Raw genomic sequence first — 118,342 nt, 5'->3', positions numbered from 1 at the left:
ACACCTTTTCTGATATAGATATTTATATTGATGTTCTGGGAAAAGGGTGGTAGTGCAACCGAACATGGGTGTAGGCATAGGAAGATGGTTAACCTTTGACAGTCTCGCAATAATCTATTCTTCCTCCTCAGAGTCAGTGTCCGTGGCTGAGTGCGTAATATTGGCGCATACTCCTCTACATTCGCCACATGCCATAGAACAGTCCAGTCCATTTTTGCGGCATGTACATCACAATGTTCTGCAGCCTGACTTGCAGTTGCACCTCATTATTTCGAGGAGATCTTGGGGAGCAGGCATCATGTCGGTGAGGATAGGCATCATTTGCCCATTGTTGACTTCCCAGCCCCACTGTTCAGCAGGTAAATGACTTGTATCATCGGTCCATTCTTGTACTTGGTGATAAACCCGCAGACTGTGATATTTGATGGACCCTGATGTATGTGGCAAGGATTGAGGCTGTACCATCTCTTTTCGAGAAATGGTTTTGTCATAGAATTTGTGGAGTCTCAGATCATTCAGGTCAGGTCAGGTATGGGAGCATGTGCCAGAACAGCGCGTCGCTGCGTCCACTTTCCGCCGGTACTCCAGGGGCCTCCGTCTGGCCATCCCCCAGGCAGATGCCAGGCCCATCCCCATCTCCTTGAGATGATGGTCAACCTGCTGCAACCATGAGGCACGTGGTCGGCCCACTGGCCTCCTCCACTCATGAGACTCCCTCGCTGAGAGAATCTGGTGAGCAGGATCAGCGTCAGGAAAACGAGCCACATGTCCATACAGCCGCAGCTGACGCTCACGGACTATGCAGGTAACAAATCTCATCCGAGTCTCTCTCAGCAACCGCTCGTTGGACACAAAATCCGACCAGCGATAGCCAAGGATTCTCCGAAGAGACCTGGTACCAAAGGAATTAAGTCTCCGTCTCAGATCCTTGGTCAAAGTCCAAGTCTCGCACCCATAGAGCAAGACTGGAAGTACCAAGGACCTGAAGACTCGGACTTTCGTCCTCCCGCACAGGTACCGGCAGCGCCACACCCCATGATCCAGGGAATCCATGACTCCCCAGGCCCGACCCAGACGTCTATTGACCTCCGGCTCACAACCTGCGGAGACATGAATATCACTGCCAAGGTAAGTGAATCTATCCACGACCTCAACATCCTCACCACAAACAGACACAGACAGGACAGCAGCATCCAAGATGTCACCGAAAGCCTGGATCTTTGTTTTGACCCAAGAAATCCGTAATCCCAACGGCTCCGACTCCTCATTCAGCACCTCGAGGGCCCCCAAGAGGATGTCTAAAGTCTCCGCAAAGATGACTGCATCATCTGCAAAATCAAGGTCCGAGATCTTGACATTGCCAAACGATGCACCGCAACTTGATCTCTCCGACATCCTCCCAAAAATCCAGTCCATACAAGTGCTGAAAAGTGTGGGGCAAGTACACATCCCTGACGAACTCCAGTAACAACTGGAAATAAGTCAGAGGCGGTACCACCACACTTCACAGCACTCTCAGTACCAGAGTAGAGTTCAGACATCAGATCGATCAGTTTCGGTGGCACCCCGCGAAGACCAAGAATCCTCCAGAGGACATCCCGATTCACTGAATCGAACGCTTTACAGAGATCAACATAGGCTGCAAGCAGCCCCTGCCGAAACTCTCGTCTGCGTTCAGTGAGGACACGAAGAGCAAGGATACGGTCAATCGTTGACCTCTTTGGTGTAAAGCCTGACTGCTCTGGACGCTGGTGCTCAAGCAGATGGTGGCGAACCCTATCAAGAATTATCCGAGCAAAGACCTTGCCCGGCACTGAGAGCAGCGTCACCCCTCGGTAGTTGTTGCAGTCTTGGCGATCACCCTTCCCTTTCCAGAGAGGGACAACAAGGCCCCTCTTCCAGTCAGTTGGGATGATGCCTGTGTTCCAGGCAGAGCACAAAACTGCATGCAACGACGCGAGTGCAGCATTTCCACCAGCCTTGAGAAGTTCAGCATGGATGCCACAGATCCCTGGAGCTTTGCCCCGTTTCAACTGGTTCACCGCAGCCCGTGCTTCCACAAGCGATGGTGGACCACAGCTGATTCGAGGGTCAGCAACAGGGATTGTAACACCCTTGACGTCCAACTCGACAGCTGGGGGATCAGCCTGGTACAACCGCTCAAAGTAACCGGCCCAGCGGGCCTTCACTTCAGACTCCTCTGTCAAGAGCCTACCACTCTCTGCTCGAACTGCAGTGCTCCGAGGGATGGGCTTGGATGAACGTAATGCGCGAATTCCCCTGTAAGCGGGACGAGAATCACCTGTCCACAGGTGATGCTCTACCCCCTCACAGATTCCTCGCACATAGGCCTCCTTGTCCACCCTCAGTGCACGTACAGTTTTACGCCTCAGCTCCCTGAACAGCTCAGCTCTGCCATTCAGCCTGGCCCTGCGACTCTGGTCAATGGTATCCAGTGTCCCTTGAGAGACAAAATTCTTCTTTGCCCTGCGGTGAACTCCAAGGCATCCACCGGCAACATCAAGGACGGTGGTCTTGAAGGTGCTCCACAACTCTTCAGGACCCCCCAAAGCACCCAGACCCCCCAAGTGTCCACTCAGCCTGTTCGCAAACTCCTCAGCTACTCTCTCATCCCTGAGCTTGGCAACATCCAGCCTAGGCTGGGATGGTACCATTCTCCAGGATTTAAGGTGCAGCTTTAGAGTTGCTACAACAAGCCTGTGGTCAGTATTGAGGAACTGAGCACTCCGGTAGACCCTGCAGTTCTGGATCATCCTCCAACGACCGTCAATGAGGACATGGTCAATCTCCTTTGCCACACCGCCAGCGTTGGAATACCAAGTCCAGCGATGAGCTTATGGGGCGCTGAAACCATGAACCAGCCACCCTAAGTCCATGGCTTCTTGCAAAGTCAAGGAACTTAGTGCTATTCTGGTTCATAGTTCCTGACCCATGGGGACCAACACACACCTCATAACCATCCCTATCAGTTCCAGTCGATGCATTGAAATCCCCCAAGACTAGAATTGTATCTCGTCTGGGGCACTGATCAACCACAGACTCGAGTGTGGCGTAGAATGCATCTTTCACGGTAAGATCACTCGCCTCAGTCGGAGCATAAATAGAGACCAGGGAAATGACACCTAAGGAGTGACGAATCCTTAATCTCATAATACGCTCGTTGACCGGTGTTACCTCAATTATCATTGGGGTCAGCTTATTGGACACAGCTACAGCAACTCCTTGGGTATGGTAACCATCAGAGCGACCAGACCAATAGTAGGTGTAACCACCCACCATTATCTCGCCGCAATCCGGTCTCCGAACCTCAGAGAGAGCTGCAATCCCGATGTCCAAACGCTTGAGCTCAGATGATAACAGAGACAGGTGATCATCCTCTCTTAGGGATAGGACATTCCAGGCACCCACCCGAAGGGACCGCCTCAGGTTAACCCAAGGAGACCGCCGTCTGGTGGACGACACCTCAGCACCACTCCGACACACTCTCCCGCAATCTGACCCAGGGATGTTACCCCGTGGTTTCCCTCCTATCAAAGATTGGGGGTCCCGAAGGCTTTGCCCCAATCCCATCATCCGGTGAGCTGCCCTGCGAAGGGAAGCTGCACAGGAGGTACTCCCACAGAGTGGGTTTTCAGATTTTTTTGCGTTTTTTGCGTTTTGCGGAATGAAGCGTTTTACGGTGGCTGGAGTGCAAATCCTGCCACCAACCTCCTAATAAGAAGTAACCCAACTGCAGGAGGACGTCCGCAGACACAGTTGGGCACTAGATATGGATGGCCGTTGGCTCACAAGGAGCTCCTCCGCCCTTTGACAGGTTTTGTTTTTAATCCTGCTGGGTGTCCATATCCAAACACCCTCCTCACCAGAAAACCTGGTGGGGGAGACGGTTTAGTCGCCGACAACCCGACCATGGAACAGGTTAGTACAGGTTTACATGGTACCTGTAGCAGGTCACAGATCGAACCTGACCTCTCAGATCATTGAGAGGTTCTAATTGACGTCCTTTGTACACTGAGACCATTGCGTGTTCTTCTGCTACTACAATTTCTTCTTTTTTGGCATCTTTTTCATGAGGACAGATGCTTGTTTTGCAAACTATGAGCCTTTCTTGATTTCTAGTAATGGCACCTTTTTTCCAACGCTGAACACTTGAGACGTTGTGTCGCAACCAGCGATGGCATGTACAAAAGGTAGATAGTCACATACAACATCACCTAGCAACGATCTTGTTTCTCTGATATTCCAGCATTGTTGAACTTTTTGTGAGTGTGTCTTCTGTTCTGGCCTAAAGAAGATATTGTGTGACATGTTGATTGCATGATGACACAAAAGTACCAACAGATCTGTGTCATCACCAATTTGTATCGTGTCCATTCTTGCAGATGATGCGATAGCTGTTTTGACAATGAGGAGGTCGGCGTCCCCTCTTGCATGGAATACATCACACCCTTCTTCTTGGAGCCTCTGAGACAGCATGTTAATAAATCGCTGCTTGTTCTTCTTGTTACAGAGGAACTCTTATTTTGTAGTCTGGAGTGCCATTGTGTTTGAGAAGTGTACTTCTGCTCCGACAAATCCACCATTCCTCTTTAAATGTGTGCAATCTTTGGGGCTTGGTCCATCCAAATATCCATCAAATATTATTATGGCCTTGCCATATTTGTGTTTGACGTAACTTGTGTACTGCTTGCAGATACTGTCCCACGTAGCTGCTTTTGACCATGGTTTCCGGTGAAGCAAAGCACCTCCATATAGAACATATTGCACATCAGTTGTCAGACCAGATGCAGCTGCAATCTCTGATGTCCACAATGCATCTGCAAGGTTAGCTTTGTTGGCTCGCCTCATGAAACCATTTGATTCAAATAGAGCAGGTGGATACGTGCATAGTTCGAAACTGAAGATCTTTGACAAGTCGTCACACCTGGAACCAGCAGTGACAAACGCTGGAACAGAAGTTGGCCGTCGACGAGAAATTCATCGTCTCGTTTCTTGGCAGTTGGTTTGACATCCATTGTGATGGCCTGGTCCTTTTTGTTGAGGGAATGACTTGCCACTGCATATCCTTCCATAGATTTTATGATTGCCTGACATACCATCTTGGCATCACATGCATCTACAGCTGATCCAGCGAGAACACCAGTTGCAATGTTACGCAGTGGGGATTCCGAGCTAAATGGGTTTCTTTGAGACAGATACTGCAAAATAGCTTGACAGTCATGCCTATCTGTTTTCATCCTTGCTGATGTAGCATCCTTATGCTGTTCACTTGTTGTATACTGAATGTTGGTGAACTCTTGCATAGCAATGTTCACCGCTGCACATATGGGAGTCGAAAGTACCCATATAACGCGCTGGGCCTCAGTCAAACCTCTTCCTCTTGTCAGTCCTCCAGTTGTCTTTATGCTGCACATCAGACATTGCTCGATGATAAAATCAGTTGAAAAACCAGCCCAAGACCTCTCTGAACGCCGGATAACATGTAGTCCTTCTAAGAAATGTCTGTAGACTTCGAGATGTTGTTCAGACAATCTACTCATCTTTTATAGATGCAGGTGTATTGATTTCAGGTACAGGTTGTGTCCTGATGCTGCAAAATATGGCAGCATGTCATATAGGCTTTGCAGGTGTAGGGCCCAATTCCCTGTTCTCTCCCCTGTGGGGAAGCCTCGTAGCAGCTTAATCATATCAAGATACTGGAGCCAAAGCTTTGATGTCCTCAGAGATTGAAGGTTTTCCTTTTTGCTAGCTATGGTATCCTCAAACCTGACCAGTACTTCATCTGTTTCAACTTCAGAAGCTGGTATGGATCCCGTGAGCAAATGTTTCATCAGCTCGGTTAACATGGACATCTCGTCTTGCTCTGACTGCTCCTCCCTGCTGATTCCCGCTGAATTGCTGTCACAGGGTTGGTCAACAACTGACATGGTGTCTCTGGATGTAGATGGCTCCTGTGTTGATTCGTCTTTGGGGATTTCAAGGCTGAGTGCTTGAGCTATCAGAAGTGCATTGAGACCAACGTCTACCAGGAGATGCTTCCTCACATCTCGAGATACTGCTTTGCCAGAGAGTATATGTCCCACTGCGTTGTCAGCATAGATTACCTGAAGAACTTCACGCAGCCCGGACCCTCCCATCAAATGACCAATACAACCCAAGAAGCTCATTTCAATGTGGAAACCTCCAAGACGAACTACCACCGAGTTTAGTGGACTTGTTTCGGGCTCGCTTTCCACAATCATGTTCGCTTTCCACCACAGAGGCTGGTCAAATGTTATTATTGGGGTGGAGTTATACCGAGCTGCATGCAAACAGACAAACTTGAAGGTTGAATATATGCAAGACAAATCATTTGGATCCATGTCTATCATGGGCAGGAACATGAGGGATGGTTCTCCAGGCTGTTCACCTTTGTACACCATCTGCATCAATCCGGACCACAAAGGTGTTGCAGTCTTCAGCATCAGTGATGCTTCCCACAGTAGATCAAGCTTTGCATAGGGTTTCTCCAAGTCTGGATTTGTAAGGTTGAGTAGTGCATTGATTCCATATTTCTGTTGTCGGTAAAGTGCTCTATGTTGATACCACCAACAGCTTTGATGTCTTCATTGGTTACATTGATCCTTCTGAATGGTTTGGTGGTGGTCGTTTTTGGTGTAATTCCTACAATAATGCCCATGCCATGGAATGTGTTTTTACCGTCAATGGTTCTGATGTTGTGATCAACATTATCCACTGCATACTGAAGGAAATGCTCCAGAGTGCAGTTTTGTATATCTGTTCCCTGCATCATTGCTGCGCTCCTTTCAAACTTCTTTACTTCGGAATAGGAAAGGCAAAATCCATGTCGATGGAGTGTATCAATCAAAAATTTGGACTGGAAATGATGATCCAACTGGACGCCTAGACCAACCTGGAGGGGTACTAAAAGCACATGTGGACGCGTGGCTTGCATTATAGCCTGTCTGATTGATGTCAGCTTGGGTTCATTGTGCTGTCCAACGAACAATGTGCTGAGAAAAGTTTGTAAAGACTTAGGAAGGTAATCCATCCCCTTCTCGGCAGATGATATTTCGCTATAAGTAGGATAGGTATCATTGGACTGCTTCACATCCTTGATATCCTGTTTAATTAGCTTTGCTGTGGTCTCAATGGTGTGGATTGTTTCATCCAACATATGGTGTTTCTGTTGGTAATGGAAGTCCTGTAGGATCCGTGCAGCAGTGCTTACAAATGTGACTACATTGGGTTTCCATTTATCTCTATGAAGACAATCTTATCACCTAAGTGTTGCTTTATCTTACTTTTCATGTATTTGGAGCTGTACGGGTCGCATTCGCATTCTTCTGGTTCTGTGTATTCTTTCATTTTCTCAGCCAGGTCGTTGACAGTTATCTGTTCATCATGGTTTTCCTCCAAATAGTCAGCTACTTTCAGAAAAGCTTCATTTCTGATCACATCCTTGGGTCGACCGCCCATTCGAGTGTATTTCGATGCTCGTGGACCATCTTTTGGCACAAAGATTTGAGGAACGTGTTTTCCCATTCTAAAGTTGACACTGCACAGTTGGTGATAGACTGCATCTGCTGCTGGTAAGTCTATTGCATACAGCACACAGGCACGAACCATATCCACCCAGTCATTAGTGAAGCTGTCACATGCTGTAAGAACTTTGGCCGAAAAATCCATCGACCTGACTGGAATGAGCTTAGATTCTTGTTTGTGACCATCATATGGATCCGAACAACCGCAAAATAAACAGTCAGTCTTGTAGTCGAAGAATGTCTCAGTTGATCTAAGGGCAGATTTTGGACCATCTTTACGAGGTAGACTGCCAGCTTGTTTTCTTTTGTATGCACTGATCACATGGGGGTTTATATATTCTCTTCTGCATTTAATGTGGACAATGTCTCCAGGGTTTACTGTAATGTCACTTTGACGACTTTCACTTGCTCTGAGAATATTTTTTTTTTGCTCCCAATGTCACAATGGGCTTTTCATCTGTCACTGACTCCTTGCAAAATACACATGTGCTCACCATCCTGCAATACAAGTAAGCATAGCATAATATTATGCATATTGTGCAAGTAGATCTTAAGATTTAGTATCTTAACAGCTCTTAATTATAACAACAGTAAAATGGTGAAAATACAAAATAGTACCTTAAGTATTCTTAACTATGTCCCGCTTTGCTCCATGTGGTTGGATCAGACTTCAGCACTCCATGAATTCAGTATGTCTTCTTGCACTCATTGTTATTGAGTAAATAATAAGTGAAGTAAAAAAAATGTGAGATGGTTGTTTGTTTACATAAATTTTATGAAGTAAACAATGGTTCCATGAGGTTCCTTATGTCTGAAAACATACAGGACACCTCATCTATGTTGTTGCGACAAATATTTACAAAGTTATTACAATAATTGATCTGCGTGGTGTCCATTTTGGATTTTCACATGCTTGTTACTATATCAAAATTCACTAAGCCTCTCCTCAAACTCGTTTGTGGCTAATTTGGTGTTTTACTACAATTTTTCACATATCTTCACAGCGGTCATCCAAAAAGCTGGTTTTCACTCACGAGTACTGCTGTACTTCAGCACCCCCTAAATGGGCCAACTGTACAGAAAGGAAGGTCTGAAATGGATTAATATTGATCTAACTATATTCTCCTTCCATGAATACCTAGAAATAGAGATAAAAAGCAAGATTATACATGATTTGGTTGCAAAACTATGAGCAAAATCATGAAAATTGGAAAAAAATTGGCGGCCATATTGGATTTATGCTAATGAAGGGAAGATCAAATATGAAATTCTATTATCCTAACTATAAGATAATAACCCAAGTTCATAGGCTGCAGTACAAATTTAATCATATATGGCCATTTAATGACCGAAAATAGCAAATATTAGAATATAAAAAATATTGAAATTTTCAATGGCTGCCATTTTTAAAATGGCTGCCACATATTGTTCCATCAAATTTATTCACCTATACTATTAGTATGTCTTTCCCAACATATATATGTACCAAAAATTTTTTATTGCGAAACTGTTGCAATTTGTTCTAGGTTGACCCCCGATATCATTCAGATTGCCTGGAGTATAAGGCGAACGTGCGGCCAGACGGCCGGTAACGAGTGGGTTCTTTTTTAATTTTTTACCAGTTCTTTTGTTTCGGCTTGTCGAATTGCTACGGCGAACATAGAAATGAAAAAAGTTATAACTCCACGCTATAATTCCACGGCGACCCTACGGCCTGTAAAATATAGCCAAACGGCGAAGAGGCCATCCTGAGGCCACCTCAGAAACTCTGCAGCCGCCGCACGTTTCTGTCAATTCAGAGGGTGTACGGCCGCTGTATCCTCGCCATAGAGCAAATGTGACTTAGGCCTCAGGAACAGTTGGCTTGGCAAGTGATTGTGGATCCAGCCTATTAAACACACCCTTCCCGGAGATGCCGAAAATAAAAAAATATGACCAAATTTGACAAATGAACACATTTTAGCTGTCAGAAGTGCTGCTAAGTTCAATTCTAGAGCTTATCTTTTGTATTTTGGGTTAGTTTAAGAGATTGTCGAAGTTATGGCATGTGCAGAAATGAAATATCGTCACGAATGCTGGCCTCTCCAGATGATCATAAGCATCACAAAGTATCCAACAATAAATATAGTGGACATTCCTCCACCTGGCTTCACAGTCCCACATCGGTAGGCAATGGACAGCCCTCAACAGGCTTCGCACTGGCAAGGACTGCTGCGGTAGTATCCTCCACCGATGGAGGATGCACTCTTTGACTGCGGAGGAGTTAAGATGATGGAGCACATCATGTCACACTGTCCCTTGCGGAAGTTATCAGGAGGACTTTTAGCTCTCCAGCAACTCACCTCTGCAGCAGCCACACGGCTGCATAACCTGGACATTCAACTTAAGCGCAATCCATATTGACCATACGCAAGAAGAAGAAGTGCTGGATCCTGAGATCTCGTGCATGGCTCAGGTTGACTGCTATTGCAGTCTTCCCAATGTAGCAGATGATAAAAAAACATCCATTATTATTTTTGTCAATCCTTTATATCTAAAAGATATTCACCTCCCCTCCACATTCTGAATTTATACCCTCTGGCCAAATTTTAAACCCCCATGTTCTCATTCATTGCTTTCAGTGGAAATGGGTGTAGGGGTAGGGTGAGGCAGATGGGTGGCATTCCATCCCCCATTATCTCTGCCCAGAGAAGCTGAGCAAACAGTTAGTGGCTTTGCTTGCCCTCCTGAGGTTTTCTGACTGGTTTTAGCCAAAGTGGAAACAAAATTATGTGTTCTGAGCTTCAAGTTCCAAAATGGCGAGCAGGACAAGGATGAAAACAATTGTTTGTTGAAAACATGAAAATGTCCACCCACTATTCACTTATTCCCTCAATATTATTTGCATTATTTACCAAATATAACACATGAACATGTGCATATATTATACAAGGGCTTACCAATAAATTTCTGCCCAAACGTGGAAATGAAAAAATAAAACAATGGTGAATGTTTGGCTGAAACATTGTGAAAAGGCTAAATTATGTGTGCAGAATTTCATTTATATTTACCTTTGTCAAAAAATGCAGAACAAAGGGTTTCAGAAATTGACTTTTTTTTTCTTCAAAAATTAACTACAGCTTTGCTTGTTTCACACTGTATGGAACAGCATGGAATGCCACACTAATGTTGTTTGTTGCAGCACGGACACCCCATGTTACAAAAGACGTAATGGAAGAATTCAACAAAGCAGTGGTTCAGGCAAACTTGGCAAATGAAGAGAAATTCGTTTTTGAAAATAAAGGTGAGACCTGAGTTGCCATCAGGTCAATGTTAAATAGTTGTTGCAGCTCATACAATACATTATGAAAATGTTGACATGATTATACAATAAAAACGATTCCACTTGATTCTCAATAAATAGGTTAAGTTTTCTTTTGTTTCCTTCAGGTTGTGCTCTTTTCCTGCTTTCGCACACCTCCCTGTTTCTGTACGATTGACTGGTTTATGCGAAAAATCCTACGTTGCCTTTCGAATAAGAGATGGCCCTCGTGGTTAAGTACCCTAGCCAAATTAAAAGTATTCATACACGGACCGAGAGCAAATTATGACAATGCAGCGACCTGGTCGTAGTTGGTTCTCAGCCATGGAAACTGATGAGCCCCAAGACCATTTATTTTTACTCCAGTTCTCAAACAAAAGACATTAACTTGTGGACCTAATTGGTCCAGAGCATGAGCATGAGTGGCACTGTTCCACAATAAAAGTGAATGGAATATAACCCCAAGTGTCCCTTTAATCAGAAACGAGAGTGACACTGCAACACTTTTTTAAAACTGCAAAGTGATCATGAGTTTCGCTGCTCTGTTTGAGAACTTATGAAAGAACCCATTGTGAAATTTGTGCAGGTGGCAACCATAACTGCCTGAAAAACTATGTTAATGTTAAATAAGGGCAGGCAGTAAAAGTTTGTCAAAAGAGGGAAATGTTGAAAAGTGATTTTTTTTTTTGCCAATAAACACAGGCTTCTGGCAGTAATTGGACAAAATGACACTGTGATGAAATTATTCTCAAAACATGCAATGACTCTTTCACTTACTCTTATCTTTTGGCAGTTTTTTGTGATGACAGCAAAGGTAAGAAGGCTTTCTGTAATTATTATCATTATTATTATTATTATTATTATTATTAATAACTGTTAGAATTGATGATGAATAAACACAAACCATGAAGGATTGCATCTCATTTAGTTTCACACTCTTTAAATAATTGAATGACAAATGTGTTGCAAAGAAGCAGAATAAACTTCCTCTAATTGAAGGGTGAAAATACAATTCCAGAAAGAGGAATTTAATGTTACACTTCTTGCCATGACTTCTGCTTTTGCAAGAATAAGTTCCCACCAGCTTGAGAATTGAAATAGTAATTCAACATGACACCATAACTTCAATTGGAAATGGTTATGGATATTGTTGTGGGCCGGGGGTTGGGTGAGAAGACCACTAGGGTGGGCAGTGATCTCAGGTTCCCACCAGACTCCTCGGAATTTCAGGCCGTCACACACGGATAATTCGGTAATGTGGCGGGTAACTAAATGACTGTGAACGCCAATAACTCAACTACATGATCTAGGGTCCTCCGTCTAGTTTATGCAGATACCCCAAAAAATAATCACGTGATCTAATTACCGGGGGACACACCCTTGGTGCACCTTGCTGAACGGGATCACTTTACTGGATCAGATGCAGCTGAGCAACACTGCCAAGAACGTACCAGCTGAAAGGAACGGATCGTTGGGAATAAAGTCCCGGCTCGGTTAAGATATGGACCATGCTGGATCACTGAAAGAAAAGACAAAATATAGCTGGGAACATTTCTACACAAAAATTTTTAACAGGCAGGTGAGGAAAGATGTGGCACAATGAATGTAGTTTATTGTTGTTTGTAAGAAGAGATAGGAAGAAAGTGTGGTGCGACAATAATACAAGTAACTTTCAAAAGCACAGAGCAGAGTTATCCCGATATAATTATTCTACACTGTTAACTTAAATGAGGACAGGCGCCATGACACACACACACACACACACACACACACACACACACACACACACACACACACACACACACACACACACACACACACACACACACACACACACACACACACACACACACATCCCAATGAAGACGAGAAAAAGGAGAGGAGATGAGGCTAACTGTCTCTCAATACCTTGCACAATTGCCCAACCGTGCCACCCATAATTTTTGGGGGGATGCTCCGCTGGGTGATACCTCGATGACAGCTGGTGCATCGTCTCCCACTTTGTGGCACTTCGTGCATCAAAGCGTTGATTGAGAGAATGGGGCGCGGCCGACAGGTGTGAAGGAAGGACTTTGGGCGGACTCAGATGTCAGTGGGTGGAGAAAGGCGGAGTCCAAACGAGTGGGCGTAGTGGCAGACAGGATCAGGTGGGTGGGTGGATGGGTGGAGTTGGCGGCAAGTCGGTGAAGGAAGGTGGAGACAGCAGGCCTATTGGCAGATTGTCAATCTCATGCCAGACAGAGCAGGACAGGAACCACGAGCGATGAGCAGGGATGGAAAACCACCAGCAAACGGGGAAAACTGAGCAGGAAAGACGACGACCGACAGCCCCGCGACCCTGTGGTGTGACTTTTATCGACTCTGTGGTGCGAGCGGGGGTGATGACCCGAAGCGATGTGTCGTCACCCGAATCGGGCACTCTGGTTGGGCCCCGGCCAGCACACGGGCTGGCCGCCATGACCGGAAGCGGCCTCACTGGACATCCGGCTTGCCATAGCTGAGCTGCAAAATCGTCTCGCTCCGAACCCCATGATACAAATCGCCCTGCACCGAACCCCTGGAGCATGCCCCAGCGAAGACTGATGGTAATCTGTTATGGTAAACCCATGCAGACCCGAACATGATGTGGGTTATTCGTGCCCTGCTCTATGTACGATAATAAATTATCCTAGGACTGCCAGTTGGTCCACCACCATTGAGCATGTGGTCATTTATCAAAAGCTGTGGTGTGCACGGTGCCAGCCCTGATCTGTGTCAGGAATTGAGGGAAAATATTGGATATAAATACTATATGTAGGTTTGGGTTGAAGAAGAAGATAGATATAATTATTAGACTCAGAAATGGGTTGAAAAGAGTACGTCGCATGCATTTGGTGTTTTGTTCCTTTTGGTCTTCTGTGAGGACATGTTCTTACATGAAGGGCACGACCGCGGTTTTTGAGGTGGGTGTCCGAGCATAGTGCCTTTCGGCCTTCGCGAGGACCCCTTCTTACAGCGAAGGGCACAGCCATGGCTTTTACAGGTGGGTGTCCAAGCACAGTACCTGCCGGCCTTTGCAAGGACCCATTCTCACAGCGAATGGTGTGGCCGTGGCTTGGGTTTACCTCAGGGATAAGAGAAAAGGCAGAGTAGGAATGAAGTCTGAGATTTAATCAGACCTAACTATGAAATTCACACAATGCACTGTCCTGTTTGACCCATTAGACAAGTAGGAAGGGACGATCTGAACGTATATTAATGAAATAACTGTCTGCCAACCACTGTATGATGGATGCCATTGTGTTTGAAGGGAGGCGGTTCCCAGAACACAACAAAACATATATATATATATATATATATATATATATATATATATATATATATATATATATATATATATATATATATATATATATATATATATATATATATATATATATATATATATATATATATATAATATGGGATATGGAAAAAAAAATGGTGAGAAGTGAAATTCCATCAGGCTGTTGTGTATATACTAAAATATATGTAGATGTATGTGTACTTTTTTTTTTTAAAGAAGAATTAAGCAGTTCCAACCAAAAGTAAAAACGACATCTACTCCACTAATTTGAACATTAAGGAAGAGCAGACCCGGTCTTGGGATACGTTCAACCAGTTTCACAGCTGGCTTCCTCAGGCCAATAAACCCCAAGCCAATAAAACCAATAAACCCTCAGTCGTGTATAGGACACAGGTCCCATCAAAGTCAAATTTGTAGCCAGATTGCAGGCAATGACATGCTCTGGCTGACTGTGTCACCTTTCCAATCCGAAACTCCACAATGATAACCCGAACAGGTGAAAGGGTAGATACACAGGCAGAGTACACACCCTCTGGGTGAGTCGAGTTTGTTCATTACTTACTGAAAAAGTATAGTCTGAGTTTTTCCAGAAGACTGTTGATGTTTGCTTGCTGTGTGCCTAAAGGGTTCAAAGATGGTATAAAGGGTATGTTCTAAAAATTAGTTGGGGTTTTATGGGTCGAAACATCTAATCTTTCAAGCATGCAAAAATATCGAAAGCAGTCGAGGTTGTCTAAGGCTAAAAATGGTCAAGGTTCCAAGCTGTCAAACATGTCTGAAGGGTGTAAGGGGTCCAATTTATGTTAAGTTTTGAGGGGTCTAAAGGGAGTCAATGGACTTAATGGTCCCTGGGTTCAAAAGTTTCTCGGAGTCTTAAGGGTATAAAAGGTCAAAAAGGTGAAGGGGGTATAAATGAGTCTCAAGTGTTGAAAGGTTCTTTAAAAGTAAAAGGCATTGAAGGGGTCTTAAGGGTCTTGGTAGTTTGAAGGGTCTTAAGGGTCTTGGGGTATGAGGGTTTTCGGAGTGTTTGGTGTCTTAAAGGGTCTTAACGTGTCTTGGGGGTGGTCTTCATGATAATATGGGTCTAAGAGGTATTGAGGGATTTTGGGGGATTTGCAGTCTTAAAGGATCTTGGGGGGTCTTGGGGCTGATGTGTGTCTTTGGGGTCATTGGGGCTATAGGAGGTCTTAAGGGTCTTGGGTGTCATACGGTCTTTGGGTCTTAGGGTCTTGTTATCTTCAGGCTCATGCAAAGGTGTTTCAGCGTTTTAAGGTTCTTGGGGCTCTTAATGGAGCTCAAGGATCTGTAGTTATAATTGGGTTAAAGGGGTTGAATATAAATGTCTAATGGCTTGTAAGGGTCTCAGCAGTCTCAAGAGTCGAAAGATTTAAAAGGTACATTCTAATTATATGTTACTACCTCTGCCACTGAAGGTGAAGGAGGTTATATTTTCACCCCTCTCTGTGTCTGTCTGTTACTTGCAAAATCAAAGATTTTTCAAGTATATTAGTCAGTCGATTTTGTTATTCTGTCTGTGTTTTTGTCTGTTGATCGGCTACAAGTCACAATTTAAAACCGATCTTCACAAAACTTCACCAATTTGTTGAGGTAGTTTCAACTGAGAAGCCTTTTGATTTTGAGGTCAAAGGTCAAAGGTTATCTTGAGGTAGAATTTCTAAAATGGTCGTTTTTCATCTGATTGATTTGAAATTTGAACAGGATTTGCATATTGTGTCACTGATTTGGGAAACCAACTATTTTTGAGTTCACAAGGTCAAAGGTCAACTCCGCATCACACTTCTAAAATTATCCATTTCAATCTGACAAACAATCAGTTTTCATCTGATTCACATGAGCTTTGAATAAGAAAAGGTACGTGCTCTTGTCATATTCTCTTGGCAAAACACTTTAAAACCAGAAATTACTGTGACATCAAATTCATCAGTTAATTTTCTTCAGTAGCTTGCACTCCACTTCAAATTTCCCTTCTGTACCCTTATCATTCCTCCTGATAAAGGGGGGGTGGGGGGAGAGAGAGAGAGAGTGGGACTGCTCATGCTTTATATAACACAAATCCCAAGAATCTCCAGCATGTAAACACATTTATAAAAGTAAAGAAACAACAATTATAAATATTTCAAAAAATGCAAAAGGATGTCAGGATGTTCCTCCAAAAAATCTGTAAACAAGGTAGGAATGGTCATAAGAAATGATCATGTGAAACCATCCCTACATCTTTCATTGAATAATGATTGTCGCTATGCAAGACGGGTGTGTGTGTGTGTGTGTGTGTGTGTGTGTGTGTGTGTGTGTGTGTGTGTGTGTGTGTGTGTGTGTGTGTGTGTGTGTGTGTGTGTTTGTGTGTGTGTGTGTGCGCGCGCTTGTGGGCGTGTTTGATATAACAGGCCTTTGCCTGTTCAAGGAAATAAATGACAATAATTAGGTGCAAAACAACCAACTCATTAAAAATCTTTATTTGCAACAAATACAATTGAAATCACTCTTTCTCTTCCTAACACTACAATTTACTCTATCTCGAAAATGCATTGTTTTTATCTTCCATTGGAACAAAATCAGTGCAAAACCTCAACTAATGATGATTTGCATTTGTTCTTCTTGCAGTTCATTATGAGAAAACCAATTGTGGTAAAGATCCCTTCAGCATTGACAAGGTGAGGATGGTTAAGGATGAAAAAGTAAAGAAAAAAATCTATATATTGCATTAAAAAACATTCTACCTGAGTGGCCCAGAAGTAATATGGCAGTCAGAGAATCCACATTTAAGCAGAAAAAGATCCTCCATGGTTCAAATCTTGCACTTTTTGGGGATTCTGAAATCAAAATACTTTTCAATTAATAACATCAAATAAAAATCAATTAATAGTCAAAATAATATTAATAATAATAACTAGAAATTATAAAATAACAATGAAAGTGAAGTGAAATTGTTCTGGAAACTGCACGATTACTTCTGGGCAACTTGGTATATCAATAAAATTCATACATACTTCATCTGTCGATATATATATATATATATATATATATATATATATATATCTGTCCTGTCGATATATATATATATATATATATATATATATATATATATATATATATATATATATATATCTGTCCTGTCGATATATATATATATATATATATATATATATATATATATATATATCTGTCCTGTCGATATATATATATATATATATATATATATATATATTGTTGCGAATTCGCACCCGCCGGCGTGCGGATGGCCACGTGACTCGAATCGTGGCACGTCGCCCACCGGATGGACAATTCAGTCATGACCCTCTTGGACCAATGCCGGGAGCTAGTCACGGGTGAGGGTTTAACCTCACCACGATCGTGCCAATTGCCCACCCGCGCAGGATAGGGTTGCTCGCCAAATTCGATCTACCTAAGTACCTGCGCGAATGGTCGACCGGGCGATCGCACCACGCCACAGGCCGACTCCGAACAGGCCACAGAACCGCTTAAGCGGTCCGTTCCGTGCTACAGTGATAACCGAGCGGTGTTATCGTCGGCCTCGATGGTTCCGATTAATTATCGGGCGTATTAAGCCCACTACGAACCTTTTACGTGAAGCAGGATGGAGGGTCACTTAAAAGGAAGGAGACGAAGCGAAACGGGAAAACAGTTCAACACAAAGCACATTTATTCCGCGGCACACGGAAAGCACGTATATACAGCCACAATAATCAAAATGCACATATAAAGCAAAAGCAAGAGTTAAACCGAATACACGTACACACGGCAACACTTATACAGTTCTACTTTACAGATGGCGCCAACACACATTTACTCAAAAGCATAGGAAAGAAGCCACCCTCATAGACAAGGGGGCAGACGGGCCCGTGGGCCTTTATGGCATGGGACTTGGCAGACCGAACGAGTCCCACGAGACCGTTGCAGGTTACCTGCACCCTCGTGGTGCAATGGTGGGCGAGCTCTCTCCGGCGCTCCTTCTACGAACGTGCAGGTCCACGTGACACAGCTGGCAGAGCAGCGCCTCCAGTCCGCGTCCCCTCCGCGACGTCCGGACTCTCCACCGAATGCAAGCTCCAACGAGCGGGTCGCTTCACGAAACGCTTCTCCAAGACCCAGACGGGCAGAAGACCATGAACCGCCGACTGACACTGACACTCTCACCGACCTCGTCTGACCTCACTTCCTTGCAGCGGCGGCTCCGTGCGCCCTTTTCTTTCCCCGGAACCCCGCCCCTCCCTGCGCAGCACGTGGGGGGGGGACATTCCACTAGAGAAATAGGGGTGGGAGTTGAGTTCCAACCGTCATTCTTGTTTACCAGGGAAATCGGGGTGGGAGTTGTTGTTGTTCGCCTTTTGTGTTCGTGGAGATGTTGACGGTTGCTGGCTGAGTGATGACAATGGTGTGGTTGTTGAGAGGCAGGTGTGGTTGTGGTTGTTGTGAAGCGGCGTTGTGGTTGGTGGTTGTTGTGTGATGGCGGTTGAGACGTGTTTGGTTAAAAATAAAGATAGAACAGAAAAACGCCTAACTCAAAGCGTCGCAGCTCGAATGAATCGCATAAATCCCTCTAGACAACGGATTTGGGGCTAACTACACATGTACTTAGAGATATCTCACTTACGGGCCCTTCATGGTGTAATGCGAATTTTCACAGCTGTAACTATGTATATATATATATATATATATATATATATATATATATATATATATATATATATATATATATATATATATATATATATATATATATATATATATATATATATATATATATATATATATATATATATATATATATATATATATATATATATATATATATATATATATATATATATATATATATATATATATATATATATATATATATATATATATATATATATATATATATATATATATATATATATATATATATATATATATATATATATATATATATATATATATATATATATGCATGCCTGGTGTTGGCGCAGTGGTTTGGGCAGTGGCTTGGGACCCAAAAGGTCCTGAGTTCAAGCCCCGTTAGGACACTGAACATAAAAAAAATAAATAAAACTCAAAAAGAATACAGATTCAGAAAAAAACAAAATTCTGTCTGCCAGATTCTGCTTCCAATCAGTTTGAACTTTGAAACATATATTCCTCATGACTACGAGATCGTAATTTTGAAGTTTCACATCAATTGATGCAGTGGTTCAAGAGAGAATTAAAAAAAAAATCCTTCATTCCAATATGCCTTCCAAACCATGTGACCTACCAATTTTTTATGAACACTCTGGTATCCCCAAGTCTTCGTGAACATATCTGTGAGGTTCCCCCTCGATCTGTCCAGCCGTTTTGGATGGATTTTAAAAAGTTTTTGGAAAATCCAATATGGCTGCCAAACCATGTGACCGATGATGTCATTGGTGGGGAACAGATGGGTTCTCATGGATAGGCGGTTATACCTGTCATGCTTCTCCTCGATCTGTTCATCTGTTTCGGAGAATAATATTTTTGAACTTTTTTTGTTTCTTTTGTTATGTGACTGAACCGTGACTGGTTGCTGAACTACGTCACCGATGACATCATATTTTTTTTTTCTCTGGACCAATTTATCTTGAGGTGACTTCAACATTTTTATGCTGATCCGATGTAGTGTTCTACATATGCAATTGTGATGTCATAAAGAAGGACCCTATGACATCTTATGAAATCACAGTTATTCCACATGGGGAGTACTTGACAGTTGTCAAGTTTCAATTTTTTCCATGGAGCGGTTTTGGAAATACAAAGGCCCAAAGTTTCTCCTTTTTTTCAAACATAGCTGCCACACCATGTAACATATGATATTATAAAATATAAAAATTATCGTTTTTACAGCCATTTTTCCCTGCTGTGCAGGGGTTTGCTTTTTCTTGAGGCAATTTTTTTTTATGGCCGGATGCCCTTCCTGACGCCAACCCTGGTCGCCTCTTACGACACACAGGGATATGGTACACCTATTCTAACTGGGGCATACACCGGGACCAGTACACTGGCACTCATTTCGCCGACCTCGGAAGGATGACAAGCTGAGTCAACCCCCTGGTGTTAATTCAGCAGCCAACGGGGCTTGAACTCAGGACCCTGGGATACCAAGCTGCCACCCTCACCACTAAGCCAACACCAGGCTGTAATTTATGATATTATAATTATCATTAATACATTCTACATGAGCCACACCTGTGGTGAAAATGTGTCAATCTGACAAGAGGTTCCAGAGCAAAGGGAATAACAAAATGCAGACACGTGCAAACGTACGCACGTATGGGACCGATTGCGGAAGATGAGAATGGACACAACAATGTAACAGGGACTTGGTGGAGGCTGTATAAATTTACCAGGTTGATTAAGGGAATGACAATGGAGAGGCAATATATTCAGTCATTAGAATGGCACTCACTGGGAACATACCTCCATCAGGCTGAACAGTTTACATTTTGAATACTCTGATAGGCTGGATCTGTATCCGATACTTAACCAAAATGTAATTGGCTTATTCTTATCATCTAACCAACCCATCAACCAAGTTTTGTCATGATCCATACACAACTTTTTGAGATATCGTGCTGTATATAGTTTAGGGCCCAATCTCTCAATGGTGAAGAATCGCTTAAAAAAATTCATATATCCGGATCCGGATCTGGATCTTCACCAAAATTCGAAAAATAGTCATTCACACACATGCAACCTATGTGCCAGATTTCGTCCAAATCCATCCATAACCTTCTGAGATAACGTGCTCTATATAGTTTTTGGCCCCATCTCTCAATGGTGACGAATAATTTCAAAAAATTCGCTTGTCGAGATCCGCATCTGGATCTTCACCAAAATTGAAACATTTTGTCCTGTCACACACCCAACCAGTCCACCAAATTTCATCTGAATCCGTTATTAACATTTAAATATCCTGCTCACAGGCACAGACAGACAGACAGACAGACAGACAGACAGACAGACAGACAAGCCGGTAGGCAGCGATGGGTCGCCGAGCGTGGAAACTATAAGATATAGAGCAAAATGGATGTCATATAGCGGATAGGAAATCACCTTAAGATTACGCATATCAAATCTCATCCAGTTCCATCTAATGATAACTACTCGGTATCCATTTGAATGAAAAGTACCGAAAATGTGGTTTTAAATCGGAAATCCACAAAGTTCGAGGGGGTGCTGTGGGTGAACAAAGATCTAGATCGAAAATTCGGCTCGATCATTTGTGCACAATGTATTCCAGACGATTAGTGTGAATTTTCATGACCATCTGACCATAACCCTAGGAGGAGTAGCACTTGGCGCGAAGGCACCTCCAGCTCTCGCATATTATCGATTTTTGCACTAATTGACCTTTGACCCCCTGACCTAAGCGAAATCAGTCAATATGTCCTGAGGCAAAGTTGTAGTACTCATTGAGTACCATGAACCTGCAAAGTTTCATTCGTATTGATGCAATCACCTGGTCGCTAGGTGGCCTTCAATTTTCACCAATTTTCGCGCATACCCTAATTGTAGGGGGCGCTGCGGGGAAAGTATTCCATATATCACAAAACCTGAATATATTTGATAGAGCATCATCTTTAGATCATTCGTGCCAAATTTCATAACCCTATGTGGGATAATGGCTTTCGGAATTAATTTTGCGTGAACGATACTGATTTTGAAGGTTTTTCGGTTGTTGCTAGGGAACCAAAGCGTCTCTAGCAACCATCACAATTTCCAAAGCACTAGGTCATAAGATCTACGTACCACCCGAGTTTGGTCAAAATCTGCCAACGTTTACTACCAATTATGCTGATGACAAACGAACAAACATCCAAACAAACAGACAGAATTACTGACAATAAGGGTCACCTATTTCGTCGACCCAACAGACAGACAGAGGCGAAGACCTAACCTCTGTCCACCTTCGGTGGTGGAGGTAATAAATGTTAGAAAGTAGACACAGAGCACTTATTAATGTGCATGGCCCTGTGTGTTTTAAATCCATTACAAAATGTTTTCCACATAGTGTTTTCATGTATGTTGTGCGGTTGATTGAGAAATTATTTTTGTTTTATTTCACAAAAGTATGCAGGTTATTGGATCACAATCGCAATATCAACTGATCATCCTGGAATGTGTAAGCTCTTGAAAAAAATCCAATCAAGCCACTACATTGTCCAGAGATTTGCTCCCTTGGAAAATGCAGTTATCGTAAAAGCTAAAACACTAATGTAAGTAAATGTTTTTATTTCCTTCACATTCAGCATGCAATTATAAACACATAGTACATGAGAATACCTCTCCGTCCACCAAAAAGGTGTGCTAGTTGGAGATATATTTACTCATCAAATTTAACGAACATAGTGTGTTAACTGTGACGAATAATGTGTATTAAACTATTGGCCTTGTTGCTGTCTATTGCTTGGACAGTTATGATGTATGGCAGCCTCTTTTTTCATGTAAATGAAACCATTTTTGGAAATCTTAATCAATCCTACTACCAACATTCCTTTGAAGAAACATGTCGAGTTTTTATTTTCGATAAGCATGTTTCAAGGATAAAATTGTCACTACATTGTGAGCTTTGATTTCTTATTCCAGCAACAATGGATCATGTATAAAATCTACAATGATGATCGAAATCACAGAAACATCTGGGAAAATAACACCAGGTGAAACTTTGCTTGTCTTCACATTACATTTAATTGTCAGAGTTGTTGCAAAATATTCATAAAATGTCCTGGGTCGACCTTTCTGTCTGTTTTCAAACAGCAAAAGTGATCTTCTCAACCTCAGATTGCTCATGTACATTCACATTATAAGTGAAACAAGAGGTTTATACATTATAAGTGAAAGAAACATTATAAGTGAAACAAGAAAACAAGAGGTTTTCAAGTGATGTCAAACAATTATCGAGTATCCAAATCATCCTTTGTCTGTTAATAATTCTTCAATTTGAGAATTGTTTGTTTGTTTAGTTGGTTGTTTCTTTGTTTGACTTCTGTGCATTCCTGAGCCGGTGGGTGGAATCAGTTTAAAACTGGTGGCTGCACTCACAGTTGACGCATTAAGGTTTTAGGTAATTAAAAAATAGTCCCTGTGGTTCAGGGTGGGGAGAGGACCCCAATTCAATGGAAATATTTATAACACAGCACTGCTTTCTGTTGGAAGGGGTAACACAAGTCATCACATGCCATATATGGGGGGATTAACCTGTGCATCATTCTGGGGGAATTAAGCTCTCCATAAGGATGGGTTCATCGTTAATTTCCTGGTAATTCATGCATCAGTAGAGCACATTGTAATATCTCCCTGCTGTGATTGCCCAACATGTGATAAATGTACAAGATCCTTCAGGCGCCTTAAACCAAAATAAATGAACCAAATTTTTTTGCAGCATCGGTATCTATTGGATTAAGGTTTGCAATGACACTAAACATCACACAAGTGATGGCTTTAACACCGTGGCTGAACAGTAATAGGGTTTATTCACCTAGGACCATACTATGCTTCAGGCCTGGATGACACATGTAGCTGGCCATATCATATCCTCCAGGAAATATGTAATTTCGAAATTGCCTTCCAATGACCATTGCAGATCCCATGACTGTGGAGACAGAACTAGGGAAGAGCCATCTGCCCAAAGGGTAATAACTGTTTTCGTACAAATCATTGTGGGGGAATAATGGACTGCAGCAAGATTAAGGATTAAACTCGTTTTCTTTATAACTGAGCTTTCAATGTGATAAAATTAGTAGGATTGTCCTTTGTTTAAATTACATGGTGTAGGCTGGATCTTTATCCAACACACTAATGCAACACACGAGTTACAACATTGTTCAGGTAAGTACAGTTTGGTGTAAACACCACATCAAAGGGGAGTACAAAAGAGTGTAATGAATACAGATTCGTGTTTACATTTTTGATGATGTAACCTTTTAAATTAAGGAGTGACCCTGTTGGTCCAGTGGATGAAATTTTCATTGGTCTTCGAGCCTTGTTCTATACCCACTTGCTGTACTGCTTCAGCATTAGTTTGCCTTTCACTTAGCTCTAATGTGCTTGGGGCCAACACAGGGATTATGTGTTCATTCTTATTTTTGCCATATGACACTACTATTATTATTATTACTAGTACGTGCCCGTACATACGTGGCCGTAAGTGCAAAAACACCAAAAAACGTTCAAACCGTGAGCCAGAAACAACCACACAGGCCGTTCCTTCGCTCTTGCGCACCCGTACATGCATGCCCGTACGTACGTGGCCATACGTGCAAACCAAAAATAAAAATAAAAAAACTTTCAAACCGCGAGCCAGAAACAACCACACAGAACGTTTGTTCTCGCGCGCCCGTACGTGCAACCCCCCTCCCCCCCAAAAAAAAACAACAACAAAACAAGCAGTCATAGACTGTTACTTACAAAATCGTCAACTTGACCACTGACCTTGTCTAATAAAACTGTCTCGAGAGAAGGTAACGACGCAAACCAGAAGTTTCTAAGATGATTCTGTACCAAACCATCAAAAATCTAATGTTTTGGATGTTTGACCTCAATGTGACCTTGACCTTTGACCGATTTTGACCAAAATCTAATCAGCCCTAGCCACTACCCTCCTGAATCACGTGGTATAATTTGACATTGGTAGCTTCTTCCATTCTCGAGTTAACTGTATCAAAGCATCAAAAATCGAATATTTGACCTTGCTGTGACCTTGACCTTTGACCGATTTTGACCAAAATCTAATCAGCACTAGCCATCACCCTCCTGAATCACGTGGTGTAATTTGACATTGGTAGCTTCTTCCGTTCTCGAGTTATCGTGCCTACAAACAAACAAACAAACAAACTAACAAACAAACAAGCAGTCATAGACTGGTACTTACAAAATCATCAACTTGACCTCTGACCTTATCTAATAAAAGTTGTCTCTCGAGAAGGTAGCGAAGCAAACCAGGAGTTTCTATGATGATTCTGTAACAAACCATCAAAAATCGAATGTTTTGGATGTTTGACCTCACTGTGACCTTGACCTTTGACCGATTTTGACTAAAATCAAATCAGCGCTAGCCACCACCCTCCTAAATCACGTGGTCTAATTTGACATTGGAAGCTTCTTCCGTTCTCGAGTTATCATTTTTTGGATGTTTGACCTCACTGTGACCTTGACCTTTGACCGATTTTGACCAAATTCTAAGCAGCACTAGCCATCAGCCTCCTGAATCACGTGGTGTAATTTGACATTGGTAGTTTCTTCCGTTCTCGAGTTATCTGTACCAAACCATCAAAAATCGAATATTTGACCTCACCGTGACCTTGACCTTTGACCGATTTTGACCAAATTCTAAGCAGCACTAGCCATCACCCTCCTGAATCACGTGGTGTAATTTGACATTGGTAGCTTCTTCCATTATCGAGTTATCGTGCCTACAAACAAACAAACAAACTAACAAACAGAAACGGAAGGCATCAATATACTTACGAAATCTTTAGATTTCGTAAGTAAAAAACTTTCAAACAAATACACAGGCCGTTCCTTCGCTCTCGTAAACGACGACTGGATTGGGGCATTGTGTTTATCTTTAAATGCGCATAAGAAATCGAGAAATTATTAGAATACATTAAGTCATCACTATCCGGAAGTGATACGTGCCCGTACGGAATGTTCACATGCATTCCACGAATTATCGCTTTCATTGAAGTAACAACTGCTGTGATACTTACACACGCAGAGTTAATTAAAATCCAAATTAAAATCAAGTTTACCTCCCTGTCTTTGCTATCCATGACATTCGCTGCCGTTGACCATTGCCACTCCTACGCCACGGGAACTAAGCACCGATCCCCATCGTAACTGACACGGCACCTGACGTCATCGTCGGTCGTCCGCGCACCTGCCTACGAAGCAATGTGTCCTTTCATTGTTTGGTAAATAAATGGCCATAACTTGGAAAGCACTTGTCCGATTAATGTCAAACCTTGAAAAGGCACATACTCAGGGCCCAGTAATATACCTGGCAAGTTTCAATTAGATCGGACCAGTGGCTGTCGAGAAACAGCGGTCACACACACACACACACACACACACACACACACACACACACACACACACACACACACACACACACACACACACACACACACACACACACACACACACACACACACACACACACACACACACACACACACTCACACACTCACACACTCACACACACATTGCTGGAATTATAGATAGATTATTATTGTTCTAAATATTATTGGTATTAATTAATATATGATTTTTCACAATGCTATCATCGTTTTAGTATTTAATTTTGTAATCAGAATGCCATGACATGATAGAAGGACGTATTAAGCTGCATTTTAAACCTCAACATGGTGTGCATTTAAAACATGGGAATTGTTCTGGATTGTTTGTAGTAAATTAGCCGAATCAACTCAGCATGTCATGATGATCATTTTGGTGTGTCACATTCCAAATCAAAATGCTCCAGTAAAACTACACGAAAAAAACATCCCCACCTCCTCCACACACACACACACACACACACACACACACACACACACACACACACACACACACACACACACACACACACACACACACACACACACACACACACACACACACACACACACACACACACACACATCCATTTATATTAGTGTTAAAGACTCTCCAGGGTCTTAGGGGACACATGGGTCTTTGGGGTCCTTTAGGTCTTGTGGACTTTTGCATCATCTGGGTATTTTGGGTCTTCGGAGTCTATGCCTCTTTTGGGTCCTCTGGGCAGTGTGACCACTCCTTGGCTTTTTCACAATATCTTGGCTATTAGTTGTTCACCTTGCCGTCTTGGTTTTCTATAGGTTTTCTTGGCGTATAGGTTTTCTATTATCATCGCTTTTCCGAAACCTTGTGACTTCTTGGCTTTTTTCATTGGCTCACCTTGGCATTTTTGAAAATGAGGAGTGGTCACACTGCCTCTGGGTATTTTGGGTCCTTGGGGTATTTCAGGTCCTCAGGGACTTTTGGGGTCAGGTCAGATCAGGTATGGGAGCATGTGCCTGAGCAGCGTGTCGCTGCATCCACTTTCTGCCGGTACTTCAGGGGCCTCAGTCTGGCCATCCCCCCCGCAGATGCCTGGCCCATCCCCATCTCATTGAGATGCCGATCAACCTGCTGCAACCATAAGGCACATGGTCGGCCCATTGGCCTCCTCCACTCACGAGACTTCCTCGCTGAGAGAATCTGGTGAGCAGGATCAGCATCAGGAAAACGAGCCACATGTCCATACAGCCGCAGCTGATGTTCACGGACTATGCAGGTAAAAAATCTCATCTAGTCTCTCTCAGCAACCGCTCGCTGGACACAAAGTCCGACCAATGATAGCCAAGCATTCTCCGAAGAGACCTAGTACCAAATAAATTAAGTCTCTGTCTCAGATCCTTGGTCAGAGTCCAAGTCTCACATCTGGAGAGCAAGACTGGAAGCAAGAGGGACCTGAAGACACGGACTTTCATCCTCCCGCACAGGTACCGGCAGTGCCACACCCCATTATCCAATGAATCCATGACTCCCCAGCCCGACTCAGACGTCTATTGACCTCTGACTCACAGCCAGCAGAGACATGAATATCACTGCCAAGGTAAGTGAATTCTCCACGACCTCAACATCCTCACCACAAACAGGCACAGAAAGGGTAGCAGCATCCAAGATGTTATTGAAAGCCTGGATCTTCGTTTTGACCCAAGATACCCGTAATCCCAGGCTCCTCATTCAGCATATCGAGGACCCCCAAAAGGATATCTAAAGGCTCCGCAAAGATGATTGTATCATCTGCGAAATCAAAGTCAGAGATCTTGGCATTCCCAAACGATGCACCACAGCTTGATCTCTCCAACATCCTCCCAAGAATCCAGTCCATATAAGTGCTGAAAATTGTGGGGGTGAGTACACACCCCTGACGAACTCCAGTAACAACTGGAAATAAGTCAGAGATGGTATCACCACATCGCACAGCACTCTCAGTACCAGAGTAGATTTCAAACATCAGATCAATCAGTTTTGTTGGCACCCCACGAAGAACAAGAATCCTCCATAGGGCTTCCCAATTCACTGAATCGAACACTTCACAGAGATCAACATAAGCTGCAAGCAGCCCCTGCCTAAATTCTCATCTGCATTTGGTGAGGACCCGAAGAGCAAGGATCCGGTCAATCATTGACCTCTTTGGTGTAAAGCCTGACTGCTCTGGACGCTGGTGCTCAAGCAGATGGTAACTAACCCTATCAACAATTATCCAAGCAAAGATTCAATATTTGATGTAACCACCCACCATAATCTCTCTGCAATCTGGTCTCTGAACCTCAGAGAATGCTGCAATACCGATCTCCACATGCTTGAGCTCAGATGATAACAGAGACAGGTGATCATCCTCTCTTAGAGATAGAACATTCCAGGCCCCACCCAAAGGGACCGCCTCAGGTTAACCCAAGGACACATACGTCTGATGGACGACACCTCTGCACCACTCCAAAACACCCTCCCACAATCTGACCCGGGAATGTTACCCCGTGGTTTCCCTCCTATCATCAAAGATTGGGGGTCCCGAAGGCTTTGCCCCAATCCCATCATCCAGTGAGTTGCCCTCCGAAGGGAAGCTGCACAGGAAGTACTCCCACGGAGTGGGTTTTTTGGGGTCTTCAAGGACTTTTGGGTCCTCGGGGTCTTATGGGTCTTTTTGGTCCTAAAAGACTCTTAGGTCTTTTGAGTCTTTCGGGAATTTGAGGTATTTTTGGTCCTCTGGGTCTTTTAGTTCCTTGGGAACTTTTAGTTCTTCTGGGACTTTTGGGTCATCTTAGTCTTTTGGGTCCTCAGGGACTTTTGGGTTCTGTATGTTTTTTGAAGCTATTCCTGACATATAACCTCCTTCAACCATAAGTGTTTAGTTTGATCTCTTCAGTCATTAATAGAAAAGTTCATTTGGAAAAATTGCTTCTCCATAATTCGCAATTCATGTAAATGTGGCATTATTGGTTTGGGGTCAATATTTCTGTAGGCCACTGTATTTCTTGCTTTTAGTTTTCTGGGTAAAATTCATACTATGTTTGTAAGTTTGTAAGTATTTAAGAAAATATAAATCTGACAATTGCACAAGCAGTGTGGTGCCCACCACACCATCTTTACATAACCTTTCCTCATCGTCGGGGAACAATATTCCAGAGGGCAACGTTCTGAGATCAGTGTACCTCACTGTGAAAATTGCATTTACATTTATACCGTGGGGTTTCCGAAAGCAGATTCAGCGATTATATGCAATTTCCTCAAACGTGCAACAAAAGTAATGTCACCAATCAAATTTTGGCACCAAAATTACCAGAATATCAAGACACATTGCATAAAAGAAACAAAAGGAAAATATATGATTTTATCCGAATGAGAGACACGATCATGAAACATTTTCGAGAAAATCTCTTTGAGTTTAGCCATTAGCATCATGTAAAAATAATCTGCAGCAATACTCACTACAAAAAGCCATGTTAAATTAAAGCCACTTGAGAAAAGCAGCGCGTCAAGCCGTGTTCCCCTCCCATCCCTCTTCCTTCCACAGATCTCCTCATGTCTCTGTTCCCCACTGTTTTGTCCTTCCCTCTCCATTGTCTCCATTGTCCATTTGTCCTTCCCTCTCTCATTGTCTCCACCCCTCTTGTCTCATGCCCCCATTGCTGTGTGTTAGCTCTCATATGAGCCTCAACAATGTATCCAAAACATAATTGATTCATACATCAAAATCATCCTCATTCAAGCTTCTATGACACCATATATACATAATTCTGATGAGATGCATTATTCACACAAGTTTTAATAAGAATTCAATCATACCCCCTTATTCTGGGTGTGATGCTGGAATGCAAAATGTTGATCGATTTCTTACAATATGCATGTCAGATGGCTGATATCAGTATATAATTTTTCTCTCTCTCTATTTACAGGTATATGGCATTGTGTATTCATGTAATAAGTTATATATGATGTGTTTTTGAGCGAATTAATTTTGTTCCACGAGTATTTATACATTCCACCCATGCATTCGGGAATATGTCCAGATTATTATCACACTGGAGACTGTATTTTTGGCTTGTGAACATAGAACATCGATCCGGACCTATGGACGTCAAACATTGATCCAGACCTGTGAATATCGAAAATCAATCCGGTCCTGCCGACATCGATCCGACTGTGTGGGACCTTCTGCCACACTACAGCGGTTTGACTGGTATAACTAGATGCCAAAACAAGAACCAAGTGGTTGTACAAAAAATTGGTGTTTTCTGAAGTTTCATCACAGTTCAAAGAAATGATGAACGTTCCAATGAGCAATAGTGCACTTACACACGATGAGCAAGGAAAACCCAAAGCTGTTGACAACATAATGGAGTGCATCACACAGAAGATGATCAATCCTTTTCAGGTCAACTCAAATGACATGGCTGATATTGCACCAGGACAGGCAGCAACTGAAGTTATTATTCTTCTTCTTTTGTGTGGTCGAATCATCAGCCATTCAAGATGTAAACAAGGCAGATCTCAGCCATTCTTGGGTCTGCTGATCAAGCTGTGCAAGAATGTTCCAACCTCATAACAACTGGTGGATGGGAAACTTCCACCAAGTGTTTTGCAGGTTGGACCTCTTCACAATCACAGCTTGCTGTGTCAGCTGGGTTCCAGGTATACATGCAAGCCTTAAAGTGTCTAATGGCTGTATGCAGTCTGTTCAAGTGACACCACTCCTTTCTTGGATGTCTGCAGCCAGCTTGAGAGGTGGAAATGGGTGGCAGATGCTGCATTCTGGCTTCAGATTGTCTTCTTTTCCACTCTGAGAAGAGCCACTATTGTCTGCTCTCTGAGCTGTCAGCCTCGATTCAAGACTGGCTGCCCTGCTGAAAGGTTTCCGACTCTTGAGTCATTGAGTTTGGAGTGGGTCATGCATCTTGTTGTAGATAGGATGAACTTCAGCCAAAATTTTTAAATGCAGCATGTCTGGTTGTTACTTCTCACCGTAGGTGGTGAGGCAGAATGCCAGTGAGGTAGGTGGTGGGTGGGTGTTAGTCTGAGGCAGCTATTGGTGACTGAACAGAATTGTGCTGGACTCTGCCAGTATCTATGATATTGCCACCATTTCCGGAGGTTATGCAATCTCTCACAAGCTGCAAATGTGTAACAGGTAATTGTACTCATGAATGTTCTTGACAAAAATATCAAGGGCCCTGTTGTGTGGCTTGCAAATATGAAGGAAAGAAGGGCAATTGTGAGAAAGCACTGAATCTTGAAACATTTACTGAAACTGATGGTTCAGAGGACAGTGACATCGATTATTGAAAAAAAATCACATAATATGACTGAACGCTATAATTTTCATGAACATAATGAGAAAAAGGCTACAAATATATATATATATATATATATATATATATATATATATATATATATATATATATATACATATATACATATGTATATCTGACATGCACCTTGTTGAAAATTGATCGACAAACAATATTCTGGAATCATGCCCAAAATAAGGTCATAAGGTTGAATAATAAAAAAAAAAAAATGTGTGAATATTGGATGTCATCGGAGCCTGCATACGTAGTGTGACAGAGGGTTGAATGGGGATGATATTGATGTGTGGAACAATGATATCAAGTGAGTATTGATGCAGATAAGGTTATTTTTATATGACGCCAATGGCTAAAACCAAAGATTTTTCTCAAACTTTTCATTGCTGTGTCTCTCATTCGAACGAAATATCATATATCTACCTTTTGTTTCTTTTTTGCAATGTGCCTCGTAGTTATGGTAATTTTGAGACCAAATTTTGATTGGTAGCATTATTTTTGTTGAATGTATGGGGAAATTGCATATATCGCTGAATCGGCTCTGAGAAACCCCACGGTATAAATGTTGCCACAACTTCAACAATGAGGTGCACTGATCTCAGAAGGTTGCCCTCTGGAATATTGTTCAGGAAGGTATGAAGTGTAAAAACACATGCGAAAACCGAATATACCATGAGGTGTCCAAAACTTCCAAAACATGGGGATGGGCTCCCCGAGTATTATGGAAGCTCATGTCCGTCAAATGCGGAACACTACTGTACTAGGAGGATTTCCTTATGTCTATATCACTGAACTCTTAATGATTGTCCTCAGTGATTTGTCTTTCACAATTCCCGCAGTGAATCTTACTTTGCCATCTGATTCGATGACCATTTTCACGGATCTACGTTATAGCTGCATTGATATGGAGTATGAAAATTATGGTTTTCTTACCGTTGATGGCATCGCCGCCGACAAGACCCCACACAAAATGATTTATTTGGTTGGTAAGTATGTTGCACTTCATTTATCGAAACACTTTGATTCTCTTGCAATTAAACCAACAAAGAATGAATCATGTATTTAATATTTAAATCAGCACGTGATTTAGCATGTGGATATTAACTTATAAATTCAATCGATGTTTCAATCTAACTATCAATGAAAATACTCATAAGGGATTTTAAACACAATTGTTGAATTTATGGTTTGTGAAAAGTCAGTTTTACAAAATTGTAATTTTGCCAGCTTTGTGTGACTGGAGCCTCGGCAAAAATCCATAAAGTGATCAGTGTCATGAGGAAGGAGTGCCTATCCATCCATTGGGACTATACGCTGTGCAGAGCATTGGTGATGCCGAAAGCAGTCTCCCTGGCTCTTGGGCACAGTCCTGGATGGGTCGCCACTTTGACACAGGATAACAGCAAGCTGGCACTCATTTAGCTGACCTCGGATGGATGACAGGCCGAGATAACTCCACAACTGAGCGGGATTTGAACTCGACCCTCGGATCCCAAGCCCATCACCAGAGAGTGCTCAGAGGAAATGTATTTTTTCTTTCAGAGATTAGGGTTAACGTCCCTTTTCCAGACTTGCATAAAACTTCCAGCAGTTGTCTAAAGGTGCTAAATAATTTATCTCGAATTAGATATACCAATTAAATTGCATTTTACCAATGAGACAAAAAAACGCTCATCAATTCACAATAAAAAGGGTGTGTGGTTACAAAATAATGTTCCTGTTGCTGATGACCCACTTTTCATCTCACCAAATCTGCATTATACAAAGACTGCAGAGTTGTCCAAACAAAATGTAAAATATTTCAAACGAATCAAAATTTTGTGATTGGGTGGTAATGTTTCCATCCACTCAAACTCTGATCGCAACGTGAAACATGGATGTGTTCTGAACACCCCCTTTCCAATGTGATCACCCTCAATCCAGACACTCATTCCAGGACCAAGCTCTTCATTTTGGGGGAGGGAGAGTGTGGACGATGCTAAAATAGCTTCTCATATCACCTGCTTGTCTGGAATATCAAAGGACCAAAGACAAACCCTTCAGAATTTACTTCACTCAAATTTGGTAATACCGAAATATCTTTGTCAAGTTGGAAGTGATTAGAGCGATTGGTCTTGTAGTTGTGAGGTACCAATAACAAAAGGTAATGGGACACCATATTGTGTCACTACATTAAGCTGCAATGGGAAACGTATACAGGCAAATAAAAGCAGAGACAATGAGAAAGCAGGGAGGGAGAGGATTAAATGAAAGAGATGAGTGGAAGCTGAAAAATAGAGCATCTATTTTGTGATCGAGTCAGGTTCACGATGTATTTTTGTTCAAATTATCTGGAGATTGTCAAACCAGAACATTTTTGAGAAGATAATGGCATCAGGAAGATGAAAATTAATGTTTACATTTGCACATATCCCTGCATAGCCGCCATTTTGGATTTTCAAAATGGCCACCAAAAAATAATAATTTCCGAATATCTCGGCTTGTAATTAACATAGAAACTTCATTCTAAATTCTAACCCTATGTTTCCAGGCCCAAATAATCCAAAGCTTATGTCAAATTAGTGATTATGAACACCAAAAACCAAGAAATGAAGAAGTTTGTGAAATTATGTTTGTATTTTCATGAAAAAAAATGCAAATTCAAATTGTTGGTAGTGACACCAGCAAATGTATCGACGTATTTCCTATCTCAGTTTGACACATCATTTCACATCATCACCACTCTCTGTGTCATATTCAATATTACAGTCTGCATCGTTTTCGCATTCTGTGCCACACAATCATAGTTCTTCTGGCGGCAGTTGCAACATTGTTTATAAGTCCTGCTATATACAACTACTATAATTTTGCAGTATTTTAAAAGTAGTTTTGCGATATTTAATTTTATACTATAAAAATTTATGTTAACACAACAAGTACACAATTATCTTGGTCTTAGTTAATATAGTGATGGCTCTCTTAATTTTCAGTGCCCGAGTCATTTTGAGTAAATATGCGAAAACCATTAAGTTGAGCTCGTTCAAGTCTTCCATGGACACTGTACACTGGAAGCAGTGCATTCTTTGTTTGGAGTCCACTGCCAGAAAAGGAACACTTGTTCAACATCGCAGAACACAATCATACCAGAAATCTACTTGATGTAGTGGAAGAAATATCCAGCTTACAGGATGGAAAATATGTTGACATCCAGACACCTCAAAGACTTTACCAAAGAAATATTGATTATTCTAATGCCACAAATCAAATATCCATACAGCGAGCGAGAGATTGCTTGCAGCAAGCCATGTCTAGAGAAACCGATGCTATGAAAAAACGTGGGCATAAACGAACAAGCACTGAAATCCAGCCATTAGCAACATCAGGCAACTCAGCACCTTTCACTAGATCTGTGACAGAACCATTGACAAGGGATCACTGCTTCTTATGTCAAGAAGATGATGACCAGCGTCTCTTCACTGTACCAACTGAAAACGTGGGGAAGGCACTTTGATGAGCTGTGGAAATTTCACAAGATCCAGTTTTGATGACAAGACCAAGCAATGCCCTCTCACCAAGTGATGCCCAGCAATAGATGTAAGACACCACAAACCATGCTGGACATGACATGTGTTCTATGTCTTGAGGGATGGTTCCAGCAACCGGGCCAAGTCTACAAAGACAGACCTACCAAAGCAAGTACCATGCTTGATTGAGCTGATGAATCTCATTAAAGATCAAACCCAAAATGAGGCTCATCTACCCATGGATGCCATTGCTAAAAACCTACATATCTATGCTTGGTGGTCGTGATGAGGTACAGAAACACACTCTGACACTGACACGACAGTGGCTATAGGACAAAATTATTGCAGAGCTACCAAGTGTGAAGTTGGTGAGGCAGAAAGGGAGAAGAAAACCATCTGTTCTTTACTGTCCTGACTCCTGCGAAGACGATATGGTCTACACTTCCTTGATGCAAGATGACAAAAGTGAAATGGACAACACAATGATGAAATACATGACAGCTAAGCTAATATGTAACAGCATTGTCAATTTCATTGAGGAGAAGGAACTACAATTACAGTATGCAGCACAAGAGAGGATGTCACGACCAAGCTGTGGAGCCATATATGGTGGATTTTGGTGGGATCTGAGGAGGACCTGCAAACAGAGATGAGAAGCAGGAAAGTTGACATGTCAGCATTGACCATAAGTCACAATATCATGTATGCTTTCAAGACCAGGAGACAATTGCACCAGATGCGCAAGGAAGCCACTGACACATTTTGTACACCACACACACACACACACACACACACACACACACACACACACACACACACACACACACACACACACACACACACACACACACACACACACACACACACACACACACACACACACACACACACACACACACACGAGAAAACCCACAGATTGTCGGGTTGGCACTCACTGTACATCATGACACCAGGAACAATGGTGTTTATAGAACTCCTCCATATATAGAACTACTGCATATCATGCAGCCATGCCTTGCTCTTAGAAACAGCAATTGCCAACACTGGTGTGGAAAACACAAAACAATTTGATGGATTCTGTGTACCACCTTTCATCAAGAAAGGTACATTTGTCTTCTTCACTGTTGATAATACACATTTTTCAGAGGACACTGTGGACGGCAAAGGCACCACACATGGCACAATCCCCACATTGTATCAGAAGGCAGATGTGCCTGGAGAAGCAATCACACCCAATTTGGAAGTTAATAAGGCAAAAACCTGTCGGTTGTCCCTTATCATGTACCCCTTGAACCTTGCAGCAAACCAAAACCTGGCCCAGTCAAGAGAGCAAAGGAATTCAAGGCATGTTTCGCTGGTGCTGCTGAATCCTATAAACTTACCAATCTTGGTTGGATGATTGTATCTGCTTTGTCTCGATCAACCGACAGTGAATCACAAAGCAAGGTCCCAGGTTCGGCAGGCTAGAAATCACTTGTGTCGTCTAGTGAGTCACTGACTAAAGTCAGTGCCTTGCCTCTACTTCCAGAGGTCGCACATGAGTGGTCTGCAATGCTGACTGTGATGTTGGAAGCATTTCAGTTGAAGAGCTTGGCAGTTGGTGAAAACCACCCAACTGTCATAACCTTTGACATAGCCCTGTAAGAGAAGGCAGTACAGTTGCTAGATGCAAGACCTAACTTGAAAAGAGAAGTTGTTCCGAGAATTGGGTAGCTGCATGCTGTGATGGCTACACTGAGGGCGCTCGGAGCCTCAATAGAAAATTCTGGCATAGATGCTGCATGAATTGAGGCAGATGTGTATGGGCCTGCTGCAATGAGACAGATCCTCAAGTGCAGCCACTACAAGAGAGCACTCCGTGCACATGTCCACACTTACATGGCTCTGTATAAAATTGCTCTGGAGCAGTTCTTCACGGAGATGCCACAACTAAAATAAATCTGCTTGAAACCAGCAAATTAATTAGAGGAAGCCTCCAGAAACAGCTTCTGGGACAAGTGATGGAGAAGAATGCATCAGAATTGCTCACACTCACTTGCTTCAAGTCTTGACCCATGAAGATGTCATTCAACAGCTGAAGAAGTGGGAAGCTCAGAAATCATCAAAGACACAAACTTTTTCTTTTCTTGGTTTTTGGTGTTCGCAATCACTAATTTTACATAAGCTTTGGATTATTTGGGCATGGAAACATAGGATTAGCATTGAGAAGTAAAGTGATTTGAGACAGTTCAATGTGCATTAGAATGACAAGTCTGTAAGATCTGAAACCTTGTTTCATATTCCTTGCCTTCTTCTCAAAAACATTATTGGTCGAATTGACAGCAAAAGACTACACAAATGTAAAATAGTGTCCACATGTTTTTATTTTACGATGTTTGAAGACGGCATAAAATGCCCAAAGTAAATAAAGAGCGAGCAATGATGAAAATTGATTCTCATCCACAAACTCTCTTTCCAGAATAATTCCAGAAAATTGCGAATTGTTTGCAAGACGTTAGTTTGCATGCAAACATGAGCAGTGTTTGGCCACTCAGCACATGCACAAATGCCCTAAAATAGTGATGATTTCTTAAATGTGAAACTATTCATGTGTGGATTAGGAAAGGGATTTTGTCATTGGAGGAAAGACACAAACACTTAGCTGTGCAAGAAAGTCAAAAGAAAGGCAAGTATCATTTTTGGATGGATCAAGAGGTGTAAATTGAATAGGCCCCAGTATTACAGAAAAGTATTGTATAAAAGTCCAATTTTGATGGAAAACTTATTACAATTATTGGAACCTCATTTGAGAAAGGATGTAAGTGCAATTTAGAGGGTTGTACATCGGAGTTTAGGACAAAGGGGCTGTTGCAGAAGTTCCCACAAATGTGTTGCACTTGTAGGTTGCTTTGCTTTCACATTTCTGTCCAGTTCATCCCAAACCAGCTTGATGGGGTTTAAGTCTGCATACTGTGCTGAACAATCCATGATTTGAAGCCAACCGTTTTGTTCTTTTCCTCGAAGGTAGTTCTGACATAGCCTGGAGGTATGGGTCGAGATCTTGCTGTAGGATGAACCCCTGACCAACTAGGCATAGACCAGAGGGTATTGCATGGCACTGCATAATGCTGTGGTAGCCCTTTTCGTTCAGGGTGCCAGTCACTCTGGGCAAGTCACAGACTCTGGATCCAGCGAAAGAGCCCCAGATCATCACGCTTCCTCCTCCATGTTTGACAGTTGGTGTCACACACTGAGGAACCATCCTTTCACCAACTCAACGGCGTACAAAACTCTGCATGATGAACCGAAGATTTCAAATTTTGATTCATTGGTCCATAAGACCTTTCAATTTTCAGTAGTCCACTGGCGGTGCTTAAAGGCCCAGACAAGCCTTTTTTTCTTATTTTGCCAACTTAGAAATGGCTTTCTTACTGCCACTCGACCTGTCAAACCTGCAGCTCAAAGTCTTCTCTTCACGGTTGAAACTGAGACTTCCTTACTTCGACCAGTGTTGAGCTGTGCTTGAAGCTGCTGTCCTGTGAGCCACCGATCATGCAAGCTGTTGACTCTTAGAAACTTGTCTTCTGATTGTGTTGTGGCTTTGGGTCTGCCAGACCTCTTCCTGTCAGAGTTTCCTCCAGTTTCCAAGTGCCTATTGATGGTGTAGCAAACTGTACTCATTGAAACCTTGGCTTCTTTGGAATTTCTCCAAAGGAAAGATCTACACTTTTAAGGGTTGTAATGGTCTGTCTGGCTTCCTTTGTAAATTGTCTTTTTCTCGCCATTATGATAGCAATGTACTACTTCCTGCAGTGCAATATTGTCCATATAATGCTTCAGAGGGTGTAGCAACACAGTCTGTTCCAACACTGCTTTTATACAGACAGAGAGTTTGTAATTAATCAACAAAAGTTGGGACACCTGTTGGAATTGTTTGCATCAACTTTCAAGGCTTTATTTACTTCCATTACTGCAGAGCATCTGCAGTTGCCAACCCATTACTAGTTCCCTGAAAAGGGCCTTTTTTAACATCTCTGAAATTTACATTATTTTTCAGTTTTTGGTAACCTAACCTTTTTTTTTTTAATCTCTGGCACTTGACTGCTTCGCTTTGTACCATTTCCGGTTATTCACAGGACTTGAACTGCTTAAATTTCAGTAAGAACTGAAAAAGGAGGTGTTATAAAACTTTTGACCGGTTTTATAGTGGATATGAATTATAAGAACATTAGGAGACATAAATTTAAAAAAAGTTGACACATGTTAACAAGGAAAGAGAGCACTCAGAGGAAAAACCGAAGAGGTATCCCCCAAAAAACTACTCAATTTAATGGAAATTGCTATATTTCTTTATGCAACTTGTGACAGTAATTAATCAAATTAACACTGAAAAGCAATTTCTTATTGGTCTCTTTAGAGCATTATTTCTGCTTTTGAAAACTAGGTTGAAAAAAATGAATGATATCCGGTGATGCACAGAAAAAAAGAAAATGTGACATTTGTTTTCCAAAAATGTTTGATCTTGATGTGCACGCACACACACAAAAGAAAATCATTTCATACACAATTATCATTGTTGTATTTTCATGGCAGCACGAAAGCATCAGGTTCCTGAAAGTGCTATGGAAAGATTAGCAGAAATTTCAATTAAATTTGGGATTTCAAAAGAAAGAATCGTGAAGTTTCCCAATAACGGTGAGTACGTCATCAAAAAACAATCTGTTCACTTGCTGTTGGATATGTAGTTTCGTTTGAATTTTTTTTGAATTTCATACTCGCAAATATACCCAGCATTGCCGGGCAACGCCGTGTCCCTCCTACCGCCCCTACCCCCTTCCTTCCTCACTCCACCCCTTTCCCTGACTCCTACCACATCCTCTCACACCCCTCCCACCACATCCCCCTCCCACCCCACCCCCTCCAGACTAAGTAATATTTTGAGTTTGTTGAGACAAAAAAAAATGGATTATTGGAATGTCCCCTGTGAAACTGTGTGTATTCAAACTACTGGAGTATACCTGGATTATTATCATGTCCCCATTATGTGAATAAATCTGTTGATTTTAAACGTCCCTATTCTTATTTGAATATAACCTGTTAATTGTCATCCCCCCACTCTTTATAGAATTTAACCTGTTTCCCTCCATCACCGATGGAGGTTATGTTTTCACTTCTGTTTCTTTGTCTGTTTGTTACTTGCAAAATCGATGATTATGTTTGTTTCCAATATACTTGCGAAATCAAATCTCACCACTCACAGTTTGGAGTCATTCAATAAATTTATTTTTCATAAATTACATTTAACATCATTGCAATATTGCTGTGAGATGCTCTCTTCCAGGAGCTGCAGACATAGCCCTGTGTCGTGAAGGTGACATATTTGCATTCGGCGTAGGTTAGAGAATGGGTTTATGTCATCTTACTCCCAAACACATTCAGTAATTGACTCCAGATGTGTGTGGTGAAGCGATAGATAATGATTCTGCGTGACAAGCGTGGCTTACCTTTCCAGAGGGCCTGCAGCAATGGCTGTATGGGATGCGGTTCCGGTGCTGTCACCACTCGCAGTTTGGAGTCATACATGATGTGTGTGTGTGTGTAATAATCACGATTCATGTGCATGTACAATCACAACCGTGCATGTATGTGTATAGTCACGATTCATGTATGTGTGCATGTGTGTGTCACCTCCACTGCTCATCAAGTCAACTCTCCATCATCATCTGTCATGTGGTCTGGTGGTCATAATGGATTGAAAACAAAAATGTTTAAAAAAATCCTCTCTACAAGCGCTTAGCAGATCGATACAAAACTTCATTCATATGATCGACGAACCATGGGGAATATCGTTTGAAATATTTTTTCATATTCACCTTCATTGACACAATTTATCCGAAAGGTGCACAAAAGTGGTCAGAAAATATACGAATAATCAATAAAGCTACAGAGAATGGCAATATTTGTGAGATAATAGGGTGCAAAGATGTTACGGGAACATGGGACATAATAGTAGTGTGTTCATGTTCAGTTACCGATGGTATTTTTGTTCAGAATGAGTGTGCAAGGCAAAACTACGCACTCTAAGTATACCGTTCTAGTTTACCTTTCCATCACGAATATTACAGATGCTCTATTTTTGTTTACTTTAAAGGAAAAACCTTTCACTATGGTGAAAGTGTCCAAGTCTAGGAGGCGGGTAGTTCCAACCCTGGCTGAATCATACCAAACATTTTATTTAAAAATATGGCCCATGGGCCCTGGTCAGTTCCGACTTCATCGAAATTGGATATATTTATTAATATTCATTTTTTTTATTCTGATCCGAATGAACATCATACTCAATAAGACTCTTTATCTTTCTTCCTGGGCAAAAATTCAGAAGAAAAACAAACGCTGTGATAAGCTATAGACATTGTTCCATAGAACCATTATACCAAACCAGAAGCAAAAAACTATGAACGGTCTACGACTTTTAGGACTTTGAAGATTAATGATTCGACTAATTCACGAAGTCAATTGGTGACAAATCTGAAATTTTATTACGTGAGGTTCTGCGGCTTCTCCCCCAGTAGCATCCCTCCGAGTTTCGTCATTCTGACCACAGGTTGCAGAATAATGATCGAAAGATTGATTATGAATGGACAGACGGACGGATCGATGGACATGGACCCACATTTTAAGTCACTTCCATTGAAACTGACTAAAAATGGTATTTGCTGCTTCCTTTCTCGATGTTCAGCATTTAAAAGGATAGAGCATGGGCAAACATTTCTGGAAAGGCAAGAGCAATCCACCCAGAATAACCCTCGTGATTTCTTGACAAGAAGTCCTTCCTTTTCTCCAACACCCTCATCTTAGATCACCAGTTTGGTTTCAGACCAGGTTTCAACTACACCTTGGACATGGTGCTTCTACTTAAGTAACAATGGATGGAGGCCCCCAATGTCAGACATGAGTTTGGGGCCATCATGATGGACATATCTCATGCTTTTGTTTGTCTGACATTCTGCCATGCTCTCAAAACTCTCTGTCTATGGCATCCAAGGCCAACACCACACATGGCTTCCAGACTTCCCCCACTCTCATCGTCAATATGTGGCACTCAATGGAATCCTCTCATTTCCTCTCCCTATCACGGCCACAGTACCCCAAGGCAGTGCTCTGGGCCCAGTCCGAGTCCTGATATTTATAAATGATCTCTCTGACTCTCTGTAAAATCCCCTTTATCACTTTGCTGATGACTCCACCCTCTGCCCTGATATCCCGCATCCTTCAGACAGGCAGGCTGCAGATTCTTCCCTCTATCCAGAGCTTGACAAAATCACAAGCTGCTCAAACACTTGGACTATGTCTTTCAATCTAGACAAATCTCACACTCTCACGATCCCTCTCTGAAAATACCGTCTGGCAACCACACCCTCACCCCATCCACTTTCTTTACAATACACTTGAGGAAGTTCACTCACTCACTCATGCCTGGGTCTCATTATCAGCCATGATCTTTCTTTGGCAAACCACATTTCAAAGCTGGCCTTCAAAGCCAGCCAACACCTGGGCATCTTTGATCATACAAGGCACACCTGAACTCCTATCCTTGGCACACCTGAACTCCAATCCACCGACAAGACCTTCATCCACATCTTGATGGAATACCACTGTCCCCTCTGGGCTGACTCTCCTGCCTCACAGGTTTCTCACCTTGAGGCCATGGAAACCAAGGTTTTCAAGATTATTGGAATTTCCCATGATGAATCTGAGTCGGCAGGCCTATCCCTTTCCCAATGCAGACAGGTTGGTGATTTATCTGTCTTCCACCACCTTCTTTCTGGTCTTGCACCCTCTGCTCTTTCTGTGTTTTGTCTCCCTCATGTTTCGGCAAGGGCGCACACGGTCCACCATCAAACCCTTTCTGATTAAACTACTTAAATCCAGGTTCACTGCTCAACTCCACTCATATGTTTGTCTTTTTTCCCCACTTGTGGAACCAACTCTCAGCAATGTGTGGAGTGGCTGGCTGTCAGCCTTGTGTAGGGTGAATTTCAAGTTTTTGTTAAAAATCCACATTCTCTTCAACTCCTGCCTCCAAGACTTCCAGACAGCTGTTCTCCACCATCTCAGATTGTCCTCAATCCAAAACCATCATCTTTTCTACTCTCATTAACATCCCCCAAAACCTCCCTCATACACCCACTTTACCCAAAGTCCTCCTTCAACATTTCCACATTTTTCTCCTGAGAGTTTCCTTCTGCATCCACCTCATCCAGCCACGTCTCCCTCTTGTTTATCCAAGCCTCCCCCTTTTTTGTCCTTCAACTCTGCTGTTGGTGTCCCACCACCTCTCCACTGTTGCTTTTGTCCTGTTACGTCTTGATCCGTTCAGTGTGCTATATATGTTCCACGAGCCTCGACCTTGTATACAAAAATGTATTAATAAATTGATGAGCAGCACATGAATTTTTTATTTTTTGCAATCAATTAATTTGCATCAATTTATGAGTGCATGATGGATTATCTATCACTATAAACAAGTTTAAACAATATATAATCTCTCTACTTTCATTGACTGAAGTAGAAAAGGAATGCTTTTTTACTGTGCAGGAAATTATGACTTAATGTTTTGATGCAAAACACATCACAATGCTTATCACTAAAATATAATACAACATTGTGTGACAATTGTATAACTTATTTTTGCAGAATTTTGCTATGAGGAGGAGCATGTTGAAAAGGATCAATGAGTGGGAGGGATGAGAAGAGATGGTGTTACACATTCTCAACATTGAAGTTGTTGGACATAATCATCATAGATAGTTATATTCATTGTTATCACAATAAATCTTGAAAAAAAATCACCAATTGTGAGTCTCAGAAAACAGAGTAAAATGTTATCATCATAAAATGTCAAACTAAAGTCATTCTCTTTGATTGTTAAGAAAACTAGTACCTCACCTTATTCACTCAGAAGAAGTGTAAAAGCTTTCAGATTGCCTTCAGACGACATAGTAATATTGCTCATCATAAGCTTAAAGTGAAGAATGGCTGCACTTTTAAGGAGAGCTTAATCTAATATTATAACATGAGTGATGGTGTCTTGTAATTCACATCTCGCCAATTGGCTGGCCAATCAGAAATTGAAGTTTTCCAACATTTTGTTCAGAAACATCACATGTCGATCAGAAAAATGAAATCCTAAAAAGACCAGAAAATGACTTTGGCAGTAATTATTCATTTTTGATAAAAGCAAACTGTCTTCTCAATTCACCAAACAACTCACACTTCAGTCATGGCATACAGCGTAAAAATGATTACAATGAAATAAACCCAAATTACAGACATATCTGGTGTGGAAACGTGTTTTTATTTTTAGACACTTTTGTTGTAAATCTCTTTCCAAAGTATGAGGGTGTGGGATCTCAGACACTGTCATTACACAAGTTGGAACAATAAGGATGGGGTTAAACTACTCAGAACTCAGTTGAATGTATGTGTATATAGATGACTCCAGATGTGTGGTTCACTCCAAACCCCGAGGATGCAAAAGACCCCAAATATCCAAAAGATCCCGAGAACCCAAAAGTTTGAGGGTTGTACAGTTGGGGGTGAAACCCGAATCCTATCCAGGTTCCTTATGATGACCCCATCTTTGCTCTTTACTTATTCGGGTTCCTTCTTGGTCTTCCATTTGAATACATCCTGTAAACAGCTCTGATCCAAATTGCAAGCGATGTTGAGTGGGAATCCGATACGCCAAGGTCATTCCCCTTGAGGATGACCGTCTTAAAGCCGAATTTGTTTGCTAAATGCACCCAAGTGGAGAAAGCATTCGTGCAATGAATGAGGTCTATACAACTTCAATAATTAGTGATGGTAGTTGGCCCAATTTAGGCCATCAGGGATTGCCAATAATACTGAAACGGTTTATGGGAAATGATGGGAGGGAGGTACACACAGGACTTTAGGGAATCAGTGCACTTTCCATCCATCCATCGGGACCATACTCCATGCAGAGCGTTGGTGCTGCCTAAGCAGTCTCCTTGGCTATTGGACACAATCCTGGATGGGTCGCCACTCCGACACAGTATACCAGCATGCTGGCACTCATTTTGCCGACCTCGGAAGGATGACAGGCAGAGTCAACCCCACCTGGTATGAATTCAACAGTGGAGTGGGGTTTGAACTCAGGATCAGAGGATTCCAAGCCACCACCCTAACCATTGAGCCAACATACCAGGTATAGTGCACCAGGTATAGTGCACCAGGTATAGTGCACTTTATTTAACATGAAATAACAGAAAATGAAATCCAAGATACAGAAACACAGTTAATACATAATTATGCTTAACAGATAGTTAAAGAACAAAAGTCTCCAAAAGGTGTTTGTGCGCGCGCGCGCACACACACACACACACACACACACACACACACACACACACACACACACACACACACACACACACACACACACACACACACACACACACACACACACACACACACTCTGCAGTCAAAACTGGGTGACATTGAAAGAAGCTGGAAAGTAAGAATATCCCAGATGGCCATAGGAGAAGCACCTTGTGCAGTAGGTGCTACGTGTTCCCCAACGACAGTGAGAGGAGGAGAGAGTTTCTCTCAGTTCTGTCTTTCACTCTGGTCTGTCCTTGTTTCACAACAGGGAGAGCACACCCCCTAGTCCACTTCCCGAGCCCTTGAGGAATCCACAACAGCCCTCCCCACCTATCACAGGTTGCTGAATGCCGAGTGACACCATCAGTATCCAATCAGCAGCGTCGACCTTGACACAATTGGTGCCATGGATGACATTGAGCAGAACAAACCAATTGTGTCAAACTTCTTCTTCTTCTTCTGGGAATGAATGTATGAATGAGTGGGGAAGTGGGTGGGGATGGAGGAAGGGGGGGGGTAGATGTGCAGCAGTTTGGATGGTGAAGTGGCACTAAGTTGGTTTAAGTGCGTTACTTATATATATATATATATATTATCCAATGCTTGAAAATGTTTCTATATATATATATATATATATATATATATATATATATATATATATATATATATATATATATATATATATATATATATATATATATATATATATATATATGTTTGGGGAGGTAGATCGGGGAATTTCAGAGGAAAGATAGGATTGTATGGAGTAGCGTGGTCCGTGGATGTGTTGGAGACATCTCAATGTAAAAGAAGTAGGGAAAATGTGAGCTTAAGTGTTGTGTCACCCACGGAGGGTGGTACAGTGTTAATTAGATCGGGATTAAGAATAAGTTCTCCCAATATGTGATTTCCCCCCTGTAACCTATTCCTACGTTTTAGCATTTACAAGCGAGACAAATGTACCAAGCAGGCAGAAGCCCCGCCTCCAAGGGTGACGGAAGGCGGTCACGCCCCCAAGGCTGATAATTGATGGGTGTGACATCAGAAACTAGCCAAATCTGCCGAGCAGGCAGAGGCCCCACCTTCCCCGGTTTCATGCGAGCAAGCCTGCCCCAGAGGAGGAAACAGGGGTTCAGTGTGACGGCAGGCAGAGGCGAGAGTTCGGGAAAATGCACGCACGAGGTCATTCTGAAGAGGAATGATTGAGTGTGGAGAGAGAAATGCACGTGGTCGAGAGAGAACGTAGCGAGGAGATGGCCTTGTAAGAATAGGACTTTATGGCTGGCTTTCCTTCGACGGATGAAGAAGACGGCACAATTATTTTATTTGTGTTGAGGGGATTTGGCTCACGTGGTGAAACAAGACGCTGGGCTTTGACTCTTGATTGGGTCGTGAGGAACAGACCTCGAGTCTTGTTTCTGTCAAATAGCGGCTCGGTGAGGGTGATCGACGCATGAAGCAGCTGCAAGGGAGCTCTGAGCCTTGGTGTTGAATATCGTTCATGAATTGCCTGACAAACGTTCCTGGTGTGAGAGAGCAGTTTGGTGCCATTTTGCGCACGTCTAAACATGCAAACAGAAGCATCTCAATTCCAATTTCTACGGAGACCATCTCTGGGCCAAGCTAAGTGCCAGAATAAAGGAAGGATTTTCGTTTATTGTGTTTCCCCTTGTCTGTATTTATGTCTGTGTGTAGAGGCGCCTCGACTTAAAGTTATTTTACCTCCAGTATTTATAATTATTACATTTATAATTACCCTTGAAAATATTCCTCTTGTCATCAAATACTGTGTTCATTTTTAAGTAGCTGTATCCATGTATTTGTTATGTGGTTCGAGTATAAACCCCCCTTGTGCCGCCCTGGTGTAGCGCTTAACTGTTTACCCCCACACGCGCATTGATCTCTGAGAGTCTCGGCTGTAGGCTTCCAAGGGAGAAGTTCGACTGTCTGGTTGGCAGTGTTAACTGCCCGTCACGACAAATTGTGTCGGGGGTGGGGGGGGGATTAACCTCGGCCGCCAGCGCCACAACATTTGGTGATCAGGAAGTGGGATTCAAACCCTGAGCGACATTTGTTGTCAGTGCGATTCGAACCCTGATCAACATTTCACAGGGGACGTGAAATTGTTGATCACGATAATTGGTGTCGGGAGAAAAGAACGCTTGAAAATTTAAGGGAAATAAATATGTATTGTTTTTTTTACTGAGGAGATTAAATGCTTGCTCGAAATGGCGATGTTCATGCTCGGTCGTGAGTACAGAGGAAGTGAGCCAGGGATGGAGCTGAGTGAGGATTTGGAAGGAACCTTCCCCATTCCTGGACCGTCAGGTAGGAAAACGAATGTGTGGGCTCTCCGCGTCATGTGGGAACAGTTGTGGAGACAAAATGAACAAACAAATGAAAAGTTAATGCAATCGACAAATTGAACAAAGGGAATGCAGGAATTATCTGGTGACTTGAGTGGCTGGTGAATTGAAGAGACAAATTGTTGAACAAAGAAAGGAATGATATGAGGGGAATGGAGAACAAAATTGTTGAACAAAGGAATAACATGAGGGGATTGGAAAACAAAAGTAATGACCAAAGAAATGAAATAAAATAAATAAATTAACGATTGGAAAACAAATGAATGAAATGAGGAAACAAAGGAATGAAATGATGGAAATAATGAACAAAGGAATTAAATGAATTAACGCTGGGAAGGAAAAATTGAAGGGGAAACAAAACACTGATCAAATGAACGAAATTAAGAAGGGAATAACACAGGAATTGGGGTACAAATTGATGGAATGGAGAAAAGAACAGAACTCCAAATGCAGGACAGAATGGGAAAATTTTTCGATGAAATTGGTGGCTCAATTTGGGGAAATGGAGAAAAGAACAACACCAAATGGAGGACACACTGGGAAATCTTTAGACGAAATTGGAGACAGAATTTTAGGAAAAACGGGAAGAATTGGCATAGAAAATAGAAGAGGATAAAACCCAGGCTGTCCAAATCGGGGAAAAGTTGGAAGAAGAAATTGAGTCCACAAATAAAATAATTCACAAAGTGAATGAGGACCTGAAAAGCTATCACACCCGTGTGGATGCCATAATACTTCGGCAGGTGGAGGAATTGAGATCTTGTCAGCGCCAGGGTGGTTTAGTGCAAGGATTCAAAACTTGTATTACAGGGCAAGAGCTGGTTTTCGACTTGTGGGAGCCACCATTGACTGGGGAAAGGATGGACGGAATGTTACAGGAGCAGCTAAACACTTGGGACAATACTATCAAAGGAAAGGAGATAGAACCAAAAATTTCTGTTAGCCTCATTGGTGATGTTGATGGTTCTGTCGAGACCATGCTTAGACTGACTGACTCGTACAAAGTTCGGTTGGACTTGATGCACTTTGACATTGGGGATGTTGCTGAACAGGGTCGAGCAGATTTGGCAGCGCTAATGTTTGAACCATTTGCAGGACTTATAAAGGAGGAAGGTTAGCCTGGTGTTGGCGCAGTGGTTAGGGCAGCGGCTTGGGATCCAAAAGGTCCCGAGTTCAAGCCCCGTTGGGCCACTGAATTAATACACCAGGGGGTTGACTCAGCCTGTCATCCTTCCGAGGTCGGCGAAATGAGTACCAGTGTACTGGGCCAGTGTATACCCCGGTTAAAATAGGTGTACCATATCCCTGTGTCGTAAGAGGCGACCAGCGTTGCGTCAGGAAGGGCATCCGGCGTAAAACGTGCCAAATCACGATGCGGATCATACGGATGATCCGCTGTGGCGACCCCGAACGGGAGCAGCCGAAAGAAGAAGAAGATAAAGGAGGAAGGTTGCAGCAACGGTAGCTTCATGTTGGTTGAGCGGGAAGCTCATCTTGAAGTAGACCAGAGCGAGCCAAGTGCTGGCTTTGAAGAGAAACTTGTCCACATTTGCATCTTGGTCCAGGTGTCTAGGGCAACACAAGGTGCCAACACCGTCTGGAATGTAGCAGGCACTTTCTCCTTTTCCAGCAACTCTATTCTCAGCTGTAAGTTCTGCAATTTCCCCAACAAGCTTTTGCGCAGTGGGCACCACAATGTTCCACAAGATTCCTCACTTGCAGTGGATCGGTTGGGGGAGTTTGGTCATATGTGGAACCACTGATGCACCCATTGTGGTTGGCTTGTGGCTTTCTACATCATGTTTAAGATAAAGAAAGTTGACTGCCACATTGGTGGCTGGTTTTTCCAACGAGCTTGGCAGTGACGGATGTGGAGCTTGGCGCTGCTGGGGAGAGTGGCATTGGCACCGTCTTTCAGCTGATAGTGGAGCTGTTTGCCTCCATGTATGGTGAGCTTAGCCATTTTGAAGCAGGTTCTGCATCTTTGGATCTTGCACATGCTATCTCCATGACATCGGCTGGACGGTGTCATCTGACACCTCTCACCCAGGTCATATCTGATCTGAGTCTCCGAGTCTCCCACCTGATGATGGTACAACTGTGGTGCTATGGAGAGCAGTGGCCGCATGTGAGGGCATCTGCACTGGTTGAGCATATGAGTCCAGTTGTGGTGGTTCCAGGAGAGGAGGAGCCAAAACTTGAGCTGGAACAAGAACCACAGCATTTGTTGATTCCAGAACTCAGCATTTCAGAGGTATGGGAGGATGAAAGAGAAACATAAAGAGTTGCGTGAGGTCAAAACACATCTCAACTCACTCCAACTGTCATCGCAGGCGGCCGAGCAGATGAGCGTAACAGCCCAAGGTCAAGTGATGGTGTTTGTGTTGGCCATGGTGGCTGTTTGTCTGGCTTTTGTCTTGTGGATTGTGGAGTGCGGTTGCCAGAATCCGTGCCTGCCTGGGAGTTATCCTCATGCTGGTTGTGGGTCGGCCGGTCGTGGCCTTGTTCTGCCCTCAGCCTGGCGTGCCTAGGAGGTACTGTTTTGCCTGGGTCCGCTGGGCCGTGGCAATGTCTGTCTGGATCTGGATTATGGCTGTGGCCACGGTTCATCCAAGATGAGGATGTCGGCTTTTGGGAATGAATGAGAGAACTTTGGGCCTACCAGATCCCGGAGGAGGATGCAGGCATCGATCGAGAGTGGATGGGAGAAATCTGTATCTACCAGATCCCAGAGGGGGATACAGGCATCGATTAGGAAAGGACGTGAGAACTCTAGACCTATGAGATCCCGGAGGAGGGTGCAGACTTCTTGGAATGAATGAGAGAAATTTGTGTCTACCAGATCCTGGAGGGCGGTGCAGGCATCGATCCTGCTGCCTTTTTCAAGAATGTTTGTTGACACATTTCCTGCAGCTGATCTGATTCTTTGGCCCCTCATCGAAGGTGTGCATAAATTCTACAATTGCACCCAATCACTAGCTCGGGTGATCTACAAGATTTTGGAGTGATAGACAAATTAATAAATTGGAGCTCCTCCCATAATTCAGAATGGAGCAGGTAAGCTCGGAAGTGGCCTTAGTGTGCCATTGTGCGAGTATGCAATTGTGCAGACCTGCTCATGGAGCCACCCTGCCCAGCCGGGAAAGTGTGTGGAAGCACGGATGAAAAACAAAGAGTAAGGACCTAACTAGTGTGAGCACCAACGTGCAGAGTGATGGGTGGGTTAGGTTGTTAAAGCCACGTAGTTTAGAGAGACACATTAGCAAGTCCCAGGGAAGTTTAATTGTTGCTCTCATAATGGAGAGATTAGTTTAGTGTTGTATTTGCCTCTTCACACCATCCACCACTCAGGTGACCCCCAGCCATTGGATTCGCTCTCATGGAGAAGCCATGGTTCCTGCAGACATATCTCAAATTTTCTCTGAGGTTCCCACATATCCAAATTTTCTTCCTCAAGGATCTGTCGGGGATTAGAAGAATTTTATTAGGAATTTCGTACTGACTGAAGGGAATCCAAGAGACCGACATTCAACTTAGGAGACATCAGGACGTCCAGTTAAACTTCAGCGGACGTGGGGGGACACATTAGAGTAGGCTCGTTTTCTTGACACTGATCCTGCTCACCAGATTCTCTCAGCGAGCGAGCCTCTTGAGTGGAGGAGGCCAATGGGCTGACCACGTGCCTTGTGGTTCCAGCAGATTGAGCAGTGTCTCAAGGAGATGAGGATAGGACAGGCATCTGCCTGGGGGATGGCCAGACAAATGCCTCTGGAGTACCGACGGAAAGTGGATGCAGTGATGCGCTGCTCCGGCGCATGCTCCCATACCTAACCTAACCGAGGGACAATTTAAAGAGGGGGGCTCGGGTAGAGCAGGCACAGATAGGGAATGGGGGCATGGGCCGTAATGGGGATAAGCCCCTGAGATTAAGGGGGGATTGGTTAGGTTTGGGCTGAGCCCATTATCAGATCGGCTGGCATCGCCACCACCTCCCTCAGGAACGTGTGCACTGAGAGGCCAGGCAATGACATCTGCCGAGCCTGGTTTTCCATTTGCCTTTGCCTATTCCACATTGCCTATGCCTTTGCCATGGCTGTGCCTGTTGCCCCGCTCGTTGCCTGTCATCCTTGTCACGCCTCCCCAAGTTCATCGCCAATGACCACTTGTTGTTTTGGCCCAGTTCTTCAGCATTGAGGGAAGTGGGGCAGAATAATCCCCAGGGGCTGGAGGGTCGTCGACCGCCAAAATGCCCTCCGGGCCAAATAAGATCTTTGTGCAATATGGGCCATGTGGGTCAGGGAGATTGCCACTAACAAACAGACACGTGGTCCCACCTGCATTTGTTTTCCCATAACTTCCCCCTAAGGACCGTCTTCAACAGCAAAGGACCATTTGATGTCCACCTGCTGCCCAGGGCAAAGTGTGTAAATAATTGTAAAAATGTTTTAGCCCACCTGGTATGTGTTGAGGTATGGAATTGCATTTAGAACCGTCAGTGTGAATGAGGTGGAGTAAAGAAACCAAACGCATTAGTTTTCATTCTTTTCAAAGGCGGGACATGTATGCAGTCACATTCAGAGGACAGGTGAGATAAATTGTATTAGAGGGAACTACACCTAACATGAACACAAGAATTGGCAGACTCGGGTTGAGTGAAGTAAGGGTAATGCTGCAATTTTTGGAAACATACCCAAGACCCGAGACATGAACACGCAGGAGACCCGAAGATGTTATTTATTTTGTCTATGTGTAGATAATAGACCTTGGACCCATGTCAAAGGGATTTTCAGGCATTGAGGTTTTTCAGGAGTGTTTTCCCGGTGTGATGTCATCCCTCCATCCACCCCTGCTTTACCCCATTAGTCTGTCTCCCCCCCTCACTTCTGCTCCTTTCAACAATCCCTCCTTCACATCCACCCTCCTCCCCCCACTCCTTTCAACAAATCCTCTTTTACCCGATTGGTTGGTTTCCCCCTCCCACCTCTCCTTTCAAAAATCCCTCCTTCACCCCATCCGTCAGTTTCCCCCACTGCCTTTCTAAATCCACCAATAATGCTCTTCACCAAACCTCATTTCAACAATCCCTCCTTCACCACATCGGTCTTACCTTCAATCCCACAGCCGTCCCTTCATCCCTCGGTCTGTCTGCATCGCTCTCCGTAGCACATTGTTTAAATGGGCACATTCGGTCTGTCAGTAGTCATTAATCCTTCAGGCTGATTGGATTACCTTCACCGTGTGGGACTGTATCCTTCTCGAATGCATGTTCATGGCATTAAGTGCAATGCTTTTCCCATGCATGGTGGGGTGCAGAACATATCACAAGCATGATACAGTGGCACACTGTACAATGAACGCCTGTGCGCGAGGTAGGGAACATGGTGTTTCATCGGGAGCTGCTGAGCACGGGGGCCCAGCAGAAAAGGAGCGAGCTGCTTGCCGTCACATATCTTCCATGCCCGAGAGGACTTGCTTACTCGGACTGAACACCTGAGAGAGGTGACTGCGCATCCCATCACATCGCCACTCCACTGCCCATCTTCCCCATCCCAACCCCCCAAATTATACAGTATATTCAGACTGGCACTGCCCCCATTGGGCTGTGTGAGGTGAGGGAAAAGGATTCCAACCCACATTCCGTTCTTTTCTTTTCTTCTCATGTTCTTGTCTTCCTCTTCCTGGATTTCACTATGGACATGTGTCCTTTGTGCAAATAAAATTGAATAACAATTATATAAATGAACAGGCAAACAAAGATATGTATGTGGGAAAAATTACATGCCCAGACAAAGAATCAAATCCAGGTCCTCTGGTAAACCATACCAGTGCTCTGCCATTAGAGCTATCTGGGTGACCCATTTGAACATTGTGCAATTCGGCACATCTGAGCTATCCTTCATTGGTCCGACACAGTGTATAAGTATAGTTAGACGGGAAGTTGTACCCCACCTGATTTTCTCTGTCAGATGGTGTTGCACTTATCTGTTCTGCTCGGCAGATCACCAAATGCGACACCGAGGGTGTGGCCTCTAAATCGGTTGGCAAGCCAAGAGAAAGGTATCACAGAAATATCGAAGCAGAATCATGCTAGGCCAGTAGACTAAGTCAAGCAGCTAGATCTGTGTAAGAACTACAGCCCAATGGCCATGGAGTGATCTTTGGTCAGCGACCTCAGGACCGGGTATTCGGGAAAAACTCGAGTGCTTACCCTCATGGCAAACCCTGAACCCTGGGCTGCAACAACACAAACAATGTGTCAGGCGGTAGCCTGACAGGTATTAAGAAAATCATGCAAATTATGTCACTGTTTCCTTGGTCTTTGCCATATATAGGCAAAAACACATTGAAAGCCTCACTTTTGTCCTTCAGACTCCTCTGGTGAAGTTTGATGAAGATAGCTGAAAGCGTTCACGAGTTACGCAACTCACAAACGCACATACATACTTAGACGATGAAAATTTTCAATTTGTCATTGCAAAATAACCAAACAGATTAACATACTTTACAATTTTGTTTTATTTTTTGCCAAGTAACAAACACAAACACAACTCGAATGTGTCTGGCTTGGGTTACCTAATGCAAAAAATAACAGACAGTGTTCAAGTTATTATTCCCGCGCTTTCAAAGAAAAGCGGGAATATTGTGATTGTTTGATTGGAAATATTGTCCGTCCATCTGTCCGTCCGTCTTACCCTGTAACTCCTTCTACACCGTTTGAAATAGGAACTTGAAACTTTGGGACATAGTAGATATATGTATGGGGAAGTGCACAACACTTTCGGATTTTTGATATGACCCCTCGGGGCCGGGCCAGAGGGGTTGGGGGTCATGGGGGTCGATTTAAAATGAAAAAAAAATCGTCTTATAGCTTTTTAAATCAAACATATTCATGAGTTATAAATTTAACATTTTTTTAAACACATGATGATCAGAGGGTGCTTGGGGGGTAGGAGGTGCTTAGCGGATAGGGAGTCAAAATAGCTCCTCCTACACCGTTTGAGATAGGAACTTGAAACTTTGGGACATAGTAGATATATGTATGGGGAAGTGCACAACACTTTCGGATTTTTGATATGACCCCTAGGGGCTGGGCCAGAGGGGTTGGGGGTCATGGGGGTCGATTTAAAATGAAAAAAAAAGTCTTATAGCTTTTTAAATCAAACATATTCATGAGTTATAAATTTAACATTTTTTTAAACACATGATGATCGGAGGGTGCTTGGGGGGTAGGAGGTGCTTAGCAGATAGGGAGTCAAAATAGCTCCTACACCGTTTGAGATAGGAACTTGAAACTTTGGGACATAGTAGATATATGTATGGGGAAGTGCACAACACTGTCGGATTTTGATATGACCCCTCGGGGCCAGGCCAAAGGGGATGGGGTCACGGGGGCTGATTTTTTTAAAGTGTATTTACAATTGTACATGGTAAATTATTTTATAAAGAACTTACTTATGTGGCCCCATGAGTGACAAACAGTCACAGGTTTTACTATATTTATCTAATTGATTATGAATAATTATAATTAATACAAGTCTGGAGACGGCGATGGTTCACGAGTGGTATTTGACGATGTAAATTGTTTCAGAAGTGAAGGATGAGACAATGTGATAATTTTTTACAAAGTTAAAAAATGATCAACATGATGTGGTACGGATGACAGGTTATTAGCTGCAAAATGTCGAAAACCCGGTTTCGTTCAACAACTTTCAAAATTTGACCTTTGCATAACCTTTAAAGGTCACAAAACAATGTTGTGGACATTAAAATAAGGAAACAGGATATGTGCTATTGCTTATTGGAGTTAGTTCGTCGAAGAAGGTCGAAAACCCGGTTCGATTCCTACAACTTTGAAAATTTGACCTTTGTGAACTTTAAAGGTCAAAGGTCAAGGATTATGAACTTTGGTGCAAAACTTCCTCTGGAACATTCCAGGAACAATATAACGTCATATAGGCTATATGGCATTTCATACTCCTCGGATTATCCATAATTCGATGAAATCGGCGTAAAAACAAACTTGAAGGGGGCACCATGGGCAAGGTGTTCGAGATAGAGCAAAATGGCTTCAAGACTTTAGGTGGGGAATGACCTCACGATTATGCATAAAAAAATATTGCCATCCTAGCTCTCAAAGTTTGGGCAGTCGTATGATTTTTATGTCAAAATTCACAATTGTCTAAGTTCGTGACCTTGACCTTGGGACAAAAATGAAAAATTGAACTCTGTGGGGCTATGCAGATGCCATTGGGCTAACCAAATACCGAAACCCATGCCAGATTCGACAAACCCCCTTGGAGAAGATGGATTTTTATGTCAAAATTCACAATTGTCTAAGTTCGTGACCTTGACCTTGGGACGAAAATGGAAAAAAAAAAAAATATATCGAGCTCCGTGGGGCTATGCAGGTGCCATTAGGCTAACCAAATACCGAAATCCCTGTCAGATTCGACAAACCCCCTCGGAGAAGATGCAAAATGAAATCAGCTACCCCCTAAAAACATGTTTTTTGGGCGTGGCTCCGCCCATAATGGGCATGCCACGCCCATTCTCAGGAAAACACAACTAGATCATGATATAAACCTCCCACCAAAATTTTATCAGGATCGGATCAAAACCCACGGAGCTATGCTCGGGACAGACAGACAGACAGACAGACAGACAGACAGAAATAACAAATATAGTGGTCACTTATTTTTTTGTGAACCAATTATACACAGTTCATTCCTATGATTAAATTGATGAACACTTCTATATTGCTGGACAGTGTTAAATTAATGTTTCATGAAATGCTGACATGCTTGCAATGACTTCTGATTTAGTAAACATAGTAAGTCTTTGGTCATAAAGCACATAAAATAGAAAAGAATAGTCAATCCATTTTGCAAGATAAAATTTCACCTAGCGTTAATAGGACAAAGCAGTGCACACGGGAATATGCAATGGTGTGCCATCGACAACGTAGTTCTAGTTAAAACATGTTGTCTGATTATTTCTGTCTTCAGATTGAATTTTGCTTCCCATGACCCCATCCCAATATTCATTGATGAAACCGATATGCTTACGAATTGGTGTATTTTGAGCTTTGTTTCCCTCCTCGAGCACAAGTAAATTCCCCCATTAACCAAGCATGTTCACTGAATTTAGTAAAAATGTTGGCCCCATTCACAAACTAAATCTTTTGATTCATGAGTGTGCATTTGACAGCAGTACAAAACGTTTTTGCCCAGGATCAAAGCACTCGTGTACATTGCAATTTGTCAACAAGAAAAAAAAACAAAGAAACAAACAAACGGGATTACTTTTTGAATTTTAATGCAATTCCCAACAATAATCACACATTGCAAGATAGTTTGCAGCACATGCATATTGGATGTATGTCATACACACACAAAGAACTGCATCAAATGGCTAATTAAACATTTTTGGGAATACCAAGGTATGAGGATGGCAAAAGTGATTGACAGATCTTCACTCATCGTTGATATAGTCTGCTGGGTTCTTCCGAAGTAATGCTTGATGCGTTTTCGTAGTCCAATCAAAGGCGATATAGAGTAGTGCAAAGGCTGCAAAAAAACAAACAACAACAAACATGTAGGTACATTCTGAGCCAACAACCTTGGTCAATGAATTATTAAATTAATGTACATCAAGCCATCAGTGCCAATCTTAGGAAATATTTCCTGAAATTGACAATCAAGAGGCCAACAGCCTCAAGGAAGGTTAAAAGCACTGTCGATGGACCCAGACTACCCAAATTCGCATCCTGTACATTCAGCATCTCAGACTGCACATACATTCAATCTCCTCAAATAAATAAGTCTAATCTGTTACTGACACTGCTATTTGGAAATTTCACCAACCACGGCCATCCATGGCGGAGCTGTTTACCCATTACCACCGTCCACAACAGCTTGATCTCCCCAAAAGTCTGACATAAATAGTGTCAGCATACTTGCAAATAAAACAAGAAAAAGAGCAATCAGAGAACGCAGACCCTTGCCAGGACTTCTTTTGTGTGGTGTATTTTGTGTGGCGTATATGTACTGGTGTGTTACATAATTAAAAAGAGACATAATTAGAACTGCCACTTTATAACTGCTGGCAGTGATGACCAGGCACCAAGACGTCCCACTTTGATGCAACCCCGCTTTGATCGGACACCTGACCTTGACCTATGTTTATTCTTATTCAATTTAAATTTATAATGGGGTTAAAATAAATTCAATTCATTTCAAATCAAATGGAAGACCAAATAGGTACAGTCCTGCATTGGAGTAATCAGAAGGAACCCAAACAAGCAAAAAGAAAAGATGAAGTCATCAGGAGGAACCAGAATAGGATTCACATTTCAGCTGCTAGTCTACCCTCAAACCCATCCAAGTACAGCCAAGTGAGCTTTAATAAAAAAACAAATAATAAAAATAAAAATGAAAAAAACCCAGGTCAAAAAATAAATAAATAATTCTGGCTGCCAGAGCATGTCTCCAATCAAGTTGAAATTTAAGACATGAATTGCCCATCATTTTGAGATCACAAATGTGAAGTTACACATCGATTGATTAAGCAGTTCCAGAGAAAACACAATTTAATATTATTCCTAAATCCAATATGGCTGCTAAACCATGTGACTTATCAGTTATTCCTCAACAACCTTGTGCACACATGCCTTGGGGAACATTTGTGTGAAGTTTTCCATTGAGAAGCCGTTGTGTTTGTCCAGCCGTTCTGGAGAAGATTTTTACGTTTCAGTGTAAATCTCATATGGATGCCAAACCATGTGACCCATGACATCATATGTGAGTGAACCTTTTGTTCCTCATGGATCCGCAGTCATTTGTGTAAAGTTTTGCCTCGATCTTTTTTTCTCTCAGCCATTTTGGATCTCGCCTCAGCCATTTTGGAGAAGGTTTTTGAAGGTTTCAAAAAATAATAATAACGATAAAAAAACAATATGGCTGCAGAATCGCATAACCGATGACGTCATGAAGAAAATAATTTGTAGACAATTTTATCGCTAGATGACCCTAAAAAGTTTTCACTCATTGCATGTAGCGGTCTACATATGCAATTATGATGTCATAATGAAGGCACCTATTACGTCATTAAAAACAAATAAATAAATAAATCACATTCCCCATGAAGAGTACTTGCTATGTGCCAAGTTTCAATTTTTTCCTTGATGCGGTTTCAGATAGAGGTCCAAAGTTTTTCCAACATGGCTGCCACACCACGTGACCCATGACATCATAATAATCCTGAAAACATTTTACATGAGTAGTTGCACTAATGGTGAAAATTTCATCTCAATCCAACAAGTGGTTGCGGAGAAAACCATGAAAGTTCTGTGTGGACAAACAAACAAACGGACCCAAATGCAATACCCTCTACTGCAGCAAGGGCAACTAGAAAACGTCTCAAAATGCAAAGTCCGTCCGCATACCCTTTGTACTTGACAAAAACGATTCATAAAAAAAAATTATAATAAAAATTGTACATTCTATTTATTTATTGTGTTCTCCATGATCTCATAATAAAGGTTTGTTGAACATTGATGACAAAAGCTCAATTAGAAAAAATGTTATGGCCTGAAAACACACACACACACACACACACACACACACACACACACACACACACACACACACACACACACACACACACACACACACACACACACACACACACACACACACACACACGATCTCAATGGTAAACAAGGATTTTGATGAAAACATTTATGGCTGGTCTACCACTTAATTTATGACATAATCGTTAAAATCCTTCATACCCCATTGGGAATAAAATAAGATGTGCCAAGTTTCATTTTTTTCTGATTAGCAGTTTCAGATACAAGATTTTTTTTTGCATTTAATCTAAGCAGACTGCCATACCACATGACCTATGATGCCACAATCATGAACAAATTATCCATGGGGGGGGGGGTCAAACGCACGTGGGCAATGGCATCGGTGTGCGAAGTGAAGTGAAGGAGATTTGTTGTAAAATAAACTCCGCAGCACACACATGTAATTCTCGTTAGACACAGGTAGGGCACCCTAACTAGAAACACATACTTACCGATATAACTGATCTATAAGGACTCTGGCTGTTGTGTGCAGTCAGCTTCCAAATTCGTAACAATAGCACTTAGTTTGGTCATGATCATAACTTGGAAGTCAATCGGACTTTAAATGGCGTTTATCGCAATTTGAAAGTTTTGACCCGACCCCCAACATTCGACCCACGACCACGAAGAAGGGTGTTGGTGTGACACCCCACTGAGACATATGGTTGGATGCAGTATTGGAAGATGCACATTTTGGATTTGGTTTGAAGTCGATACGACCATTTTAGCAGACGTTATTGCGAAAATATGAATTTCGGTTTTTCGGTGACCTTGACCTTTGACCTAGATTCAGCAAAAATGACAAGTGTCTAAGTTGGACCATGGCCAACATCTGTACCCAGTTTGGTCATGATCGCTGAAACGGTGTGGCTGCTCCAGGGTAAAAAACACACACACACACACACACACACACACACACACACACACACACACACACACACACACACACACACACACACACACACACACACACACACACACACGATTGCAAAAACCCCGTCTTCCGTTGCGTGTTAATAAAATTCTTCAATTTTTTTTTCCATCAAGTCTCGGATCTGTATGTCCATCAATCCTGGAGGAGCTGGAAGCTCCAATAAGCAATGCCCATTGAATGGCAAAACAACAAAAGTGAATGGACGCAGGTTGATTTTTCTGTACATTGTACAGGACAGCAATTGATACCAACACCAGACTTGAATCAAGAAAAATATTAATTTTCTCAACAAGTTTTTTTTGTTTGTTATCAATTTGAATAGTCTCTTATGGAACATTATTTACATATGGATGTGCGGAGGGTATGGATGATGGTGCGAGTGTGGACTGTGCTGGTTTCTGTTGGAGATGAGGCTTTTTGGTAAGTGGACTGTTAATTTTATGACAGTGATCATAAACAATAGGATTTTTTTTATTGTTTTAGAAGGGTGGGGCCAGATATTGATAGACTAGTGGGATGACATTTTGTTGGGTCATGGTGGAAGGACATTTGTTGTGGTGCATGTGCTAATAATGTTGGAAGAATATATTCTGAGGTGAGGGTAAAGTTGGGTGGTTGATGGATGGACTGAGTACGACGGGTGTGGAGCATGTAAGTTTGAGGTGGGTTGCAGAGTGTGCAAGTGAGGGTGGGATGGGTAATGTCGGGGGAGTTTCAAATTAGGATACATGCAGTGGAATTGGAGCTGGCTTTGGAGGTGCTGTGAATGTGGGTACCGATACGTGTGATAGTTGTGGCACGATGATGCGGGCAGTGGTGTGAGTGCAGCAGGTGTGCATTGTTATTGTGGTGGTAATTGGAGAGGAAGACCAGGGAGATGTTTTTTTTTGTTGGAGGTGAGTCTATTGGGTATGGGTATGGGTATGTGGACAGTCCATTTTGTGGCAGGGATTTAAAAAAGGAAAAAAATTGAATTTTTTTTATTGTTTCAGAGGGATGGACTGAGAGATATGGATGAATTAGTGGATGGTGTTTTGTTGGGTCATGACACAAGGAGATTTGTCTTGATGCATGTGGGTATTAATGTGGGAAGAATATATTCTGACAGCTCGAAGGTGAGGTAAAAATTACTGTTATCGATTGAGTGAAAGGGGTTTCAATGCATTTTTTTTGGGGGGGGGGATTCTCCTGAGAATGGGTGGTGGTGGGGATTGAACACTCTCCTGTAGAACATTGATATTTATATCTGGGGATGCGAACCACGGTTACATTTACAACCTGTGGTTGGAGGAAAGGTGTGGACAGTATGGATTTGGGCTTTCAAAGCACTGGGAGTCTTTCACAGGCCAAAACGAGCGTTTCCACAATGACAGTAATCAGACAAAACAGAAAGGGGTACAGCAAAGTTTGCAATGGAATTTAATATTTTTTGTGTAGCGTCGACACAGATGAGCTAGAAAACAACAGACCATGATGCAAAATAATGAAAAGAACAGCAGAAAGAGGGGGGAGGCAGGGGACATACACCAACAGCAGGGTTGAGGGCCAGAGTAAAGGGAGACTTACAGAATTAAAGGATGTGGGGAAGAATGATGTCAAGGGAAGGACAGTGGGTGAACAGAATGGATATAGCTGCAAACTCACAGAGAATTGGAAGGAAAAACTGGAAACTTGGAAATAGCCTGCAAATAAGCTTTAGTGAACTGCTTGGGGAGGGTTTTTCAGGGTAAAAATGATCATGGTTGTGGATCAGGGATATATCTGAGATTGTGGTGAACAGCAGTCTTGACTCACTGGAAGGAAGAATGAGATTGAGGAGACAGGGAAAATTGGTTCCACAGAAGAGGGGTGGGGGGGGGGAGGAAGGGGACAGAGCACAGAAACAGGAGAGGGGATTAGACCAGAAAGGAGATGGTGGAAGTGATAGTGTTTGGTCCAGAGACTCAGCTTCATCATGGAAGATTCCAATTATTATGAAAGCCTAAGCTTCCATTGCTTCAACCTGAGCAAGGTCTGATGCTGGAGCACCATTTTAGAGGTGAGGGCAGCAGTTCATCAAGCTGCAGGTGAAGGCCTTTTCAGGTATATAAAAGTTCAGATGTACATTAGAAGCATTGATGCTGAAACAGTCAAACTTTGGACACATCATACATGCAAAACACGAAAGCTTGGAGAAGTCAACCATGCTGAGTCCGGTTGAGGGAAGAAGAAGAAGATGGTCTGGATAAAGCCTGCAACCAAGCCATCTCTACAAGAGCTTCGAGAAGTGGTGCAGGATTGGGATATTTGGACAAATCCAATGATGAATGTCACCAGAAGTCGGACACAACTTGACGAAACGAGATAACTGCATAAATACAGTAGGTTAGCTGGAATATAAAGCTAATGGTGAGAGCATTGAAAGATTGGGCCTCCACTGAAGGTCACCATAATCATTGCTTAAATAACTAGAACGGGCACTCGGTAGAGCGCATACCTTCGCCGCAGCAACTTTTTTCCGGGCACATTTGAAAAACGTCATTTTAAAACGTCCATGACATTACAATCGTCAGTCCGATTGACGTCAAATTTGGTGTGTAACCTCCTTGAAGGTAGTCCAACAAAATGGAATGATAAACACTGAAAAATAAAAAAGTTGAAAAATGACGTCATCTTTTGACGTCATTTTGACACACTTCCGGGGATGTCACGTCCAATCGGGGACTACCATTCTGAAAGCTCGTAGTTCACTGAACGTTTTAACGTTGGTTTCATGTCAATAGCTCCAAAAGATCTGAAGCTATGCCTACAAGTATATTTTGACCTTGAGTGTGACCTTGACCTTGACTACAGAGTTCATTGGCAAAACCTGTACATCAATAAACAGATATTTTGGTACTGATCCTAATGCCTGGATTTAGGAGACTTTGCTTCATAAATTATATAGATATTTGAATGTAAAATATCAGGACATTTTAGCCACATTTGAAAAACGTCATGTTCAAACGTCAATGACGTCATAACGGTCAGTCCGATCGAAGTCAAATTTGGTGTGTGACGTCAGTAGGGTAAGAATACTGATTCGGGCTCACTTTTCCCCATGTAAATGAATGGGGGATTTTCAGCGATTCCCTTTTTTTTTCCCTAAAAATAAACCCCCTTTTTATCCCAAGGTATATTTATTTGTCTCCCCTTTTAACTTGGAGGTTGAACCTCATTGAATTGAACACCTGGGGGTTGAACAGCTCACTCATTGAACCTATAAAGATTTGTTCATTCTCAAATTCCTTCAATAGCTTCATTTTCTTTGCACAATAATCCCCATCTAAAATATTGACAAACAAAACATTTGAATCTTTATATTTTTGAAGATACCCCTTTTGTGCCATTACGAAATGATAAACTTCTCTTAATGCTCTTGTTTGACCACCTCCTGAGCCACAGGTTATTTTTTTGTTAAGCCCCGCCCACTTTTATTTAAGCCCCGCCCACTTTTGCTAAGCTCCGCCCACTTTCCATGAGGTATTTTTCTAAGCCACGCCCACTTTTTCTAAGCCCGCCCACTTTGCTAAGCTCCGCCCACTTTTCATGAGGTATTTTTTCTAAGCCACGCCCACTTTTTCTAAGCCCGCCCACTTTGCTAAGCTCCGCCCACTTTTCATAAGGTATTTTTCTAAGCCACGCCCACTTTTCCTAAGCCCCGCCTACTTTTGCTAAGCCCCGCCCACTCTTACATCATTTCCAGTTCATCTCTGACTCACAAAGAAATCACTAGAAAATTACAGGATGTTATGGTTTTGAAAAATTTCCCAATGAAGGCTTGCCTAGGCTTGCCCAGGGAATTTCCAAAGGAAACCACACCCACCAGTCTTTCTCTATAAAAGCTTCAAGCCCAGGCTCCATTTTAAACATTTCTTTTTGCTGGCAATGGTGTGCTGTGTGCTTGCCTGGAACTCTCTGTCTTGTATGGAACTAAACCTTCAAGTTGATGAACTGGATTCAAACCTCTTATCTGTTGAGGTAAGATTTTTATTTTCCTATTTTCAAACTTTGATTGAAGCATACTCATTTAATAATTAAATAACTTAATTAATACATTATTATTTTCTCTCACAGGAAATTGTATCTGAAATACAAAATGAAAATACTGCTTTTGCTACAACTTGGGGGGAAATTGTTGGCTTGGTTGAAGACCTTATGAGCGACCAAGACCTTGAGTGGGATGACTTTGGGGTTCCTTGGAATTCTCTGACTTGTATGGAACTAAACCTTCAAGTTGATGAACTGGATTCAAACCTCTTATCCATTGAGGTAAGATTTTTATTTTCCTATTTTCAAACTTTGATTGAAGCATACTCATTTAATAATTAAATAACTTAATTAATACATTATTATTTTCTCTCACAGGAAATTGTATCTGAAATACAAAATGAAAATACTGCTTTTGCTACAACTTGGAGCGAAATTGTTGACTTGGTTGAAGACCTTGTGAGCGACCAAGACCTACAGAACGAGCAAGACCTTGAGTGGGATGACTTTGGTGTTCCTTGGAACTCTCTATCTTGTATGGAACTTAACCTTCAAGTTGATGAACTGGATTCAAACCTCTTATCTGTTGAGGTAAGATTTTTATTTTCCTATTTTCAAACTTTGATTGAAGCATACTCATTTAATAATTAAATAACTTAATTAATACATTATTATTTTCTCTCACAGGAAATTGTGTCTGAAATATGAAATGAAAATACTGCTTTTGCTACAACTTGGGGCGAAATTGTTGGCTTGGTTGAAGACCTTATGAGCGACCAAGACCCACAGAACGAGTTCGTCCTTGATGACCCAACCAAAGAGTTATACCTTGGAGACCAGCAAAATCCTGAAAAAGAGTTTTACAGCAATAGTACTCATTGTGAGTTATCAAGACAATACCCACTGAACAAGTTATACGTTGATGAGCCAGAATACAAGTTTTACCTTGGAGACTCACAAATTTTGAAAAAATCAGTAAATGAGTTCTGCCTTGATGGTTTAAATAACTACCTTGGAGACTCAGGAAAAGGGTTCTGCCAAGATGGTTCTAAATATGGGAACTACCTTGGAGACTCACAAATTTTGAAAAAATCAGTAAATGAGTTCTGCCTTGATGGTTTAAATAACTACCTTGGAGACTTGGAAAGTTTGGTTTATTTTGAAGACTTGAAATGCTACCACTCTTTGGGATTTAAACCTATCAAGAAAGTTCTTACTCCCTCTTTCTATGTTATCAAACCTGAAAGCCTTAAAAGACAGAATTGGAAGAAGAGAAAAAAAAAAACGTAAAATATATATATATATATATATATATATATATATATATATATATATATATATATATATATATATATATATATATATATATATATATATATATATATATATATATATATATGTGGAAATCTCATTTTGAAAAAGACATTGTGTTGGGTGAGGATTGAGTTGGGGTTGAGATTTTGAATGTGAGGGTTGGGGTTGAGATTTTGAATGTGAGGGTTGGGACACACACACACACACACACACATACACATCAACAAACAAAAGTTAAGCCTTGACTATTCAGTTGAGGATTCTGTGTTTGGGGTTCACAGATCTAAGAACGTCCACCCCTTGACACACATTATATACTGTTATACACCTCGGACTTGGCCCTCGAGTGTCCACAACGGTGTATAGTAGGAGGGAGTGAAGCGCCAACCTATTGCTCCCATTGCACACACACACACACACACACACACACACACACACACACACACACACACACAAACAAAAGTTAAATCTTGACTATTCAGTTGAGGATTCTGTGTTTGGGGTTCACAGATCTAAGAACGTCCCCCTTGACACACATTATATACTGTAATACAACTCGGACTTGTCCCTCTAGTGTCCACAAAGGTGTATTATCTGCTTAGTTTTGTCTTTTGTAATTCCTGTGAATAAAATGAACCTAAAATCTCTTCCCCTTCCAAATCATATATTTTATAAGTCCAAGGAACCGTATCTATTACATCAACAATTTTAAAAAGTTCTTTCGTCCATCGTTCAGTAAAACCCTTTTCAAAATGAGATTTCCACCTATATATTCTTACGATATCACCAACTTTGAACTTAGGTTTTCTGACATTAATCTCTTTTTCATATTTTAATTTTGTAAATGTTTCTGATGGTTTCATATTTGTTGACGTGTGAATCGTGTCATTATACTTATCCACAATATCCTGAATAAAAGATGACCATTGTTGTGAACCGAGTTGTGTGAATTTTTTATATAGTCTCTCTTTTAAGGTACGATTAAAACGTTCAACAACAACTGCCTTCCCTTCATTAAAGGTACTGTATAATGTAATACTGTTATTTTTTAGAAAATTCATAAATGTCTTGTTATAAAACTCTCTACCCTCATCAGTCCACAATTTTTTAGGTTTTCTCTTACTTTTATTAAATATCTGTTGAAAAGCTAACATAAGAGTATTACCTGTTTTGTTTTTTAAAGGGACAACCCACGCATATCTACTCCTCAAATCAATAACGGTTAAAGCATACTTGTACCCCTTATCATTATTGAGTTCAATCAAATCAGCAGACCAGATATAATCAACTTCCTTGGAATAAACTTTCCTTCTCTGAAACTTTGTGAATATTGGTTTATGTAATTCATCAGCTAATTGCTCTTCAGTCTTAATGGCATCATTAGAGCCTATAAGTTTTTTGAATTTCCAAGTCCAAGTTTCAATTTAGCACTAATCATCTTCTTCACGATGAACCTATCAACTTTTTCTCTCAAGGTTGGATTTTGTATCAGAGACAAATTATACAACATTTCTCTATCGGCTTCATGCTTTTCTTCCAACGTTGTGGTATTCCCATAATCAATATCGTGTCTCATGCACACTTCATCAACTCTATTGATTGGTTTACTCCAGGATTTAGGATTGTCTGCCTCATCTAATCTTTTATCCAAGTTTGTGCCTGGACCACAGAAAGAATACCCTGGAAGATGTAATTCCCCCGGTATTCCAGTAGTTGAAAATTTACTTCCTGATAAAAACTTTTGTATATCTCCTCCGAGTTTGTGTTTGGAGATAAATTGATTTTTTTTTGAACCACACACCGAACATATACCTTTTTGTATAACCCTGTTATTTTTACTTTTAATATATGAAATATTTTTAGTATTAGTTTTCTTTTTACATTTGAGACAATAACTCATTTATTTATGAGAAAAATTCCTGCAGAGTGCAAAAACCTTTTTAGTTTCCAACATGCACATTTGAATCTTAATTTTTAAAACATAAAGAATCCTTAGAAATGCCTTCACTCTCTCCTCCATTTATTTAAGAAAAAAAAAAATGAAAAACTTGAATTAAAATCCATATCTTGTCGATGCTAATAGTCTTGTCGAAAGTATTGCAAATAGACTTGTCAATTCTTTGTTTTCCTCCTCGGTGGGTTGAGTTATTTTCTGTAATACCACCAATCTTTTTTGAATCTCACTGGTTTCCATATATTGATATTTATTCATTCTCTCTCTTTCCTCCCTCTCTCTCTTCTCTCTTTCCTCCTTCTCTCTCTTCTCTTTCTTCTCCCTCTCTCTCTTCTCTCTTTCCTCCCTCTCTCTATTCTCTCTTTCCTCCTTTTCTCTCTCTTCTCCTTTTCCTCCTTCTCTTTCTTCTCACTCTCTCTCTCTTCTCTCTTTCCTCCCTCTCTCTATTCTCTCTTTCCTCCTTCTCTCTCTTCTCCTTTTCCTCCTTCTCTTTCTTCTCCCTCTCCTCCTTCTCCTTTTCCTCCTCTTCCCTCTCTTCTTCAACTCCTTCCTCATCCCTTACTATCCTTGAATCGTTTACACCCCATAGAATATTATACATATATTCATCAGGATTTCTTGTTATTCCTGTATCCAAAATAATTTTTTTTACAACAGGAAACCAATAAAATTTCTTTTGAATTTCTAAAAGAGCCTTACCTTTTCTTAACCTTATAATTTTTTCATTATTTAACATTCTAATTAAATCTAAAGTTGTCGGTTTATCAACATCAGCATAATGCCAATCTTTTATTGAAAATACCTCATTCTTATGTTGTAGAACATATTTATTAAAATAACGAATACCCTTTTCTTGAAGGTATGCTTGGACACAAAAATGATAATTTTCTTGAAGCCTTCTTGCTGTCATTTATGTATTAGAAATATATGTTAGAATAATATTATGGCACGAAACACCTCCCCATCTTCCCATAGTTAAATCATTTTGTATTTCCTTACTTATTATATATAATCCTGTTTTTTCTGTTTTCATGAGATAAACAAGGGCAAAACAATTATTATATTTACCCTTATTAAATTCTTTTATTTGTTGTTTACTAATCGTGGCTCCACAAAACTCATTCTCGATACCAAGTGCATAATATTCTTCCTTACGAGACTGATTTAATTGTTCCAGGTCTTCGAGGTTAATTTTAAATGACCAATTATACCCTAAATCATTCATATCATACCCCCATTGTTCTATTCTCATACAAACGATACGCCCTTCTTTATAAAAATTTATTTTAATTCGAACTGTGAATTCTGTATGACCTGGAGATAATATCAACACTTCTGTATCTTTGGAATACACAGCCGTTTTATTTAAGTATATATATTGTGATAAATCGCTTAATCTCACCAAGTCATTCGCGTCAGTCGGGCTTGGATAATTTTTTAATTTATAAGCATTTTTCATGTTAATATTTTTGTTTATATTATATTTATGTCGTTCAGCCTGTGCCTTTGTATAATAATTTGATAAATCAATATCCAGTTCTTGAGATACACCAAAGATAGAACCATCTTTACCAACATAAGTCATTTATATGAGATTAAAAATAATATCATAAAATTTTTTATTTTTGTTGAGTTGAAATAACATATATAGACATAATTGACCACAACACTTGGAATTTAATTCTTGGACTTGAAATGTTTGATAAACACCATTCTGTAAGAATTTTATGACTTCAACAGGTGGTGGAAGACCAAAACTATCAAAATAATATTTGTCTTGACTATTAAAAATACAAACCCAATGAGAACCGTTCCCATCATTATCTTCTAAGTTCATAATAATATTCTTTGTATGTTTTGGCACATTTGTTAATTCATCTCTCATACAAATAACCACATTATGAATTTTTAATTTCTTACAATATTTGGCAAGTTGTAAATTTGATGTTGTATTCTTTCCAAATTCTTTCAACCACTCATCAATGCTCATTTATTTATTAGAAAGATATAATCCATTACCTCTTTTCGTTAATTTTACACCTGCTTGTGCTACAGAAGAAAGCATATCTCCAACTAACAATCTCGCTTTATCAGGCAGACCTTCAAGTTTTTCAGCAAAATCTACAATTACACCACTTCCACTAATTTGTTTCTCCAACTCTTTGTTATGTCTTTCCAATTCTTTTTGAGCCTGGAGTTGAGCCTTCCTTTCGTTGGCAGTTTTCACCGCTGTTGAAATACCACCCGTCAATGCTCCAACCGCACTTAAACCAGCAAATAAAGGAATTAGAATTGGGAGAAATCCTCCACTCGTCTCTCTTATTGAATATTTTTTCAACATTGGTTTTGTCATTTTAATTTTAAGTGAGCCAGTGTAATTCAAGATTTTAACCTGTTCTCTTGTGAGCAAAACATCAATTCTTACTGCTCCTTTTCTCTGAATTGTATTAACGTTAATCGTACAAGGCTTTTGATTTTGAACACAAGATGATAGTTTATGAAGATTGATTTGATTAACATATACCCCAGTTGGTACTTTGCCACTCATTTATTTAACAAAAAATTATGTGAGACTAATCATCACACCATTATCTGTATTAATCTGCAATTCTGTTTCTTCCAAAAGCAAACAATATGTATCAACTTCTTCACTCTCTCCTCTTTCAATGTATAGGGAAGTATCCACTCGATTAGACTTTATAGTTTCCTTTTGAGCGCTCAGGTCAAACGCATAGATTGTATACAAACTTTTAAATGCTGTCATATCCAAAATAGGTTCTTTATTTCCATTACTTTCACACACCTTTTGGTAAGACTTGTATGCTTCAGCAAAATCATTTTTTTCCCAATTAATTTCCAATCTATCTCGTGGATAAAATGTTCCATCTAGAGAAACGCGAAGTTGTTTCACCTTAGCATTATCACTCAATGCATTATTCTTATCAGTCGCAGTATCACCATCTGGCTTTTTAAAAATCATCCACAGATATCGTGGCTTTCCTTCCAGAACACCCAAATTCCACGTGTAAGTAGTTTGGTTGAGTTTAACGTGTTGACATCTTCTTTTGAGGTATGATACACTGAGTGGTTTCTTTGAGTTAAGTCTTCGATTCAACATCTCTTCTGTTTTAAGATTAGGAGTATATTCACTGATATACCAACTCATCTCCTCAATTACAAATTTATTCTGTTCACCAAAAGCACTACCAACACCAAAAAGCAATCTATTTTCATTATCATTCCTTTGTAGTTGAAATCTAATTTTAAGACCATACAGAACTTTATCATAATCACAAAATCCAAATATACCTTTAAGAGGAACTGCCACAGTAAAACTATTTTCTGCTTTTGTATCATCATTATACATTCCTTTCCTTTGAATATATCCAGGGTCTGTGTTTGTTCCCGTTGACATATCAGGAATAAAACCTTCGACAGACCCCTTTCCGATTCTATCACTGAATGTATAGAGTGTAAATTTCATCATTTCAGATACAGCAGAGACATAATCAACCGCTTCAACTTCTTGTGTTCCAATATACAATCGCACACTATCAAACATTTTCCAGAAGAAATCATTTACAAGTGTAGCGTTTGAGTTATTCCCAGTCTTAGTGAATTTAAATTTACACAACAAGAAACTTTCGGAGAGATTCAAATAGGTTTGTTGATTATTTATTTCAAAACTTTTTGTACCATTTGTATTCCAGTCTGTTCCAGTTATTGCATTTACCTTGAAGTAATCTTCTTTTTTAGTGGAGTTTGAGATAATAATAGTATCATATAAATCATAGATACTATCAATTGCTTCCATACTTGTATTTATTTAGGAAAAAAGATGTTAAAACTTTTGAAACCCTGATCCAAGTATTTGAATTATTTTCTGTCGTTCTTGGGGGGACAACTGAGTTTTACCTTTCTTAATTTCTTTTATTGCTTGTAATTTATGAGATTCCTTCTGAGCATCTTTTATACTCTTTACAGCACCTGCTACATTTCCCACAGCAGAAGCAGTTGAACCAATTAGGTCTTTATGTTTAAGAATAGTTGAACCAAGACCCATGAGAGTATCAATTATCCCATCTCCTCTAAATTGATGTCCGACACCCCTTTGTCTCTTAGGTTTATAGTATCCTCTACCAAGATACATACCTTCACCCTTGTAGTACGGGGAAAGGAACATCCCATCCCCTGTAATTATTTTATATTTTCCCAACTCGTGTTTCCTCACAATAACCATCGTATTTATTTATTGGAAAACTTCACGTAGGTGAATTCTGATGGATATAACTTCTCCATTAAAAGAAATCACACGATTATCTTGGTCGGTTAACCTAAAATTTACTCTGTGTATGGTTTTTCCTGACACAGGTAGATAAACCAAATTTTTAGGTTCCATATTGAATTTATAACCAATTGGGGTTGAGTATGCGCTGAATGAAAATATTGTATTTTTTTTTTCCATCATTATAAGCACCATCAATCAAATCACAGTGAATTAACACCGAATTTATTCCTGAGGATATTTGAATGACATTATCACTGTAAAACGTCCCATTAGTTTCAATCTTTTTTGAGGAGAAACCCAATAACTCTCTAAATGAATTATCAATTGTGAAATCAACCTTGTAGTTATTTTTAACTTTAATCGTTGATTTTGAAGTATGTTTTTGAATGTTTATAACAATATTTTTTGGTTCATCACCCTGTTCTTTCATAAGACGAGCAATTTCGGAAGATATTTGAGAAATCTCGTATGCTCCGGGTGAGACTGTTATCGTTTTGTATCCACTTCCCGGATTATAACTAAACTTGTCATTTTTCTCGGTTATATTAAATAAGGTATTATAAGTTTCCATGGACAATAAAGATGCCTCATATTCTTTTGTAGTGTCAAGTTGTAGTGGGTATGGGAATGAAGATGTGTGGTCGCTTGTTGTGAAATTAAAACTCAGGATTGTGCTTCTCATCTTATTTAATGAGATAAAATGTCTTTATATTGAGATTTATTAATTATTTTCATGTTCATCAACTGGTCGAAAATGGCTGATGCTTCATTAAAACAATTGTTATTTCCAGCCTTCTTACTGCCTAACAACAATAACAGTCTATTAACTAATTGCGATGGGTCATTTGGAAGAAAACTAATACCTGAACCAAGGATACTTAAAGCCTGAATAATGATGTGTTTCTCCTTCTCATTCTTCCTACTTTTACCAGAAAGAATAACCTTATAATTTAGAGTGTTCAGCAAATCAATATATACTCTATCATCATTATTTTCCATATCCAATGGTTTATCAATATACTTTGATTCATCCCTCACAGTTGAACCTTGTCTTCCATCTTTTGTGAGAAGAAACATTAATCTCGGAGTTAGTTTAACAGGGGGTTGAGCAGAACTTAAGAACCTTAATTCATCATTAAATATCAATACTTTTTCTTGAACAAGATGAAATATTGCTGGTTGTTCTGTTGGAATGAGTCCTGCTTTGGTTTTTGAATCCGCTGAATATTCATTGTTTTGAACAGCATTCACAATATAATCAGGGGGTTGATTAATCTCTTCCAGTTGTTGAAATAAACCTTCATCATCATATTCTAATTCTCCTAAATGCTCTAATTCTTCCTCCGTCATTTGACTGAAATCTTTTAACATTTGAAGCTTTCTGGGAGTATATTCTACTGTGGGAACTGTGGAAACATCTTTCATTTTTTCTTGGGAAGTTTTTAAAAGTGGTTTAAAAAATTTCTCTTGTTTTCTTTCAAATACTTCTTCGCCCGTTAGTTTCTGTCTGCGTTTCTTCTTTATGTCTTCCTGCTGTTTTACAACTTTTGAAACCAACTCTTGATGTTCCTTAAATCTTCTTGCTCTTTCTTTTGTATCCATTTATTTATTGTAAAATATCATTTAATGAATTGTAAAGATTAACAGGGAAATTTTCCTTTTCTTCATCATTCAAGTAGATGTGTTCAAATAAATCCTTTTCTTTAAATATTTCATCAAATTCTTTATTAACATTAATGCGAGTTGTAATTTCTTCTTCACTAATCCTTGCATCTCTGCTTTTCATACGTTTGCGTTGAGTTTCTTCATCAACATCAAAACCGAATGATAAAATCTTCACCCCGCTCAGATATTTAATAATTTGTCTCGTTCCTTCTGGATTAGTTTCTAATATCCCAACACCACCAGATTTTAGTTTCCTTAACTCACTCTTACAATGTGAATATTTTGTTGTACCAAGAGAAACCTCCTCAAATATTTGTCCTTCATTCCTCAATCGCATATGTTCCTCCACTGAAATATAGTGATAATCTTCACCTTTTATTTCTCCAGGTCTTATTGCTCTAGTTGTTGTTGATACAATGCGTATCACGGGGTGTTTTTTAAGTAAATTTACAATATTCTCATTTGTACTACACAAGAACCTTGATTTATGAAAGTTTTTTCCAGAAGCAGATTTACCCACAAGATTTATAATAATAGTTGTCATTTATATATGTAATTGTTTATAAAACAAAAAATATATCCCTTAATATCTCATCTTGTTTCACAACAATATATTTATATTTTTCAGTCGTGTGCTTCATGTAATCCTCAAATTTCTTTTTACTACATAATGTAGAACAATTATCTCTCCAAAAATTATTGATATCTATTGAATTTAACTTGAATAAAATAAAAGTATTAGCATTGTTTCTGATGGAACGACGAGGAAGTTGAAAGTACGATTGACTAAGATAAATACAATTACAAGAAGAATGTCTCCCTCTTGTGTAGTAGCTGTCCATTACCGTTTGGTTTCTCTCATTAACACAATCATCAAAGATAACGAGGTTCTTTTTGATTTATCCAAATCTTGGGGAGACGGTATATCATCTGTATTATCACTAAGAATACAAGTTATAGGATTTGATTTCTTTTTACATCTCTGTGTATCACAAAATAGTTGAATTATATCTTCAATGTTATAATCATTTAGGTTTTTTTGACGTTTAAATAAACCGATTATATCTTCTTTTTGAAGACCAGCATTAAAACCTTGTGAGAGTAGTTGATACTCTGGTTAAAAACTCGACTTTGTGAAAATTATTAAATTATCATAATCTAAAAAGTTGGGAGTGAGGAGCATTTTTAAAAGTAAGCAGGTTTTTCCACATCCACTTGAACCAACTATGAGACATCTTAATGAATTTGGGAGATTTTTATGGTTGTTAAATTTTATCTTATTTTCCCAAATAGGTAAAAAATCATTCATTTATATATTTAGAAAACAAGTTATTTAATTTATTATTGGCTTTTTTAGAAACTCTATATTTTATCCTAAGTTCAGGTTTAATTTCAAGATAATCCATTATTTTATTTATACAATATCTTGTGTTGATATTTCCCTGAAAATTACATCCATGAATAATATATAACAACAATCCTTTGAACATTTCTCTTATACGTTCAGTTTCTTCCCTTGTAAGGAAAGGTGTGTTATCACCCTCATACTTTACATTCATTTCTCTAATCAATCTTGTAAAGTAATTCATTTTTGGTGTAAATCTAAAAGAATTATTTTCCTTTTTATATTTTTTATTATCATTAATTAGAAGATAATCACAGAATATACATTGTTTATAGGCTTTTGACTCTGTGTTTAATCCCCTCTTTCACATGCAGGACAATTCTCAAATTTGTCATATGAAGAATCAGGAAAGTCTAGCATATTTATAAAGTAAAACTTTACTTAAACTGAAATTCATCTATACTTTCAGTTGTATATTTCCATCGATATCGATATACTTTTTTCATTATCAGATTCAACGACAACATTTTTTATATTAAAGGTAATTTTAAAATTATCGTTAACTACTATTGAACGAAATGTCATTTCACCTGATATATTAACATCCTTTATTTCATCAGGATTTACATCTTTAGGGTTGTTGAAAAAAATACAAATTTCTCCTTGCATATTACAGATGGTCTTATCTTTTCTTTCTAAAGCTTCATCCAAAGGTTTTTGTTCTTTGATACTTTTTCTTGTTTCATTGCTTTTTCTAGTTTTGAATATATTACTAGAAGGAGAGGAGAAACTTTTGTTAGAGATACTTTAATTGATGTTCTACCAGGTATACTAAAAGCCCTTCCACTGAAGGAAATTGAAGAACTCATATTATTTACCATAATAGTTTTTATCCAATAGTTGTTATATTTATCTTTGTTCAATTTTACATCCTTGACATATTTCTCAGTATCTTTAACAGATGAAGAGATTGATTGAAACTTGTCTTTTGTGTCTTGAAACATTGTATTTATTAAGTGAAAAAGTTGGAGGATAAAATGTTTTTAAGCACAGATTCACCTATAAATTAAACGAAATTTTCATCAAGAAAATTTTAGTTTAAGCAAAGTTTTATTCTATAAATATGGTGAATACAACGTACTGCGATGTTTGTAATCACGAATATAAACATTATAGAAAACACCTCCGAACCAACAAACACACATTTAATCTATTTCATCAAATATCTCCTCTTGAGTTGGAAAGAAAACATTGTGATATCTGTTAAAAGGATGTTTTGAAGAGTAGTTATAATAAACATCTTCAATCACAAAAACACAAGAAAAATGAGTTTAAAGTAAAGGGAGACTATTATATTAAAAACACTGATGGGGCATTTAAAGGGCATATAAAAATAAGGATTTTTCAATTTGGAGAACCCGGTCCATCATCAATAGCTGAATCAATTGAAATAGTGAAACCCGATGTTGAAAAATTTATTAAAAAGACATTAAAAGAAATGAAAACTTTAAAGTTTTATATGGGAGTGAAAATGAATATGAAAAGACAAGATGAAGAACATACTCCTTATATGAGAACAGGTCTTCATTTTATAACATCATTTCAAGATTTTTTGAATAGTGGGGTTTATGAAGAACTATCAAGACAAGAGGAGGATGTTGATAATACAGTGGTAGGAAGTGAATTCAATATTAAAAAAATCATCTTTTTAGATATACACATTCTAAAATCAAACCCTCTTAAAGCTTCTTCTTATATTGAATTACCAAAAGAAATAAAACTAAAGAAGGCAGTTGTTAATATTAAGAACAATGATAATAAATGTTTTCTCTGGTCTGTTCTTGCTCACTTTCATCCACCAAAATGTAATTCAGAAAGAGTAAAACAATATATGAAATATGAGAATACCTTGGACATTAAAGATTTTAAATTCCCAATGCCACTAACAGATATTCCTAAATTTGAGAAAAAGAATAATCTTTCTATTAATGTATATGGATTAACGGATACAAACAAAGTTCAAATATTAAAAATTTCAAACAACTATAAAAATGAAGAAACACACATTGACCTTTTATATTTTAGTGTTGGAAAGAATTCACATTACACATACATCAATAATTTATCAAGATTAATCTCTTCTCAGGTATTCAGAACAGCAAACAAAATATATCCTTGTAAGCGATGTCTTAATTCATTTCATACAAAAGAACGATTAGAACAACATTCAAAATATTGTAGTAATCATAAATCAGCTGTAATTACAATGGCTAAACTGGTGAAAAGATTTCTTTTGAAGATTATAATAAATCTATCATGCACCCATTTGTGATATACGCTGATTTTGAATGTATCCTTAAAAAGATAAATACTGCTTCTCCTAATCCAAAAGAACCATATACAAATAAATATCAAAAACATATTCCTTGTGGTTTCTGTTATTATATCAAATCATCTGTTGGAGAAAAGTATAACAAACTTGAACATTATCGTGGAAAAAATGCTTCACAAGAGTTTGTAAAACGATTAGAAAAGGATTGTATAAGACTCACTAAATTAATGAAAGAAACAAATGAACCGATGAAATTAACCAAAGAAGAAAAATTAGAATTTAGAATGAACAATATCTGTCATATTTGTGAGGGGGAAATTAAGGAGTCTAAAGTTAGAGACCATTGTCATCTTACTGGTAAATATAGAGGTCCCGCTCATTCCTGTTGTAATCTTAATTATAAATTACCTTCTTTTATTCCAGTCTTTCTTCACAACAGCGCCAACTATGATACACATCTATTTATAAATGAACTTTCAAAAACACCAGGGAATATTTCTGCCATAACAAACACAAGTCAAAAGTATATTTCATTTTCAAAAATGATATTCACAAAACCTTTAACTCGTATTAGGTTTCTAGATTCTTACAAGTTTATGGGAACACCACTAGCCTACCTCGCATCAAATCTAAGCTCCACGGACTCTTTTCCAAATCTTAATTCATTCTTTCCAAAAGAGGAAATTCTCACTAAAGAGGAAATTCAGATTAAAGAGAGAATTCAAAGTAAAGAGGAAACTCTAATTAATGAAGAAATTCTAACTGAAGATGAAATTCTAATTATAAAGAAAATTCGAACAATGAATGAAATTCTAACTAAAGAGGAAATTCAGATTAAAGATGAAATTCTGATTAAAGAAGGAATTCTTACGAGAGAGGAAATTCAAACAAGGAATGAAATTCAAAGTAAAGAGAAAATTCTTACAAGTAAGGGAATTTATCCTTATGATTATATGGATTCATTTATGAGATTTAAAGAAACACAACTTCCTTCAAAAGAAAGTTTCTATAATAACCTTTATGAAGAAGAGACAAGTGATAAGGAATATAAACACGCACAAGAAATATGGAAAATATTTAAGATAAAGAACCTTGGAGAATATCATGATTTATATCTAAAAACAGATGTTTTATTGTTAACTGATGTGTTTGAGGCTTTTAGAACACTCTGTCATAATAAAAATTGTTATGGATTAGACCCTGCCCACTATTTCACAGCTCCTGGTTTAGCTTGGAGTGCAATGTTGAAAATGACAAAACAAGATATAGATTTAATCAGTGATGTTGATATGCTTTTGATGATTGAGAAGTCCAAGAGAGGTGGAATATCACAAGTATGTTCAAAAAGATATGCGAAAGCAAATAATAAATATCTCCCAAATTATGATAGTGAAAAAGATAGTAATTATTTGATGTATTTTGATGCTAATAATTTGTATGGATGGGCAATGTCTCAATCTGTGCCTTATGGTAAATTAGAGTGGGTGGAAGAAAAGGATTATGAAAAGGCTTTGATGAATATTGTTATTTCTTCTCAAGAGGAATTGAATGACGAAGAAGAAGGTTATTATTTTGAAGTTGATTTGAGGTACCCGAGTGTTCTTCATAATAAGCATAAAGACCTTCCTTTTGCATGTGAGAAAGAAACCCCAAAGAAAGAATGGTTCAGTGATTATCATAAAAGTTTTAATATTAAAGGCAAATCAACAGAAAAGTTATTAACAACATTCTATGATAAAGAGGGATATGTTTTACATCAGAGAAGCTTGAAACAGTTTTTGAGAGAAGGAGTGAGAGTAGCTAAAATTCATAGAGTTTTAAAATTTAAACAAAGTCCTTGGGTGAAAAAGTATATTCAATTCAATACAGATATGAGAGCAAATACAAAAGTAAAATTTGAAGGGGACTTTTATAAATTAATGAATAATGCTGTATTTGGAAAGACTATGGAAAATGTTAGAAACAGGCAAAACATTAGATTCGCAACATCTTGGAAAGAAGCTTCGAGATTGATAAATAAACCAAGTTTTGAGAGAGAAGAGGTTTTTTCAGAGAACTTTTCTGCAATTCATATGAAAAAGGAAAGTATTGTAATGGATAAACCAATTTATATTGGAACAGCAGTTCTTGATTTATCAAAGATATTGATGTATGATTATTTGTATAATGACTTAAAGAAAGAGTATGGTGAAAATGTTTCATTGTTGTATATGGACACTGATAGTTTTATCCTAGATATAAAAACTGATGATGTTTATGAAGATATGAAGAAAAATATTGGAGTATATGATACAAGTAATTTCAGCAAGAAGAGTGAGTTATTTTCCAAAAAGAATGAAAAGGTTATTGGTAAGTTTAAGGATGAGTTGGGTGGAAAAGTAATGAGTGAGTTTATTGGATTGAGAGCAAAGGCATATGCTTATAAGTATGGTGAACAGATTGATAAGAGGTTAAAGGGAATAAAGAAATATGTAATAAAGAAATCAATAACTTTTAGAAATTATTATAATTGTTTGATGAATAAGAAAGAAGAATATAGGAAAATGAATACAATAAGAAGTTATAAACATAACATATATAGTGAAGAAGTAAATAAAAAGGCATTAGGAGCCTTTGATGATAAGAGATTTATTTTAGATAATGGAATAGATTGTGTTCCATATGGATATTGTATGATCGAGTGAATAGAATAGATTGTGTTTTAACGATGGGAAGATGGGTTGGGGTTTTTTAAGGGCTACCGCCGCGTTTTTTCACAATATATAAATGGTTAAACCAAGTATTAATCAAACTAAAGAGTGGAGAAAATCTCAGTCTTGGTATATAAATGGAAAACATAATGAATGTGAAAAATATCAAATAAGTTTTATTGAAAAAATAACTAAAACAAAGGTAAATAAAACAAATAAGCGAATTAATTGAAAAACTAGTAAGTTAGAGGATGTAAAGAAAAAAATGAATATCCTTGAATGGACTGAAAACTTTGATGGTTATCAATTGAACAATGAAAAAACAATTTACTATAATCTCAAAATGATATGTGGCTCAGGAGGTGGCCAGATGAGAGCATTAAGAGAAGTTTATCATTTCGTAATGGCACAAAAGGGGTATCTTAAAAAATATAAAGATTCAAATGTTTTGTTTGTCAATATTTTAGATGGGGATTATTGTGCAAAGAAAATTAAACTATTGAAGGAATTTGAGAATGAACAAATCTTTATAGGTTCAATGAGTGAGCTGTTCAACCCCCAGGTGTTCAATTCAATGAGGTTCAACCTCCAAGTTAAAAGGGGAGACAAATAAATATACCTTGGGATAAAAAGGGGGTTTATTTTTAGGGAAAAAAAAAAGGGAATCGCTGAAAATCCCCCATTCATTTACATGGGGAAAAGTGAGCCAGAATCAGTATTCTTACCCTACTGACGTCCTTAAGGTAAGTCCTACAAAACTGTATGATCAAAACTGATGAGATCGAAAATTGAAAATTTATGTCATCTTGTGACGTCATTTAGACGCACTTCCGATGATGTTACGTCAAATCCGACACTACATATCCGAAAGGTATCTCGTCATGGAACAATATGGCGATGGTTGCATGTCGATAGCTGTATTATGAAGGAAGTTATGCTCAAAAGAGTGTTTTTGACCTTTTCATGACCTTGACCTTGACCTTTGACCCGATCGCTCCCAAAATCTAATCAAATTATCCTTGGATACCCACGAATCATCCCACCAAATTTCATGCAATTCGGTTTAATACTTTCTGAGTTATGCGAATAACAAACAAACACACATATTCACAAATAAATAAATACACAGCGACCAAAACATTACCTTTCACAGAATGCGAAGGTAATGATTGCAATCTCCTTTATGCTTCATGCATGTGTACACACAACACACGATGTTACTTACGTGGACCAATGCGAAAAATCTGGCCCCGGAAACGACGAACCAGATTAGGGAATCCATTGGAGAAGAAGTTGGGAAAAGCCCGTTGCTCGAACGGAGATAGGCTGAAGGTGATGATGTGCCTTATGTACGCCAGCTGACCAAACGTTTTTCCCATCTAAAGCACAGACATTGGACCATTGGAATGGGTGATAATTACTTCAAAATAACCTTATTCATCAAGGAACAAACAACTTTAGCTCGAAATATAAAAATGGTGCATGAGAAGTTAACGTAGCAACATGAACATAAAAATGATTATATATTCCAGAATATATTAAAAGAGCTTGTAAATCAAGGAGAGTAGGAACAAGTATCAGTTATTGCCATTAGTCGCTGTTCATATGAAACATGCAAATCACCTGGTCAATTTGATTAGCGTGCAGAATTTGCTGCTCAGACAGGAACCACAATCAAAGCTCCTCGAGAAGAACAGACCACTTGCTACCCACAGTACAATCAGGAATTTGGAACTTCACCCAAATGCCGATGATAGTTCAACTACTCTTCGTAAAAGACACCGTGGAATCTATCATTCACTAACAAATACTGGCAGATGGAATGCCCAGTTTCACATCCATCTGAGGGATGGCACACAATGATGCATCGCCCTTCCTGAAAAACACCAGGATGACAGTTAATAGCCGATTTGAACCCACTTTGGCTCTGAATTTGGCAAATTGTACTGACGTCTCAGGATTGTTTGTCCCAAATGCACATGTGCATTTGTAAAATTCAGTCAGTCTGGCAATGAAACAAAATTGAAAATGATTCCAAACAGGAAACTTGCTATTTTTAGGGACACCATAAAGGACACAAACAAGTCAAGAAAAATGAATACGTGTTAAATAATACGCTGTAAAAGAGGGTGCATCAACGGTGGTAAACTTCAGATTCATTGGTGTTTTTTTTCTACAACCTTAAAAAACAACTATTAAAAGAAAACAAAAAACTTATTTGATTTCAATTTAATTATATGTATAGAGCAAATATAGATAGTGCTCAGAAATGCAAAACAAGAGTTGAAAAGACCTTTCCAATGTCCTTTTCTCAAGACTGCACGGGGTAAGGTGTTCTAGTTTTTTTACGATTCGTTAATGATATTGTGACATCCACGGGACTTGAACAGTCCCGCCAACGTAGAATTAGCCGAAACGATGGAGGTGGTTTATTTATTTATAACCCAAACATGGCGGTTCTAATCGCTCTACCGCAAACGGGACGAGGAAGGTGGCACGAGTCACTTTTCACTGAGTTGATGATGTTTATTTGTTTTTATTATTAACCAGAAATAACAAGACTCGGCAAGAAGAGGGATCCGGGGCGATTCGAAGGGATGGTGTGGGATCGGGCGTGGGGAAAACACAGACAATTCCAATGAGTATACAGATCTCAAACCCTCTAAGGCGCCAAGCGCGCGCTCACACAGAGACACACACACACACACACACACACACACACACACACACACACACACACACACACACACACACACACACACACACACACACACACACACACACACACACACAAAACGTAGCTATTTCTGGTGGTCAGGCTGGACCGTGGTGTGGACGCAACTGTCCCTGGATTGGCGTCGGACAAGCTGGCCTTGCTCTCGTCAGGGGGGCAGGAGAAACCGTGGTGCTGTCGACCTCCTGGTCTTGGCCCAAGTCCGCTCACAGCCGCCAGGGAACCAGTTCTGGCGCCGAATTGCCAGCAGGAGAGGGAGGCAGGTCCGCCCGCCGTTCGACCCCGTACTCCGAGTCAGCAGAACCCCAGAGCCAACCAAGGTGAGGCACGAGGCTCAGCAAGGCTCCAAGACACGATGAAGAACACGATCGAATCAGCACAACAACAAGCACGCTCTCCGCACAACAGCCTCCACACCAAAAAAACACGATCTTTTTGTCCCGATCTTCTTCCTCTTCCTTTTCGACCCCGAACAGAACCTTTTTATCCTCCCGTCCTCGTCACTTCCAATCAAGCCGTTTTATTGGCCCACCGCCGTCGCCTTCCGCCAATCGTGATCACGGCGTGGAGCCATCCGCAGCACTGTCCTGTGACGTCACGGCCAGCCTCCAGGGACTACTAAAAGGGGTTTACGCAGACACACTTACCCTATCCCGTGTCCCTATCTAATTACGTGACAATTATCATTTCCCCCTTGAAGAAATGAACATTTACTAGACAACTTATCACCACTGAATTTCTACTTATTACATCGAGATCCTGGTACACTCGAACAGCATGGCATACCGAATTAAACATCCTAATTACCCTTTGAATGCATACCCCCCCCCCCCCAAACGTAACAATATCTTAAGGGTTTTTGCCGACAAGAAAGATTCATTTAGAGATCAACAGCCAGAGGGATTGTGGGGTTACAGGATTCGATTTAAATTTTGTGTGCATGGTCCAGAATACGGAAACTCAGATTTAATGCCGAGTAATGTGTAACCTTATCCATTTCACCTACTCCACGAGTGGGGACTTTCTTAAAGAAGCCAAACAGCAGAAGGACTTGGGAATTTTAATGTTGAATGACTCAACATCAAGTGCTCATGTGGCAGTTATTGTTTAAAAATAAATAAATAAATAAATATAAATGAGTTGAAACTTTGTACAAATCTCGACTCTATCCAAAGGCGTGTTCAGTTACCATATTTCTTGTAGAGTGCTTGCCAAATGGCTTAAGCACTCAAGCAAGCACTCCATTTGAAATTGTTAAGGAACGGCTGGCTTGGTAAGCGCGAGCAAGCTGCTTGGTAACTGAATCCATCCCAGGGGTGTGTTCAGTACTAAGCAGTCGTTCGGCATAAACTGCTTCACAAGCTTCTCAGAAAACGGAGCAAGCAATTGAGAGAGGGTGTTTCGTTATGTGAGCAAAAATGGCCACCGTAGCCGGATTCAAACCGATACCATGACCAATGAAATGTTCAGAGGCATACAGGTGCAATGTATACTCATAATATTATTGAAAATTGCATTCCATACTTTTATTCTTACTGGAAGTAAGAATGAGATTATTTTTATTCAAAATTTTTAAGATCTACAAACATGCAAAATCCCCACCCCTTCCCCAAAATGCACAGTGGGTCCACAGATAGGAGGAGCCCCCTGACCCAGCCTAACTCCTATTTCTTTATCTTTTCCTCTTCCTTGTACTCTGTGGCCGCTGATAATGCAATCAATTCGTTTGGCGAAGTCACAAGAGGACCGAGTAAAATTGAAAAACTACCGACAGCATGGTTTCCATGGAGACCGCCATGTTATTAAGTGGTGCAGAGCGCTCCGTTCCGTTGGAGTGCTTGCTTGGCAAGCTGCTTGCTAACGAAACAGGTCTTGAGTATGCTCGGTTTAAAAAAAAAAACAATTTTTTTTTTTAAAAAGCACAAAGATCTACTATAAAAGTCTCAGAAGCGATGTTTACTCATACCAAGAGACTATAGTGTTGTGATCTCTTGAATAAAGAGAACAAATGCCGATCTGACAGATGTATCAGCAGTTTATGCTAATGCATGCGCACATGGGTGCACCGGGCGTGGTTAAGCAGACAGGTGACCCCACCCCCCATGTTCTGATGCTGTGCTGTGCTGTGCTGTGCTGTGCGGTACCCGTGTCAGAATTAAACCTGTTGTTCCCGCTTCAAAGCCTTCGTCCCTGTCCAGTGAGTACATTACAGTGGCGACGAGGATGTCTTCGTGCATCGGCATATTGCAAGAATATGCAGTGGGGGGGGGGGTAATTGGGAAGACTACACCGATCGTCTGAAGCAGTACTTCGTGGAAAACAAAATGGATGCCGACGAGGACGCTGAAAAGCGGAGGGCTGTATTGCTGACCTTATGCAGTGCCCTGACGAACAGCTTCATCAAAGATCTTCTTGCCCCAGCCAAACCTTTTGGCAAGTCGTATGAAGAGCTCGTCTTTTCATGAGATTGACATCACCCAAGACCGGGTAAGATCGTCTCAAGATATAAATGTTATACCCACCATCGTCAAGATGATCAGTCAACATCCGAGCTTGTAGCCGATTTATACCGACTCGCCGAACATTGTGAGTTTACAGATAAATAGGAAGAGATGTTACGTGATTTCATTAGAAGAGGTATCAATGACGACTTAATTCTGCGGAAAGTCCTCGCTGAAACCGACCCCAATTTGGCTAAAGTCATGGAAATAGGCACTGAGTGTACGCAAACTGCCAAGAGCCTGCGTGTGATCTCTAACAAGTCAAACGTTATTCAGCAGGACCCATCGGTTAACAAGGTAACTTTTGGCTTCAAGAAAAAGTGTTTTGGAAAGCCACCAAATTCACCTCCACCTCCTGACATTTCTGAATCTACCCGGAAGGTGGGGTAACTTGTTGGTGTTGTGGTAGTAACCATTAAGTTTTCCAATGTCGTTACAAGAATTATACCTGTGACAACTGTGGTAAGTGGGGACACTTGAAGTGTCGTTCTCGATCCAAGTCGAAGAACTTGTCTCCTGCTTACCACATTGGGGTGAACCCTGATGCAACTGACGATAGGTCACAGAGCACATCCTGCAGCCGAGAGTCAAGTGAGGAACTTCGTGAGGTTTTCTCTGTTGGAACAAAAAGCTCCAATGCTCCAATTATAGTTGATGGAACAATCAATAAGATCCCGGTGAGGATGGAAGTTAATACCGGTGCTTTCAGATCGATTATGAGCGAGAGCAAGTTCACCTCCATATACCCTCCGACAAAGAATCCTGCACTACGGCCTGTATGTACTGACTTGAGAACATACACCAAGGAGATGGTTCCTATAGTTGGCTCAGCTAACGTAACTGTAGGATATGGAAACAGCACTCATGTACTATCACTACTGATAGTGCGTGGAGAAGGACCAACCATCTTAGGCCGAGATTGGTTACGAATAATCAGACTTAATTGGAGTGACGTAAAGTCTCCAACTCTGATGCAGGATACGAAACCGTGCTTAACAAGTACCCTGGCCTGTTCAGCGATGGTGTTGGCACCTTAGCAGGGCCCAAAGTGAGTCTTCATTTTTCTTCAGATGCTCAGCCATTGTTCCATAAGGCTAGACCTGTGCCCAACATGATGCGATCAAATGATCGAATGTGAGCTTGACAATCTACAGAGTTAGGGCATTATCTCACCAGTCGAGTACTCTGACTGGGTGGCACCTATAGTTCCAATACTCAAAGCAGATGGAGCGGTGCACATTTGTGGGGACGACAAAATGACGATCAACCGCTATTCAAAGTTGGATAGCTACCCTTTGCCCAAAGCAGAGGATCTGTTCACCACTCTCGTGGGTGGCCAGACATTCACCAAGCTCAACATGACCAATGCCTAAGCTCAAATGGACCTCAATCATGATTTCACATCCTAGACATGCATTCCTCTGTATGTTGACCTACTTTGGTAATTTCCTGCTTCAACGAAGCACAAACGTCGAGCCTTCGCATTTTCTCCTCAGGAAAGGCGTTGTCTGGAAATGGGAAGCTGCCCAAACAAGAGCGTTCAAGGCTGCTAAAACCATGCTGCCCTCCTCGCCATTACTTGTCCATTACGATCCATCCAAGGAAGTTATTCTCAGTTGTGATAGCTCTTCATACAGCATCAGGTGTGCGTTGTTGCAAACAACTGGAACCGGTAATCTCCAGCCTGTTACGTATGCAACATTAACCCGATCTGACACTGAACGTCGCTTTGCTCAAGTCGAACGAGAGGCATTAGCGTGTGTCTGGGGCATCTTAAAGATGCACCAATATGTCTTTGGAAGACATATTTCCATTGAGACTGATCACAAACCCTTGTTAGGTCTCCTGGGAGAAAACAGAGCCATTCTGCGCACGTCATCAGGTCGTGTACAATGTTGGGCATTGACCCTTGCCGGTTATGACTATTATCGGTTTACCGCCCGGGTAAGGAAATGTACTGTGCTGATGCGCTCAGTTGCTTGCCGCTTCCTATAACCATTCCAGAACCTCCACAATCTTGCGATATCATTCATCTCATGGCTAACGTCATTCACGATGAGGCACCTGTAACCACGAGGCAGATTGCTTGTGCTACCAATTGCAATCCAGATTTGTCACAAATTAAACGCTGTTATGTCAGGTAATTGGGCATCACTACAGGAAGGGATGAAACTGTACCTCATCTGGAAAGATGGACTCTCTATTGATGCAGATTCCCTGATTTGGGGTAACCAAGTGGTAATTCTGCCTAACCACCATGGGAAATTTATCAGTGAACTCCACAATGTTCATCCAGGCATAGTCACCATGAAAGCAATTGCCCGAGCCCATGTTTGGTGGCCGAGTTTGTACAGTGACATGGAGTCCATTGCACGCCATTGTTACACTTGTCAAGCCCATGCCAAGACACCGCCACAGTCTCTATTGGCCATCTGGTCGTGGTCATCAAAACCATGGTCCAGACTACACATCAACCATGCTGGTCCATTTCAACGGAACCATTTCCTTGTCGTAGTTTACGCCCACTCCAAATGGATTGAAGCTCTCGTGGTGCCATCCTCATCCTCTGCTGTAACAATTGAAGCTCTACGTACCAGGTTCACGCAACAAGGTATTCCAAACTCCATTGTATCAGATAATGGATTGTCGTTTGAGTTCAGAGTTTCAGAACTTTTGTAAAATGAATGGCATTAAACACTACATATCTGCCCCCCTACAAACCTGCCAGTAAAGGTCAAGCTGAACGTGCTGTTCAGATCGTCAAGAATTGCCTAAGCCGCGTCAAGGAAGGCTCCATTCAATCTCGTCTAGCTCGTGTATTGCTCAACTACAGCACCAGACCACATGAAACCACCTGAAACCTGCCAAGCTTCTGATGGGTCGTGAATTAACAACACGGTTATCATTAGTGCACCTGGACGTAACGGTCGAGGTCGAAAATAACAAGCATCAACAGAAATGTAATCACGACCAAACGTCTGTATACCACAACTACCAGATCAATGATCCTGAACAAGTGTTGAACTCCGGATGTGGAACCCAGTAGTTGTCTGGCATCATGATCAATAACATTGGTGAGATGATGTTTCTTGTGAAGTTGTGTGATGGTAGATGCATGCGTAAACATGTTGACCAACTCAGGTTACGTCATGGGGAGCCCAACATTGAACCGGCTCAAGTGCCTTTGTCACCCACTCTTGTCTTCACACCACCTGATTTTGCACCTGAGGTGTTTCCTCATGAAAGCTTTTCACCCATTCATGTACCTGAACTCCTTCCCTACCTTGCACCACTTATTGAGAAGCCCACAACAGTCGCAAGGACAGCCCTCCACTAGCCCTGAGAAGATCAGCTCGTGTCTGTAAGCCTCCTGAGCATCTTGATTTTCATATACGTATGTATATATATATATATATATATATATATATATATATATATATATATATATATATATATATATATATATATATATATATATATATATATATATATATATATATTTGTTACGGTTCTCAAAATTGTGTGCATACAACATACAGTTGTCCCGAGTTAGTTATGCCATTAGTATATGTGTAGATGGACCCCTTCCTTGTGTGTAGTGGGAAGACACGGAGGTGCGTTATGATGGGCTATAGTTAGAATTAATAAATCAATTTTTCCCCTTTTATTTTATTTCCCCCTTTTATTTGATCCACGGTACCTTCATCTTGCTTGCTACCCTCGTCTCGTCTCCTGAGCCCAAATCTCGACGGGCACTTTGGGCTGGACAAGCGCTTACACCATCTACAGAGACTCATTTTCCAAGGCAGAATCCCAAGGTTTGTTATAGTAGCTGCGCCACCATTCACCTTCCCAAACCCAGACACAGCGGTGTGGGCGGTCCTTACCAGTGTCTGCCCGAAACCCCGCCCAGAAAGGCGGACCACATGAAGGCCCGGTCCAATCGGGACGGACAATGACGTCGGCTTTGCCATGGCTCCACCCCGAACTCTGTGATCTATAAAGTACGGGACAATCCTCAGAGTTGAGTTGGATGCGAGGGAAGGTTGTCATTGGATTTTAAAGGTCACGGTTGGTTTTTGAAAGGGAGAAGTCTGAGTTGGTGGATGCAAAGGACCTTGACCAAGCCTCTAATCTGGTCCTGCCGACTACTCATCTCTCGCCTCTTTGAACTCCACCAGACACGATTACCACACGAACGGCTGTGGACCGAACTGCACAGCTTTTGTCGGGTGCCGCACCACGGAGCGCCCCTTCCCTCGAAACACTCAGGTACCAAAAACTGTGACCTCAACTCCCTCCCTCCCTGACTGCAAAAGGTCCCTTTTCTTTTCTTTGGGTTTATTTTGTCTGAGTGCGTGTCTGAGTGTGTTGGCGCCTGTCCGTTAGATAAGCCTGTCTAAGATCTTCATTGTTGTAATTATTGCTTCAATTAATCTCACGTCAAGTCTGCACTGTGTCTGCTTTTATGAGTTGCTTGCATAATTGTCGCACCACACCTCTCTCAACTTCCCCTGCGTAACACACCCAACAAACCTTTTTCCTGTGCCACATGCTTTTCCTCGCTTTATTGTAAATAAATCATTGTAGAAATGTTCCCAGCTCGTCTTTGTCTTTTCCTCCATTGGTCCAGCATGGTTCGAATCTGAGTTTAGCCGGGTCTAGAGTCCCTTTATAGAAACAGTAGCGACATAGAGGGTCCAGAAAAATCTAGTCAAGTGATTGCGTGGAGCCATTTTGAGTCCATGGCGGACAGGATCGGACGCATATCGGTCAGCGTTTTAGCGTTCCCGCTGTACGCAGCGTTCTCATTCGTGCTCTACATCGATTTTACGACAAAATGACAGGTCGTTGTGCCTTTGGGTGCACAAATAGAACGGAGAAGGGAAAAAAAGATGTATAGATTTCCATCAGATGCTAAAAGACGGAAAATCTGGGAGAATGGAGTCAGTCGTGTTGGATGGAAAGCAACTTCGTCAGTTCTCTGCCAGGTCAGTGTGATGGTGGTAATGGTCCCATATGCATATATTTCTGTGCTGCGAGTGAGACTGGCCTTTGCTTTGGATTTCCAGGCTTGTTATTCATTGATCGTGGATTAACTAGCACTTGAAGGGTAAGGCATCTTTATTTCAAATTAAATTTGAGTTAGAGTCTTCAAGCTAGATCAATTAATATAGGGTCTAGATCATGTCTCCAAAGTCAGACTCAAAGTCAAAACAAAAACGAATGAACAGAGAACGGATCCGGGCTAACTCGGCCCACGGGCTAACAAGGCCCACTCTTCAAAGGCAGGGTTAGGGTCAACACTAACCCTAATTCTGACCCTAACCATAACCTTAAACCCTAACCCTAGCTTTTAAGAGTAGGTTATGCCAAAGATTTAAAATCTATTGGTGTGGGTGTAGACTGCCTGATCTCAGGATACTAAACAGGTCGACACCCCACATGAGCATAGAAGGGAGCCCATCTAACTTCTGAGTGTAGAATGGTTGGGACTGGCTTTAAACCTTCGGCTTATGTTATAAACATTATTTAAAAACTTTCTGTCCACTAAAGCCGAAGGTAAAATGTACATGTACTGTACATGTACATGTACATGTATAAGCAGGGAGGTGAGAGTTCGAGTCTCGCTCTCGCCTCCCTGAAATTAAAATGAGGCTGAAATAAGCAGCACGTGTACTTGTCTCGTTCATTCCTTCTTTGTCATGGTTCTAAATGTCTGTGACTATTAAATCACAACCAGCTCTGTGAATTTCTTCTTTATCATATGGCTCTTAGTTGTCATAAATCTTCTATTTTGTCATCTTCACATAATTTGTTCATTATCAACATGGAAAAGACCATTCCCATCTCTCATAAATAGAGAACATAATGGAATGCACGGTTCAATGCACTAGCGCCATACGGCGGCTCCGCACTGAATGGACTCAAAATGGCGTCAAATCGTTAGTTGTCGCTACTGTCTGTATAAAGGGACTCCAGCCGGGTCTTTATTCCCGATAATTATCCGTTCCTTCTAGCCGGTATGACCTGAGCAGTGCCGCTCGACTGCATCCGATCCAGAAAGGTAGTCGGTAGTTGGTAGAGTGATACTGTTCGGGAAAGGCGTACCGAGGGCGTGGTTCCCCAGTCATCGAAACCACGTGGTTAATGACGTAACTTGTTTCGAGGCAGGAGGACCCTATGCCACGTGGTCGAGGTATTGGCGTCCACGGTTGTTTAAGCGACCTGCCGCGTCACGGAATTATCCGTGAGCGACGGCCTACAATTCCGGGGAGTCTGGTGGGAATCGATTTAGTTTCCCCCACCTAGTGGTAGTTCTCCGCTGGACCCCCAGCCCGCAACAATAATATATATATATATATATATATATATATATATATATATATATATATATATATATATATATATATATATATATATATATATATATATATATATATATATATATATATATATATATATATTGTTGTGGTTGACCAAATTCGCAAACCACCATTCAGGTCCCTTAGGTGAGATATCTCGGTAAGTATATGTGTAGTTAGGCCCAAACCCGTTGTCTAGAGGGAATAAATGTCATTCATGCGTGCTGCGACTCTTCAGGATAGCCGTTTTTCTTTTACTATCTTTATTTTGGACCAACCGCCATTGTTACCACCGCCAACCGTGTCTCAACAGTCATCACAACATCAACCACCCACCGCGGCGCCGCTTCACGTCACACCTCGCAACCGTCGCATCGCCACCGTTCTTGCGCCGCTTGTGGGTACCGGTATTGGACTCGTGCAGGGCGCGCGCCGAACAGCGTGTACAAAACCACGGACTTTCCGCTCCAAAAACGGATCAAAAACGACTCACGCCCACTTTTGTTCCGTCCAATCGGTGAGCGAGGGGCGATTTGGCCCCGCCTCCAGGGCGTTGGAGGGCGGTCGCTATATGCAAATTCATGGATCAAAAAGCATTCACGCCCACTTTTTCTCGGGCCAATGGGGAGCGAGGTGAAAGGTCGAAGGCAGGGGGTCAAAGGCGAAGGCAGGGGGTCAAAGGCGAAGCCACGGGGCTTATATAAGCGACCGCGTTCATCAGAAGGAGGTCGTCGTGTGCGTTGGAGTCGTCGTGTGCGTTGTCGTTGTGTGTGCGTTGGAAGGAGTTCGCAGGAGGAAGAGTTCGGAGTTGGAGTCGGAGCGAAGAGGACGGAGCTGTGGAGAGGCGGCGGCGGCGAAGGCAGACGAGGGGGTGCTCACGTCGGTGCCGGGAGCTGCACACCAGGGAGGCCGACGGCGCGACCTGGTCGAGGTGGAGACGCTCGTCGCGGGACCCGAGACAGAGTAAAAATCCTCCTTTCCCCGAGCATCAGCAACCCCCTCCTGTTTCCCCCCGCGCTGAGATAGTGCGACCAAGGGGGCCCCCTTCCCACCCCCTACCAGACACTGTCCGCGAGGCCCGCGGAGTTGAGGCACCACCGCCGCTCCGCGTCTCATCACCAGACGAGTAGGCCCGACACGGTCTCGGCCCCAGGCCCGCCTACCTCCTCATCCTGGAGGGTGGTTCTCTTTTCTTTTGCTTTGGGAATGTGTGTTGTCGGCGCCGTCTGTGAAGTAGAATTGTATAAGTGTTGCCGTGTGCTCGGTAGTCGGTATTTTTTTTATTTTTTTATTTTTTTATTTTTTTTTTTTTTATACCTTGGTCGAGGCTCGTATGAGAGCTAACACACAACTCACAGCAAGGAGGCATGAGACAAGAGGGGCGGGAGTGGAAGGGACAAAACATTGGGGAACAGACACAGGTGAACTGTGGAAGGGAGAGGGATGGGGATGGGACGGGGAACATGGCGAGGGGAAGATGGACATTAAAGGGACTTTCAGGAAGGAAAGCAGGAGAATTGAAGGAAGTGGGCTTGGGTGGATTATCGGGGGTAGAAAAGATCGAGGATTTGGATGGGGGAAGATAAGAGGTGGTGGTGAACAGCTGTTTTGAAAGCCTGAAGGGAAGAATGGGAAAGAATAGAGTGAGGAAGTTTATTCCAAAGGCGGGAAAAAAGAGGAATGAAAGAGTGAAGATGAGCAGTGATTCGTGATTTTGGTAGTTTTACCAGAAGGGGGTTGTTGGCGGACCTTGAGCGCCCTGTGGAAATGTGGTTGGGACAAATCGCAGAGAGAGCAGGGGGGCAAGGCTGGAGAGGAGTCGGTAGAAGACAGAAAGACCACCGACCAACCTGCGGTGATTGAGTGAGAGGCCCAAAGACTCAGCTTCATTGCGGGAGATGCCAATGATCTTAAAAGCCCTGGTTTCGACAGCGTGAAGTCGAGAAAGGTGGGAGGCAGGAGCACCAGCCCAGAGGGAGAGCAGTACTCCATCAGGCTACGGACAAAAGCTTTGTAAGTGGTCAGGAGCTCAAGAGGGCCGAGGAAGGACTTTGCACGACGGAGGATTCCCAGTCGGCGACTGGCTTTTGAGGCAAGGTTGGAAATGTGACTTTCCCAGGAAAGGTCATGGCAGATAGTGAGACCCAGAAGCTTGAAAGAAAAGACTTCTTCCAGAGGATTGTTGAGAAAGTGGATGGGGGGGTTTTGTAAACGGTCCTTTCGAAGAGACATAGTGAGAGTGTGAGATTTGTCTGGATTGAAAGACATGTTCCACGTGTTGGACCAGTTTGTGATTTTATCCAGATCTGCAGTGAGCGAAGAAGCTGCTGCTTGCCGGTCTGAGGGATGACAGATGGTACGGCAGAGGGTTGAGTCATCGGCAAAGAGAAATAGAGGATTTTCCAGAGAGTCCGAGAGATCATTGATGAAAACCAGAAAAGAACAGGGCCCAGAACGCTACCTTGAGGAACTCCAGCCTGCACAGGAAGAGGGGATGAAAGAACTCCATTTAGGGCCACACGTTGACTGCGACAGGAGAGGAAGTCTGCGAGCCATGAGTGGAGATGGCCTTGAATACCATGGGAAGAGAGTTTGGTGAGTAGGGCAGGGTGCCAGACTGTGTCAAAAGCACGTGATATGTCCAGGGATACGGCTCGGATTTCCTGTCTGGCATTGAGGACCTCCATCCATTGATGGGAGAGCAGTAGCAGCATATCTAGGGTAGAGTGACCTGGTCTGAAACCAAATTGATGATTGGAAATCAAGCCATTGGAGAAGAGGAAGGATTTCATGTCTGAAGCGATGATGGATTCCATAACCTTGCTGATGATTGGGAGAAGGCTGATTGGTCTATAGTTACAGGGATCTGTTTTTGCACCTTTTTTATGCAGGGCAGTGATGTTAGCAGATTTCCAAGCAGATGGCAGATGACCTTGGGAAAATGAGAGGGTGAATAGAACAGAGAGAGGGTGAGCAAGAGCAGAAGAGCAGGCTTTGAGGACACGTGGGCTGATGCCGTCTGGACCGGTTGCAGAATCTGACTCGAGGTTTGAAAGCAAGCTCTCCACCTTGTCAGGAGAAAAGGATACAGAGTCCAGGGACAGTTGGGTGCGACTGGGTAAAGTGGGTAGAGATAGTGATGGGTTTGGGACACAAGATTTAGCTGCAAACACCGAGTTTAGACATTCAGCTTTATCACGTGTGGAATCAGCAGTGCGGCCATTTGAGGTAAGGGAGGGGATGGAGGGGGAACATACACCAGAAACAGATTTGATTAAACGCCACCAGGATTTTGAGGAGGGAGAGAGGTTTGAGAGTTCAGACTTGAGATGAGAAAGATGTTGTTTTCTGGCTCTCCTGAGGGTAGCTACACACTTGTTCCGAGCTTTGTGGAAAGAACTGAGATTGCCCTCAGTTGGGTTTGCTTTCCATGAGGCAAAGGCAAGTTGTTTCAGGACAACTGCCTCGCCACAAGCTTCAGTAAACCAAGGGCGGGAGGAAGGGTAAGACAACTGAACACGAAGGGTAAGACAACTGTATTAGCTCTGCATTGTGTCTTCGCTTTTACATTTGCTTTTTGTGTAAAATTGCATTGTGTTTCTCTTCTTTTCTATGTGCTTTTGGTGGAATTGTATATGTGTGCTTTCCGTTCATCGCGAATAAATGTGCTTTATGTTGAACTGTTTCCCGCTTCGCTTCGTCATTTCTCTCATTGAATCCTCATCTTGCTTCACGTAAAGGGTTGGTAGTGGGCTGAATACGCCCGATAATTAATCGAACCGTCGAGGTCGACGATAACACCGCTCGGTTATCCCGATAGTACGGAACGGGTCGCTTAAGTGGCCCGTGTCCGAAGTCGACCTGCGGCGAGGTGCGATCGCCCGGTCTACCCTCCGTGTGGGTACTTAGGTAGGTCGAATTTGGCGAGCAACCCTATCCCACGCGGGGGCCGATTGGCTCGATCGCGGTGAGACCGAAAGGTCCACCCGTGACTGGTTCCCGGCGTTAGTCCAAGAGGGTCACGACTGGATTGTCCGTCCGGTGGGCGACGTGCCGCGATTTGAGTTACGTGGCCGTCCGCACGCCGGCGGGCGCGAATCCGTAACAATATATATATATATATATATATATATATATATATATATATATATATATATATATATATATATATATATATATATATATATATATATATATATATATATATATATATATATAAATATATATATAATGCATGCATACATGGGTGCACTGGGGCGTGGTTAAGGGGAATCATTTGACCCACCCATTTTCCGATGCCGTGCTGTGTCCGTGTCTGAATTAAACCTATTGTCCCCACTTCAAAGCCTTTGTCCCTGTCTATAGAGCACATTACATTGACCAACGTCCAAATATCTTCATGGTTGCAATCCATGTTTGCATGACCTTTTCTCAAGAGCTCACTCAAACGGAGCCGACGCGTAGCGCGCGCGCACACGCACGCACGCACGCACGCGCACACGCACACGCACACGCACACGCACACGCACACGCACACGCACACGCACACGCACACGCACACGCACACGCACACGCACACTCACACGCACACTCACACGCACACGCACACGTCAAACCAATGTGAGGAACTATTTTTTTTCACGAATCGTGCCATGGAACCGTGAAATCAGCCTCTCCAAATGCACAATCAGTGGAATCTTTGAAGAGAGAATGGCGCCGTTGAAGCCAAGCTCGTCACAAATCAAGTTCGTACTGTGGGCCTTCGTTATAGGGTGATGATTTAAACCGGTGAGCAAGGACAGTAATACAAACACACAAGGAGAAAAGTGAATAAAGAATGTCGACCGTGATTCGAGGCAAACTCACGGCGGAGAAGGAAGACGTCGCACCGGGGACCTGACCGGCTGGTACAAAATATGGCTCACAAGGGCAAATGACGTCACAACTCTTAATTTACCTCAGCTTTTGCATAAATGACACGAGTTAAGTAGTTTCATTGAAATTAATTACAAACAAATGTAAGCATAACTTTTGCATTGCATATCCGTGTATGAGGTGTAATATGTACCATGGGCGGTGTATAACAATGTTAAATGTATTGTACCGCGCACTATACCGCGGTGTATGAACGTATTGTTCGCTTGAGGTAATACTTACGAACAATAGTATCGTTTTGTTCACCTTTATTTTGTTGTCCGCTAATAATAGTGTAATCGTTGTTTGGGTGTTAGAGGTGGACACAAATGATTAATTAAATCGCTCGGCTGTCGATTTACTCTTCAGCAGTTCACGTATCGCATTAAATATACAATTTAAATTTCAAAATTAAGATTCGGAAATCGTCAAAAAGATTTAATCATAAATTAAAATGATATTTTCTGGGATATTACCTTTTTATTTTTTGTTAATTGGTTGTTCAACCGTGTTTAATGTTTGACTTAAATATCAGTGGCATCAATAAACACAACAATTTTATATTGTTTTACATTTATATTTTTTCATTTGTTTATTCATTTGTTTGACTCATTTTTGCAGCAGGCAGTCTGGTGATTCCCTTGAAAATATTGAGGTGTACATCAACATAATGTTAAGCTATACTGGTTCCTTTTTTATCGTGTTATATTTATTCTTCTTTGCTAATTTAACGAAGTAAGAACACTGATTCAAACATTTTTTTTAATCAGTGTGTGAAAATGATTTCAAAAAAATGAAAAATAACTATTCAACAAAAGCTCCATGGCAGATTCCTTTGAAAATAATGAGGTGTACATCAATATAATGTTTAGCTATACTGGTGCCTTTCTTTATCGTGTTATATTTATTCTTCTTTGCTAATTTAACGAAGTAAGAACACTGATTCGAACATTTTTTTTAATTTGTGTCTGAAAATGATTTCCAAAAAAAATAGAAATTATTATTCAACAAAAGCTCCATGGCAGATTCCCTTGAAAATAATGAGGTGTACATCAATATAATGTTTAGCTATACTGGTGCCTTTCTTTATCGTGTTATATTTATTCTTCTTTGCTAATTTAACGAAGTAAGAACACTGATTCGAACATTTTTTTTAATTTGTGTCTGAAAATGATTTCCAAAAAAAATAGAAATTATTATTCAACAAAAGCTCCATGGCAGATTCCCTTGAAAATAATGAGGTGTACATCAATATAATGTTTAGCTATACTGGTGCCTTTCTTTATCGTGTTATATTTATTCTTCTTTGCTAATTTAACGAAGTAAGAACACTGATTCGAACATTTTTTTTAATTTGTGTCTGAAAATGATTTCCAAAAAAAATAGAAATTATTATTCAACAAAAGCTCCATGGCAGATTCCCTTGAAAATAATGAGGTGTACATCAATATAATGTTTAGCTATACTGGTGCCTTTCTTTATCGTGTTATGTTTATTCTTCTTTACTAATTAACCGAAGTAAGAACACTGATTCGAACATTTTTTTTAAATTTGTGTCTGAAAATGATTTCCAAAAAATTTAGAAAGTCCAAAAAAAATTAAAAATAACTATTGAACAAAAGTTCCATGGCAGGTTGGAACGGTTGAGTGCTCGTGTCGTTGGAACGGTAACGTTTAATCTTCTTTGTTTTTCCATTGTTTTGTATGTGTGGGGTGGGGGGGAACAACTGCTCTTGATGTAATCGTTCCTTCAAACAACTTTATACAAAAATAATGTACAATGTTTTGTGGACAACTCATTTTTATATACAATGCACTGTATTTATTTATTTATTTATTTATTTATTTTTGCTTCACCCCTTCCATCCCTCACTTCAGATATGTCGACGTTGTTTCCATGTTTGTTGCCGCACGCCGTGACAGGCCCTTGGTTCACATCAGATTTACCTGCAGAAAGTGAGTGTGATTTGAAGAAGCAAGAACAGCAATATGCATTATGGGTATGGCTCTCCTCCTCACACATCTTGTATTCATTGTTTTTTGTGGACAGCTTGAGCCATCTGTTTATTATTCGCTCCCGTGGAAAGAAAGGAGTCATGAAATTGAGTAAAAAAAAACATAACTGAGAAAGATGAAACATTTCACAGGCGATACTATACTTCACCTTCATTTACAGAGTAAAGTACACAAGGATGAATGATTAATGAGGGAAACCTATTGGGGAGACAGAGGGGGCAGTGTTTAAAAAAAAATGTTGCCATTTCTGCATACTTAATAAATAGATTGCCCTTTTCTTTTAGTTCTCAAAGTATTGGTAAGTGTACGTGAGTTCATTGGTACCTGACTGGTAACGTTTATGATTCAAATTTGAATAATAAACTAGCCGGGAGGGGACGATGGTTCCCGGGAATTATTGAACGATGCCACGATAGGTACAATTGATTTAGTGGAAGCTTTTGAAGAAGCCCTACCGTAAAAACCTATCTCTTCCGTCAAAATTGACCAAATAAAATCGGATTTTTTTATATGTTGTACTGATGGACATTACGCACAGCTTCTAGGAAATGAAATTGCGAGAAAAAATATTAAAAAAATAAAAAGTTCAAGTGGGTGTGGCTCCACCCACAAGGAGCGTGGGACGCCCCTCATACAAAAAGACACAACGAGACCATGATATCTCGCTTGTGTCCAAGTTTCATCAAGATCGCATCAAACGTCACGGAGCTATGCTCTGGAGAGGGTCACAAACAGACAGACAGACACAACAAAAATAGTGGTCACTGCTGGCGCCCGCGAACCAAAAATGTCATAGCCCCCGTCGTCGTCTTATTAATTTTTCTGTTTGGTATTAAAAGGCAAGCCCATATTTATGTACAACTAAAATGGCCGCCAGTCTACCGGCCGGCTGTCTTTGATCAGATCGCAAAATAAAGTGAGGGGCACGTGTACGCCATCATATACTGTGTATTTGCCAGGTTTGAACAAAATCGGACCATGCACGTCTGAGAAATGGTTGGGGACACATGTATGTAACAAATTGCCACCAATTGGCCATCTTGGATCTGATCTCAAAAAAAATGACGTGCACATGTAAGCCATCATTCCTTATCTGTGTGCCACGTTTGAACAACATTGGTAAATGCTTGTCCAAGAAATGGTTGAGGACACGTTCAACATCGGCTTTTTTTTTTACGACTAAAATGTCCGCCAGTTGGCCATCTTAGATCTGATCTTGAAAAAAAAATTACGTGCATATGTATTCCATCATGTGTTGTCTTTGTGCCAATAATAAATAAAATCGGTACGGACATTTCTGAGATATGGTTGCGGACGCACACACGGACGCGAAAATCGGGACCAAATCCATAAGCCCCAGTTTCGGACTCTCTGTCCAGCGGTGGCTAATAATCAGGGTAATTGGGAGAACATGTTTGTTTATTAATAAATTAATTGATGTGCTTTTTTTTCTCAAAAGGTAAGTGAGGGGACAAAAGTACTCTTTCATACACTATCTTTTTATTGCTCTCCTTTGCCTGATGTTTAAGTACATGTTGAAAAGTAATGGCTCCGATAAATTGGCTCCAAGCCAGGTCAAGGTATTCAACTGAAACAAAGTGCACTCCACGCATTAGTTTTTCCCACCAATGGGTGCAAGGTTTCATGATCTGACACAAGATGATTCAGTGCTATATTAGTCAAGTTCGCAGATGGCAGCATGCTGTTGTCAGTGCTGGAGATGAGAGTTAGGTGCACCATTATGATCATGAGAGTAAGACATGGTCCATGGAGTGCTGCCACAAAGGATCACCACACCCGACTTAGCTCCATCAGATTTTCATCCCTTCCCCAAACTTAAATAACACCTTCGTAGATAACGTTTGTCTTTCGATAATGATTTCTTCACTTCTGTGAAGTGCTAGTTAAATCAGGAGGAGGCAGTTCTGTCGGGTGACATCACAAAACTACTTGAACGTTGGCAGAAATGTGTGGAACACAGTGGTGATTATGTTGAGAAATAAATGTGCACCATGGGAGAATAAATATTGATGTTAATATCTGTCTTTGTTTAATTTGAATATCTTCACCTTTTTATGGAGAAAAAGAATAGGAGCATGACTTTTCAACACACCCTCATATACCACCACTGCCTTGTGTTCTGAGCAACCTCTCTACATGTCCACTTCTCTCACATTTTTCTCCATCACTTACTTCGATTTCACATTTTGTCTGCCCATTATCGTCCTGCCAACATCCTTCTCCTCCTCCTGAGCATGACGTAGTCATCGTCCTCCCTCCAAAGGACCACCACGATTTTGAGGTCACTGTCCACTCTCTACCAAAGACCCTGTCTTCGTCATCATTGTCCCCCACCCCCACCCCCCCCGCCCCCCGAGGACCCCGGGTTCCGCCAGCCGGCACCCATTTCCATTTCACACCAGTTCTTTACTCTCTCTCCAGTGAGAATTCAGTTTTAGTGAGAAAACTCATTCCCAAAGGGATGCCAGCCTACCCTGTCTGACCATGCAACATCAACTAAATACTGAGCGACAAGTGAGAAATAGCCCCGGACCATTTTTAGTCTTTGATATTACTAGGCTGTGGTTGTAATCAAACTGCTGACCTCCCAGACTGCCGATCTCTTAAAGATTTGGTCAATATTACCACATATTCGCAAGATTCCAGCTTGATATTGTGACGGTTCTGAGAACCAAGGCAATGGCACACAACATATAGCAGTTCATGAGATAATGATTATGGGTCAATATGCGTCGAAGGATTAGGTAGGTTTTATTTTCCCCATTCCTTCCCATCTTCTTCCCTGCACACGAATATCTTTCACACAACCAAATGCATGCTGTGCGCAGATACTTTGCGTATGCGCACCAAAACCCAGTTTGAATTGTGTGCCAGAATCAAACTACCATAGTACTGTTGTGGTTCTGTAAAACTGCATGCCTCCAAGGCAATGGCACACAACATACAGCGATCCCAAAGCAGTTATTTCAATGGTATGTATATTGGTCCCTTCCATATGTCTAGTGGGTAAAGGGGAAAGATGCATTGCGTGGGACTCTTTCAGTTCGACCTCTTTAACCTTTAACCCTTGCAGTTCTTTCACTCTTTGCCACATATCTTTTGCTCCCACGAAACATGCAAGCAAGCACTCACACCAATCAATAGAAACTAAGCAGACGTGATATGAGCACCTCCAGTGTGTTCCTGCTGCGATCGCCTCAGGTGCGTTCGCGCTGCGAGTGCCTCCACTGCATTTGCATGCCAATTTTCCATTCAAAACTGCGTGCCAATTCTCAACTGTCATTTTGCCTCAGACCTTCATGCCTCTCAATAAACATTTCCATGCTCACCACAACCACTTCATACAACTAATAAAAATCCCCGCAACAACCCACGCTTACATTTTCCATTACAAACATGACCTTTATTCACAATTTCATTACAAGAAACTTCAACCTCGTCCCCGCAAATCCACGTTACAATCCTCATTCACTACAAACACCACAACATGTCCCACTACTCTTCAACTACCACATGGTCATCAAACTCACCATCGCATCGATGGACACGGAGGAGACATAGGTGGGGTTATTTTGGGGCATAACTCGAAGCGCAAAAGTGTGCTGGAGCTCGTTTAAGGACCTAGGGGTAGTGTGGGAATTTCCCTAAAATCCCATGCTTGAATGTAGGCCAGCACACGTTCAGGGCCGGAGAGCTATGACCGCTGTGGACCAATGGGGAAGCTTAATTTCGCTAAGAGCCCAGTTTTATCCGATTTTTGGCTTCTCCCCTCGTCTGGGGTTCATAAAAAGAACGAACGTGGCTCATTCTAGGCAGATCGCCGGGAACAGAAGACGACGGAACGAGCCGGGAGCAGAACTTGACAGACCTCGCCAGACATCGGACCTTGCTGTGGAGACAGGCGGCGAAAGGAGGACAAGCATTGGCACCGAACGAGAGGCACCGAGCGTGGGGTCATGCATTGCTGCTGCAAGCCATAATTGCTCCATTTCAACATCACTCATTTCATTAAAATGACACTTGCATGTATATACTCTCACATGATTACGATAGGGTCTTTTCTCTCACACATCTTTCGTCTACCATCTATCTCTCACCTACTGTGGACGCAAAAGAGCAATCAACATGGGCAAGCCCAACCAACTGTTCTTTTCAGAGCAACACCAAAGTGATCTGAACTGACCTGCACCTCACATTTTCCCCTTACACTACACCGCATCCCACGCCACATTACACTTGCACCTCTCAAACACGCACCTGAGACACACTCAGTATTTCTCCCTTCTCCCCTTTCCTAAGTGTTCTGGGCTGTGCTGGTCTGCTGGCCATACCAGGTCTTGAGAAGTCATTAATCCTCAACTGTGTGTGTGTGTGTGTGTGTGTGTGTGTGTGTGTGTGTGTGTGTGTGTGTGTGTGTGTGTGTGTGTGTGTGTGTGTGTGTGTGTGTGTGTGTGTGTGTGTGTGTGTGTGTGTGTGTGTGTGTGTGTGTGTGTGTGTGTGTGTGTGTGTGTTGCCTGTCGTAGCATAAGTTAAGACTATAATAACTATCGGGATAACTCTGCATTGTGTCTTCTTTTGGAATATTTTTTCCTTTTGCCGCATCCCACAAATTCCTTGCTTTCTCTGCTGTTTATTCACAATAAATCCATTTACCATGCCACATAACTTTCCTTTCATCCTGTTTTAAATAAATGTGTTGTTAGAAATGTTCCCAGCTCGTTTTTGTCTTTTCCTCCATTGGTCCAGCATGGCTCTCACCCTAGCTTAGCCATGACGTTATTCCCCACAAATCTGTTGAATAGCTTGTATGTACTTGGCTGCACCTGACCCGTTTGGTAATCTGACTAATGCAAGTACGTACCGAGGGTGTGATCCCCGTTAAGGAGATCACATGTCCTTAGGTAAACGGTTGTTAGATGGAACACCCAAAGTCACATAGTCAAGATTTTGGCTTTCGTGGTCGATTCATAGTGACCCATGGTGGTACGAAGTCATTTGTTTGCGATGCCCTGTGAGTCCGGAGAGGACCCCGAGACAGCCCACCCTCGTGGTTCCCCTGCGACGCCGGGTCCTCGACAGTATTTTAACCTCCATCACACTCTTACAAACGCTACAATGATCACACTACATTAAGACAGCTTTATTATCACTCCACATTATTTGAGCATTATCCAAGCTTGCTATACACATTCCACATTGCGTTATAACCATGACGGCTCATCCACAGTACGGACCACTCCTCCGCCTCAAACACAGCTCGCCCGCCATGCCGTTTCGACCACAATCACAACAGATGCCCACCTCTGCCTTCGGAGCAGTGTGAGCAATGGCACAATGCACTGGCGGCAGGCACTTCAGGCCTGGACGTTCAGACGTCAATAGGATGAATCACAAATGTGTGGTAATTGCCCATTAGCACCTTATAAATACCAATTAGGCTTTGAGCACACGTTCAAGCTCCGAAAGCACAGCCAAAAGCGACAGTTCCATGTTGAATGCAGCTCTGCTGTGTGGGTCATCCTGGAGGTAATGTGAGCTATCTCATGACTGTGAACTCGTGTGGGCGGTGCCGGCTCAAGAGGATGTGGGTGTGTACCAATGGGCGCACCTCAAATCCCAGTCACCATGCCTAGCGATTCATGATCCGCACCAAAGCTCCACCCCCACAAAGCAGCTATTTAAGCAGTTATCTATTCCTGACATGAGAAGAGCTTTTGACTTGGTTGGCGGTACACTGCAAAAGGCGGGTCGGACCTGGTGGAACGGCGCTTGCGGGACGGAGCGTTGGGCAAGCAAGCGATTCGGGCACTGTGCAGATCACGTTCCTTAAGGTTAGGCCAATTAACCCCTCACACATTAAGTTAATTTATCACCGAACAAATTCAACATTTCCTTTGGACGCAAAAGGAACTCAGTGAAGGCGTCACGAGAACTATTCTTTTCCGTGCGACCTCACTGATACGCACCTCTTTCCAGTTTCCTCACCTGCACCTCACCCACACCACCACCCGCACCTCTTCAATACGCACCTTAGACAACAACCAGTATTCCTCCTTTTTACCCCTCCCTCAGCGAATGGGCAGCACGGGCTCGTCAGCCCCACTCGGTGAACTGTAGAGGTCGCAACCACCTCGTACTGCTCCATCTCTCTTGATATTCTACCCTTTCGCAGAATGATCCTAATGGCACCTGCATTGTTGGTGTAATTATGAGTATCTAAGCTATGTCGTATCAGTGTCGTTTTGATCTTTGTCTCTTGCCTTGATTCTATCCCTGTATGTCTTTTGCCACACCACATGAAAATTGCATGACCCTGCTGTACATATATTCTTTGTAAATAAACCCTTGTCTCCACTGTGACAAATACTTTTCCTCATGTTTTCTTTATAAATAAACTCTATGTTGATAGAAATTCAACCAGGTGGTCGCGTCCTTTCCTCCATTGTTCCAGCATGGTCCGCATGTTTGTTAGCTGGGTAGTTTCACCCCACCGATTGTCTCTACATGTTAGTCAATACGTAGTTGGCAGCTCCGCTCGGCTGCACCTGAGTTAAATAAGATAAGGCAAGTGCATATCAAGGGTACGAGTCCCCCTTGATATTGCCAATCCACCAGAAGAGTAACGCACGGAGTAGTGAGAATCCTGACGGGGTTGGCGCTACCAATCAGCATTTGTTGTTGACTAGCAACCTGCCGGACCAGAGGGTTATTCGCGGCTGGTGGCCTCAGGACCGGCTGTTCGAGAGGAACTCGTGTGCTTCCCCTCGTGGCGAAACTCAAACCCTGGTCCGTAACAATATACTCAACTATTGACAAGATGTGAGCCTTCGAAAATGTCATCAAATGCAGACGTGTTTTACAAGTGCAAAGATTGTCTTCACACCCTCTTTTTCGGGTCAATGAACACTAAACCACTGAGTTGTGGACTGAACCATGTTTTTCTTGGTTAATTTTAACAGTCAAGGCTTTTTAAAAATAAATCTTCCCTTGATTGAGACTGGCATGGTCATGTGAGAAACTTTTGCAAAGCTAGGTTATTTCTGCATGCTTGCCTCTTCCGTTTGCTCAAAGGGTTGTTTTGTGATTGGTCTACAACATCAGCATTATGTGAACCAATAACAATGTTACAATCCATGGGTAAACATTGAAATGTTTTTGTTGTTCTCTTTCTACAGCTTCAAAGCATTGCAGAAAAGGATAATAACCTGCTTCCGATTGGAAAAACAGCATCTGAGGTATGACCAATGAGGTGCAATGGGAAGCCCCTCATACTTGATCACATTCATGTTTAATAGTCCCCATTATTCGAGGGGAGTTTTGATGGTGGGTTTTCATATGTCTTAACTGGGTAAAGCGATACTTTGTCTACATGATGAAAGTTTATTTGCGATCAAAGTTTATAAATGTCATCTGATGAGTGCAGCTTTTTGTGTGCCCATGTGCCACACAAAACTGATTGATTTCCAAGTCGCAAGACAACTTTGAGCAAATCTAGCGGAGGCTTGTATTTATTTTTTTGTGAATGAATGTTTCGGAAAGTTCTCGAGTTGCTTTGTAATCGTGCAAATACATCCGATTTTCCTCATGCTATAGTTGTACTTTCAACTTTTTTTTTTCATACAGTTTTATCAAGTTTACTCTTCGACTTCTGAGTCACGCATGCGAAAAAGTTCCTTGGTAGCTTGATAAACCTCTGCCTACTCTCTGGAGGAATAATATTTACCTCCCTCACCGAAGGTGGAAGGAGGTTGTGTTTTGATCCCTGTCCGTCTGTTTGCCTGTTTGGCTGTGTGCAGGATATCTCAAGAAGTTATCGATAGATTAGGATGAAATTTGGTGGGTAGGTTGGGTGAGTGACGAAGACGAACTGATTAGATTCTGGTGAAGATCCGGATCCGGCTACTTGAATTATTTTCAGTGATTTTTCACAATGAGAGAAGGGGTCAAAAATGATATATAGCACGATATCTCAAAAAGTTGTGGACAGATTCGGGTGAAACTTGGTGGACACGTTGGGTGTATGACAAGGAAGAATTGATTCAGTTTTGGTGAAGATCTGAATCTGGATCTGGATACGATAATTATTTAATTTTTTATGTGATTCTTCAGCCTTTTTTTTTTTTTATATATACAATGTCAAGGCTCGTATAAGAGTTAACACACAGAACGTATAACAAGGGTAGCTGGAGACAGGAGGGATGGGAGAGGGAAGCAGAAAACAGTGGGGAATAGACACGAGGAGATCTGTGGAAGGGAGCAGGATGTGGTGGGGTACATGGGGTAAACAAGATGGACACTACAGGGACTTTCAGGAAAAATAGCAGGGAATTTGAGAGAGATGAGTTTGGGGTGGATTAACGGGGGTAGAAAAGATCATGGTTTTTGATGGGGGAAGATAAGAGATGGTGGTGAACAGCTGTTTTGAAGACCTGAAGGGAAGAGTGCGATTGAAGAGTGTGGCAGTTTTCTCCAAAGGCGGAAAAAAAAGAGGGATGAAAGAATGAAGTTAACCAGTGTTTCTTGATTTTGGTAGTTTTACCAGAAGAGGGTTGCTGGTGGACCTTGAGTGCCCTGCGGAAATATGGGCGGGACACATAGCAGACAGAGTGTGGGGGGGTGGGGTGGGGGAGAGGAGACGGTAGAAGACAGAAAGATCACCGACCTGCCTGTGGTGAGAAAGTGAAAGACCCAAAGACTCAGCCTCATCCCGGGAGATGCCAATGATCTTAAATGCCTTGATTTCCACAGCAGAAAGCCGAGAAAGGTGAGAGGTGGGAGCATCAGCCAAGAGGGGAGAGCAGTACTCTCTCTATCAGGTGGCAGATGAAAGCTATGTACATGGTCAGGAGCTCAGGTGTGCCAAGGAAAGACCTTGCACGATGGAGGATGCCCAATAATGCGTTCTACCATTGAGAGATAGGGCCAAAAACGATTAAATATATAGCATGATATTTCAAAAATGTATTGGGTCTGTTGTGTTCTCGTGGATCAGACATTGCATGGCGGAGGTATGCGCTCTACCGAGTGCCCTTCTGGTATATATATATATATATATATATATATATATATATATATATATATATATATATATATATATATATATATAATTTTTTCAACTTCCATGAGTTATTGATTGGATGTATGAAAATTGCTGGAATTGAGAGAAGAAAAGAGGAGTCTGGCATGTTTGATCAAAGTGTTGTAAAAAATATCAACCCCCAAAGCTTTTGTTGTTCCTGCCATGTACACTGTACAGGACGCCTGATTAATTTGCTGCACTTGTGCCTCATCTTTACTTTGCAAGAGTAATGAGTATCAAGTGTGTCATCCGCCCTTGATCATCAAGTCGACCGAGTGAGAATGTTATGTCATGGTGGTTGAAAAAATAAATTATTCCGTTTCATCTTGTATTATGTACCTGCTGCAGTCTCTTATTTTATGAGATAAAGTTTATTTCTCGTTCTTCTTTCCTTGCCTATCGAAGCCTAGAAGAGGGTGATGTGCACCTTCATTTATGAGTTTTCAGTGAAGTTCATGCAAAATAAACAAATCATTATTGGATCACACAGTACATATAACAATACTTGTATTATTGCTTTGTGTTGATCATAACATCAAAACACATTTTTACTTGGCTGGTAATTGACTATTCTTGACGAAGCTGAGTAAGTCTGAGAAAAGTATGCCAATTCTCTCCCAGTTTTGCATTTTGACATATCCATGCTAACCGAGTTTACTCCTTCCCCATGGGAGGAGCATCCTCCTCAAAATAAACACAACCAAGCGATGGCCGTGAAACGTGCCGATTGCTTCTTTGCCAGGCAGATACTATTTCATCGTAGCAAAATGTGTTCTTTAACATTGCATGATGCCAGCCATACCTTTTTGTCATAAGGTCGGAGTGGCATTATGCACATGAGACAGATCCTTGAAGGTGCATGCTGTCTGAAACTTGAGCTATGTCATTGCAATATTTACTTTTCATGAGCAAATGAAAATTTTAGAGTGAATGCTTTCAAATTTTTTTTCATTTTTATTTTTTCAGCGTTTTTTAAAAATGCAGTGTTTCATTTAATTGAAGACGCATGCATGTATTAGTCATATACTAGACGGCCAATTGCAGTTGATGGTTGCAAACCTACTCCCCTATGCCTTCACTGACTTCCCCCCTCTCCCCAATCATATACTCCCACATGCCTTCTTATCCACTCCCTCCTCGATTTATCCACTCCAAAATCTATCTATTCATCCAGTCTGCCAAATTATTTGGCTCATCCCTGAGTCTGTTACTAATTGAGCATTTTCAATTATTATGTTGCACCATCTACATTCATCAACTTGAAGTCTGGGTGGTGGTGGTCATAAATATTGACTCCAAGTTAAGAAATGGCAATAAAAAAACAAAAAAAACTATTACAGTAATCTAGTGATGTACGAACCTCCGCTTTATGAACTTTCACCCTTGCGTGTGCTAAAATTGTAGAACTTGTAAAACTTGTTATATTACGGATTGGGGTTAAAATTGTAAAACCCCAAAAATTTGATTTACTCCCTCAAAAGCTGACATTACAAACTTTTGCTTAACATCAGTCAACTGTTTTCAACAACAGTCAAAACACGACCTCATTAACTTTTTACTCAAAAATGTTGATCGTGGAATTTGAAATAAGCGCTCATCTCGCGATAGAACACCACAGCATCACTCATCTTGCATCCAGGACGATTACGTCTGAGCGTCGCTTCCCTCAGTCTCTCCTATGCTGTCACGTTTGTGATGAAGTGCAGTGTTAAAATGCATTTTATTTCCTAAATTTAAACGTTCTTGTGCATTACTCTATTAATCCATAACTATCACTTTTAAAAGGCAGACAAGTGCGCAAGGAAGTGATCGGGGTGGAATTGGAAGAAAGGAAATTAGCAATTCTAAGAAAGATTGACGCTGGTGCCCACCTTGCAGATAATTGTGCATCATTTGGCTTTACAAATACAACTGTGGTTATGACTGCAATACCAAAGAAAAGATCATGGTATGTACTGAACCTGTGACACCTTCCAGTGCAATGCAAATCCAAAAGGCATGTAATGTTCCTCTGTTTGTAATGGAAAATATGAGGCGTTTGGTAAGTGTTTGCATTGAAAGCCAAACCCATAAAAATGTGCAAGTTAACACCACTGTCATTAAAGAAAAGCCCAAGAGCCTTTTCAAAGACTTGAGATGGTTAAAGCATTCACTCCAAGTCTTGGAGGTTGGCAGTTAAAACCGTGGCCGAGTCGTACCAAAGACTTTAGAAATGGGACATGCGGCTTCCTTGACATTCAGCATTTAAAATGTCAAGACCATGGACAATCCCCTTGTCCCCATGGGGACAGGTGGCATCCATGGGGAGGAGGAAATTCCTCCTGCTAAGTGTAGTAAGAAAAGCGGCACCATTGTTCTAGCGTCGCTGGTACCCAGAGTACCTCAGAAAGTGATGACACTTCCCAAAAGCTCAGTGGCTCTGTGCGTCTCGCCTAACAGCCTTGTGTTGTATTTCATATGTTCTTCTGTATATCCATGTGTGTCGCTACGATGCTCGGATCATGTTAACAAAATAAACAAAAAAAAATAGAGAGTGCAGTGAGGGTGAAAGTTCCACCATATAGACTTTCATTTTGAGTGGTTTTAAGAGGCACAACTGCTTGCATTGCTCGAAAGTGGCAGGTGAGGCAGCCAGCGTCGATAAAGCTCTGCTGATTCCTACCCTGAGGAGTTGAAAAAAGCCACTGAAGAAGTGGCTATTCACTGAAACAAGTATTCAATGTGGACCCACCATGACCTTCTTCTCAAAAACAGTTCTCACCCCCATATGCTCCCTGACCCTTGATTCCAATCTGACGCACCCACCTCTGACTCACTCCCACCTTATATGAACCCTTGCTGCCATCCCATATATCTCTTTTTCTCTAATGCCCAAAACACCAAATATCAAATCATGTACCTCAGTCAATGCCCTCTTGGTTTTATCCATTGTCTAACCTTTAGAGATATGATTCACTGATGATATTTTATCAACTGCTTTAGTTAATGCTTCATATAATAATAATTATATTTTTCACATAATAGAACTTTGAGGAAGAGGAGGAAGAGGAAGAAGAAAGTGAAGAAGACTCTGAAGAAGAAGCTGATATTGATGATGATGTAAATGGTTATGAAGATTCCCATGGTGAAGGAGAAATAAATGAGGTATGTTAACATTGTATTGTAACTTCAAAAATAGAGACTGTGTCTTTGCTGGATTTTTTTTTTTGTTAATCATGATCTTGTAACATCCCCCCCCCACACACACACACACACACACACACACACACACACACACACACACACACACACACACACACACACACACACACACACACACACACACACACACACACACACACACACACACACACACACACACACACACACACACACACACACACACACACACACACACACACACAAACGCATTTAAAGGCAATTTTCCCCGCTAAAGCGTGGGATAGCCTTGCGGGCCCCATGACAATCTTCTCCACTTTACCCTATTTTTTTGCATCTCCCCTTCTTAATCCCCTCGCCCACATTTCTTCTTTCACCACCTCTAGCCAAATTTTTCTCGGTCTTCCCCGTCTTCTACTTCCTACTACACTCATTTCCAACACTCCTCTCACCCAGTCACTTTGATCCTTCCTCAACACATGACCCAACCATCTCAACCTGTTTCTCTTCACAACCTCCATCACAGTCTCTATTCCCATCATCTTCCGCAAGTCATCATTTGTCTTCCTCTCTCTCAACGACACTCCGCACATCCACCGAACCATTGGCATTTCTACCCTTTCCAGCCTTTGTTGCTGCTCCATGTTCAGGTTCCATGTCTCACTCCCATAAATCATCGTACTCCTCACACATGTAGCATACACCTTTCCCTTCAGCTTCAACGACACTCCCCTCTTCGTCAGCACGCCACTCAGTTCCCGAAACTTCTTCCATGCACATCTCACTCTAGCAACCGTCGAAGAGTCTGATCCACCTTCTCCATTCAGCATGTCTCCGAGATAGCAAAATGTTTTCACACCTTCCAGCTTCACACCATCTCCGAGATCCAACTCAACAATTTCTTCATCTGCAGCTCCCTCTATGCACACCTTACACTTGAATGTAGCTGCCACACTGGTTAATGACCCTCTCACACCACTACATTTTCGATGAACCCATTCAGCACACATTGTACACTGAATGGAGTTCACTCCAACACCCTTCCTGCACACAGCACATGGCCACTTCCCAGTCCTTTCCACCTCACCACATGCTTTACCACTTGCCATCACCTTCGTCTTTCCGATATTCACCTTCAAACCTTTTGCCTCCATACATTCCTTCCACTTGTTCATCTTCTCCTTCAGTCCATCCATACTCTCTGCAATCAACACCAGATCATCTGCATACAGCAGCTCCCACGGTAAACCCTCCTTTACCCTCCGAGCCAGCACCTCCATCACAACTACAAATAGAAGTGGACTTAGTACCGACCCCTGGTGCACTCCCACCTTCACCTCAAACTCACCACTGTTCCCATCCTTCGTCCTTACAGCTGTGCGCGCTCTCTCGTACATTGCCATCACTACTCTGATCAACCATTCCTCCACTCCTAACTTCCTCAATGCCCATGTCATAACTTTGCGTGGAACCCTATTATATGAAATGCTTTCTCCAGATCAACAAACCCAAAAAACAACTTCTTCCTCTTCTCCATGTACTTCTGCAACTGCCTTACAATAAAAATTGCATCTGTCATTCCTCTTCCTGGCATAAATCCAAACTGCATTTCGTCAATCTTTACTTTCTTCCTTATCCTCTTCTCCAACACCCTTTCCAATACCTTCTTTCCATGCTCCAATAACTTTATTGCTCTATAGGAGCCACAGTCCAGAGGGTCACCTTTCCCCTTGTATAGAGGGACGAGGGTACTCAGTTCCCAATCCACTGGAATGCGGCCTTCTTTCACCACCAGATTACAGATCTCTGTCGTTCTCTTCACACCCCAACTTCCCGCTGCCTTCAACATATCTCCCACAACTCCCGTCGGCCCTCCTGCTTTTCTACTCTTCATTGCTCTTATAGCTTCCTCAACTTCCTTCTCAGTTATCTTCTCTGCTGGTCCTAAAACTGGGTTACTCTCGATGTTGCTATCCCGTTCATTTTCTCCATTCAACAGCCTTTCCATATATCTCTTCCATGTTCCTTTTAATTCCATCTGAGTCCACAACGATTTGTCCCACTTCATCCTTCAAGCAACTCACCCCCGTCACATCAAACCTCTCTCTCACTATCTGCTTTGCAATCCTGAATACCGCTCTCTTACCCTCCTCCGAATCCAAGCGTTCTCCGAACATTTTCCTGTGGGCCTGCTGCGCCTTTGCAACCTCTTTCTTTGCAGCCTTCTTGGCTACCTTATAACTTTCATATGCTGCCTCTTCTTCCACCGTACCCTTCACCTTTTGCCATTCCTTGAACTTCTTCCTCTTCTCTTCAATCGTCTTTCCAACTTCATCACCCCACCACCATGTTTCCGAGTGCCTCGGTGGTCCTTTTGTCCATCCACATACCTCACCAACGGCTCCCAATAGACTATCTTTCATTGACATCCAACCACTTTCAAGCTCAACCACATCATCCTCAACCATACTCAGCCTCTCTCTTAATGCTTCCTTCACTGTCACCTCTTTCAACCTCCACACCTTCATCCTCAGTTGGTACTTCACCCGCTGAATTCTCCTGGCACCTTTCACCCTTATATCGCAGACAACCAGGTGGTGCTGTGAAACAGTCTCCTCCCCTGGGATCACCTTTGTGTCCCAGAGGTTTCCCCTATCTCGCCGACACACCATCAGGTAGTCAATGGTTGTCGTCGACCCACCTGACGTGTTTGTAATAAGCTTATTATCCGCTTTCTGGAAATGAGTATTACAAATCAACAAATCAGCTCCATCAGCAAACTCCAAGATCCTTTCACCTTCTCCATTTCCCACACCATATCCATAACCCCCATGGACTCCCTCAAAACCGTCTGGACTCCTTCCCATTCAAGTCTCCTCCTACCACAACTATTTCATCATCTTTCACATTTTCCATCAACTTCTCTATCGCACACCAGAACATGTTCTTCTCTTCATCGCTTCGACTTACCTGCGGGGCATATCCCGAGATGACGTTCACCAAGAGCTTTCTGATCACGATTCTCACCATCATCAACCTTTCACTCACTCTTGTCACACTCACTACACTGTCTACAAACTCCTCAGAAAACATGACACCAACATCATGCATGCCTTCCGGGCACCCTTGCCACATAAACTTAGACATCTGCCCCTGCCTACCCTTCACCATTCTCACACCACTTCCTTTCCATCATGTCTCCTGCACACAACATATGTCCACTCTTCTTCTGACCAATGTTTCAACCACTTCTCCAGATCTCCCTGTCATTGTCCCGACATTCCATGAACCAAACCTCAGAAACGTGGGGCATCAGACGATTGGTCATCATAAATGGAAAAATTTCCTCCCTTGCTTCGATCGGGTTCCCCACCTTGAGTTTTAATGAGAGGGGGTGAGGACCCCCACGGGGTACTTCAGGCTGTACTCTGCCCATCAGTTGTACTCATCATGGTTTCCTTTTGAGGCGATGTTTTTATGGCCAGATGCCCTTCCTGACGCCAACCCTTTTAGTCGCCTCTTACGGCACGCAGGGATACGGTGTACCTATTCTAACCGGGGCACACACACACCTATTCTAACCTGGGCACACACACACGCACACACTATTCTAACCGGGGCACACCCAACACCTTTCCTTTTAGTCTTTCACATTATTTCTTATTTCCTGAAATATATCACCTGCAAACGTAAGAAGGAAAAAAGATTGGCTATCTTTTTATCATGAATGGCTTTTCTGAGAAAATGTTGTTCTGCTTTTATATTTTTATTTTCACCTTATTGAAAGTGCAATTTTTGTATGAACATTCTTTGCTATTTATTTAACTGCCTCTCCTCTATCCTAGTTCTCTTTTTTTGCTCGGTCTGCTCTCTCAGCCCTTTGACCCTCTCCAACTCCTCCAGGGCACGAAGTCTTCCAGGCATTTCTCCAGTCACCTGCACTCTGAAATAAACTCCCAAAATCCAAGCTGTCTGAAAATGCCAGATTTTTCAACCCTCCGCCCCCCCCCCCCACACTTCCTCCAAATCCATTGCTCCATTGCGGAGCCACTTACTGAGGTTGTTCACTCACTCTCATCCCTCCAGGTCTTGGGCAGTGCATTGCCATCTCCTATCAGCCCCTATCTTTACCCACAATCTTTCCTGCATCCAATAACTCTGTGCTTAACCCAACCTTCTCACTTGTGGGTTACTTGTGTTTCCTACCCTCCTCTCTCCTCTTTTTTTTTCCTTTTGCTGTTGTTCCTTACTTGTGTGCAACTGTGGACCCACTGTCAGTATGTTGTCTTTTTATCCAGTTACTTCTCTTCCATTTGTCTCAAACTTTATAAATCATAAATAAAAAGTTACTAGTCATAAAAATGTTTCCAATTTGAATCATGTTAAACATTAAAAAAAAAATTATCTGGAGATCTAAAATGCCCCATTTCATTTTAATATGAACCATTTTGTGAAACATATGCAAAACTCATGGAATGTATCATGGTATTTGAAAGAGCAGAATGAGTCTGCATGCAACCTATTAAAATGGAATTGTATGAATTTAAAATTACCTTTTATCCAATTTCTTTCACGTTTTTTGACATTTGAATTTGTCTCATTTTATAGGTGGAAATGGAAGGGGCAGAAGATCAAGATCAATGGATGATTTGATTGGAAGGTGTTTGTGTGCACGTGTGAGCATGTGTTCATTCTGTTTTTACATTTATTTGTTGTGTTTTTTTATTTTAAACAATCAAGGTATTTGTAACAAAATTGTATATTGACTTTGACTTGAGCCCTGGATAAAACGTGTTTTTTAATTTATTTAATGCACAATTTTTTTTCTTTTTTGTGCATCAAGTATATCACATAACCCTATTACATTTATCTATCACATAACTTAAAATATATCATGTAACCCTATTACATTTATCTATCACAAAACTTTAAATATATCACATAACCAGCTTTTGGCAAGTTTTTAACGCTAACCTACCATGTCTCACAGAATTTCCATGAGACTTTGCAGTGAAGTGGTAAACATTCCATGTGACTACAGAAATTTGGATTTATCTCGGAGATGTATTTAAAACTGACTCAAATTCTGAAAACCATGTTATGACATCAAAAAAATAAACAATCTGATGCATTCACTTCATTACAATACATGCACACACATTCCAATGGCAATCCTATTTTGACAGTGACATTTGTTGGAATCCTTTTTTGTAAAACCTCACATAATAATCTGTCATAAACAGCTCTGCTGTTGGTGTGCACATCCCATAAGTGATTGCAGTGTAATGTGTGTTGAAAGAAGCACTGATTTATTAAATATGTCCATGGTGAAGAAATCTAGTATCGCAGAAAGGACATGTCATGGGGCTGTTTCAGCCAGTGTAAAATAATTGATTGCAGGTTCAAATTCCCCACACTCTTTAGGGTTGCACTGGTTGTGTTAATCTGGCCCCAAATCTAATGCTTCAGGTGAGTCTTCTTCAGATGAGTTAGGGTGAGTCTTCATTATGGTAATCAAAAAGAAAAAAAAATCGAATCCAATTTAAAGTTTTATTGGACACTCATCAATTTTGAAGGTAAACTTGTCCCACCTAGAAAACAGAGCCATTCTATTTATTCCAACAGTGAAAGCAACTCCACTGAAAGCAGAAAATAAACTACATGGGAGTCTAACAAAAAACAGCAAAACTGATTAAATATTCTTTCTTTATATAAACATGTGTACACCTCCATTCTGCCACATAGTCACCTGAAAAAATGTGCAAATGGTACGTGAATTTGTTTTTTCAGGAAAATTTACATTAGTCTCGCTTCAGAATTGTATTGCCAAAAACTGTTTGATCCTTATTTCTGAGGACCTCCAACCACTTGGTGGCCCCCAGACCCCCGGCCTTGTATGCTGACTTGAGAAATTGTCTGGATATAACTTGGTCGTTCGACATTTTCCAAATGGTTTTGATGTCATTAAAATGCCTATAAAATATCTTCTTGTGCCTTCATGTTAATAATAATGGGATCACATAACATTACCATTGCATGGAAGCAAATGTTCAGCACATCAATAAAGTCAATTTGTGCATTTATTTGTGTATATATATATATATATATATATATATATATATATATATATATATATATATATATATATATATATATATATATATATATATATATATATATATATATATATATATATATATATATATATATATAGTCATGCGCCACTTAACGACAGGGTTACTTTCTGAGAAATTCGTCGTTAACCGACATTGTTGTGCGAACATCATATTTTTGAAATATTTTTTCGTTTTTGTTTTCGAACATCGTACTTACACAAACCTAGACACCTAGGCTATATAGTGTAGCCTATTGCTCCTCGGATACAAACCTGTACAGCATGTTACTGTACTGAATACTGTCGGCAATTGTAACACACATCCAAGAGAGACGGAAGACACGTTAGTTTTACCTTTGCGCTGTTCATGACGGCCATTAGTGTTGTTAGCAGCAGCTTACAATCTCCTCTCGCATTGATTATAGAAAGGTGAATAAATAGCATTTGAATTTTATAAATACGTAATCATTGCATCGATGTTATCATTTATAAATGAAGAAACGAGCACCTGTCAATTGTGATATATATTTTTGGAGCAGTGCGATTGTTTTAACAACATAAAAAGCTTCACTGAAAATAAATTTGTGTTTTAATTTCGACTGTAACAACGATTTATTCGTGGAATTCTTCAATTCAAAGGAAATTTACTTGCTAGAAGGTAAACGTTGAAACATTGGTTCAGTTTGAAAGCCGATTTCAATTATAATAGAGCTGGCAGATCCGTCGTATATGCGATCACCGTCGTATATGCGATCACAGTCGTAAATATGATTATGGGACCACCGTCGTATATGCGATCCGTCGTTGCCCAAAACGTCGTTATGCGGCGCATGACTGTATATGTATATATATATATATATATATATATATATATATATATATATATATATATATATATATATATGTATATATATATATATATATATATATATATATATATATATATATATATATGTTGCCTTAGGATACCCCAAGTATGGTTTCTGTTGGGGTAGCATATCTGGGGAAGGAGGTTCGAGGTGGAGGGGAAGACCCCAATTCTCTTTGTAAATGTCTATTGTATAGTGCCACCTGGTGGTAGCTGGTATCACAAGTCTTCTTCTTCGATAAAGAAAGTTTAAACAACATTATGGTGATGTTGAAATTTTAATAAGAATACCGAAATTCAAAATTTTCAATGTTTCATTTCACTCATTTTAAGCTGAGGTTGAAACCAAGTAATCCAAACCGAAGCTTCACAGCGAAGTGGAAGTGATTTTTGCTCATGCCATATACAGATATAAGTTGCAAGGATGGTTGCTGAAAGTGAGTGATGTTGGCTATATCAATTTCAATATTAATGCAAAGATCGGAAATTTTCCGATAATGATATTAATTTAAACAGTACAAATGCAGATAATGTAATGAATCATT

The 118,342-nt window shown here is 41.2% G+C and overlaps 4 protein-coding genes and 1 pseudogene across 6 annotated transcripts in view; 4 read left to right on the top strand and 1 right to left on the bottom strand.

The window, feature by feature from the left end:
- LOC147035285 (uncharacterized) overlaps nt 1–44,431 on the top strand; it is a 67,165-nt gene extending 22,734 nt beyond the window's left edge. Inside the window, exons 5-12 of the mRNA XM_085896443.1 lie at nt 10,747–10,848; nt 11,660–11,680; nt 16,814–16,863; nt 22,298–22,443; nt 22,814–22,884; nt 32,454–32,600; nt 39,690–39,791; nt 43,794–44,431. Of these exons, the coding sequence (XP_085752569.1) occupies nt 10,747–10,848; nt 11,660–11,680; nt 16,814–16,863; nt 22,298–22,443; nt 22,814–22,884; nt 32,454–32,600; nt 39,690–39,791; nt 43,794–43,834 (680 nt within the window). The 3' untranslated portion in view covers nt 43,835–44,431. The remainder of the gene's footprint in view (nt 1–10,746; nt 10,849–11,659; nt 11,681–16,813; nt 16,864–22,297; nt 22,444–22,813; nt 22,885–32,453; nt 32,601–39,689; nt 39,792–43,793) is intronic.
- LOC147035286 (uncharacterized) lies at nt 32,615–39,683 on the top strand (annotated as a pseudogene).
- Nucleotides 44,432–57,164: 12,733 nt separating the features above from the next.
- UQCRQ (ubiquinol-cytochrome c reductase complex III subunit VII) lies at nt 57,165–96,645 on the bottom strand. Its single transcript, XM_085896422.1, has 3 exons — nt 96,492–96,645; nt 81,251–81,404; nt 57,165–57,432 (listed from the first exon to the last, which is right to left on the bottom strand). Exons 2-3 carry the CDS (start codon nt 81,402–81,404, stop codon nt 57,338–57,340), a joined length of 249 nt encoding a protein of 82 aa, XP_085752548.1. The 5' UTR covers nt 96,492–96,645; the 3' UTR covers nt 57,165–57,337.
- LOC147035284 (uncharacterized) lies at nt 63,922–65,728 on the top strand. Its single transcript, XM_085896412.1, has 4 exons — nt 63,922–64,428; nt 64,525–64,719; nt 64,816–65,028; nt 65,125–65,728. The coding sequence occupies exons 1-4, from the start codon at nt 64,336–64,338 to the stop codon at nt 65,143–65,145; spliced, it is 522 nt and encodes a 173-aa protein (XP_085752538.1). The 5' UTR covers nt 63,922–64,335; the 3' UTR covers nt 65,146–65,728.
- A 1,402-nt stretch (nt 96,646–98,047) lies between the features above and the next one.
- ANAPC15 (anaphase promoting complex subunit 15) lies at nt 98,048–116,797 on the top strand. Of its 3 annotated transcripts, none has more exons than XM_085896379.1 (5): nt 98,048–98,206; nt 98,418–98,539; nt 105,752–105,811; nt 110,680–110,799; nt 114,718–115,372. In XM_085896379.1, exons 2-5 carry the CDS (start codon nt 98,420–98,422, stop codon nt 115,150–115,152), a joined length of 735 nt encoding a protein of 244 aa, XP_085752505.1. In that variant the 5' UTR covers nt 98,048–98,206; nt 98,418–98,419; the 3' UTR covers nt 115,153–115,372. The 3 variants fall into 3 exon arrangements, with proteins under 3 accessions (XP_085752505.1, XP_085752522.1, XP_085752513.1); XM_085896396.1 differs by lacking the exon at nt 114,718–115,372 and adding an exon at nt 115,423–116,797 and having other exon boundaries at nt 98,056–98,206; XM_085896387.1 differs by lacking the exon at nt 98,048–98,206 and adding an exon at nt 98,239–98,277 and having other exon boundaries at nt 114,718–115,379.
- Nucleotides 116,798–118,342: the final 1,545 nt, after the last annotated feature.

This window comes from Eptatretus burgeri, chromosome 1, assembly GCF_056783735.1.
Source record: "Eptatretus burgeri isolate ZD-2024b chromosome 1, Ebu_testis_v1, whole genome shotgun sequence".
In the NCBI taxonomy this organism is placed as follows: Eukaryota; Metazoa; Chordata; class Myxini; order Myxiniformes; family Myxinidae; genus Eptatretus; species Eptatretus burgeri.
Note: the sequence above shows the minus strand (reverse complement) of the source record. Positions and strands in the feature narration are given on the sequence as shown.

Coding starts and splice junctions, on each gene's coding strand:
- LOC147035284 (XM_085896412.1), top strand. CDS start 64,336: ATGGTGTGCTGTGTGCTTGCCTGGAACTCTCTGTCTTGTATGGAACTA. Junction 64,429..64,524: donor CAAACCTCTTATCTGTTGAG/GTAAGATTTTTA, acceptor TTTCTCTCACAG/GAAATTGTATCTGAAATACA. Junction 64,720..64,815: donor CAAACCTCTTATCCATTGAG/GTAAGATTTTTA, acceptor TTTCTCTCACAG/GAAATTGTATCTGAAATACA.
- UQCRQ (XM_085896422.1), bottom strand. CDS start 81,404: ATGGGAAAAACGTTTGGTCAGCTGGCGTACATAAGGCACATCATCACC. Junction 57,433..81,250: donor GATTTTTCGCATTGGTCCAC/GTAAGTAACATC, acceptor GTTTTTTTGCAG/CCTTTGCACTACTCTATATC.
- ANAPC15 (XM_085896387.1), top strand. CDS start 98,420: ATGTCGACGTTGTTTCCATGTTTGTTGCCGCACGCCGTGACAGGCCCT. Junction 98,540..105,751: donor AACAGCAATATGCATTATGG/GTATGGCTCTCC, acceptor CTCTTTCTACAG/CTTCAAAGCATTGCAGAAAA. Junction 105,812..110,679: donor TTGGAAAAACAGCATCTGAG/GTATGACCAATG, acceptor TTCACATAATAG/AACTTTGAGGAAGAGGAGGA.